Below are 143,300 nucleotides of genomic sequence, written 5' to 3' on the forward strand. Positions count from 1 at the left end.
GATCACAGGCTCCTTTGGTTGGTGACATTCTACACTGCCATTCTGACAGAAGAAAATCTTCCCCTAACGAATGTTTTCTTGAGACATTGCAGTCCTGCTCTCTGTAACCTGATGTCACTTTTGCACCTCAAGCTTTATGTCATCAAAAATATGCTTAAGACATCCAGGGATTGTATTGCACTCTCTGACCTGCATTCATAAAGGCTGGATACAGATTTTGACTCAGAAGTTATCATAAACAACAAAGAAATCAAGTTTGATATAAGCTAAAAATCAAAGGATTCAGGTTTGTGAGGATTTGAGTCACCGAATAATTTTTTTTTCTGTTTTCAAAATTAGCCAAAAAAACCCTCAGTCCTTCTGATAGAATAGGAATAAGGAGTTTGCCATTTCCTTTCACACCTGTTGGGTTTCTCCAGTATATTTCTGTAATGTTTACTATGTTTAAAGAAAATTTGTAGTTGTCTAAAGGATTAAAAATTTGAATGCCTTTACTTTGTGTTTATGTCTGAATTTTAGCAAAGTGAAAGGAACTATAGCTAGAAAATGCATTCTTAATTTTACAATATACTGAAAAGATTATGTATATTGATAAACCACTGTTTAAAATAAAACAGAGAGGAATACATGCTAATTTTATTTATTTATTTATTTTATTGATTAAATACTGATCTGGTGTTTAGCTCTTCTCAGGAACTAGGATTTTACATGAGTTTCATTTCTGTTCTTGAAAACTTAGGCCTGACTCTAGGAACCTTTGAAGGTACTAATCTAGAAAGATTTTTTTTTAAATACTATTTATAACTTCTGAAAATGGAAAATGGGTACAAAGATTTTTCTGATTCATTTAGAATGAGTTTGGGATGCTTCAGTCTCTAAAATCTAAGTCACAATGACTTCTGAGCTTCATATTATGTGGAGGTGTGGTTGGCATAGTTTTTCTAGTTAGACAGTTTCACTTTTTTTCCTTCATTCCTGAAAGACCTTGCTGTGCTAACAATATCCTCATGTAGACAAACCTATAATGAAAATTGACACCTTTCCTGTCTCTCTGCCTTCATTTAGCTAACTGGATCAAAAAAAAAAAAAAATAGCAAGTGAAGGAAATACAGATGAAAATTGGCAAAACTAGCAGTTTACTGACATAATTCTGCAATAGAGACATTTTAATTGACATTTAAAGCATAAGGAAATTGGTGTGGTTTTATCCTAATTTTATATCCAAAGCATGGTTTTTGTTACTGCAATTCCACATATATGGAGGTGAATATGATTTTGTGCTTATTACATTATTGAGAGGAAGACATATACTAAAAAAGTAATTTTTCATATAATAAAATGCTATTTATCTGAATTATATTTTCAATTGATATATATCAGTTGCTTGCTTAGACTTCCACTTTTTTTTTGATCCTGAAAAAAATTATAATGTACATCAGTTTAAACACAGAAACATCTCAACAACATACAAACAAATGAACACCTTTGTGGCTATCACTTTCAACTTATAAATGAGAAAATATTTTTAATATGGCTTTCAAGGACATTTAATATTTCTTTTTAAATATTAATTTTCCATGTTAACAGTTAAAACAGATTGTTGTATATTTTGTCAGACAGACATAAAGATTTGATTAATGAAATTACATGTGTTTTGGTGTTACAGCTTCAGTTGTTTGTCCCACCATGAAAATATATATTTCACTTCTTTCTCTTCAAAATTTTCAATAAATAAAACTGTGTTTTATCTAAGATGACCCAGGTTTTGTTTGTTTTGTTTGCTACTTTCTGGGACATATGAGGATTGATACATTCTGTATACAAGTTCAAATATGTCCCATTAGAGAAAAGGAAATGCAACAACTTAACTATCTATTATTTTTCTCTCTCTCCCTTTTTTTTTATTTTACTAAGTGTCGAGAGAAGTATCTATGTGCAACATTTTTAGTTTAGCTATACTATGACAATTTATTTTAAATGGTTCATAAAATTTTCAAAATAATTTGTTACTTGTGTTGATATTAATAGCCCAAAATCAGATTTATTATGGAGAATTTGAGTAACACCCATGAATCTGAATGGATAAACCCTGACTACCCAAGTGTTTGACCCTCTGAAGCTCTTTGGTGTAATTTGTCAATATATACCAATATGTCAATATACCAGTGTGCAGATGCACTTTTAGGTGTCAATTTCCCTTTTAATGAGAATGATGATGATGGTAAAAAAAATATATAATTTTTGCATTAACTATTTCTAGTATTATTGTTTCCAGTAATTGAGGGGTTATGTAGGGAGGGAGGGAGGGAAGGAAGGAAGGAAGGAAGGAAGGAGGGAGGGAGGGAAGGAAGGAAGGAAGGGAAGGAAGGGGAGGGAGGGAGGAAGGAAGGGAGGGAGGGAGGGAGGAGGAAGGAAGGAAGGAAGGAAGGAAGGAAGGAAGGAAGGAAGGAAGGAAGGAAGGTTAACTGATTGTTAGAACATTGAACTCTAGCTTGTGATACTGACTCTGATACTTAAAATTTATTCCATACTGTAAAAAAAAATTGCTGGCACACAAGTAAAACAGATTATCATCTAAATATAGACATCACTTTTATTACCAAGGAGAAACTTTTCTTAGTCTTCAAATCCCCCAACTGAAATAGATCTGCCAGTAAAATTATCTTAAAGAGTAATCAGAGTGATTACTGATAACTATGTTATCTAGTTGATTTGTCTACATAAGTCAATGGTGAATACAGATCCCTGAGATTTTGTTTATAAATAAAATGTTTAATAAAATAAAATAAAAATAAATAAAAAATAAAAATAAAACTCAATTTCCTGTGTGTTTATGTCCATCCTTCCTTCCTTCAAGCACTTCACCATTACTACAGAGCAATGACGCCCTCTTTTCTGGTGGACCTTTAGGATTCTTCCAGGGTGTAAGAGAACAAATGCTGCCGCTTGGAGTGGCAACAGAGATCTCTTGCAAATTGTTGGAAACAAAGTTTATATAGCTGAGTGGTACCAGTAGGCAGTTTTTTTCAGTGGCACATTACCTGGAACTTGTTTACCTCTGCTACATAGATATTGATGTTCACAGCAGATTTTGAAACAAAAATGCCTTGGCTAAACGACATCAGCCTAAAATTACTTTGCAGAGACATTGTACGGCTGAATTACATCACAATTACATGACATCTAAGCTAGTGGCAAAAGCATGCTGTGCAAGTAAATATGCATTTATTTATGCACTTGTGAAAATATTTGCAGCCCTCTTAATAGCATGAGCTTCCGGACACTGAAAACTCCTCCTTGTTTATCTGGGTGACAAGTGATCAGACTGTATCTGTAGGGGATACGATGGCCCCAGGGAGTTAGGGGCAGACCCCCTTCATTCGCGGTGAATCCCGGGTATCTGTATGACCAAATGCCGCGCTGGAATCCCCCTACTCATGCTCTGACACCCTTTTCCACGCTCCTTCATAGAGGTTGGTGTTTCCCTCTGGGCGCTGCGCGGCGGAGTCTCCCCAGCCTGTGTCCCTTCCTCTCGGGAAGCGTGTGCGTGATGGGGAGGCTTTGTCGCAGCGCCTGAGTCCCGGGGGACACCCAGGGCATCGGGGCAGGGACCGGAGGGAACAGGAGGAAGGGGAGCGAGGGTCTCTCCCATCCCGGGGAGCGGGAGCGCCGCGCCCGGAGCGGGGCCCGTGCGAGCTGCAGTGCGGGGCCGAGCTCCGGGCCGTGCCCGTGCCCGTGTCAGGCTGACCTCTGGGGAGTGCCTGTCCAGGGAGAGGTGCCGGACCGAGCTCTGGGCCGTGCCCTCCCGAGAGCGGAGCGCTGAGGGGAAGGAGCGGGCAAACGGAGCGGGCCCCCCTCACAGCAAAGCCGGCGCCCGGGGCGCAGCGGGGGCGGAGTGGGCCGTGCCAACTCCCCCACCATGCTCTCCGCCGCTAATGCCTTTTCTCTGCCGCTGCGCAGGAGTCCCTGCGAATGTAGTTCACCTGCCGGTGCCTCCAGCAGAAGGAGGCTAATCCCATTGTGCGGTTTAGCGGCCCCCCCGCCCGCAGGTGAGGCGGCAGGAGCGGTGGGCGCCGCGGACCAAGCCCTGCCCTGCCCAGCCCGGCCGGCCCCCGCCTGCCCAGCATGTCCGGTGAGTACCCCCGGCCCGCAGAGCCCCGCCCGGCTCGCTCTGAGCAGCGATCGGCGGCGCAGCCTGGAGCCCCCAGGGGGTTTGCCCTTCTCACATCCCGGTGCGGGAGAGGGTCCCTGCTGCTTTCTCATCAGCAGAGTGCTGTGCTGTAATGAGCAGCTCCAGAGGAGGGTTTTAACTGTCTGGGTGATGGGGTGAAATAGGTGAACTCATTTATGTATTCTGCTTGTATGTACAGCTTGGCCTGCTTAGGTCTGTGTGTGCTTTCCTGGTGGATCCCCAGGGTGACAGGCTGGGGCTGGCTGTCTCAGTCCAAACCTTTCTCATGTCCCTTCTACACAGCAGCGGTATTGGTCTGAGTCAGTTATCCTTAAAGCCATGAGGTGCTGCTTTTAGGGTAATCACAGGGGTTAAGTGCAGGTGCTGCTCTGGTTCCTGAACATAATCAACTTTTTTCCTTTTTTCTCAGTTTTGAGAGCAGTAGCTCTCACAAATCTTGGTTTCTTGACCCATTTGAAGGGTGTCAGTCATGTGGACTGAATGATGCCAATTTTGAATTCATTCAAAGTACGTAGCACTTCAACACTGGGAAAATGCAGAAATCTGCAAATTAAAGGATTAGAGCTCTGTGATTTTGTTTGATTGAGGTTTTTTGTTGTTGTTGTTGGTTTCAGTTTTTTTGGGTTTTTTTTTTGGTTTTTTTTTTTTTTTTTTTTTCTTTCTTTCTTTCTTTTGGTTGACAGGAAGGTGTGGGAAGACTGGAAACATCTAGCTTGATATGTACCATAAAGTTCCCTGTGCTGCCTCTGGATTGCTTAAGCAATTATTACTAATTTTCAAACTCATGTATTACTGTTTTGAGACTAGTTTTGGGTGTTATGTTTGTTTGTACTTACGATATTGTTGCATTTAAGTTTTCATGAGGATCATTTACCATCTGTTGAATAACATTATTGCAGAGTCTTGAAGCAGAATGTATCAGTTTATAACTGAAAGACATGTAATAAAAGCTACAAAGAACTGGAATCAAGTGCTCTTCCAACACAAGAGCAGTAATCCTGCCTACTAAAATTCAGCACTGTTTTAATAAAAGAGAGAATCTGTTTTTGGACGAGGCAGAACTTCATTAGGCCAAGAGAAATATTGTATACCACTGAATGTCAATTTAAATTTTGTTATAAAAAGATTTTTGTAAAGTGTTTGTTGTTTGTATTCATTAGTAACATCAATGTTTCAACTATTAGATCTAAGAAAGCATGGAAATTAAAACTGCCAGCTGTCATTTGTGTACTAGGGCAAGAATTGCCTCTCTGCTGGAAACTTGCAAATAATTTTTGATAGGGCTCTGACTCAGGTTATTGTCTGACACTATTGTTCATGTTTTCTACTTCTAACAAAATACTTCTTGATTGCTTAGAAGATTGTGGGTGTCAGAAGGAGCAGAGATTTCTGTTCCAGGATATGGCTGTGCCAGGCCAGAGGAGTGAGAGGCCTACAGCTTGTGTTCTCTTTTTTTGGCAGTCAAACACACCTTCATGGGTGCTTCTGGGGGAAGATCCAAAGAGTCCTTGTGCAGGAGAGGGAGTAACAGAATTGTGTCAGGAAATGTGCTGTGATTTGGAGCTGTGTCACTGTCACCTGGGATCTCAGAGAGGTGCTGTGGCTCAGTGGGTGCAGGTGGAGGTGCAGTCCTGCAGATTGTCTCTGGAGTAGGAGGGGGGAGGTGACAAGAGAGCAACAGAGGGCATCAGGGAGGAATTTAGGAAAGCAGTTGTGCAGTGTTGGTGAGTATGAATGGCAGGAGGCACTGGGGACATAACCAGCCTGTGGGAAGATTTTAGCTATTTATTTATCTGCTCTTGTTTTTATGCATAAGATGACAATGTGTAACTTAGAATGTTCTTACAGAAAAATCATAACCCAGGAGTGTCTGGTCTCCTGTTGCCATTTTGCAGTGGGCAGCTTGGCAAATTTTAATTGTTACATTAGGAGTTACAGCTGGACTAAATTTATGCTTCCTCTGTCTATCAGAAGAAATAGGAAACTATTATTTAAAAGCTATGTCTAATGGATTATGAAAAAAAAACCTTCCTACCCTATTTAAACTTGTCTTGAAGTTGGAACTTGTGTCACTCAGAACTTGCTGTTATCAGTCACTCCTGAGTCTCAAAAGGGTATCTGGTGTTTTTGAATTCTCTTTTTCTCTTTGAACATGAAAGTGAGCACCACCCTGTCTGCCTGCTCTGTTGGTATTCTAAATAAAGTTTTTAGGTGCCCTAGAATTATTTTCCACACCTGTCAAGGAATTTTGCCTCTGGCAGTTTCAGAGGTACTACTTCTGTGAGTAAGTAGCATAAAAAGTTGGTGATCTTGGCTACAAAAGCTGTGACAAGTTCCAGCTAAGATCACCCTGACTCTAGTGGTCCACATTACTTTTGCTGTCTCTTCTGTGTAGCTGCAGAGCAGGTTCTAGAATAACTCAGCAAGTTAATTCTTGAAGATCCTTATTTTGTTCTAAGAAAGTATTGTTAGGTAATAAAACTGAAGAGCCACTACTGATGATAATGATTTCTTAATTTGCATCATCATGTGCTTTGTGGTAATCCAGACAAGAGAAATGAGCAGATCTATAAATTCATATGACAGGATTTTAATAGGATTCTAAAAATACACTTTCTTTTCTCATAGCTCACTTATAGCCAGTGGTACTGTATTAGCCATAAGGGTCCTCAACTTGAAAACAATTTGCTTGAAAAATTAATGCCCTAAACAGTAGGTGCTGTCCATAAAAAAACATATTGTCATTCAGCACAAGAAATTAAAGTTATGCTTAATTGTCTCCTTAACACTTAAAAAAAAAGTAAAAAATAAAAACCAAACCAAAAGAAACAAAAATCAAAACATCAAAAAAAAAATCCCTAAAAACCCCAAAAACCAGAAAGACCACCAAACCAAAAAACAGTTGCAATGAATTTAAATATATACACCTCTGGCTTTCAAACTTAAAGAAGATTTCCTCTTTTAAAGTCAGTGAGTAAACTCTGTATATAGTAGACCTATTGTGTCAGCTAAATGGAAACTTTCAGGAAAACCATTTACTTCCAAACATGTATGTGAAAACCTGACTCTTACTTTCAGTTATAAGATAAAATATTTATTTATTAGGCTATATTCCAAAGAATTTTATAAACAAAGCAAGACAATTAGCACTCCTTTCTTGAAAGCAAGGATTAGATAAAAGGTAATGATAAAATATTTTTATTTTTAACCCCCAAAGGATCCTTAATGAATTAGTGATGCCCCTGTATGATTTTAAAATTATTAGGATTTGCTTCTCTCTTATCACCAGAAATATTTTAATGTTAAATATTTTCAGTCAATAGTTTGATTATCTATTCAATTATCTCTATGATGGTTCACTGTATTAAGAAGGCTGTAACAGGTATCCCACATCTGATTCTCAAAACAGACACTTCGCTTCTGTTCTTTGTGAGGTATGAGCAAGAGTTTCTTAGAAGCAGCAGTTGTTTGGCAGTTTGTTTCCTTGTGGTTATGACCACAGGGGTACAGGGCACAAAAGCATTTGGAGGACGTGGTAATTTTCCATACCAATTTGCTGAACCATTTAATGAGTAGTTTGTGTATTTTTCTATGTATTACTTAAGTAAAGATTCAGCTTCTGTAGCTGAAAGAATTTGAAAAAACCATGTGAAGATTGTGTTCAGTTTTGTGGTTGTTTTTTTAAAACAGTATTTTGAGACAGGAACTCCCACTCATTTCACAATTTGTTTTTTTTATATTAACCTAACTCCCACATTCCTCTCAGTAGTTGTTTTATTACCTTTCTTTGGCTGAAGATGGTTGTTGCCTAACACAAAACTGCTTTGCTTTCCTGATCTTTTGCATCTTTTCAGAGTAATTTTCTTGCTGAAGTAGCCTTCAGAGGTTTTCTGGTTTGCATTGGTTTTTAGGGATGCTTATATTTATTCCTTTAACCCTCTGGGAAACTGCAGTAGGAGCAGTTTACTTCACATCTGTTGTTTTAAAGCAACTTCTTATTCACTGATTTCTGGAACACCTGTAACTTGCTCGAGCTGTTATTATAATGGGACATTTGAAAGTTCAATTCTTCATTTGCTTTGTCTGGAAATTGTAATTGGAAATGTTACTGGAGTTTGCTCAGCTGTGGGCTGTGCAAACTATTTTAAGTTGATGATTTGGGTTTTTTTAGCCAAGTCTGTCACTTACTGGGATTCTCCTGAGGTGCAGGGATGTGTGGCAATGTCAGCAAATGTAAAGTATTGTGCTTGGGATCAAGCTGGCTGGCTGGAGATGAGTGAAAAAGGGGCCAAAAGTAGGGGGGATAGGTAGCACACCAGTGGGCCTGTGTTTCATTCTGGATTTGGAGGATGTGAAAAATAAAAATGCTTAATATCTGCTAGCTTATTGTGGGCATCAGCCATACTTTACTGCATACCTTGATGATGGTTAGGGGCTAGAACTCACTCATTTTGGCAGCCTCTGGCTGAGGCAGCCATGAGGTCATTTGTTGAGTTCTCTGCATCTAGCTCTGTGAGATTCTTTCCTGGTGTTTCTCACAGGCCCTGGAAACTGTATGACAGGTTGTTTATGTTGGTATTGTTTGGTTGTTTTAATTTATTTAATGCAATTGCCTGTCCCTTAAGATGATGGTGGTTCTAAACAAGTATTTCAACACAAGTGTTTATTGAAGTTTCAGTCGAGCTCAGTGGAATTCCCTTCATGTGTGTGACCTGCTCATCTTGTTCTGGTTAATTTTGCAGCCTAGAGTGTATCATCCTTCTGCTCCAAGGAGGCTGTTCACCTTGCTGAGGTATAGGTCCTCCCCAGAAGAGCTCTGACAGTGCTGGTTGTATCACGGGGCACAGCTGAAGAAGCAGCCCCTTATGATCCTGCCATGGGAGTGGTGTCTTTACAAAATACATTTTCTCCTGTTATGCAGGAGTGTAGGTTGCTTTCTTTTTTATTGTAACTTGTTTCCTCATATATTTCCTGACAATAAGGAACCCTTCTAAATTTCCTGGAGTTACCTGAGGTAGGGATTCTCAGCTTCTGGGAGATGTACTGATCTTGGTAGGAATTTCTCCACACTTGTCCAGCCAGCACCAGGTACCCCAGCACAAAGAAGACATAGCAAAAATAATGTTGGGTTGATTCAGTGGCATTATGGAAAGAACATTTCTGTCTAATTCTCAGCATCTTGTTCTTTTCCTTAGCTATTGGCACTGTATAAGCAAGAACATTTTCCTTATTGGTTGTATTATACTATGTTCGTTAAATATAAAATCTAAATTTTTACAGATCACCTTTTTCGATTGACATTGTGTTTTCACAATAAGACCTAGAGAATTATCTGTTTAAAGCTAGTGCAAAAATTTTATACCTGCTATTGTGTAAATGAGGCAAACAAAAATAATAAAAATCAGAAACATACATTCTGCCCTCACATTCACTGGGTTTTCTATTCAATTGAGACTTTTGGGGGGAGTCTCATCACAGGAATAGTTTTTATAATCCCAATGTGGTTGTTAAAAGCCACATACTGTTGTTTATCTAGAAGAGGAGGGAGCAAGCTAAAAGGGCTTACATTAAAGCTGTAAAGTGACTCTTCTGAATACTTTTTTGCAGTAACAGATCAAGCCTTTGTGACCCTTGCTACTGATGATGTGTACTGTCAAGGAGCTCTCGTTCTTGGACAGTCATTGAGGAATCATAAGACATCCAGAAAATTGGCAGTTCTAATTACTCCAGAGGTCTCCAATGGGATGAGGTAAGTATTAATGAGCATTTGGAGGTTTAAATAGTGGAATAATAAGAAACAGCATGAAAGGTTTTAATAGGTTTCTGTGGATTTCACATCATTATGCCTAGAACTTCCCTCTTGGCTAGTGATTTCTAAGAGGAGTCTCAAATAAGTTCCATTATAAGCTCCTTAGCCTACTAAGAATTCACTTGCAGAAGTAGAGCTTGTGGCTTGAATTTGTATTATAATTGAGAAGCTGAAAATTTGGAACTAAAGTTTTAGTTTCTTGCACTACTGTTGTTTTTCTCCCAATTTTTTCTCTCTTTGGATGAGATACATAACCACCTGTGGCATCAGAACTCTCCATAAACCTAAGGGCTCAGTTTCATATGACTAATGTTCTTAAAATCATGATAAGAATAGTTTCTTTTTGTTTTTTTGTATAAATCACTTTGTAATTTGTGTTGTGATTCTACAGGCACTGCAGAATAGCCTTTACAGAAATCTTGTTAAGTCTGAACTCAAGCCCTGTTATTTGGAGGACTGCGACACTTCTTAAAAGATGTGTCATACTATAGCAACTTAAACTCTTAGTTCTGCTATGTCTTAGGAAGTGTGAAGGCTCCTGTTTTCTGTAGTCTATTTGAATGTGTTTGTAATGCATCTGGCTCAAGAAATATATTTTCAGATTTTTGCTATGACTGGATGCACAAAAATCTGTTTTTACAGACTTTTGAAGTATGGACATTATCAGAGCACTGTAACCTTCCTAAGGGAATACGGTATCCATTTGATGCATGGGTGGATACTAAGTCTGTAATTCTTTTCATATCCATTGAGTGGGAAGAAAAGAATTTATATTATGTATTTTAAATCAAGGATAACATCAAAAAAAAAAAAAAAGAAGAAAGCAGATCACTGAAATAAACTTCTAATAATCTCTTAATTTAGTTCTTTGCCAGTTAGTTCCTGTTCCTTGAAGATCAATCAGGCAAAAGCTAATGATCCTGAAACCTAGATTTTGAATAGAACGGGTTTTCTTTTTCTGTGTTTGTGAGACATTGAGGACTTTGATTATAATAGCATGGTGTAAGTAAATTAGCGGTGTTTTAAATACTTTTTTTCTTGCTCCTTGAAGGAAAATTACCTACTTTGGTGTTACCAATAGAATTCCCATAAAATATATGCATAGAAAACTAAAATGTTTAGCTTAAAGTCTCATTTGAGATGCTGCATAGTAGTGAGGAATTATATATGGTGAGCAAGTACACCTTATAAAAAGTGCAGTTTTGAAGCAGTGTTTACTTGTGCACAGTAGGTACAAATGAGAGTGCTGGCATGTCTCATCCTGTAAAATGCAGAGGGAACACGGTATGGTGCTGTTCTTTGGAATCAGCTGTGCAGGATGAAAGCTGCTTTAATTTCTGTTGGTGTTTCCATACGAGATAATTGAGTAGAATGAGGATTGTTTTTTCCTTCAAACAGCAGCTCTCGCTTTTGAGATGTGCTGGCCCCCATAGTGGAGAAGACAATGTTTTATGGCCTGATAGCTACCTCTTCAGCAGGCTGTGTCCAAAGACTTTTCACTTCTGACTTCTTATATAAGCAATCAATCTAGCTTTGGTTATTGTCATAATTAATGTCATGCTGTGTGTCACTGTTGTCACGCCTGGAGTGAACTCTGATGAACTTGTGTAAATCCCTTTCTTTCTCTCCACTGCTCTGTGGCAGGTCAGTCCTCAGCAGCGTATTTGATGAGGTGATCGAGGTGGGTGTGCTTGACAGCGCTGACTCAGTCCATTTGGCTCTGATGCAGAGGCCAGAACTGGGTGTAACCTTCACTAAGCTTCATTGTTGGACTCTTACTCATTACAGCAAATGTGTCTTCATGGATGCAGACACTTTGGTGAGTGGAGAGGGAGCCATGGAAACATTTGTGTCTGTCTCTGACTGTGGGATGCTTCCTTGCCAGGCAGCCTTCAGGCCTCTGAAGTGACCAGATTTGCTGGCGGTCACAAGGTCGCAGGAGCTCCATCCTGGCACATTTTAGCAATTCTCAAAGTTGTGCTGGCTGCATAAAAATAAATTCAGTTTGGAGAGTAGCCTCAGGACTGTCCTCAAAGGAGATCACAAACTCTATGTACTGCGTCTCCTGACGGAAGTTTTAAATAGATCTCTCTCGCATGTCACAGACATCTTTTGTGAAAAATCCTTTCTTTAGGATTTTTCCTTCTTCTGGGAAGCTGAGGCCCCAGAAAGAGAATGTAAACAATGGTTATCTGCTGCTGTGGAATGTAGCAGGTGCACCTGTGATTGGCCCATGTTCCATGTTTACAATTAAGGGCCAATCAGGGGCCAAGCTCTCTGGGGCAGATTCACAGAGAGCTCCCTTGTTTATTTATTCCTATTCTATTCTTAGCGTAGCAGCTTCTGAACTTTTCTCTCTATTCATTTTAGTATAGTCTTGATGTAACTTATATCATAAAATAATAAATCCAGCCTTCTGATCATGGAGTCAAGATTCTCGTCTATCTCTTTCACCCTGAGGAACCCTTGCAAGCCTTGCAACACTCACATACTTTTTTTTGGAATTATTCTGTCAGGAAGGCAGGATGGTTTTAAAATAGAAAAAAAAAAGAAATTCCTGATGTTACCTTTTTTTTTTAAAGTTTTTAGATGCATAGAGATAATTTTGGTGAGGACAATCATGTCAACCTTCCCTTGTGCTTTCGTGGCTCACTCTGAAAGACTAGAATGAATTTAATTTAATAGGATTGTATTTGAATTAGAAACCAAATTAAGTTGTTCTTCTTGAGGAGAAAGGCTTATGATTTCTTGCTTTACATTAATGTTAAAGGAGGAAGGCAAAATTTATCTTTTTAAAAAATTCAATTAAGTAATTTTATTTGTAAAAAAATTTCTCCTGTTTTTCACAGTGGCTGTGAAAGGTGGGGGTCCTGACTTTCACTGACTGCACAGCTGTCTTTCCACAAATTTTATCTCTGCTTTAACCTGATTGATTTTCCCACTTCCTTGTGAAACTGAAAAGAAAGCAGAAAAGCAAATATCTGATCTTATGTTACATCAGAAAACTGGCAGCAAGAGACTGTTTTTCTACTACCCTTAGTGTGTTGCTAACTAAAATGGATTAGATTCCAAATTTTCATTCAGTTCTGTTGTAGTTATGAAAAATAATTGACTATGGAAAGGTGAGTGAAGAAAGAAGGAAATTGCGTGTTTTATTTATATGTGTATAATATTTAAAGGAACCTTGGATGGTCTCCCAAGCATCATGAAATAATTTCACAGGCTTATCATTTTATCAGAGAAACCATGGAGAATTACAATTAATGTTGCCTTATTATATAAAAAAGAGAGGTTCTGACCTCTAGCATATTTTACAATGGCACTGCTTTTATGCTCTGCAAGCCATGTACTAGGCCAAATTATCAATTTACTCCATTGGTACTAATATGGCAATTCTTGCTCTATACAAACATTTACTCTAGCATCTTTTTCTCTTTTCCTACTCTCCATAAGGTTCTTTGCAATGTTGATGAGTTGTTTGATCGAGAAGAGTTTTCTGCAGCTCCTGATTCTGGCTGGCCTGACTGCTTCAATAGTGGTGTGTTTGTGTTCCAGCCCTCGCTGAAGACTTACAACCTGCTGCTCCAGTTTGCTGCTGAGCACGGCAGCTTTGATGGTAAGGGGCAAGGCGTAAGGAATGAAATGCTGGACAGTTTCCATGCTATCAGGCAGAATGGAGGGAGGCAGGAGTTCTCTGGGCTCTATGTAAGAATTCAAGGTGCAGAACTTTTCCTCTTAGACTGTATTTAAGACCTGCTGACTTACTCTGGACTGTGCTCCTCAGAAAAGGGCAGTGAAGGGACATTGTGTCTGAGTCTTGCTAGGTTAATTTTGCTGTCTGGCTTAGGAGAGAGAAACACATCTATCTTAAGTCTTTTGCTCTGAGGGAGACCAAACACTACTGCTTTCTTCTTGTAGTACAATAGGACTTCATTTACACTGAGCCTGCATCGGAGTGAATCAGGTGTTATTCACTTGTACATGCTCACATGGCTATATTATCAAGTCCAAGTTGGAGTCTCATGAACCCACCAATCTCAGGCTCCAGTCTCTTCCCCATCCAAATTTTGGTACAAATTCGAGTGTACACATGTTATGGTAATACTGTTTTGTGTATTCTCTAGGAGGTGATCAAGGCTTGTTGAACAGCTTCTTCAGCAGCTGGGCAACAGGAGATATTGGCAAACACTTGCCTTTCCTCTATAACCTGAGCAGCAGCTCTGTATACACCTATGTTCCTGCTTTCAATCAGTAAGTAATAACACTTCTGTAAACCTCTGTAGTTTGTTAAAGAACATCCTTTTGTAAGAGAGACTAATAGTGGCATATTCTGTTAATTATAAATTACAGTATCACAAATAATCTTATGTTGAAACCACACAATAGAAGCTTAAATTTAATGTGAATGTCTGGACACAGGGAGAGTCCCAGAGTTGGCTGCACTGTCTTTTATGTTCTTTCAAAGAAGCTTCTTTAATTTTTGACAAAATGTAATTACTTTGGCACTAGGTTCTGAGAGGTTTACTTTTAAGCTTGTTCCTTTGTTCTCAAGTAATTTCTTACAGAAACACTTGGCATTGCTTAAACTTTTTGAGACATTCTTTAGGTCCTTCTATGAAATGAAATTTGTACTACTAATTATATGATTCCAGACAATGCAGTTGAGAATCTTATCTGGTAAAAGGCAAGTTGGATTTAGGGTGTCATGAATTTCTGTTCCAGTTGCACAATGCACTCTTATTTGCACTCTTATTGGAAGATGAACTTCGGCCAGTGTATTTATTAGTAATTTTTAATATGGGATCAGTAATACCAAGTTTTGGTGATTAAATATTTCAAGTGGTATGTATTTTATTTTTTTTTTGTGATTAGAGCATGAAGGAGGACTGGAAATAGTACTGCATGAGACTGTCAGTGTCCTTCATGAACTTTTCCACTAGAATTAGCAGCTGGAAGCAAATGGCAATGTAACTTTTTGTTTTCTATATGTTAAACAAGATGAATTAAACCAGGAAGATAGAAACAAAATATTAATAAATATAATCTCAAATGTGTTGCTCTTGCAAAATGCTAACTTACCTCTCCTGTGAGTAAGCATGTTTCTTCTAGGAGTTTATATAAGCTAAGAAATATTTTATGTATAGACCTGTATGTTTGATCTCTACAGTTTTGGTAGAGATGCCAAAGTCGTTCACTTCTTGGGAGCAACGAAGCCCTGGAACTACAAATACAACCTTCAAACAAAGAGAGTTATGCAGGATGGCACCACATCTGGATCTTCTCATCAGCTATCATTTCTTGCCCTCTGGTGGAATATATACAGTGCCAGTATATTGCCTTTGTTGGAAAAACTTCAAAAGATGGAAGAATCAGAATCTGAGGAATGCAAGGTAACTGATGAGGAGTTAGTGGGAATATGTTGGAATCAAAACCAAAAATTCTGAAAATTGGTAGAGGAACAAATTATATAATGTGGTGGGCTGACTCTGGCTGGATTCCAAGTGCCCACCAAAGCCACTCTATCACTCTGCTCCTAAGATGGACAGGGGAGGGGAGGGAAAATGTAAGGAGAGGCTCATGAGTCTGGATAAGGACAGGGAGAGATCTTTCACCAGGTACCATCCAAGGTGAAACAGGCTGAACTTCAGGAAATCAATTAAATTTATTACCAATCAAATTAAATTTATCACCAATCAAGTAGAGTAAGGAGAAATAACCTCAAATTTGGAACACCTACTGCCATCCCTCATTTCTTCCTGGATTCAACTTTACTCCCTGTTTTCTCTGACTCCCCCCCCCACCAATGGCACACAGGGATGGGAGGTGAGGACTGTGGTCAGTTCATTTTGTGTTGTCTCTGCTGCTCCTTCCTGCTCAGGGATTGGATTCCTCACACTCCTTCCCTGCTCCAGGTGCGGAGTCCCTCCCAGGGGACACAGTCCTCCATGGATTTTTCCAACATGAGTCCTTCCTGTGAGCTGTGGGATGCAGTCCCTCAGGGACTGCCTGCCCCAGTGTGGGTCCCCCATGGAGTCACAAGTCCTGCCAGCAAACCGGCTCCACTGCAGGCTCCTCTCTTCATAGGTCCAGTGGTGCTGCCAGGAGCCTGCTCCATCATGGGCTTTCCGTGGGGTCACAGCCTCCTTCACACATCCACGTGGCTGTGGTCTGGAGTGCATCATGAGGAGCACCTGTGCTCCACCAGGGACCTCCATGGGCTACAGAAGGCTGCCCTGATGCACCATGGGATGCAGGGTTATCCCTGCTCTGGCATCTGGAGCACCTCCTCCCTTTAGTTCTTTAGTGACCCTAGTGCATGCAGGGCTGTTGCTCACACATATTCTCCCTCCTCTGCCTGCAGTTGTCCAGTTGCAAGGAAACACCTTCCTCCTCACTTTAAGAAGGAGGATTTTCCTCCTTCTTAAATCTTATCCCAAAGGTGCCACCACCATCGCTGATGGGCTTGGCCTTGGCCAGTGACAGGTCCATTTTGGAGCCAGCTGGCATTGGCTCCATTGGGTTTGGGGGAAGCTTCTAGCAGCCTCTTACAGAAGCTACTCCTGGAATCACCCTGCTACCAAAAGCTTGCTGTGTAATGCCAAAATGTGTGGGAAAACTTACTATCTGTTGGTTGGTAGAAGTGACAAAAGTGGCAATTTAAAAAGGATTTCATGTATTATCTGCTTTCCCAAGATAACCTGCAGCCATCTTCTTAATTGATAAAGTTTTTATGGTAACGTATGTGTATACAGAATATGATACAAATTAGCCAGAGAAGAAAACCTGACCCATGAAATAAACAGACTTTTGTTTTTCTTGTAGCTAGATTGATATAGAGCATGTAACTAGGTCTTGAACTGTAATAAAGTTTACTTTTCAGTACTACATTTTAACTTGTTTCATGAGGTCATAACAAATAAATCAGGTTTGCAAAAGCAGTGTTAATTGCATTTAAGATGTTATGTACAGTACTTTTATGTCAAACATTTATTGATCTCTTTATGTTTTTTGTTTTTAAAGGATATGCAGCAGTGTGCTTTTCATTAATAGAATAAAAAAAATCTGTTCATAAATAGATGGTTTCTTAGAAACCAGTAGCATAAAGAAATGTGTAGAAGTACAATTTTTAATTTTGTATCCAGACATTACAAATTAGATCCCATTTATGCATATGTAAATATTTTCTTAATGCCTTTTAATATTAAATTATTAACATAACTGAACTAATTGCATAATCTTCTTAAGATTAGTTGAATATTTACCATCAAAGCCCCAGAGAATAATTTGGGTTATTAACCTCATGACAAATTGGAAAGCAGAGGAAGGAGTGGGTAGTTTTTGATCTTATACTTTAACATGCTTAAATTTTTAAGGCACTGCGTATTAAAGAAATATTTCAACTATGGTAAATGAAGGTGGAAATACCTGTTAGATTTACCTCATGATGCTGGTGTGCTCATGAGGTAAAAAAAAAAAAAAACCTAAGCTGCAGCATGCTCTAAATCAAAGATCATATAATTTTTTTTTACATTTAATATGTTGTTCCTTTAATGATGAGAGCCCTCTAAGGAAGTGCAACTGTTGTAAATAAGTTATTGCTGTCCTGAAAAATTGTATTTCAGTGGTGAGATGTTCTTATTTTATTAGCATGTTTTCAATGGAGTGGAAGTTACCCTGAAGAAGGTCAGTCCTTACGTGGACAGTTCTCTACAAAAGCCTGAGCTCCCAGAGCAGACAAGTGAAGTAAATCCCACAGCATGCTCACCCGAGGAACTCGCCTTCAAAGCTGTGAGTGCGTTGTTTATTATTATTATATGCAGAAACAAAGTCTAATTATATACTAAAAGGAGATTCTTTCTGATTTGCAAGATTATATCTTCAACTTGGCTGTGGCTATTGAATTTTCTCACTAGCATTAAAAATAATCTTAAGCCTATGTATTTTCTTTAAACTTTAGTTATGCATGTATTATGTGTCTGGAAGTTGAAAGAGTTTGCGTTGCATTTTAGGAAGAGGTTATTTATTCAAAGTTGTTAAGTACTTAATCAAATGTAATATAAAAAAATCTGCGACCAAAGCAATATTTTGAATATTAATACTTTTGTGAATTAATATATTTAAAGCTACAATCCTTTCTATCATTCCTCTGTAGAAAGCATTTTCCCACAAGTGTTGACTCAGAAAACTGTTTCTCAAATTTCTGTGACTTGAGCAACAAGGAGAGCCTTGAAAAAATCCAGTAATGAATATTGCAGTCTTCTAAAGTGCTTCTTTTGTCACTTTTCTTTTATTTGTGTTTCTGTTGCACTGAATCTCTTTAGTTTATTCGGGAATTAAGTTGGACATAATAGCACAATCTCTGCAAGTGAAAGTCACTACATATTGCATGATAAACCACATTACCCCATGGTGCAACTGGGAGAAAATGAAATTAGTGTTCTAATGTCATCTGCATTGTAATTTGTGAATTACACTCTAGAATGATGAAGACAACTTTCAAGATGTTCTTCCCTTCATTTCTTTAGCCTATAGTTACTCTATAAAGTAAAACGGTAATTTTCCTTTCCCATTTGCCCTCTTCCTCCCCTTCTTCCCTTTCCCCTCTTGGTGGGGAAGGAGCTGAAGGAAAATTGCAAACCTTACAATTCCATAACTTAAGAATAATTTACTTGCAAAGGATGTATTTTCTTGTGTGCCTTATGCATCTGACTTCATTGGAAAGGCATTATCAAGATGTTTGTTTGGGGTAAAAAAATCATATTTTTTATCTAAAGCAGATTCATTAAAATTTAAATTTCTATTAGTATTTTGATTACTATGATTGGCTTATCAGAAGACCATATTAATTGGAAAGTAATAGCTTGGTTCCTTTCTTACTTAGGAATACCATCATTCCACTTTTTGTTGCCCAGCTTCAATATACTCGTGGAATTGTTTTGGGGGAAAAGACTTAAGAATGGATCTGTCACTTATGTTTTGCTATCTGTCAAAAGCAAATATTTGGGACAATATTTTTTGGGCAATCTATTTTACCTCTGTTTTGAAATGCTTTGTTCTGTTCTTATTTCATACATATAAAAAGCTTATGTGAGAGCAAGCTATAATCCTGAAATGAGATTTTTCTTGTTGAAATTTGGCCTCATGAATGGTCAGAATCATGAATGGTAAGCTTGTTTCCCAGGCTGTATGTGTACTCACTGAAAAATGACAGCCATTTTGAACCTATTTTAGGATGAGATGAGCTGCCCTCTGGAGGTACTTATCCTAGATGGATTGTAGTAGGAGCTTTGATTCAATGCCATTTTTGATACTAAAGCTGGGTGACATGAATTTTCTCCTTGTTGATAATGTGCTTCCTTGCTTTCCTCCCATCCATTGCTTTACCCTCCCCCAAGACTGAAAGTGATTGTACTGTATTTTATGAATTCTCATGAAAAGGAAATTGTGAGAAAATATTCCCCTAATAAAACCTCAGTGGCTGTATTTTAGCAAACTGTCCATGAAGTCGAACCAGGAGATTCTAACGTCCATCCCTCTGAGCCTGACAGACCTTCAGAACAACCTGCATTGCAACCTGCACTTCAGGAAACCTCAGAAATGGTACATGTAGCTGTGTGCATTCAACATCTATAGATAACTGCATGTGCATCTTTGCTGCCAACAAAATTTTAGGAAAGCTCAACTAATTATAATGCAATGTGCAAATGAATTCCTTAATCTTTTAGCCATGTAATTCCTTAACTGTTTCTTATACTGCGTTGTGATCCCTTTCTAGTTCTCTTTGCAAAACTTTGAGGTTTTAAATTTGTATTTTCCTGTGCTAACCCCCGAGTAATCAGTGTTAATTTTAGTTCTCCAATACCAACACAAGCAAGGCTGTTTGGGTATTTTGTGTTTGTTAGTTCTGTTATATTTTGTTTTGTTTTGGGGTTTTTTACCTGCTGAAGTGATGTTTCCAAGCAAGTGGAAGTGGAAAGGGAATGTGCAGGAGCCTGAGTGACCAGGCTTTCCTTTGTGGTCTTGCACTGCATTTATGGACACTTGTACATGGGGGCAGTGTGACAACAGAGGCAGACTTGGTGTGGATGGGGTTGACAGGGTGTCAAGGATTTGTAAGGTTCACCACACAGCTATTTTCCTAATGGGGGTTTTTGTATGATTGTGAAGCACTGTAGTGAAATACTTAAAGACTGAGAAACAAAACTGTAGCTCCTGTGCAGCCAGGGGTGTTTGGGCCATAGCTAAAATTCTTAATTTCTAAAAACATTATGATTCTGGTCATCTTGTTAATGCTTCCAAAGCTGTTGATAAAACTTGCCAATGATAAAGAAATCTTGACACCTTACTGCATGTTGCTTGTATAAAGTACCTGACCTTGTCTTCCACAAGCCCTATGCCTTATCTGCCCCAAACTGGCAGATGTAATGGATATTCCAGGGCATTTAGGCAGTCGAAGACATTGATTCCTGCCCATTAAATTCTATTCTGAAACATTTTTACCTTGAATTTGTGAAGACTTCACTAGAAAGCCATTCTTGTTGATTTCAGTTTTGTTTACAACATGAGATGGGTTGTTTTCCTATGAGCCTCTTTGAGTACTAGTGAGAGAAGGTTTTAGTGGCTGCTTTGATTAGTCCTTGTTGTATTTTATCTTTATTACAGGTTATAATAGTGGGGATGTTCCTTTTTTTGCTGGCATTGGTCAACTGGAGACGCAGTTTTGCTTTTACATGGTAGAAATTATCACTAATAATGTGTCTCACATTTGTGCACCTATGATGACTTGGCTTTGAATCAGCATTTACAATTTTGGAGTATCATTCAAAATGAACTAGCTGTTGGTATAATGAATAGTGTCCATACTTTGAATTAATTTATTAAACAATGTGTCTCACATCTGCTAAATATTGATCTCACTGGATTTCAAACAAAACTAATTACCAAAAATTCTAGAAATGTATGTTCACATCAAAGCTTGTTGGAGACAAGATTTGAACAGATAAATTGTAAATTCTTTCTTGTAGCAGATATTCTACTCTAACCAGGCAGTATTTGTAATATTGTCATTGTATTGTTGCTGAGTATGCCAAGATCTGAGTTAAGATCAGTAAAATAAATGTTTGGTATGATCAAAGATGCTATGGAAAGTAGTAAAACCATAGGAAAGTGAGGTCACATTATCAAAACAGGAGTGAACATTTGAATACTGTTTATTTCATTGTTTTAACTGGGAGTGTACAGTGCAGAAGTTTACCATTTAAGGTTTAGCATCACAGTATTGAAATAAGAAAAACCAAATGACAGTTTTCCTACTCTTCTTCTTTCCACAGAATGAGGTTGTGCATTTTGTTTCAGAGCTGTCTATTCACTTCAAACCAGCAAAACCAACTTCAGAAGATGAACGGAGGAAATGGGAGGAAGGGCGCATGGACTATATGGGGAAAGATGCTTTTGAACATATCAAAAAGAAGTTGGATGCATTTTTACACTAAGACAGGGTGTACTGTTATGCCCATCGTGATAGATTTCTTTGTAAATGCAATTCTTGAATACTTGGCTGTCTTAACCAGTTTAGGTGACACCAGTTAGAGGTGATTATGGATCCTCATACATTTTTGGGGGACCTTAACAGATGCAGAATCTTGGTTTTTAACTGATAAATGTGCCTCTACTTTATTGTTACATGTGTCTCATCTTCATTGTTCTTACACAGTGCCTTCTAAAGAATAATTAATGGTACCTTCTGAGTATAAACTCTCATATATTTATCACTCTTCCCTGATGCACCCCATCTGCAGAAACAGTCATGTGTAGGAAACATGTTGGAAGTTGAGATTGTTTTGGAAATTGAATTTCTCCCAAACTGAGATTATTCCCAAAGTACCTTCAGAAGTTGCTATAAAGTATTTAAATAAAAAGAACTTATTCTTGAAACCGAATTAACACCTTCAAGGGTTACCATGATGTAGATTTCAATATGAGAAAGAAGTGATGAAATCCTGACTTCATCGGCGTCTGCAACAAAATTTTTTAATTTAAACACATTTAGGATCAGAGGAACTTCAGACTTCATCTGAGATCACTAGTGGATGCTCTACCCAGTTATAGGCAGCTGCTCGGGTCCATAACTAGTGTGAGGAATCATGGTTTAAAATTCTTTAGACAGATTGATAATGTATGTTAACCTTTTAGATTGTTGCCATAGGATACTGATGCTTTTTTAAATATTGTAAGCTTTAGTTGCATATTCTGAGTTGTGTGGTTAGAAGAAGAAACGCTGACAGTGTTCTGTAAACCTTCTGGTGCTTTTTATAAATTTGTTTACAGTACTTCAAACTGCAGCTGTTAAAGGCCTTCTTTGGCTTAGCATTGTTGCCCCTTACTGCAGGCAATTTGAGTGCAACTGAAAACAAAATTGGCACTCATTTTAGTAAACAGGCCTTTTGAAGATCTTTTAACAATAGCTGTGTGTGGGAACTAATAAATCTCTGAATTCCAAATTCCAAAAAAATACCTACTGATGAGGCTGCATTATATTAAGGACACTTACGGGACAGTGTTTTGTGTATTTGTGTACTTAAGTTTGACTTATCTCAGTCAGTTTACTTTAACAAAGAAGTAAAATACCTTTTTTAAAAAGCAAAAAACTTTTAAAGAGTCTTGACATTTATGCTAATATAGATTTGACAGTTGTTTGTGACCTCGTTAAATATTGGAATAAGAGTTCTGCAGTGATGTTGCAGGTCTTGAAAAGTTTTGGTCTAAATACATCACAAATTTTGGCAGAGATACCTAAATAAATTTCTTGGGAATTCTGTCTAAAAGCAATGATGTACCATTATGCATAGATGCTAGCAGGAAAAACAGATAGCAGGATAGGAGGGAAAAAGAAAATTTTATTTCTTTTTCCTCCATCAAAAAGGATGAGAGAGTAGGGCAAGGAATAAATGCACAAATCAGGAAAGGAATGAAAGAGTCAAAAGGTCCCTTAAAAGAAGAAAACATCTTTGAGTATCTTAGAATTACTTCCTAATATTCACATTAGTGAATTTGCTTTCACTTTTGTAGGATATTTCTGATTTTATCTAGTTCTCATTTATCCTTAAACTCTTAAATGGGGAATCCCGCTGGTGTGTCTGTTGAACACAACCTTCTAGGTCCAGTTAGGTGTTTAGGGGCAGCAGAGAAATTGAGAACAGGTCTCCCTCTGCCTGACCCTGGCACCCTGTCTATCCTGTGTTCCTGGGTAGGTGACCCTCACACTTTAACACAGGTAGGTGTGTTCTACCTCTTGGTGCTGTGGCCCAGTGCAGCAGCTGCAGCGTGCCCTTACTCACGTGGCATTTGGTTATCCCTGTCATCCTTATGCACTTCTGAGAAAGTCCCCAGTTTTATGAACATTGCTGCTAATATACTCCTAACAGCTTTTGAAGACTGTAAAGCTGTGGCCAGCAATGTGAATTCATGCTTCATGCAGCTGTACATTTTATATTAACTACTAGATCTTATTTGGTACATTGATTAGATCATGGAAGAAAAATTACTGATGTGAAATCAGTAACTGAAAGGTTTTAAAAATAGGCATATGAATTTAGTCAAATGTGTCATTGAGTACATTTCAAACTGTTAATATGTCCAATGATACTCTGTGTGGCTTATACAATGTTTTGCAAAGAATTGTAGTACAACAATGTAATGGAAATAAAAGAAATGGAAAAGACATATGAAGTCATGTGCTTAACAGGCAATGAAGAGCTATAGGTTGTTTACATGATGCCAGGGAATATTACTTGTGAATAACTAGTTACTTCAATTTATTTTTTAATTTTATTGAATTGCTTTTGAGACATTAGCATTATCTGCTGAGCAGAATTAAAAGTTGAGAGTAATAATTATTTCTACAGACATACATAATTATAATGTTTAGGATCTCTTGTATTAGCAAACAGTAGTTGGTTTATTGTATTTCATGGAAAAGTATAGCTGTTAAGAGTCCTGTCCTAATTTTTTTTTCCTGTCTTCACACATGAAAAATTGAACTAGCTACTGGTAATGTAATGTTGCAATGGCTTCTAGCACACAACTCTTGCCACCAGGGTGTGAAAAGGGAGAATTTTGTATGTGAATCCAGTGCTGTGCTTCAAGGAGCATTCTGGGCTTTTATGGCCATCAGTTCTGAGCTCCTGGGTCTGAGGGGTGTTATGGGCTGCATGTGGCCGTGAACCACAGTGATGAGCTTTGCTAAGTCAAAATGTGTCTTGAGAAATAAAAACCCACCAAGTTTCACCTGGAATTTTTTTCCCACATTAAAGTGTGGTATAGCCTCAGGTATTTTTAGGGTAAAAAAAGTTAAGATGTGTAAATTTTTTGGTGGCACTATTCATCTTTGAACAAGGCTAAACTATGACTTATAGTTGTGGGTAGACTTTGTGTTTAGAGAGGACAACTTGTGTTTGAAACAAAACATGCTAATTTTTCTGTTACGTGCCTGTAGGTATTCATGGCTTTTATTTGCCATACAACAATTCTATTGGGTGCTCTTCATGTATAAGAAGGAGATAGTGTGGGTGTGCCACAAGGAAAATTCTTGAAAATTTTAGACATGTGAGTTAATGACCTTTCCTAGCCTACAGAAAAAGGAGATTGGTGTTCTTGAAATATCACTTAATTTACTGTCTAGTGTTTTGTGAGGACATTTCCATCTGGGTTGTTCTTGGGAAATAAGTTTTCTTTGTCCCTCTATATCAGTCAGCTCACAGAAATAGTTTTTTAAAGCTGGTGCTCAAAAAAATGCTTTGTTTTGTTTGGTTTTCTTCACCTTGATTTTTCTATCCGTGAATGGGAGGCTGGGTTAGTAGCAGGTGCTTGGGACTTTTGTGTGCTCCTATAAACAGCTCAGTTTTCACCAGTAAGTCTGCAGTATGTCTATTTATTTCTTAATGGATCTGATTCTGTTGCTTTCCTAATCTAAACTGTTTTGATTCCTATGACTTTGAACATAACATTAAATGGACCTGTTTTCTTCATATCTCATTAATTCAAATCTCACATTCCAGTTCCCCCAGTTTTCTTTTTATTAGTTTTGAGATTTTATTTCTGTGGTATGAGCTTTTGTTGGTTTGGGGTTTTTTTGTTGGTTTGTTTGGTTTTTTATCAACCCAGTAAATTAGATTAAATCCATAGTAGTAAATTTTTAAATAGCCTCCAAAAATACATGTCAGTTAAGAATGCTCACTGAAGTAGTCTGCATTTTCAGCATATTGGTTGCAAAATGTTTCAGCTAAAATTTGGTTCATCCTAAGATGGGTGGCTCATAAATAGTTTATTTTGTGCTAAAAATTAAAAGCTGTGACACTCAAGTTATATTTTGCATCCTTGCATAAACTTTCATTTTGTAATAACACCATACCATAATTATATCAAAGTTAGCTGAAAAAATACAGTGATAATGATTGACTTAAACTTATATCAATAATAATTGCTAGAAAACTGAGAATTAGATTAATAAAGGGGAAAGAAATACAGTTGCAAGCATTTTTCCCTTGGATTTTACTCTGTTGTTAGAAGCCTTTCAACTTCAACAAGCTGGAGGTATAAAAACCCTAAAATTCCAAGACAGCCAGTCTCTTAGTTGTGAGTATTTTAATACTTTTCATTTAACTGCCTTGGAGAAGTGTTTGTTCAATTTTAACCAGATAATTTGTTTATTTTAGAGCAATAAGATTTTTGGAGCCTTCTCACAGGATTAAGTACTTGGAACAGAATTAATTGCATGTCATGGATGAGTACCTGTTTTGTTTTGTTTTGTTTAGTCTTTTTTTTTTCTTTTCAAACCTCCATAAATTCTTTCTGTTTCCAAACCTTTTACTTACAGCTTTTAGAGAAATGGCAGAGCAGAAGCCAAGGTTGTTTGGATCCTCTAGTAATCCCATTTATCTCAACATGGAGAGTTGCCATTTCTATTCTGGCATTCAAGAAATCTTAGTAATGCAGTAGTAGGGTAATTCAATGAGAAACAAGGTTTTGAATAAATCTGAGTCTTTTCAGTGGAGTTGATTAGATATAACATTACAATCAAAACATCCTACAAAAATCTTCCAGGGTCGTATTGAGTTCAACACTATATATATGCCTGTATTTGTGTATATTAACCCAAAATCTGTAATGAGCAAAAGGTTTTTTGTTACTCCTTGGTTATTTATGTAAATGCCTCTCAAATACACTCAGAGGGAATTTCAAGCTGGATAAATTTTGAGCTCAAATTGCTTTTCTCAGTTTATTTGTTACACAACTATTTTGCATCCTTAGAAGATGGGATCTTGTGATCTGTGTGCTGGCACTCCCTTGAGTCGCAGCAGGGAGCAAAGCAATGTGTCTAATATTTAAACATGGTGAAGTGAGGCTTCTGAGAAGCTTATTGTCTCACTCCTGTGAAACTTGACAATTACTCTGTTGAGTCAGTCTAATTCAACAATTCCAAATGTCATTTAATAATGATCAAAGGAGTAAAGTGGAAGTTGGCTTCATCCAACATGAATGTCAAACATTTACACAGTACAGCCACAGCTCTTTCAGTAAAACAAACTTCATTTGTTACAGAGTAATACTTCCCTCTCTATGGTGTCTATATTAAACCATGTGTAGGCACATTCTTGTATGGCTTGGAGTTTGGCCAGTGGTCTCAGGTTTTCCTAACAGGCCATTTTATGTAGTCCTTGTGCCTTGCTACAAAGGGAGAAAACTTACAATTTAGATTTTATTCTTATATTAATATATTTTGAAAAATATCATTATAGATGATTTTTCAAGGAAACTGAATTGAGAATTCCTTCCTTCCTTCCAGTTTTATTCAAGGTTTTGTGACAGAGTTTGTGCCTGTAAGTGCATTTTATGTGAAAGGGCTCATGAGGACACATTGAGTGTGATGTTGTGTTCATCTGCTTTATGGGGAATATACATTTGCCAAAAGATCAGAAGAACAGCTTCTGCAGAGCTTACATGTCCTTGTTAAAGTGGATACAGACAGAAAGATTTGCAACCAATTCATGGCTAGGATCTGCTTGAAACACGTTAAATAATTAACTTCCTTTTCCTGCTTACCACTGTCCCCTCAAAATTTGTACATTTTAAGATACATTTAGCTTTAGATAGTGAAAGGAACTTAGGGGTGAAAATAGTTTTCTCTCCTGTCCTCTGTTTTTTGAAGTGACATGCTTCCAATTCAGGAATTTCCTGATGCTTTGCTCTCCTTCTTGCCTGCAGATCCTCTGTGTGTATTGTCTGCCCTCTCCCTCTCTGTGTGGGAAAAGCACTTTTCCTTGTGCCTGGCTGAGGTCTCCTAACAGTTGACAAAAGCAGGTTCTCTATGCTGCCAGCCCTAATTTCTCCTCCTCCTGCCTGAAAATGCCTTTGGTTTTCCACAGATGCCAGCCGAGATAAAATTATCTGTTTGGATGTCAGAAAGGCAACATGGGTATCTACGTGACTACTTAGCATCTGACTCTATACAGCAGTTCAGCAAATTTAATTTGCAGAGGAATGAGGAGTTAGACCAATGTTTAATGTTTAAATTTATATACAGGGTGATTTTTTTCACAATGTGTTTAGAGGTTGAGTTCTGGGTCTTGCTGATGTACTGGCCTGCCTAGTCTGGCTTCTTGAAGTTTGGGTCTATGCTTGCATGCTGAGTGGGTGCATGATCACCATCCCACCTCCTGGTAAGTGCTCTCATCACGGCCTAGTGTGGGACTGGCATGTTCTTGTGTGTAAGTCATACAACATGCTGAATTGGAAAGGACCCAGCATGATCACTGGGGCCACCTCCTGGCCCTGTGCAGGACATCCCAAGAGTCACACCATGGGCCCGAGAGCATTGTTCCAATGCTGTTTGAACTCACAGGCTTTGTGCTGTGACCACTTGCGTGGGGAACCTGTTCCAGTGCTCAACCAACTTCTGTGTGAAAAACTTTTTCCTGATATTTAACCTAATGATTGGAGTGAGTGAGTGGGGAAGTCAGTGAAGCAAACTGAGAAAAAACTTATCCTTGTGTTTAACTGATAATGTAGATGCTACTGAGCTGGCTGGCTTGAGAGCTTTTGGCTTTGTTCCCCACTGAGTGGTAGGATTTGTCCTCCATCTCTGAATCAGCCAGACTGGCTTTAAAACATGTGATATTTTATGCTCTTTTCTCCCTGCATGAATCCAGTGAAATGCAGCTGCTCTGGTTTCTGTCCCTGTCAGCCACAGAGAAGTGTCAAATCTGACAAGTGTGTAGCAATGCTGGTGCAAATTTAAACACTATCAGGAAGTGAGAACAAACATATTTTTGGATGCTTCTATTAAGTGTGACATTGAGGCATCCAATCAGTTTATTTTCATGCATGCTCTATGATTTCTGTGAAATGTTTTCCATGTAACTTTCTTCTTGACCTTTTAGAGAAAAGGTGAAATGGCAAATAACCTGGAGAACTGCCTGGTCAGCTATTTAGAGACTTGCATTTGGTGTTGCATCATGGTCACAACCTATGCTGTTTAAACAGCAGTGACTCACCCCACCACAAACCAGCACACTAAGGTGTCAGTCAGGAGGTTCCCTGAAACACTGCACAGGGTGCACAATCCAGACATGCATCCTCTTTTGTCCCAAAGCTGGTGAAAGGGATCTGATGGGGCAGCTCAGGAGCTGAGAGAGAGACTTGCTATGGGCCTTCTTGTCTCTTTTGTTTCTAAAAGACAGAAATTTACACACAGGCAACCTTGGTCCTTAATAGAGCTGCACAGGTGTGGTGCCTTGAGACAGCAAGCTTTAAGGAAACATGTCACCTGCAGTACCTGCTCTGCAGCTCTTACCATCCCTTGATACTATTTAAAGCAGGAGCTGAATATAGAGTGTTCAGGAAGACTTTGAAGTTTGAATCTGAGTCTCTTACCCACAATCTACCTTTTTGGGGGAGGAAAAAATACCGGAACCTCCATTTGAAAATCTGATTTGACACAAAATCCCTGCAAGAGCATGGTTAGGATTATATCTTGAGAGATGAATTTATTTAACCTAAGGGCAGCAAGAGAGGATTAGGTATTTTAATACCCTCCTTTCCCCTAATGACTGTACAGAGTGCTGACACTTCTTTGGCTTGGGGAAGATGACCTGTATACAGAAGTGATGAGACTGTGAGGTGAATTTTTTTTCAACACCTTCTACTGAAAACATAGTGTTATTTCACTAAACAAAGAATATTTTTCGGAGGTATAATGGCATTCCTATGAAATCAGGAATGAAATTCCTACTCAAGTAGGACATGCAGGCTTATGAAGTGGTCTCACAGATAGGTTGCAAATTTTGCAATCTTCTCAAGGCAGCAGGGTGATGATTTTCAATGCTCTCACAAGTGAGATGACCTGACTACATGGAAAACACATATCAGTAAGAATTGCTGTGGTTTAACATTTCAGAGTAGCTAGGTACTGTGAGGGGATAGTATGTAAGAAAATAAAGATAGTGCAGAAGTGATCTCACCCCTGAGGAGTTGCAGCTGTGCCAATCACCAAAGATTAGGAACAGGCCTGCCCTTAACAGGCCACAGCTGTGTCCAATAAGAAGACAAATGCTACAAAACAGTGGGTTATGTGGTTGAGGATAGTTGGAGTTTGTTTGTTTTGCTGTGAAGGAGAAGGAGTTGGTGCTGTGAGAAGCTGCACGTGAGAAATCACCGAGAAGGTATGGGAGCTGTGTAATAAGATGACAACAAGGTATTTTGCTACTGCTCCTGAGATGCTAACTTTAGCTATCTAATTTTTAAAACATCCTTGTCAGTTGAGTTTTCCCTAGGAAATCTTGCATGACAGACAAATAAATGCACAGATAATGAGGCAAAAAAAAATGCTGTAATTTAATAGGTGCTTATTTTTGAGAGGCCAATACATTTTGGTATATTTCCAAATTAAATGTGCAATTTTATTTTTATTACTTTTTTCATTGTCATAATCCTTTCATTTTTGTGCAAAAGGTTAATTTTTCATTAAAAACATAAGGCCTAACAGGGATACCCTCTTGGGCTCAGTCCTGTTCTCTCAACAAGCATATTTCCTATACAGACAATTGCTATTGAAAATTTGCTTTTCTATCTGTCATCATTTGCTTGAGTTGTAAGTCAGTAAGAAAATAAATTTTGATTCATTTATTTGGTATTTAATCCTGAATTATTCACTTGACAGATTATACAGATGACCCCTAATTTTTTTAAACCACAGCCTTACCTAATTTCCATGGATAAGAGAAAAGGTTGAAAAAAACCATTAGTGATTACTAATGTCCCTTTTAGTTATGCCAGTATAATTTAATCTTTACTCTCTTTATGACTGTAGTAATGTGAATGTGAAAAATTACCAACTTCCTTAAAGCTAGCTGTACTTTGACTTTGGTATTAGACTATGTTTTGTTATTTTCATTACACCAACAGAATGGGAATGTGCCACAGCATGGCTGCAGCCACGGCTTCCACATATTATTGTAAGGAGAGAGCTGTTGTGGGACTGGAGTCAGAGTCTTGCGATGCTCTTCCACAGCTCCTCTCATTCTCCTCACCACAGTGTCAAACAAGGGCTCAGTGTCAGCTGAAAGAGGATTTGCCTCAGACGGATCTTGTGAGAGATTGAACAGCAGTGGAGGGTCATGATGGATTACCCCATCCCCGAAACATGGACAAATTCCTCTTCTGAAACAGGCCCCAGAGGCTTCTGGCTGAAATACTGGAGTGGCATAATGAGCTTTCCATACAGTGCCACCTGTCACAGGAGAAGCACATTTGAGCAGCTTAATGTCATTAGGAGCTGGGGGGTGGTCCCTGAAAGGCTGGTTCATGTTTAAATGATCTGATTTGTTGTTCCAAGAGGAGGCTTATGGCATGGTTATTGCATACAGGGAAAAGGTGTTGTGGAAGCTGGCAGGGATTCAAGTGGTTTTTGTGGTTCACAGGTACACCTTGGCTTGGGTACTGTGTGCAGCATATGGATGGTTAGCCCAACAGCTTCAGTACAGATGGAGTCTGCCACTTTCTTGTTCCCCTTTAAAACTTTTCATGCCTTTTGGAGGTGGGAAAATGGAGACTGTAGTCCCCAGTTTCTGGGTGTATCTATTGATAGGTTGTTCTTCTGGCTCTGTACATCTGAGGGAAGAAGTACATTTAGGCAGAAACTGAAGCTTATTTCTCTGCTCATGTTCCAGCACACTTCCAAAAAGGGTGGTAAGTGCAGGCCTCTAAATTCTGAAGTCTAGTTTTTAAATTAACATGAAGAAGGCAAATAGCTCGCAGCTTCAGAGCTTGTACTTCATCAAGCTCTTCTACTGACCCTGGGATAAGCACAGGTTTGTAACTTGTGGTGAAAAAGTGGTAAATTACTAGGACTACAGCTGAACGTGGTCCTAGTGCATTACTAGGACTTACATTACATTACATCAGGATATTTTATTTCTCCTTCCCTTCTCCTTTTTCTCCTATTCCTTACCTCACATTTAGAAAGCACTACACTGAACTCAGAGGCAAGGATGTACCCAGCAAGAAGACAGAAATTAGACACTATGTCTGAAAAAGGAGACAAGAAGAAAGGGGACATTCACCAGTTGGAGTCACTTCTGTGCTCAAAGCATTAAAGAGCTGACAACTGCATTGTCCCTACATGGAATTTTCTTTTTGGTTCAATGGACTCAACTGAACTTTTCTTCCTTTTCTCTCTTGTGTCCAGAGCTGTTCTTTATCTCTGGAGCCTGCAGTTTTATTCTTCAGTCTCTCCCTTGTCACTACCCTAGAACAATTATCTTGTGAATAAATAGAATTTTAAAGCTTCTTAAAAAGTGAAAGGGAACAAATAAGACATATTAAGGTTTAGGTAATATCTTAGATTAAAATATCCAGTTGCTGGCTAGCTAGCAGGTATTGTATTTCTTTATATTCACCACACAGTTTCCACATCCTGCTTCTGCATTATGGAGGGATGCTGTCTCAATGGTTCTGAAATGTTTACTTGTAAGAAAATGAAAATAAATTTTAGGTATCCCCATTTCTGAAATTGTGAAAGGAAAAAAAAAAAAAGTTTTCTGAAAGAAAAAGGGTTAGAATGTGGTGGTGATATTGCTAAGGTTGTGGGTTCAGTCCCCAGATGGGTCATTTCCTTAAGGGTTGGACTTGATGATCCTTATGGGCCCTTTCCAGCTCAGACTATCATAGATCTGGAAATAAGGATGAAGTCTTTCAACTTTCTGACAGCTTATGAGGGCAGACAGATACCCCTTATGTCTGTTTGAGTATTTGCTTTGTTGCTGGCTGGATGTCCGCTGCATCCTCAAGCGTATCCCTGTCTTGTTACCAAAATAATGTTTGTTTTGTGACAGAAGTGCAAGCATCCTCTGTGATATCAAGGTGCCCAGGACGTGGGATTTGCTGCTTCTGTCTGTTGGTCAGGGAGCATAGATATTTCTTACAAGGAGTTAGACAAGCACTTCCTGGGACATGCATTTTTTCTGAGTATCTAGCTCTAGTTAGAATGCTGTTATGATATTACTAAAATAACCCTTTATTACATGAGATGGACACATGGACTTCCCTAGATGTACATAGAATTAGTGATCAGTGCTCAGAAAAACTGAACTAAGTATTCATTCTTTTCCATAAATAATTAAGCTGAATTCTTTATACACTGTGTGGCAATTTGGAGTAGTGAGTGTAGTGTCTGGAGAGAACTGTTCTGATTCTGCTAAATTTTAAAATTCAGTTTTCACAGCTGCAAATTACTGGAGTTGCAGAGTGGGAGACAGACAAGTCCTTGTTAGTTCACTTAGAAGGATAGAGAGAGGCTGATTCTAATTAACCTGTTTTGTGAGCTGAGGAGACAGCTGGGTTACCAAAGGATAAAAGAAAAGAAAAAAGATAGTAGAAATCAGTGCTGATAAAAGCAGTGGGGGTTTCACACATCTCCAAGAGGCAAAGAGGGATATACAATTTTCCACTGACAGAATCTGAAGGGTGCATGTGCATGTTAGGGCAGTGTGTTAATATATCCAAGGGAAAGGAAACCTGCTGCTTCAATCCAAACGTGTCTCAAACCCATCTCGTAACAATCAATCAGTTTAATGGGCAGAAAGAAATGGACTGTCACTAATAAGACTTATGGTGCAGAAGTAAAAGAAAGGACTCTTTAACATAGAAACAAAGGATTCTTCTGGCTTCAGGGAAGGCCTTAAATGGTGGGTCCTGCCTGGGTGACATCAAGACACAATGGCTTGATATCTAGTTATCTAGGCTGCTCAAGAGACAGATGTTAATAAATAAGTGATGATAATAAATAAGTAACGTGAGTGTGACATACTTGTAAAATGACCTAAAACAACCTGGTCTGTCAGCCCAATCAGAAGAAACTGCAGTTGCAGCAAAAAATCAAAATTTTTGGCCTGGCTGAAAGCTGAGCTACATATTTGATTAGCTGGTGTTTTAAATGCAGAACATGGTACTGTTTTTAGGCACCTTGCCATAAACTGTTCAATGAGAAAAAATGTAGAAAGGCATGCATAAGAAATCTAAATGTGCACATGGCTTCATTGGAACATGAAATGCCACAAAATTCACCTTGCATCTGCATGTTGTATGCATAGCTACTTAAGTAGAACTTATATAGTTTAGAAGAACAAGAAATGTAATTTAGGCAAGGAAAACATCAGGAGAACCTGAAAAGCAATTCTTCAAACGCCCCATCTGATTGGAGTATGAATTTAGCCTCTCCCTACGAAGTGTGGCATGACTCTTCCAGCAGGAATATTATCCAGGAATTAGGGCAGTCAGACAGATTTCTCTGCTGAGAAACATTCTGTGTTCTCAAAAAATGGTGTGCAATGCAGAGAAATAAGAGAGGTCTCTAAGAGTAATAAGAGATTCTTGAGGCTCTACTTAGGAAGCAAATCCCTTCATGTCAGGTGAGGCAAGATAAGAATCAATGAGGCCTTGCAGAAGAACTGAGAGTTTGAGACAATTAATGAATTCTATACATATATATGTGTGTATGTACATTTTTACATTATATTCTTTGGGAAGCTAGAGGATGTTACATCATTTCTGGCCTGCAGGAGGGGGATGTTGTCATGGACATATTTAATGAAAAATCCTTTTGACAGGATTTTTCTCCTGAAAAGCTGAGAGGCCTCAGGAACAAAATGTAAACAATGATTATCTGCTGCTGTGGAATGCAACAGGTGCACATCTGTGACTGGTCTCATGTGATTGTTTTTAATTAATGGCCAATCACAGTCCAGCACTCTCAGACTCTCTGGTCAGTCTCAAGATTTTATTATTCATTCCTTTCCTTGCTAGCCTTCTGAAATATTTTCTTCTATTCTTTAGTGTATTTTTAGTATATAATTTTCTTTTAATATAATATATATAATAAAATAATAAATCAGCCATCTGAGACATGGAGTCAAGATTTTCATCTCTTCCCTGGTGCTGGGCCCCCTGTGAACCCCACCACGAGATGTTTGTACTCACTGTGCTTCTGGTGCCAGCGCACTGCGTGCAGGAACACCCCGCAGTAGTGGAACAGGAACTCGTGCCTGGAGTGCTGCTCTGTCCCCTGCAGCAGGGGCAGCAAGGTGTGCCCATCCATGGCCCTGATGGAGAGCACCAGAGTCACCAGACAGCTTTAGAATTTTAACTCTGCAGCTGAAGCATGAGCTGTACTCCCTCTCTGTGTGCAGCATTAGGATTTCAAGTGTCATCAGTAAACCAAGGTGCTGTTCAGCTAATGAGCCCTGAGATTTTTAATTGGATGAATGTGTGGAGCCCAGTAATTAGCAGCTACTAGAAGTTTTTGCATTTACAGCTGGTTCACATATCCTGCCTGGGGAGATCAGACACCATTACTGTAATTTTCCTGGAAGTGATAACAATAGTGAAGGCATGGTTCACAGGTTTTAATTTTGCCACCTGAAATAGAAAGCGCTGACAGCCCTGTGAGATCCAGGCTTTGTAAAAATAATTTTAAAAAAAGAAGCCACTTACTGAACTACCTAGCAATTCAATTACAATCTGGGTTGTCACTGGGTTTAGTTGCAGTCTACCAGTACTTCTATGCTTTTTGCTGAAATGGCTTAGCCACCCATGTTTTCACGTGTCCTTTAGAGAAGCCTGGTTTTTTTCAGTCATCCTCGTGTCCCAGACCAACCAAGTTGCTTTTCAGTGATAGGAGAACTGAGTTATCTAAATGACCCTTGATAAAACATATGGGTTTTTTTCCTTGCCTTTTTCACATAAGCAGACAAGATGGGGAAAGCTGCACAGAAAAAAAAAAACCTAGAGAATTGCCTGGTTTAGAAACAAAGAGAATTTAAGGTGTGGCTGTTAGCATGCATGATACAGTCAGCTTCTGTCTGAATAAAGGAAGAGAAGCAATATGATTTATGAAGCCACCTCTGTACCTGTCCTGAGGCACTGTCCCTCCAGCCAGTTGAACTACTGTAGGATAAATGTCCATAAGGCTCGTGGGTTCATCGATGACTGTCCCCGCAGGCAACACTCCTGGCCACCTAACTATGCCTGGAACACGGATTCCTCCTTCCCAGCCTCCCATTCCTTTTCCACCTGTTATAGAAGGGGGAGAGGTATCAAAAAGATAAAAGAATAGAAGATAACAGATGTTTATTGTGCATGTATAGAAAAATGTTTTAACACTTTTAGGGTATTTCATGCACCTTTAATGAAAACACACTAAATCCTGGAAAACAGTAGGCTGTCATTCAGCAGTGGCTCTTCTCATTATTTGTACGTGTGTCTTATTTATCTACTTGTTTTTAATATGCAGTTACCAATAGCAAGAGTGAGTTTTACAGATATTTATTAGTTAAACTGTATTTTTCAATTTTGTCAGTTTGTCTCACTGGGATATCCCCTGTTCTGCTGTATGTGGACATAAATAGTAATATCTTTCTATTGTTGATATCTAAATTGATATTGTATTCCCTCTCACCTTCTCTCTAACCAGGCATGATTTCAGCATTGTCCTCTCATCCTGAACTCCCCAATCACATTTCTCTTTCCCTCTGGACTCTCTTGTTACTAATACACTTATGTTCAGCTAGGGAAAGTGAATTCCTTAGATTAGTTTGTAAGCTATTCAAATGAGTCTCTTTTGCATCTGATATTGGCATGGAATCTTCAAATCAAGAACTGAAGGTTAATTTTTCATTTAGGACTGTGTGTGGGAGGATCCCAGCTGTATCAAATATTGCTTGTGTGGCTCATCAAGTAACTTAGTACTAGACAATGTTCATTGTGATGCTGAGCAAGGTCAACATGCATATGCATATGACCCTTCTTCTGTAGGGAAACTTGTGATGGATGCAGCTCTCAGTCTTCATTATACAGGAAGTGCCAAGCTGCCCAATATGTCACAGTGGCTTTTCAAGGTTTAGTAAATCTGGAGGAAGCACATACAAGAGATTCCAGAGAGCTTTTGTCACTGTGTTGGCAAGCCAGTCATAGACAGTCTAGAAGAAACTTATATAGGATGGGTGGGAAACTGGAGAACTACAGTAAGAAAAATAGGCATCATGATATCTGCCAGTGTTGACACAGATAATCAGTAGAGAGGAACCTTCTGAAATTCAACACATGTAAATGCAGGGACCTGCATCTTGGGAAGGACAACCCCATGCCCCATTACAGGCTGGGGCTGACCTGCTGGAAAGCAGCTCTGCAGAGAAGGATCTGAGTGTCCTGGTGAAGAGCAAGTGCTCCCTGAGCCAGCAGTGTTTGGCCCTTGGGGCCAAAAAGAGCAAAGGGTGTCCTGGTGTGCACTAGGAAGAGCATTGCCAGCAGATTGAGGGAGGTGGTCCTGCCCCTCTACTCAGCCCCAGCCCTATGAATAGCAGATGTTATTCTTTTTTTCAGCCCCACAATCCAAGATTATAATCCAATTGTATAGTTTATTAAATGTAATATTTTTGAATATATTTTTTCTATCACTCTATTTTTTTAAGAGGAAGTCTTATGCATTTACAAACTACTACAATTTTACCTTTATATATCCCATTCCATCCACCCAGCTGAGAATTTCCTCTGTGAGCCTCTAAGAATCCTCCATGATCAGATGCAAAATAAATGAAGGTGGTATTCTTCAAGTTTTCTTTGTCAATAACATCCAGAAGCCTGCCTATAAACAAAGCAAAACATCAGCAGATGCAGTCAGATATTTTAGGTCCTGACTCTACATTCAGTGAAGACTGCATCTTTCCATTTGCCAAGACAAAGCTGATGAATGTTTATAACATTTGTGTCTGGTGTCTATAAAAATTGAAAAATAAAAAATTGGAAAATAAATCAGTGATACTTTTATTCAAGCTACTCAAAATACTCTGTCAGCTTTGTTCTGTAGATTCTGCATCAAGAATTGTCTTCACTATGTAGTCTCAAACATCTTGAAAAGCTTAAATAATAGTGCTGCTCTGATTACTAACCATAGAAAACTGCTGTGTCTCACCAGGAACTGAACAAGGACTCTGAGACCAGGCTGCATACTGTCAACCAAAATAATTTCCTGATGTAAGCAATAAAAACTTCATAGACTGTAATTCAAACCTGACTTCATAAGGAATGTTTTCTGTACCGATCCCATCACATGTTTATATAGAATCTGATTTATCTTATCTTCCATTGTCATCATCTTCTACATCAAAGATACTCGGCAAGAACAGCTTCCATACCTACAGAAGCAGCAGCAAAAGCTGAACTGCACAAGAAAAAAGCACAAACTAGTAATCACCACTGTTGCTCAATTTCCTTTCCTTTCCGTCTGTTCTTGGTGAAACTAGTTATTGACCTTACCAAACACAAAAAAAAATCTTTAGATTGCCTCTAGGCGTATTGGTTCTGAATTAGACTCCAAATCAAGAGCTATCCAACTCTGGAAAGTTTTGTCCTCATTAGCTGCTGTCCTGTTTCAATTATATGTCATTTATATCTTGAGTTCTGCTATCCATCTTTGCTTACAGACCCTATGTTTGAAGGTGGCTGGTGCCAAAAGAGGAAAGAGAAGCATGGCTGAGTCCTCTGGTTCAACTGGATCTTGTAGGAGTTTTCAGCCTGTCCATTGAAAGCAATCAGGTTCCTCTCAAATTACGATTTTGTAGACATGGTTTTGGGGGAAAAAAGGTTCAGGGATTGAATTGTGGCCTTGACAGGAGGCAATTACTTTGCTAATAGAGCCTTCATTTTTGACAAAACAGAAATAGCAGCTATCTCTCTCTCTCTCTCTCTCTCATTGGAAAGAAAAAAAAACTAACTAAAGGTTAGGTTTTTAAACCAAATTACCCAAATAGAAATTTAACCTGCTTGGTACTCAAGAGCCCAGATTATTAGCTGAGTTAATACAATTTATTAAATGAAACTCCATATCTTTCAAACTTTTGGCTAGGAGAGGGTTCATACATTTTGATTAACAACATGATCAGAGACACGTTGGGTTATTTGACTGCATTTAACGCTTCAATGTAGAAGAATGTCATTAAAAAAAAGATAATGAAGAAATCCTTACAATAAAAGTTTAGGCTTTCATCTTAATAAAATAAGAAAGATGTATTGTATGGTTGTGGTATGGCAATCTCTGAAATCAACTAAGTAACCAAGGTGAGTTCACTGATTTTTACATATGCCAAAAGGGAGTTTGGTGATCACCCCTTTAATGCCTTTTCCACATCCAAATGAATAAGGAATTTTCTTCAAGGCCAGCACTTACCCACCATCCAGTCCATCTCCTCTACATTATCTCCATACAGGCCATGCCTGCTTCTTCCCTGAAACTTCTCTGTGGTAATGAGAGGGGTGTGAACATGTAAAAGGGAAACAAAGAGAAGAAACGGTCTAAGCTTGTTTCTGAAATAAAAGAAAACAACAGTCATTTCTCCTCAAATTGTCACTCAACCCAAAATATAACAGTGGTATTGCAGTTACTCTCTCAATTTATATTTATATTTTTGAAATCTAAACAATTTTTATTTTGACATCTTTTTCACTTTGAGGTTTTGAGAAGCAGAGGGGATTAAAACATACTCCTCAAAGATGTTTTTTTCTATGTTAAGACCAAAACAGTAATGGGTCATTTCTTTTTTCCAGTTCCAAATTAGACAGGCAAAACATTAAATAAAAAGCTAGAAGAGGTCATAGCCAAAAGACTAACACATTCCTAGAAGCAAGAACAGGACTCACTTGCCTAAACCTAAGCATGGATGAGCATCATAAGCACCTGAGGTGCCCTCATGGAAGAGGCAGATATCACCCACAGTGAAACTGTATTGCTTCAACATCAAGCCAGGTAGGATATCCTAAGAACCTGAGATTTGCTCAAAGTTTTAGAGAAGGAATTTATATTATCTCATATTTCCTTTAAAAAACAACCCCTAAATCCTGACAGAAATATGGATATGCTCAGGTTTAACGCACAAATACTTTTAAAGACTTAGCATTTTTTTTCAATTCCAGTTGAGGTTACTGATAATAAATGAAGGCCACTTTTGGGAAAAAAAAAAAACCCAACCGAAACCACAAAATTCACTATCACTCTCCTGTTTGTAAAACATTAACTTCATGACACTTTGTATGACAGTCCATTCATCACCCTAGGATAATTTTTCTGTTCCTCCTGGCAGAAGGAAGAGTATTTGGCCAGGACCCCTATGTATTGCTTGTTCCCCCCATGTCTGCTCCTCACCTCTGCTGATTACCTTTCAATGAATGCAATTGCCTCCTTCAGAATATTAGAAGTAGTTTTTTGTAGGTTCATTGGTTGTTCAGTGATATCATGGTTTCTCATCAGGATGCAGTTCCAGTACTTGGTGAAACCATAGCTGGAGAACCAGGAGATGAAATGAAGGAGACCACAGATGGCCAAACAGATGATTATTTTCCATTTAACTGGGAATAAATTGGCGAGTTTTCCAACCACAAGAGTAAATACTGCAAGGATGATCATCTGAGTGTAAAACCAATATGTATCTTGCAAAGACTTGGCCAATTCAGGGTCATCTGAGCCTTGACACTCATTGAGAAGGGTAAAGGGCATGCCATAAAAATAATCAAAACCATGATTTAAAGGATGGTGGCAGTGATCATGGCGGGTTTTGCAGTTCACACCCATATGCCACTTCCCTGGAAATAAAAAGCAAAGATCTTAAATCCAATATTAGGGTGTGTCTGCCTGTATTTCTCTGTTAAGGTGCAGCCAAGGAGGAGCTGGTGTGGAATGGGGACAGACTCCGGGAGCAGTAGTGCAGCAGTAGTGCAGTGACACACATTGATGAGGTCCCCTCTCTTCTCAAGGCTGAACAGGCCCAGATCCCTCAGCCTTTCCTCATAAGAGAGATACTCCAGTCCCCTAATTATCTTCATTATTGATGAACAAGTTAAACAATACTGGGCTCAGTGCTTAGGGACACCACTGGTGACAACTTTTCCCTGTGCCACTGATTACAACACTCTGGGATCAGCTGTTCAGCCAGCTCTCAACCCACTTCCCTGTCCACTCATCCAGCCCAGACTTCCAGAGCTTGCCCATGAGGATGTTGTGAGAGACAGTTTTAAAAACCTTGCTGAAGACAGCAGTATCATTAAGACCACTGTGCTGAAATTGATAAAATTAAGATCACTGTGGTGTCTTGTTGCCAACTGGCAGATGACATTTTTGTGCTCTAATGCATCAGTAAATATCTCTGCTGGTTCATCCTAAAGCAATCTGTACTGGGCAAACAAGATTCCTTCCTTTGAATTTACTTCCATTTGCAGTGTGTATTTATGTATTACATACACCTCATTTTAGATTTACCAGATATGCTGTACTCACATTGGACTTGTGGAAATGTTCTAAAAACCCTGCTGATGTTAAAAGTTATGCATACAAGAAAATCGAGTTTAACTGTTCCTGGCAATTTAACTGTTCCTGTCCAGTAGCAACCTAATTAGAATAACTAAATATGAAGAGGCAACAACTTTGTTTCATACCTACAAGTGCTGTAGAATAACCTTGCTGGTGGAGTATTCTGGCAAAAGTGGTTTCATTTGGTGGGAGCCCCCCTGAACCACCGTTCCAGAAGAGAACCTGACGCTCAGTGCTGGATGCCATGCCTAGAGAGGAATAATGGCCTTTAGAATTAAGCAAGACAGACTTCAGGTCTCCAGTCTTCTGAGACTGTGCTTTCTAATGAATGAGACTCAGTTGCCTAAGCCTAGTGCCTTTTTTTAAGCCATTTCCTATGCCCCAGGATATTTTGCTAGACCTCCAAAATTATGACTTTTCCAAGTTCTATGTCATCACATGCTAGATCAATGCAGATACCTCAGCTATGCTGGGGTGTCTACAAACAGCAGGAAGACACTTACATCTGGACATTAGGCAATTTCTTACAATCAAAATTCTGTCAAAATATGATGTTAACAAAAACAAAAAGCAGATAAGTTTTTTCCAGAACAAAAGGCTTACAGGATTAAGGGAACACACTTCTGAAATGTACAGTTCATAATTACATTTCTCCTTCAGCGAGTCAGAGTCACATCAGAAACTACACTGATTATTACTGCTGTATGTAGTGGCTGAATTCTTCTGTCATGAATTTACATAGCTGAAGTAAATCTGTTTTAAGACAAAATTGCTGAGAACTGTTCTACAGCCTGACACATTTCCCTGGGAAAATGTTTGCCAGGGTATTAAAAATATTACATTTAATCCTAGTGCCACTGAACATAAAAATTCACACAATTTTCTTCTTTCTTTTTCTACCTGTGGGTGCTATGCAGTGTTTGGAATTTTGTCCATTTCTGTATTGTTATTTAGCCACACATAATGTATTTTCTATGGGGATTTTCCCATAGAAATCAATCATTAGTCATCTCTAACTTTTGCCTATTTTACTGAGACTCCAAATCCCAAGATTAATGGTTCTTTAACGGGGTTTATTTAAGGGTGATTTTTAATATCAACACTGACTAGACTAACTGCAGCAAACCATTGGAGAGAGGCCCAACCTGATCTGATGGGGTATCTGCCAGTCAGGAAAGCAGCTCTGCTGGGAGTACAGACAGCTGCTGCAGCGATGTGCTGAGTGAGTCTCACTCCATCCTTTGCCAGGCCATCAATGTTAGGGGTCCTAAAGAGAAAGTCCCATCTTTTTATTAAACAGAAATTCAGGGCATGCTGCTCGTCCTAATTTTGTTGAGCATATCACCATCAAATTTACAAAAACGTCAGCTAGAAAGGTTCTGTGTTTTATATATATTTTTTGAGATGTCTTGACTCCTTAGAAATGAGACTTCCATGGGCATATGTGCTTTTATTAATAACTAAAAAAAATATATATAGAGGAGAAACAAGGTATCTCAGGTATGTCCCACACTAAAATCCCATCCAGCAGAGGGAACAAGAGTTTGTTCACAACACAACATCCAAGAAAATAATAGGCCAGAACAAGGACACATCATTCTCTCAATAAATCTATATACAGGTTGATAACTGCACTAGGGATAAACATATTGCATAGACTGACGTGTCATTTCATAATAAGTCTACTAGAGTTGTTAACTGATAATAAATTCTAATCTCATTCCTCCATATTTCAACCCTGGAATTATGGGAATTTATGTATTATACTGATACCTGACAAGTACAGTGCACAGACACATTTGCAAAGTTCTAAGTCCCAGACAGTTTCTCAAGCATGCCTTTATAATTATGACTCCAGTAGGAATTACTGTAGAACATGCATTTTGAACATAGTTTGAAAAGAAGTGTATCTAGATAAATGAATAAATTAATCATGAATTTTAATTCTAAGTATCATCAGTAGGTTTTTTAAATAAAGTTCACCAGGAAGGGAGAATTTATTTCATACCTTATTGTATCATTGCCATAGCAACCCAAATCTCCAACACCAAGGTCATCAGCCAGTATCAGTAAAAAGTTAGGTTTTGAAGGATTTGATACACAGGTTCTTGCAAACAGGCACAAAATTAGCCAAATGTTTAAGTATGTCCTAAAAGCAAAAGTAAAGAGGTAACATTACAAAAAAGCAGTTGTAAGTTTTACAATAGACTTTAAACTACTATTCTTAAAGTTTTATGGGGACTCAGTATAGGTGCAAACAGCAATCAAAGAGTGCCAGCAGATGGAGCTCCTGAATATGCACAGAAGTCCTTGAGTTTTATAATATTAGTATAATTTTCTGGGGTTATTATTATTATTACTATCATTATTTCACACAAAAATTTTGTGTCTGACTTCTTTTTATTGACATTTGCACTGATCTCTGCAGATGTTTCCAGCAGAATGAGTGGCTGGTGGCACTCCTGTATGGAGCTGTAGGATTCTCCTGTTAAGGCTCCTGGAATGAGTTGGGACAGGAGAACAAAGGTAATTGGACTGGTCATTATGGCAATGGCTTGATTGTGGCATTTACTGCATCCCCTGCTACACACAGTGTCTGCACAGTGCTCCCTAAGCCATGAGGCCACCTGCAAAATCAAGGTGCAGAAACAGGCTTTAACTTGATTATCATCCTGGGAGACCCTAATAGGAATATCTCTGCACATTTTAGTTTCCAAAGTGTTTGCCATTGGAAGCTTACAGATCCTCACCTGAGGTAAAATAAATGTGCCAGAACACATCTTCTGACTGCCAGTTCATCAGCAGATACTACATTAGTTCATTAGCAGATACTACAGTATGATCAATTATAGTGAGTGTACTGGACCATAGACTATAAACTCCTAAACCTCCACGTCTTATAAATAGTAGGCTAATGGGCTTTGGAATACCAATAGAGCCAAGCCTGTATTAGCTGCTATTGGGGTGGTGGTAGCAGGGAAAATGTAAGATTATCTGCTTATATTTTCTTGAGCACAACACCAAAAATACAGGGAAGGGCCTCAGTGAATATCTTTCTTACCTTTGTTTTTCCCAGTAAACTTTGTTTTCCATTTTATGAAACAGGTACATAGTCAGTCATATAAATTCTGATGGAAAAGGAAAAGAAAGAAATCCAAAGCCAGAAGTTCTGGTGATTTTGCATGCAAAGTCTGGTCTGTTTACAGCTGCTGCTAACTCCAGGGGGACTTGTGAGAATTTGGAAAGAAGGCAAAATGTTAATGGCTTTTAAAAAGTGCTAGAGGTGCCTATTACTCAATACATGCCCAGAACTGTTGGTGTTCACTGAAAGGAATGTTTTCATCATTTTACAAATGAGGCAAAACCATTATCTTACTTTTTACTTAACCTCAGATCAACTTTAAGAAAACGAATCTAACCTTTACTGTGAGCTAATGAACTTCAAAAAATATGTCAAATTAAAGCAATCCTGGAAACTAATGTTGTCACTGTCATTCTTAGGAAATGGGCTGTATTGGTCTTTGGTTTAGATCTAGTACACTCAAGAAGGGGTTTATATCTGAATTGTTACTAAAAACTTCTAGAAATTAGAAGTTACTAGAAACATAAATACCTTTATCATTATTTCCTTAAAGGACTCCAAACCTTTATGTAAATTTAACAGGCCAGTTTTTCTACCTGCCAATTCTATGAAGTCACCCCGGACTTTAAAAATCTAAAAATCTTTTGTTTGTTCAATATTTATTTTTATCTGGTGAAGCAAATCTTATGAGTGGAAGTGATTTTCTCTGCTTGCTGTAAAAAAGTCACTTTGGAAAAAGAATGGCTTGGGAAAATACTTCTTTTCCTTGTGAATGACCTAAATGACCTACAGATAATGTTGCACTGGAATTGTGCAAGCAGTCCTGCAGAAGTACATGGTAAACTGGCTCCAGTGGGGACTGGCACATGCTCAGCTTTGGGGAGCACACTGAGATAAATTAGAGATGCCATTCATTCCATCACTGAGAAGAGAGAAAAGAATTGGAGCTATCCCATCCATGCAATATCCCTACTTTTCCACACTTCTTGCTATTTCAAAAGAGCACAAGAACAAAGATGTTGGCTGTACCAAGGAACAGATTGAAAGTAATAGGAACATTTCCTTTCTATAACAACTCAAGACATATTTGTAAACACAGAGTGAATTCTAAACACAGAGAACTGAAAAGTTCTATCTTGCCTAATGAAAGACTTGGGTTATTTCCTCCAAAAATAAAATACAGCATTTTCTGAGAGCTTTTTTTCTGCTTTTTAATACAAAAGAGTTTGCCTGGAATGTCTGAGGAATACTAAACTGCTCAGAGCAGAGCAAATCCTGCCTTATGCATTTCAGAGGATGAGCCAGATGACAAAAAAAAAATTGCAGATATTGTTATTCTGATCAGGAAAACAGTATCTAAAGAGTCAGAACTTGGGGTCCCTTGATGGTTTTTCCAAGCAACATCTAGAATCTTGTTTGGCTCTGGCTGAGACAATAAGGGAAATAACAAACCTGAAAAGGCCCCAAGACCCACCACCACCAAACAAACAAATCCCCCAGCAAAACAAAAATAAGCCCCTCAATCAAACAACAAAACCCCCAAGAACAACAACAAAGCAACAACAAACCCAACAAACTTGATCATTGTTAGTTATGGCATTTTCTACAGTGTTGATGTTTCCCTTTGCTGTTGGAAAGATCCCACAAGGCAGGACTGGAAGCTCATCCTCCCTGCCCAGTGCATGGGTCAGAGATTAATGGGAAGGCAGCAAAGCCTCTCTGACTCAGTGCAGTGGCTGTTGGAAGCAAGACCTTACTGTGAATGCAGATTCCAGACTCCCACTATCCAAAAAGGCAGGCTGTACTAATATGAAGCAAAGGACTTGCTGCTGGGATCTCAAATCTTTTTGTGCTTCACTGGCACAGCCTGCATGCAGCTCCCCTGGGGCCCCAGTGAGCTGGGGCAAGGATGAGGCAAGTGCTGAAGCCACTAATCTGTGACAGCAAAGGATGACTGATGGCTCTGGTCATCACCTGTAATGGCAATATCTTCATGGTGCACTAACAACAGGCAGAGCTCTGCCCTCCCAGACACTGTTAGGCAGCATTACATTTAAGGAGCTTGTGGCACAGGATTAAGCCAAAACTATTAAAGTGAAAATCTTCAGTCTACACCAAGTAGCTGAGGATCAGCCCCTGTGAGCTCCTTTTAGTGGAGAAAAAGAACCAGACAGATCTGAACATCTAAGAAACCCCTTGACTTCACTAAGGGTGTTGTTCAGCTTTCCTTTACAACAAGATCTTACAACAGCTCTGCTGTCTTCCACTTTCTCCCCAGAGGTTCTTGCATCACAGCCAGCTGGTCACAGCAGGCACATCAGTGTTTGGATAGAAACTTATGAAGAGTCCCTCAGAAAAACCATAAACTTGAACTGAGTACTGCTGGTATTATAAAGATCTAAGTACCATTGGATGCGGCACCATCTGATTTACTGCAAAGCCATTTTAGGAGCACTTCTCTTACTGAAGGACTACAAGAATGACCACGCTTACTAAAAAACCACCACAGTTTAAATATGCATATTCACATTTCTTTTAGGGTTTGATTTCTTCTGAAAGCAGAACTCTCTCTGACTCTCTCTGTGATGAACCCACTACTGGACCCTAGGGCTTGTCCAGTTTCCTTAGCTATTAAATGAGAAAACCCAACCTAACAGCAGCCTCTAAAAATCAGCAATCTCTTACAGAAATCCAAGAATACATCAGACAGCAATTCCCTCTGTAAGCCAGTAAGCCACAATAAAATGATCATCAGGACTAATAAAAAAGGCCAGCCCCTTTTAACAACGTAGAAAACAAACCCTCTTCTGAGTTATTCTTGTTCCGAAATCCCTCTTGCTCCTGGATGTGCTGAGCAGTCCTGATTGTCTAAAAGGTGTGGGGGTGAAAGTGGGCAGGAATTGGCTCCTGATCTTCCTGCTCTCCCTTCCCCTCTCTCCAGCATGGACACACTGGGATCCCTGCCAGCAACAGCCAGTAAACTGGAACAGCCATCAGATGGGAACAGCTATGCAGGTTTTCATGAATTCCAGGCAAAGTACAAAGTCCTTACTGTTCAAATAGTAGCTCAGCATGGCTACTGCCTCTTCTCCATTTCCTATCTGGTTAATTCTGAGAAATTCTGTATAAAGTCTGTCGCTGCTCTATTTCAGTGCTTCAGAAGAGATGATATAGTAACAAAATACACTAAAAATGGCTTTGTTTCTCCCACACAGCTTTTCCAGCCTTCCAGATGAGATAAAAGGACTAGCTTGTCCTCCTTTTCTTCTGGGATGTTGTTTTTTCTGTTTTCATCACATTTTCTAGAAAGGTAGGCATACCTGTGCTGAAGATGTGTTTATTTCTAGTGTTTACTATCCATCCCCTTCTTTCAGATCTTAGCTCTGCTGTAATACATTTTTCAATTCAGAAGGTCTTGAGCAATTACTTGGAGTAGCCTTATTTATTTGCTGACATTTTGGTTCTCTGTGCTTCTTGAATACAGCAATTGCTAAAATTAAGACTGTGTTCTAGAGAAATCAGTAGGAATTGGTGAGATGGAAAGATGAAGCAGTTAAAACTATCAGATTCATATAATCTACTGGCAGGGATAACCAGGGACGGAGACAGTTTTTTATTTTTTTACCTACTTGCACTTATGACTATGCACAGTTATTTTTATGTTGTGACATTGGGCTACTGTTATTCACATCTATTTGACTGTAATACTTATTTTGTATGACTGCTTAACAGCTTGTGATGCTTCTGGTGCAGACTTGAAAAAGTAATATTTCTCAAAATTACATCATGCTTTGGGAATGGCAGATCTTTAAAAACTGCCAATAGTACAAGTATTAACTTTCACTGGCTTTCATCCAAATTATGACTAAACTTTTCTTTGACTATTTACATCTTTCACACCATGTGTTCACTACTGAAGATGGGCCCATACTGCTGCTGACATGACTTAAAAATGAAAACTGAAACAAACTGCACTGCCCCTGCCACCTCCACCCCCCCTCACAAAAAAAAAAAAAAGCATATATATATATATCCCACACCTTCACATTTTTCCCTACCAGCAAAACTCTATCTGGAAGCAAAAATCTCACTTTCTGTTTCTTACCACTAGGTTACAGATCTAACACAGAGTTACCAGCCCTGATTACTTATTGTATTCCACAGAATTAAATGTTAAACAAACACTTTTTCTAACAAAAAAAAAAAGTAAAGTAAATAAGTAACACCAAAGGAGAAAGGGGGGTGATTTTTATCTCTGCAACTTGAGCCATGCAGTATTTCCTTCCCTTCAGCTAACCAATTTTTCACTGCACCTGAGCACAGAAAGCTGCTGTTAACTCCCTGATGTAAACAGGCAACAAATTCTCTGCCAGGAAAAACTTTTTTTTTGAGCCACTGTGTGTTTTACATTGCTGTTTCCTTTCTGGCTTTTTACACATGTCTGAGCACTAAAATCAAACACTAGCATACATTCAGCTCCTTCTCCCTTTGACAAGCTTTCTGAGTGAATGTAGGGTGGTGAACATAAATACTGATATGACACACACAAAATTTCATAAGATCATTTCTATCTCAGATGCTGGGGAAAAAAATATCTATTTGCCAGTCTTGTCTCTCTTAAGAGTAGCAGGGAATTACAGTGGCACAATGAATCCTTTCAGAGCACTAATACATTTAGGTAGAGTTGCAGGGGGAAGGTCTCTAAAAGGACCTTGGAAATAAGCAGTCCCTGAAAGCCCCTTTGAGTCACTCAGGCATTCTTCCCTCCAAGATGGGGACAAGAGGAATGCTCTCCACCCCTGCCTGTCTCATATTTAAAAGAAAAAAAGGTGCAAATTATGAAATCTTTTTTACATCTGTCTTCAGCCCCATCCCAGCCCCACTTTATTTTCTCATGGTATTAAATGCTGTGTATTTGCTGATCCCTGGGGTGATCCTGCTTGTGGATTAAGATAGGGTCAAGGACAAATTCCACCTGAGGTAACATACTTCTTACTGTTCCAAGTCCATATCCTAAGCTGTTATGTAGCAGTATTGTGCACTATGAAATAACCATGCTTAGAGCTCCAACTGATAATTTTTCAGCAATGGAGAAAGACTGTGAGCATGTTGTGTTACTAAACATCAATAAACTTTGAAAGCAATAGGGAAAGAAAGAGTATAAAACATACATATGATACATACACATGTAAACATTTTCAAAATTCCCTAGAATTATGTTTCTGGAAATTATGATAGAGGCATAGCCAGAGACTTCCACTCAAGAAACAGATGTCATTGCTTAAAAACAGGAAAACATTCAAAGAAAAAAAAAATTAGCAGCTAGTATTACTGAGGGATTGTACAACATCCGCTTAATGAATCAGATAAGTGCAAAACATCAGAAAAATACAGGCAACTGTTATGTAACTTCTGTTTACAAGACTCAATATGGACTTACACAGTAACTGAGCTCACAGAGCCTTATTAACAATGATCCGGAGCTCAGATCAGAAGCCTTTGGCACAGGCATTCAGACATTGAAGAAACCCTGCTAAACTATAACAATTGATGCTTATGCTTTCCTTATAAATACATTCTAAGTTGACACTGTTGTGTTTAATGCGCATCTAGAGAGTGACAGCATTATAAATTATAGCGTTCTTCTATTCAAGAAATCTGCTCCTTCAAGATTTCACAGGGAAGCTGTACCTGTGCAAGAGCCTTACACCTCAGACTACCTCTGTGAGGGCTTGTACAAAGGAAAAGACAATTTTAGTTCTCTGGTGCTCAAAGTCAGGGTATGATCAAAAAAAAAAGGTGGGGGGAAATAATGACACAATTTTTAATACAGTTTACTTTCCTAAATGGTGATAAAGAAAGGAACCACAAAAACTTAAAGCAAATGAAGCATCCGGAAAACTGATTCATTTGAGTCCAGGGTTCTTGGGAAAGAAACCCCAGGTGGGCCAATTCAAACAACACAATTTTAATTTGTCTAAGTACAAACAGATGCATTCAGGAAGGAGCCAGAAACTTGCCAACGTGAAGAGAATGGCAGCAATGGCTTTGCAATGTAGCAATGCAATCCTGAAAATAAATTAAACTTATAGAAAGCAACAGATTGGGCACAGTCACCATCATGATGTCAGAGGTAAAAAAGAAATTCAATTAATCCTTCTAACTTTTTACAAGGGAGACCTTATTGCTTTCTACAGCTACCTGAAAGAAGGTTGAAGTGAAGGAGTAGTCAGTCTCTTTTCCCAAATAACAAGTGACAGAACAAGGGGAAATGACTTCAAGTTGTGCCAGTGGAGGTTTAGACAGGATATTAGGAAAAATTTCTTCAGAGAAAGGGTTCTACAGCATTGAAACAGGCGTCCAGGAAAGTATTTTAAAGGTACAGCCAGAAGGTGCAGAGCATCAGTTATCAAATCTGGCACCTCCACATAAGAGATCAGAGGACTCTAACAATCCAGCCTAAACATTTCTGCGAAATGAGACCAAATCCCACAGAGGCAGCAGAAATTGGCCAGCAAATTTTGCATGGACACACTGGCTTTAAATAATTTTGATTATATGCAAACCTTATCCAAAACTCATCCTTCTCAGCAGCTGTTACTACTTTTGACTGCTCCACCATTTCTTTCTCCAAACTTATGAACCATGAATGAATCAACTTCCAATAACATTCATTCTGCTTGCCAGTAATGCCACAAAGTCTACAGCTGCCTCAACAGTCACTTGAAGAGATTTAGCCAAAAAAGTTTTGCTTAGTTTATAAGGGGGCTGAAGCAAGGGGACCTAACTCAACATGGATTGGTGACAACTTTCTCCAGCCAGCAGCCTCATCTAGGCTCTGGTTTGGGCTTCTTTTTCAGCTTTGCTTTACAGAAAGCAAGCTTCTAGCCTGAAACTGCTAGAAAAATAGTCCCTTCTTCCTCAAAAGTAGCTTAGTGATTCCCCCATCCTCTATTTCACTTCTTGAATGTATTCCTTGATTATAATTAATCATTCTTGATGTGTTGAATTGAAGAAAAAATAGAGATAAACTTACAGAGAATAAAAAACCCCAAACCTCTTTAAACTTTAAAAATATCTCCTCATTAGCAAAGTAGTTATTGAAGCCAGGCATATCCCATGTTTCGCCATCATCCCCAAAAGCCTGGCAATGCCATCACTCACTGAGAATCCACCAGAGTGAAAGGAACTTCTCATTCTTGAAAATGCTGAGAGAAATCCAACTCCGGCAGAAAAATTAGGAATAAATCCTTGTTAATTAAGCTAAAAGACTGCATTTACACACAGCAAAATAATTTGCCTTCTAGTTTTCTTTGTCTAAATTCAGATGGTGGAAGAAATAATTTGCATGCTGCTGCAAAACCAGAGCAAACTCCAAATTGTTTAACACTTAGTTAAATATTAAAAAAGTGAATTAAAATTATTACATATATAGAAATATTTACTGGTGATGCACAAAAGTCTCTCTCTGCTTAGCTGTTATCTGAAAATAGATGCTTGCTTTGCACCTTGTACAAAAGCATGCTACAGAACAGCTTCAGCTCAGTAAACAGTATATTAAAATGTAACAACTGTTAATTTCATATTACATTATGGCTCTGTAGGAAGCACATTCAGCCTACCATATGCCACATACTGTTCCACCCTGGTGACCCCTTTTCTTCCTTAGCTTCTAAGCATACAGATGTTCAGAAGAGGAGAGGCAACAAGTGGAGAAAGACAGAGAGAAGAAATTAAGAGCTCCCAGCTGGTGTGAGCACAGCCAGTTTCTCAGTGCTTGCAGCTGGTGAGCCAGAAACTGGTGCTGCTCATCAACCAAAATACAAGGAATGCCAAAATGATGCCAAAAGCAGGAAATCATCAGTAGCCTCTCTTTTTTTTACCTCTTTCTATTCTCAGGGAACCTGCTTCAATAGCGCAGACTAGGGGGATACAGTTTTTAGTGCCCTGGAAAATATCAATCCTTGCTCTCTTGTATTGATTTTATTACCACTTAGCTTTGTGCATTTTCAGTTAGTAATACTCTTGTGGCAAGTTACCCAAATATTTTAATTTGCTATGGCAGAACCCTGCCTTCAGAGCAACAGCAGTAAGGGATGGTCTGGCCTTAGGCTGCAAATTACCTCGAGCTTTTTCACATTATGATTAGCAGTCCTTGGTCTAAATTATTTTATTTGGCCTATTGGCTTCAAGCTACTCACCCAGGAACACAGAACTTTCCTCCCATCCAGGACAAGAGCAGGGCACAGCTGGAAAATCAGAGAAGGAAAGAGGGCAGAGGAATGAGATTAAAAGAGCAGCATCTAGGGGCAGGGCTGCTAGAGGAAGAGTGAAGAACACAGGGAAGCAAACCAGAGGTAAATCATGCTTTGTGTCTATCCCTATGAAATAATAATAATAGTGAAAATAGCCACCAAAACCTGGATTTGGTTTGAAACACTTAGAAGGGAAAGAAAGCACAGCTTGTTAATTATTATAATAGGCTGATTCTCCTTATCACTCACTGCTGCAACCCCCTGATCACACCTTTTTTTTTCACTTTTTTCGGCCTTCTGGACCGGCTCCGCCGGCAGGGGGAGGCTGAGAGCTTGGCAGAGGAGGATGGCACTAAGAGGCTGAGGGCATCCCCCAAAAAAAGCACAGCTCTGCAGGGCAGAGTTTGCTGTTCCAGCGCAGTTTCCCAGCACTGTCCCATGGGAAGTGCAATGGAATTTGCCTCGGGAAGCTTTGGTGGCCACTCCCTCCCTGAGCCCCAGGGGCCCAGGGCTCGGCAGCTATTGATGGCAAATTCCCCTTTTGCCAAAGATGGCTCAGCTCTGTTGAAAGAAGGAAAAAAAGAAGTTGTCTCCAAAAACATAGGCGAGGGTGGGGTTTTTGGGGGGAGGGGGTATTTTTTGGTTTGGGATTTTTTTAACAGAACAAAACAACACAACCAAAAAGAGAAAAAAATCAAAAATAAAAAAAAAGAAACACAAACATCCCAAAATTCAAAGAACCCCCCAATCTTTTACTTACTCCATGCTCATTCACTGCAGGAGCTTTGTTGTCACTTCCCTCTTCACCTCAGGCTTTCTGATCTTTGCTTCCAAGGAGGGATTATCAAAACCACGATATCGTTGTATCAGAATAACTGGCAGATGTCAGTCTTGTTTAAAAAAGTAGGCAAAGGCATTTACTTCATCCTGCCTGCTGCAGGGGGCCTTCCCTGCCTTCCCCTGGTAACACGTGTTGAGTAAGGAAGAATTGTTCTATAGCAGATGCTGGACATCCAGCTGCTATAAATGCTGAGGCAAACTAGAGCTTGAGCGGCAGCTGAGGGAAAGCTCTTGTATCTCAGGCAGGGAGACTGTCAGCCACAGCACACCGTGGGAGAACCACCCTGTGGATGGAAATGGGAGAGCCCAGCCCGATGCAGAATGAGCCAACCGGCTCCCTTGGGATCAAAGAAAATCCATCAGTGTATTGTCACGTTGGTGTGCGCACAGCAGTCCTGGCAGCCGGGCTAATTCCCTCTGATGTTATCATAGCTCCTCTCTTTGTGAGCTCTCTCCTGTGCCAGCACTAACACACATGTGGCTGCACAGTCTGACTTGCCATGTATCTCCTCAGTCCCACGGGGGTGCTGGACCCCTCTTTATACTGGCTCTGTGTGCTTATACTGGTTTAAGGAGAGGGTATAAAGGTGCTATGCTGTAATACACCGAATAAGGACTTTGTTCAAAGAAAGGCAGAAAACAGGAGAAAGATTCTTGGTGTAGACATATTCTTGCTCAAAGGCCAAAATTAATATTAATAAAAAACTGTGAGAAGGAGAAAACCGAATTTACTAACTGGTTTACTAGTTAGTTTACTACTAACTAATTTACCCTTGATAATTACAATGGTATTCACAGCATCATTGGTGGGTGTAGTGTACAGAAATCAAGGGGAGCATGAGAGTCCTAAATAGTATCAGGATATAGCAGTATTACTATATTATATTTATAAAAATTACTATATTATATTTATAAAAATATATTACTGTAATATTTTCACTAAAAACTTCTGCCCAAAAACGTAATTGGTAGCTGGGAAAAGGGGCAAAAAAATGAGAATGCAAGGAATGAGATTCAAGCTCCGCTGTTGAGAGTAGGATGCTTGCATGCATTAAGGAGAATATATTAAAGGAAAGCTTCAGATATATGAAGACAATTTTTGTTTTTTTTGAGGGACTTGGAAAAACTAGGTAGAAATGGTACAATTCAGGAGGCAGCAGAAAATTCCTGGATTACAAACAAAGACTCAAAGGAAGGATCCACTGTGCAAAGACTTGGTGAAGAAAGTAGGGGTTTGGGTTTGCCCTCTTACTCCAGGGCAGATCTGATCACATCATTTCCAATTCTCACATCTGTGGAAATTCACCCTGTCCTGCTAGAAAGGCTCCTCCATGTTGTGTCTCTGACCATCTACCATAATCAGAAGCATAGTAAGGTGATGTGATGCTTATAAAGCACTCTTTGTTACTAGCATCTTTAGTTTGGCCTCCAGAGAAAGAATGAAAAAGAGTGGAATAAATCAATTTATGTATCATCTCCTGGTTATTAACAGTTTTTCTTGATTTCTGAACTTCTTTCATATAGATTGAACATCTATTTTAAAAACTACTTGCAAATTTGTGCTACAAATAATTCACTAATTGTAGTAGTGACTAGTAAGAAATAAATGAACAGCCTAATAGTAGAAAGTCAACTCTATAACTGGCTCATGTTTGAATTTTGCGAGTATCCCAGTCTTCTGCTGAGATTAGTAAATTCCCTCATAACAAAAATTATCAACAAACTCTGAAGGACGCTAAAGTGTGCAAGAACAAAATAGCAAAGCTCCAGTGACAAAACAATGCAAACTGTAGTGAAATCCTGAAAAACAGGACAAGTAAGAGCTTGTTCTTTATAAATTACTAGTAATTTACAATAATAACTTTAATTGCTTCTTTGTAAAACACATGTGATGTTATGACAAGTAGTGGAAATTATGAGGCAATGTTGTGTCCCTTCAGTTTCATGGTACTGACACATGCTGTGTGAGTTTTGAGATTTATAATCCTGATTTTGACATTTCCAGGTACTGCCATTGATTTCTGATATTTTGGTTTGCCTCTGCAATGCTATTTAGCAGCACAGTCTTGTTTGAGACAGTGTTCAAGTGTAGACGTCACTGATACCAACCTGCATGTCCAGGGACAAAACTGTTAATTAAGCCTGACAAATTATCAGAATATTCTATCATGGTGTCCACAGAGGCTTAGCTTGAAATACTGAAAACTGTGATGTTTTTGATGATTAAGTGCTGAAGTCAAGCTGAAGCACTTGACCAATGTGGGTCCAGGGGAGTTCAAAACAAGCTTAAAAATATTGCTCTTATTCTAATGTAAAAATAAACAAACTAGCAAAGCATAAAAGATCAAATACTGCAAATCTACTTATAGAATGATTTCTTTTTTTGCTTGTTCTTCACAGATCTCCTTTCAGTAAACAGACAAATATTTTATGTCCAATTTTGAAATGAAAGAAGATAATTATGTTCTTAACAGCTTGATTTTCATGCTCAAATATTGCTTTCTACTGTGTTTGAAAACATTTTCAGTATCCAAATTTAGATCTTAGGAGTTTTGTAAGATGCTCTTGAAATTCTGTTGAACACTATCTACGTCATCTTAGGCTATAACCAGCATAAATCAATGAGATGAAAACTCTGTTGTGACTAAGCAGAAAAAGTCAGTCTTACCAAATTATTTGCACTGAAATAATAGCCCATGAGTCTTGTAGGAAAAAGAAAAATAAATGAGAGCAAATATATGAGCAAGCTGATTAGTATTTGCCAGTTAGAGTGTTTCCAATTATGTTATTGTCAAGGCAGTGATAACATTATCATTGCATGACATCATTCCAAGTGTAATATCCTTTCTCCCCTGAATGGTTGTTGATCCCGTGGCACTCTGGAGACCAGCAGGGGATGATCACTGTGCTTTCATGTGCTGGCACCTGTGTCCAGGACAAATCCTAGCTAAGACATTTTCCAGTACTCCCTGGTCCTAAGGGATATACACATCCTACAGTGCTATGAAGTATTTCAGCACAAGAAAAACTGGTTCACTCATATTCACAGATATTTCACCTGTACATTCCTAAAGATGTTGAGGAATTGAGAGGACATAAAATCTCACACACTGAACTGGTTTGAGAGTGGAAGTAATATCCTGGAAAATGACTGAGAAAATTGAAAAATTCCAGTCTGATTGCAGTAATTTCAGCTAAAGAAAACAATTCATTTTGAATATGAAAAGACCTTTAAATCTCTCCAAGAAAAAACCAGTTAAACAGAATGCACTCAAATGAGGAAAAAACCCAGACATTTCTAAAAATGGAGGAAGTAGCAGCAATCAGAACATGTGAAAGTGATGGATTTAGCAAATGTCTTGATTTTTTCACAGTAAGACTAAGCAAGTTTCTCATCAATAGCACTGATGGAGCATCTGATTGAATTATAACATGTGAAATGCATGAAGTCACAGCATAAAAAAAATATTTTGCTTTTAAGCTCTAGGGCTTTGTTTACCTGCAGATTTCCTGGTGACTGAATTGTGGGAAGCAAGAGAGGAAATAAAACCAAAATAAACCAAATGTTTACCAAGTAAGATGAATAAGATAAATTGGTCCTAGCACAGAAGTTAAAGAATAATTAAAAACAGTGAAGTAAAACAAATGGGCAAATTATGTTCTCAGATGTGTAACTATTCTGATATACCAGTGTAAACATGTCTATGTGAGCAGATGTATTTACAGCCCTACAAAAAAAAGCATTACCTGCAAGGCCGCTTAATTAGAAACAACTATTCTAGCATAAAGAAGAAAAGAACTGCAGCAAAAAAAAAAAAAAAAAAAAGCACAAAAGCAAAGAGATAGACCCAAGTAATTCTAGCTCTTTGGAGTGAAAATATAACTTGTGAAGCAAAAAAATACCTTAATTCTCCATTTTTTTTTCATAGCAAATTATTGCTTGTTTTCATAATTACTGTTTGCCATCTTTCAAAGGATCTTTTCTGAACATATTACTTGTCAGCAGGAAACACTTACAACTGAGATCAGGGTATCTTGTGCAATCCTGTCACTGAACTGGTGGTTATCAGTGTGGCACTGCTGTGGCCATCAGTGTCAAAAGGCCCTTGCCAGTACTGTTTAGGGAGCTGGAGGCAAAGGGAAAAGGACAATCCTTTCCTTTATTTCCTTTCCATGAAAAGAGGCTGACTCCAACTGGAGGAGTCCCACCCTTCTCACAGAGCTCAGACAGCCATTGCCCACATTGTCACATTTCCAAGCTCTACACCTTGCCTGGGACAATCAGCTGTCATCATCACTGCTGCTGGAGTCACTAGCTACCAGGGAAAAAGAAAGCCTCTCCTAAGAAATATTTTCTGAGGACCTGCAGGCAAGACTATTTTCTAATTATTTTGGAAGCAGTAATCTGCAAAAATTTATTATAGGATCACCTTATGCCTTGCCAGGATAACAAAAGGGAGATAAGGATAACAAAATTAAGGGAGACCTCAGTCCAGGAATCACTTAGAAATTCATTGCAAACACCTAAAGGAATGCTTTTGAATATACATTCAGAATCATTACTTGTACAGCTCTAATCCTGGCCTGCTTCAGTGCATTTGAACTATTCATTCACTTGTCAGCAGATGCTAGTTAAAACATGGTCTTTGGATCATCTGTCTCGAGCCCTCCCTGAGAGTGTCCAGCTTAAAGCTACCTCTACTAAATACTGTGTCATTCACCGGAACAATTATTTTATAAAGGCTCAATTTAGGGGAAAAAATGACCCATGGGGTCAACACCCCCAAACGAAACACTCTTAATCTAAATACATTTTTGAGAAAGTATCAGGTTCTCTCCTTTATAGGTCAGCAAGTTTATTATCACCTTCCTTATCACACCAACAGAAGGGGAACGTCCCACAGCACGGCTGCAGCCACGGTTTCCACACCACATTGGACACAGAGAGCTGCTCTGGCACTGGAGTCAGGGTCCTGCGATGCTCCTCTACGGCTCTGCCAATCTTCCTTATGACGGTGTCAAAGAGGGGCTCCGTGTCAGCCGAGAGAGGTTTGGCTTCAGAAGGGTCTTGTGAGAGCTCGAACAGCAGTGGAGGCTCATGATGGGCCACTCCTTCCCCAAAACACTGGCAAACCCCTCTGTCATAACAAGCCCCAGCTCCAGGAGGACTGAAAATGGGAGTCATGTAGTGAGCCTTCCAAACAGCTCCAGCTGGCAGGAAAGAAAGAATCACAGAAGGCTGGTTATAACAAGGAAGAGTGAATGTTTTTCTAGAGTTCATTTCTGGATGCACTGCAGCTCTACACTTAGTAGCTAATGCAGTAATTTCTCCTGGTGCTGTGCAACACAGACAATGCCAGTAAGTTTTTTGCCACGTTACACCCGAAAAACTTGGGAAGACGGAATCTCAGAACAATATTGTGTTAGAAAAATGTGCCCTCCGGTAGAGTGAACATCATTGTTTGAGAGAAGCTGTGTGGTGGTGTTCACAGGGGTCCCAGGATGAGGGAAGAGAGGAGAATCTTGACTCCATGTTTCAGAAGGCTGATTTATTATTTTATTATATGTATTATATTAAAAGAAAATTATATACTAAAACTATACTAAAGGAATAGAAGAAAAGATTTCATCAGAAGGCTAGCAAGGAAAGGAATGGAATGATAATAAAATCTTGTGACTGACAGCGAGTCTGAGCCAGTTGGACTGTGGTTGGCCATTAATTAAAAACAATCACATGAGACCAATCAAAGATGCACCTGTTGCATTCCACAGCAGCAGATAATTATTGTTTACATTTCGTTTCTGAGGCTTCTCAGCTTCTCAAGAGAAGAAGATCCTATCAAAAGGATTTTTCACAGAAGATGTCTGTGGCGAAGCAGTGTACTCACTGTCCTTCTGGTGCCAGCGCACGGCGTGCAGGTGCACGCCGCAGTAATGGAACAGGAACTCGTGCTCCGAGTGCGCCGCCGCTCCGCGCAGCAAAGGCAGCAGGTCCCGGCCGTCCATCACCCTGGCACGAGAAACACACCACAGGGCTGAGGTGAGCTGCACAGGGCTCTGCTCCCTCTGCACACCTCTCCCTGCAGCTGGCAGCTCTGGACAGGAAAGGGGATTGCAGATGATGGCAAGTAGGGGCTGAATCTCTGAGCAAGAGAAGAGGTGACTGAACTCGTAGATATTGATCTGTCTAAAAAAATGAACAGGACTGAAAAAGAAAGCATCAGGCTCTTAGAATGTGTTCCCAAGCTAGATTTTCCATAGTTTTGGGAAAGCAGGAGGAATAAAGATGCATTTGTTTGTACCTGTCCTGAGGAACTTCCCCTCCAGCCAAATGAACTACTGTAGGATAAATATCCATAAGGCTTGTAGGTTCATCAATAACTGTGCCTGCAGGTAACACTCCTGGCCATCTAAATATCCCTGGGACACGGATTCCTCCTTCCCAGCCTCCCATAGCTTTTCCACCTTTCATTAAATAAAAAGAAAAATCAAAAAAATAAGTTTGATTTAAAATAGTTTTTGCACAAATTTTATTGTATTATCATGTTACCTTGATAAGCCTTCTTTACTCTCTTGTTTTTGCTGCTAAGCTCCTACTGAGCAGTAGTGAAAATATGTTCAGTAGACTAGAATCCAACAATCTGAGAATTCATGCCTACAAAGGACACCTACCCAGGTTAGAATTTACTCCATTCTTACATGCCTGATTAGAATGAGACATATTTGCTTCTTGGTGATAAACCAGTGTTACCCCTTGAGTGTATAATCTTACTGAAGCCTTAGGGGTGCCTTAATTTCTTTACTAGTTGTTGCTGGGTTGTCACTGTCCCTAACAGCTCTTACCTTTGTATATTCCATTCCAGCCACCCAGCTGCCTTCCACCTTCTTGTCTTTCCAGCCATCCACCATGATCAGAGGCAAAATAAACTAGTGTAGTTTCTCTCAAGCCCTCCTTGTCAATAGCATCAAGAACCTGGCCTGTAAATGCAAGAATATGTGTATATTAAAAAGGGAAAATATCCCTCATACTACATAAATTTTAACCTCTGACTTGCAAACATTTACCAGTGTAATCATTGTTTAAGATTTTTAAGATTGATATTTTTTGTTATGATTTCATTGTCTCTAAAACCACAGAAAATTTGTGCTGCCTTGTCACCACTACTTTATTATTGGTATTTTAACAGGGAGTGCAAGAACCACGGCCACAGACAAAAAGCCTGTATTGTCAAGGGCAAAAAAAAAATTACCATGTACTGTAAAAATATGGAAAGAAATGATGATCTAAAAGTTAGTGTCTGCATCAGTAGTGGCCATCATGAAAAATATGGAAAAACATAATGTTACCCTTATTTTATGTTTCTAGACCACAGTTAAGATTTGCATTACATTACTGCAGGGATATAATATGCATTAATAATGAGGTGCCTTTAAATTTAAAATTCTTGAGCTGTTTTTGACATCCTTAATTATATTTGCAGTATGTAAATGTTTGACAGGTTTGAAACCAGATTCTTCCTGCATGTGCACCTGACTTTCCTCTCTTTTGCAAATGTGGCAACCTTTTGTCCATCATGACTGAATGATAAATAATTCTCCTTCCCCTCCAGAAAAACAGCCTGAAAAATAACATTAATCCTATTGTGGGGGGCATACTGGAGAACACTGATGAACATTTCTGGATTTATAATCGTGGCTGAAAAATATCCAGTATTCTGCATAATGCAGCAGTCACAAAAAAATAACCTGCTGTTTTTCATCTGAAATTAATTTGCTTATTGATTTTATCACTTTCTATCATGTCCTGCTTAGAAATGACCACAAGAGGCTGAATTGACCTGGGCCTTACTAATCATAGAAAATGAAATAATTATCACATATTTAGTAAGAAGAGCAGGAGAGCTCCTTGATAGGAGCTAAGGGAACATGGTTAAAAGTGGTAAACACTTGACCAAAAAAAAAAAAAAGAGTGAACATTTGGCCCAAGACTAAAGAAAGTAAAAAACCAGCACTATAAGTCAACAGCACTCACACAAGATTGCCAGATGTTCATTAAATGCTTATGATTTTTTTGTACATGCTTTTAATAATCTTTCTTGCTTTTTTAATAAAAACTTTTTATGTAGACCTATGTATTTGATAGTTGGAGACGTTATATGTCTTGTTGACTTACCCACCATCCAGTCCATCTCCTCTACATTGTCTCCATATAAACCGTGTCTGCTCCTCCCAAGAAACTTCTCTGTGGTGAGGAGAGGGGTGTGGGAATGCAAAAAGGAAAGAAAGAGGAGGAATGGCTTGTGCTTATTTCTACAAAACAGAAATCAACACTGTGTTATCAGGGAGGAAGGCCCTCAATGCAGATCAGTTGTAGTGAAAATGGTATTATTTTTGTATAGATATTTCAACAGTCCCTTCAGAAACACCTTACTTTGTAAGATACTCTAACCCAGTGATTAGGATCCCTTGGAATAATTTTGTGTCCTTATAAAATATCCTTTTTCTACCCTGAATCATAGATAGAAAATTTCCAGATTGAAGTTCCATTTCCTGCTACTGCAAAGCACCACTGTGCTACTGAAGTGAAGGCAGCAGGTTCATCTCCTGACACTTATCAGTCCATTGATAAGGCTACATCACAGCTCTGCTTCTCCTTCCCTGGCCCACACACGCATTTCTGATATCACCTGCTATTCCTTCCTAAAGCTGCAATGCTGCTGCCATTGATAGGTATACATATTTCTTAAATATAGCCTAGAAATATTCGATAAAACCCATGGAAATTGGCAAGTATTAATCAGCTTTAGTGAAGTTAGGAATAAGGGGTGTCCTTAAGCAGCAGATTTTTTTTTAAATTACATGATATGTCTATTTATATTATTCAAATTTAATAAAAATAATAGTACTTATAATCCTACATAATACTGTAAAAATTATAAAAACTTATAAAGACATGAAGGAGGAAAGTGATGTTTACAGGTTGCAAAATATCCAGAAAGTTGCAAAAGAACCAGAAAATTTGTGGACAAAGGAAGTCTTCACCTTTCAATAAATGAAATGGACTCTCTCAAGATAAGGGACGTAGTTCTGTCTGTCACCATTGGCTGCTCAGTAATTCCATGGTTTCTCATCATAATGCAGTTCCAGTAGCGCACAAATCCATAGCTTGAGAACCAGGATATGAAGAACAGGAGACTGAACACAGCAAGGCAGGTCAGCGTTCTCCAGTGGACTGAAATCAGTCCAGTCAGTCTCCCAAGGACAGCAGTGAGTGTAATGAGCCCAATCATCTGGGTGGAAATCCAGAGTTTCCTCCTGAAGGCTCTGTCCATCTCTGGTGTTTCTGTTGGCTGACAGTCACTTATTAGTGTAAAAGGCATCCCATAGAAGTAGTCAAATCCATGTTTCAAAGGGTGATGGCAGTGGTCATTGCGGGATTCACAGTTAACACCTTGATGCCACTTCCCTGAGAACAGAGGTTATTAAAATATAAAAAGATAATATTTTAATAGAATGGACTTTTCCTTACACGAAACATTTCTGAAAAAGTTGTTGGTTGTTTTCTGCTCGTGGTAACTGCTTCATCCTACACAGAAATATACCAAGTATGCAGTTATATAATGGGATTGACTAAAGTAAACCTCTACAATTTATAAATTTTCAGCACATTTTTTTGTGCTCTGTATATATATTCATGCCCTGTAGCTTCGATCAAGCATTAAAAAACCCCCAAACATTTAAAGGCAACTAGGATTTGAGAAAAGTTTCAAACTGAACAAAAATGTATGGCCTTCCTGGAGAACTGTCAAGTATCAAACAGAAGAAAACTGTCCTTTTGTAAGCATAGGGGAAAATAACCTTTTTTCGTTGTCCCTTTACCTTCCAGGTGCTATGCAGACTTGTTCCTGGGAGGTTTTGAAGTGCTTGGTGTCAGGACTATGGCAAGACTCTGTGTTGGTGCCAGATTGATAAGGGGATATGGATAGAGTAGTTAACTAGAAGCACATCTAACTGTTTGCCAGACAAACCACTGGATCCAGAAAAACTTGAGCTCAGGGGATCAGGACTTCTCATGAAGTGGTACATTTGTAAGTAACTTTGATGATCATTATATCTCTACCTACTGACTGAGAATAAAAAACTTTGTTTTATAAATATTTTTGCCATTTATTTGGATTTAATCAAAATTTAAAGAGTGAAAGCCTACTTCTTTTAAATACTGAAGTCTTAATTTATCAGAAGGAACATCTCTTGACCTTTTACAACACAATTTTTTCTTCATTATGAACATACCAACTACTTTCATGAATGGCACATCAAAACCTTGCTTTTGCTTCCCCTCCAGCTTATTCAAACAGCCTGGTTAGGCACTTATGTTGTGACATAGTAAATTAGCTCTTTTTGTGCAAACACTGAGGTTTGAGAATGTTTGAATTGAGTGAACAAAATCTACCACTCATCAGAAGCTTAATGGCATTTTTTGCAGATCTTGAATGTCAGATCAAAATGGACATTAAGAACTTTACTCAAGAACTAATTCTTATTGTAGAGAGAGGAACTGTGCACTTCCAGGATGAAGTTATCCTCAATAAATGGTTCAGTATGTTATCAGTACATGCAATAGCAGCCAGTTCTGAGTGAGTTTCAATAGAATTGCAATGTATTACAATAGGAGCAGAAAAACTGCCCCTGGGAGAAGAATTACTGTTTCTTGGCTGTAAATATAAAGAAAGAATGAAAGTTCTAGAGTAGTTGGATGAATTGCTGTGAGCTAAAATCTCTACTCAGTTTACCTCCTGACATATTTAGAGTCAGCTGTAGAATGAAACAGGTTTGTAATCAATACATAAATGCATTGGTCATAAATACAGGTGCACCTAAAGTATTGTTGGAATTCAGGTGCACTTCAACACCTAAATCTCCAGCTGAGGTCAATAAAGGTTTCTGACATGCTAGAAAAGAATCAAATCTGCAGAAGCTAAACTAAGTGTATAATTAAGATAAATTAATCTCTGAGGGCATTACTTATACAGCATTAGTTTTCTGACTGCAAAGAACCTTCAAAGCCTTTCCCAACAAAAAATCTCATTATCACCTCAGGCTGCAGGTTATTAATAGGATTTAACTTTGCAATTAAACTGGTTGTGCTCAGGGCCAAACAATCACAAACAATTCAGGTGAGACTACTTAGTGCTCATTCAGCTGTGGTGACATGAGTAGATGTTGTGTTAAGATTTTTTTGCTTCCTGACTTGAATGTAAAATTCTTGTGGTATTCTGTGTGTCACCTATCACTGGTGCTTTCCATCATCCCCCATGGTGCAATTAATCAGGATCTGTCAATCTGGTTAATCTAAGTGATGCTTTTGGCACCTGTGGTGTGATTTTTAGCTGAGATGCCCACAGGGAAAATGCCTCCCCGTTCTGCTTCTGGGAGGCGAGCAGCAGGACTCCTGCTGCAGGGCAATTCCCTGGGGAGAGTGGAGACAAATCTGATTGTTTTGCTAGCGATAGCATGCTGAAACCAAGATGAAGCATGCACAGTCCGTTCTGTCAGATGATTTAAACAACTAAAGCAATATCACTACAGAACTAACAGGAGATAGAACTTTAGTAATGCAGAGTTTTAATTGCTCAGAGGGCTTCTTTTAGTTTTGTCTGACGTGGTTGAGATTTATTCTGTTGTATTAACAGAAATCTATATCTGCAGGAAGTTTCATTAATAAATTCATTTGGTTTGTGCAGCTAATATTTTTATGTGCCAGATACAGAATTGGGATTTTCACATTTCCATGCTTGGTTGAAGTAGGGCAAATAGCTGATAAATCAGCTAGGAATGTTTGTACTTTAGCAGTCTGTGGAACTATGTGACACAACTAAGATATATAATTATTTGGAACAAGATCATGACCAAAAGTTACAACTGTACTAAAAAAAAAAATAGAGCTATAAAGTATAAAGTAAAATGAAATTCACATTGATGCTGAAGAAGGCAGTGGTTTTGGGCTGTAGTGAAATCTTGGTGAGCTACAGTGACATGCTGTGGCTGAAGAAAAAAAAAATTGCTTTGTTTGTTTCTGAAAAGCCTAATCTTGTGACACTATTAACTGTCTCTGATGTTTTAAGTAGCAGCTGTTCCCTTTTGTGTGAATCTGCTCTGAAGTGTATAAAACATCATCATGCATATTTAAATGACACTCATATTTTTACTTTTAAAAAATGAAATAGTATTGGAATAAGTATTTTATAGCTGGCATAATAATATTCATGAATAAATACAATTTTCTGTTATGTATTTTAACAACCACAGCTGTACTTGAAAGTAGGTCAAGGGTAAAATTGCCCCCTTCATCATATGCTTGTTCTTTTAAGAGAGGTACTTTTTGGTCAGAGTTTCTATTTATATATTATTCTTAATCAGAAAATAAAAATATTACGACTGAAGTATGAGAATTTACTCATTAAAACAAATGGTTTGAGTGAGATGTTCAGGTGAAACACATGCAAGAGGATCTTTAGGAGAGGAGTGTCCCCATACCTATCAGTCCTGTGCTGTAGCCTTGGTGCTGCAGTATTTTGGCAAAAGTGGTTTCGTTTGGAGGAAGCCCTCCTGAGCCAGCATTCCAAAAAATAACACGGTAATCATTTACAGCATCCATCCCTAAAAATGCAATAAAACCAATCTGAGTCAGTATAAAGGGTTGAGTACTTTTATCCAACATACTTTTTTGTTTCCTGATTTCATTGAAATGGTAGTGTTAAACATTTTTCCTAATGCCGTTTGTTAGGGAAAATGAATCTAGGACCCTAGATGATATTAAGACAGAGCTAAGACCCACCATAGTGCCCATTCTTTCATCTTTGTATCTCATATTGAGACTTTTTTTCTTTAATTTCATTTCATTTGGAATTACATGATTGTATAGGAGATTTTCTATGTCACAGTGGCACCTGGGCTGTGTGAAATGCCCTTCCTTAGTGTGAATGTGAGGGCAGGGAGGAGCACAAGGAGACTTCAGCCCCCTGTCAGCCTCAGCCTCCAGCTCACCGAGGGCAGCCAGGGAGCTCAGGCTTTCCTTGCACAGTCGCATGGCTGGTATCTGAGCCCCACAGAGTAGCTATCTCCTCTTCACCTGCAAGTTTACACCCTACTATTTAGTATTTTATCCTGGCATAACCCCATCATACAGTGCTATGTAAAGTTCAGTCTGTCATTGTAGCCCTGAACATCTCTGGCCCTGCTGTTACAGAGGGAAAGGGTCTGTATAAGCCCTTTCTAACTACTACTGTTTTCAAACTACCAGTCTCAGTGGAGCTGTCATGATAAAAGTAGGATGACATATCAGCTTCAAAATGCCTCAGGAATGAAGGCTCTGAAGATAATTTGCAATAGAACAAGCATTTGAGGGTTGCTGTTAGAAACATGTAGAGCTATTTGTTTTTCATACCTCTTCATCTCAGGGATGCAGTTTGACAGGGTAGTGTTTTTTCTTCAAAAACACAATTGGGAAAAATAATATTGCTGTCAAACTGTTATCTCCTAGGACAGATTAATTTTGACAGATACGTAAAGAAGTTTTCCCATGAATGACTCATTCTGCACCTTGACTGGAGGGAATGGGCGCACATCTGCACAGGTCTACTCTGCTCCCTGCAGGGCTGAGCTGCTTCTGACATCTGATGATGAGTCACCTCTGACAGAAATTAATTTAACTAGTGCTTTCTAAGTGTGTTGTTACTATTCTTCCTGTTTCACATAATGACTTTTTTGAATGTAACAGTTTGCTCTAACTCCATTCTCACTGCAATCTGTACCACAGAGCATCAAAAGGTAGCCAAAATTGTGCTTTGGGGGAGACCAAGTTGCTCTGCAGAGCTTCTCTGCTCTGCTTCCCCCCAGACCAGTTCACAAATACCCTACAAATAGAGAAGCCTCCTCAAAGCCTGTCTGACACCTCGTGTGTCTCAGTGAGGATGGAGTGTCTGACACCCCTGTTTGCACACCCTCATTTCTTCTGTGCCCCTTGTATGATACTGTTCCCTCCATCAGTGGAGCAATGTTTGCAGGGTGTGAGGCTTTGCAAGGCAAACCTGATCGGAGGGGGTATCTGCCAGTGAGGAAAGCTGCTCTGCTGGGCGTGCAGAGCGGGGCTGCCGCGATGTGCTGGGTCAGCTTCACTCCTTCCTTGGCCAGGCCATCGATGTTCGGGGTCCTAAAAATGCAACCAGTGCCACCAGATATCAACCAGAGAGTCTTTGAGTCTTTCAAGGGAATAAGAAATTATATACTTATCTTTATTTTTGGAAGTTTGTTCTATTTGAAGATGGCCAGGAAATATTTTTGTAATTTATTTAAATTTTCTCAAGTGATGGGAAAATATTTTTCTTTTTCTTTCTTCATTAAAAATCAGTATCTGGATTAATTTCAAGATAACTTTTTTTTTTTCCCTTGTCCTGTGAAAAGTCTTGCAGAAATCATAGAATTGTAGAATGGTTTGGGCTGGAAGGGACCTTAAAAATCACAAAATTTCAACCCCCCTGCCATGGGCAGGAACACTTTCCACTAGATGAGGTTGCTCAGTGCCCCATCCAACCTGGCTTGGAACACTTCCAAGGATGGAGTATTCACAGAGCTTCTCCAGACAGCATGTTCCAGTGCCTCACCACCCTCACAGCAAAGACCTTTCATTTCCCCCAGAGCTACCTTTCCTACACTATTTTCTCAAAGAGCTGTGTATCAGCCTCAGTGTATCAGTGTAATGGTAATTGGGTTGCCACAGGGTGACAGTGCTTGACTAGACAAGATGCTCCATGACTTACAGTGCCGATAAGGAAGCTAACAAGGTGCTTCTCATGACATTTGTATCGAGGGGGAAGGAGAAAAAGGGAAAGGAATCCTGCATGTTTTCACATTGTGTGGCAATCTCTCAGGGCAGCATGAATTAAGCCACACATCAGTAAGTAGGTGTGAAGAGGGTATTTTGCAAACAACTGGCAACCAAGAAAAGCAAGCTTGCCTGGCACACTAGTTACAGACAAGGTAATATCTTACATTTCACAATACAATATCCCCCTCTTCCAAGTCAAGGTGTGCCGACTTATATTTTAAATTAGACTGAGCTTCAGTTTTACAATTTTGTTTTTTGCAATTATCAGTTCAATGGTGTTCACAAGAAGGCAAAACCTTCATTAGAATTTTGAAAGATCCTGGATGTTTTGTACTTGCTTTGTACTTGTTAGGGATTTCTCCCTCAAAGACAGCTACCAGGAAACAACATCTGCAACATTTCTTATTCTCTACAGCCTTTTGCCAGAGGTGCAGTCCAGGGTCACTGGGCAGAGCAGTTGATGAAGTTCCAGCCTTCAGCACAATTGCCATCTCAGTTAGCTGATAAGCATTCCTCCTCATAGGAGCACTGGGTGCTCCCAAACTGATGTTTAGAAATGCTGCCGGCTTTTGCACTGCAGAGAGCCAGCCGCTAAGAAAGCCCAGGTGCTTGTCACCCGGCTAGTACACCCTGAATGTAAAAACAAAATCCATGCCTTGGGGATGATGCTGTGTAGGCCTGGCTTTGCTCCCTGTGATCACCAGCTGCCTGTCAGGAACTCGCTGACTGGAGCCTTTCAGGTTAAGATTCCAAGAACTTTGCTGGATGAGGGGAGGGATTGTAGCAAATTTAATTTTGTTCATACATGTTACAAGCCATCAGGCAGTACTGTGGCACAGTTTTCAAAGAGAAGGCAAATTCTATGTCCTTGAAGCTGAAAAGAGAAATATTTCCTGGTAACATTGCTCATTGCAGTCATTTAACTAATTTTGAGGTAAGACTGGGAAAAAAATGGTAACAGAATTAAAATGAGGTAATGAGGCCTGTGTATTGGAAGAGGGGACAATTTCTACCTTTGGGTATAGCTGTTTCTAAAGTGTTAGGCAGTCAAGGAATACACAAGAATGATTGTCATATTCCCACAGTAAAGCAGCTCCACACAGCAGAGCTGGCCCTGGGAATGCCCTCCAGGCTATGAGTTAATGCTGGACAGAGGGTTTCAGGTTTACATTAAATATCACACCAGCTCTGTTCACCCTTAGGGTCAGTTTCCTTACCTGATAGTGTCATTCCCGTAGCAGCCTACATCCCCTATGCCAAGATCATCAGCCAGCAGCAGGACAAAGTTTGGCTGTGTGATGGTGGAAGGATGGCTGAATGGTGCTTGCAGAAGCAGAGCAAAAATCAGGGGTGCAACCAGGGGTGACCTGAAACACAGAAGAGTGAAAGAAGCCAGTGACCTGGCCATTCATCACTCCCCTGCATGTGGCCAGAGACCCTCTGTCATGGGCTTGGCTGCAGAACAGACCCCTCTGTCCAGACACTAAGTGTTTATCATTTACCCAAACTGAGGTAATGAAGAGGAAAATGTCAGAACTATAACTTCAAAAAATCTCCTTTCCTGATTGTTTCCAAGTTTCCTGTGAGCAGTCTCACATGGGAATTTACATGCAGCAGATGGAATACAAGTGATTTTGCATGGCTTTGGATGTTTATAAAGGGTTGTTTTGGGAAGCTGAGAATGGGATCAACTCCCTCTGACATGGTTTTTGCCTGGACTGGGATCTTTGGGTAGTGAAAAAGTAAATAAAAAGAAAAAAAAATAAAAATCACATTGTGAGAGTAACAATGCTACTCTTTTATAACACAGTATTGCATCATTATTAAGCTTCACTCACTTTAGATTCATGCATGATACAACAGTAACTCACGATTTTTTCTTACCAAGGAGATGTTACTTGCCAAATCATTTCTGCATTTGGAGTGTTCAAATCCTGCAAAACCAAGAGCACTCTGTCATAGTTACGTCTTCCTAGTAGCAATAGCTTGCATATATTTCATATTCTGCAATAAAAATGTATTAAAAACTTACTCAAAGCCTGTTAACATTCAGTTTTATTTACTCCAGTGCACCTCAGATCAGACCCCAAATAAAGAAGAGTAAAGGCATTAATGTTATTTTTATTGCTAGGCCAATAGCAAAATATTTCAAAATAGCGAAATAATTCAATTTTCTTACATGAATCATCTATATAAAAAATACTTAATGTTCAGAAAGGAAAAAATAGTCCTTTAAAATCCAGTCTTCAATATAATTTACATTTCTGTAACCACAGACAGTTGCGGCATTGTGCTTTTTCACATAATATGCTAAGTTTCATTTCAGGCTTGTAAGAGGAATTTTTAGTTGTAGAAATTCTAGTCATCTTTTTCCAATAATTATAACTTCTTGGAAGAATTCATGACCTCTTGTTACTTAACTCTGAGAATGAAGAGGTTTCTCTGGGTTTTTTCTTTCACTGTCAGGACAGTGAGATTAAACTGTTTGAAGACTTTGAAGTAGGGGTTGAGTGAGCTTCATTCTAAAGCTTTAAAATAGACTGCTTTGAAATTTATCCCACTCCTGGCTCAACCGTCCCAAGCACCTCAGTTTTATGAATTATGTTTGTTTCATATTTATTTTTGTTTTCCAGAAATTATATATCAAGCAGTTTAGTTAATATTCATAGTTCTTGCATTTTATCCATCAATACTACAAGCTTCAGCAGGAAAAATTATATTTCTGTGCTTAGAAAACTGGCATCCAAACTCTTACAAGCACCAGAGCTGAGACAACATTGCTATCTAGAGACACTCAGTTTCCTGCGAGTTTGTGCCTTTGCTGCATCCAAAGCAGTTATAGGAAAAGTACAAGAGAACACCTCAGCCATCTCTAACATTTATATCCTATAAGCCTCTAAAACAGTTGAAGTAAAAGGGAGTTGGACATAATCAGATTTAATTGTGCAGTTGGTTGCCGCACAGTAGAGAGACAGAGATTTAAAGCACAGCTGGAGCTCAAGGCTGAACCTCCCCAGAAGCTCCTGTAAAATAGCAGGCAATATACAGAAAACAGCTATTGATTTGTTTTACTGACTGTGTTATCCCTGTCATTTCCTCAGTGAAAGGTGATGGGAGTCCAGGCAGAGAAATCACAAGCAAACATTCCCCTCTGCTCTCTGAACTGAATTTGGCTTAAAGCAAAACTCCTTCCTCCCTCTCCCATTGTTAATCCCTCCCCTAAAGTAATTTAGTTTTTGTTCCCTTCTTCATCTGTTTTAATAGTCCTGGGGGGAATAGCTTGCATATCTTTCATATTTTATCAGTTGTTTTCTGTAATGATTCAAAGTTTATAATCAGTCTTTACCTTTCTAACAAAATACTTACAAGATACTAAAATCTCATAAGAGGAAATACTTGTTTTAGACATACTCATATGCATTTTTCTTGAAAACAGTACATATTTGTGACATCAGCTTGGCAACACTCAGTGAAAAGTTGCACAGTTAATACCACTTAATTCAGTGCTGTTCAGTCTGTGAAAATTTCTTTTAAGTATTCCTATTTTGTAGACTTGATACCGATAAAAGCAAGCCCAGACTTGTAAACACATAGCCTGCAGCTCTGACTTTGTACATAGCCTTGTATGAGAAGAATGTTGTTCTAAAGGGAAAAATATTTTAAAAACTCCCTTGAGATATTTTTATCTACAGAAGGAAAAAAAAATTCCAAATAGCCATTAACATTTTGCTGTGTATTTCCCAACATAGTAAGGGAGGGATACAGTACCTGGTCGAGTTGTGTTCAAAGCAGGCAGCTGATGCACTGGTGACTTAAAATGATCCCGAATTTTTTCAGCCCGAGGAGAGCTGCTACTGCGCGGCGTTTCTGAAGGCAGTCCCGAAATGTGCCCTGGCTGCACGTCCCACAGCTCACCACAGGAAAAGCACATTGTGCCAGAACTTCCAAGCAGCTGCATGCTCTGGCTTCTCATGGAGCCTTCAAGCTGCACTTCCCCCTGCTGTTTGTACAACTCTGACATTCACACAGGGCGTGAGGATCCGGCTGGGAATGCCACAGAGGCAGCTAAAATCCTTTCTGCCTAACCACCAGTCTCTCAAGGGATGAGAATGATCTCCTTCAAATCTGAGACATTCCTGTGAAAGGTACTATAAATAATAGTTCCCAATAAACACTTCCTTACTTCCACCAAGGAAAAGAGAAAATCGCTGTACTTATGGAGCAGCACTTCTTTGTTGTAGAAATAGAAATTGAGCTAATTTCTTCACTTTATGGCCACCCTGAGTGCATGTTGCAGTGAGGTGGTTGTCTCTGCACATGCTGGGACAAATAGTTCTAGGGTGGGGAGGAAATGTTGTTAAGAGGCTTGAAATTTCTTTTTCAGAAAATGAGTCATTCAGCTTCACTTGTGAGTGCTGCCTGTTTCCTAGCCATCGCTCAAAGGGACAAATAAAGGTTACATGCTGGCTAGTGCTTACTTTCTTGGTTTTTCTTATGTGAGTCCTCTTGTACTGAGTGTTTTGGGACAGCATGAGGCATTACCCAAGAGCAATCCTGCTTTTCTAACAGTTTCTTGCATTTTTGTGTGAGAAGGGAGATGTTGTGGAGAGTTGGTGTATAAATTGCATTGCTCAGGCTGGATTGCTAGGGGAGCACCTCTGAGGCAAGTTAGAGCACCAAAGGTGATCCCTTCCCTGTTCCCTCCCACCACAGCGTTAACATGCTGGAGTGGTTACAGCCAACATGCACAGAAGTAGTGATGTGTCTGGTTTGACTTCTCTCAGTGTCTGCTTTCTGATCCTCACCTGCCTTACAGAATTCCAATCTGTACCTCTCTAGTTCCCATTCCCCTCTTTGTGCCTTTAGCACTTCAAGGATACATTAAGATCTACAGGATTTCTTGTTGTCTGATGCCCTCTACTGCTGCGTGTTTTCTAAAAAGAAACACCTTCTGAGCTGTTCTGGGTTTTTCAGCCCAGGTTACAATCAATCCCTGCTGACTGAGAGAGCTTCTTTTTGCAGCTGGGGCCATCTTCACAGCTCTCATATCCTTGCTGTGTGTTTTTTCCAGGACTTCTTTCAAATTCTATAGAGTTCATAACAGAGAACCACAAACCTTAACTGCTATGTTATTTACTAAATTTAGAATACAGCAGAAAATTGAATGGATGCCTGCAGTTACACAACAGGAACATGCCTTTGCTGTCTTTTACACAGCCCTCTTCAAGCACAGAGAGAGCCAGACCAGTTTTCTGCTCTAAGCAGTGCTTGTTGAAGTCTGGTGCTGGGAACTGCCACTGGGCACACCTATGGTGTTATGAAGTTAAAGGAAGATGGGCTGTGCTTGTGGTCTAAAGATTTTCAGAGTGACCACTTGTGCCCATTTTGGTGTTTGATCTTTGAAGGAGGAAAAGGTGAATGCACTCTCACTGGTGCTACTTGAAGATGACATTTTTACAAGGTCTAGGCAAAGCTAATTCCAACCAATGCACTGAATTTGCAATAGCTGGTTTTCTGTAGGGAGATCTTTAAAAAGCCTGTGTTTTTTCAGAAGGTGGAATGAATGTCGAATTTTGCAGAAGGCTTGAATACTCCTGTCTTTTTCCCTTGTTTTCTTTACTGAGTACTGGAGGCACTAACACTGTGTGACACTATTAAAGTGCTTCAACATCCTGGAGCTGAAGTGGGGTTTGGTGTAGGATATGATGATTTAGGGGCTCCCTCTAGCGACTACTGCCTTCTGTTTGTTTCAGAGCACTGCGGATCCACGCTCGCCTTTCTAAAAGCCATTGCACAACGATGATGTGATGTTGTTTCTTGGAACTCTGATTTACACTAGGTCTTCAAGGCCTGGGTGCTCAGGAGCAATTGCAGAGCATTACCTGTCGTCCTGGAGCATGCAATATGGGTTTGTAACATTGGGAAGAGCCTGGCTCGTATTCCAGGACTGCCCTGACACATGGGCCAAACTGCAGGAGATGGGGGTGAGTGGGACAGATGCTTCAAAAGTGCTCTCCTGGTCTGGGGTAAAGCAGTAATTCAGATACCCCAACTCCTGTCCAAGGGCTGACTTATCTCATAGCTAGCGAGTAATGCAACTAATATACTTAGAAGACTGTATGGCAATTAATTGTCCACATGGTTTCCAATAGGAGACGTAATCCAGAGCTGTTTCCTCCTGCACCACAGAATGGGTTCAGATCACCTGGGTTTCACTACAAAAAATTAACTGTTCACATCCAAGCCTGTCCTCCAGACTCCATGATCAATGGTGAAAGACAGTCACATTGAGGGCAGCCCAGCTGTCCCACAATGCCATTCTGGGATTAGATGAAACATCATTTGAAGGTTCCAGTCTATCTTTAATGCCTGTGCGGAGAGAATTTGTATGGCTCTATATTCAAGCTAGATTGGAATTGGTTAAAGTGATACCAAACTATACTGTTAGTCATTTTAGTAAGAGATCAAACGAATGAATACTACCACACAAAAAATTTATGAAAGCTATTTTTATTACAACATTTAAAACCATCTAATATGAATTAAACAATCCTACTATTTGAACAATGGAGATACCTTTAATTTAATTTTTAAAGCCTGGATACTTCTTATTTTCTTGGGATTGAAGCTGTTAGAAGTGAAGTATTTAGTTATATTTTGAACTGTAATGGAAAAAAGCAAAACCTAAAATTCCAGAAGACTAGAAAGTGAACGTTTGGAGGAAGATATATTCTTTATTACATTCTTGGTGTGTATTTCTCAAAACATCCAACTTCAAGGCATAAGAAGGCAGTGACACAAACATGTGAGCATACATGAGATCAAGGAAGCCCCGTGTGAGTACTCTGAGAACCCTCACTGTCTTTTTCTGCAGCACTGATGAGGCCTCACCTCGAGTCCTGTGTTCAGTTTTGGGCCCCTCATGACAAGAAGGACACTGAGGTGTTGGACCATGACCAGAGGAGGGCAACAACGCTGGTGGTGGATCTGGAGCAAAGCCCGATGAGGAGCAGCTGAGGAGCTCAGGGTGTTTATCTAGTCTGAAGAAAAGGAGGCTCAGGGAAGACCTCATTACTCTCTACAACCTGGAGGCTGTAGCAAGGACTTGGTCTTCTCCCAGGTAGCAAGCTAAATAATCAGAGAAAATGTTGAAAATGCTTCAAGTTGCACCAGGAAAGTTTTAAATTAAATATTAGGAAAAAATTCTTCTTTGCAAGAGTTGTCAAGCGTTGGAGCCGGCTGCCCAGGGAAATGGTTGGGTCACCACACCTGGAGGTATTTAAAAGACATGTAGATGTGGCACTTGGGGACATGGATTAGTGGTGGACTTGGCAGGCTGGGTTAATGGTTAGACTCAGATGGAAAAGATCTCCAGCCTAAACAATCATGTGATTCTCTGTCTGAGTGAGAATGTGTGGGTCCAATATAAACAAAATAATGAACATAGTTACAGTGAAAAGGGTTTCTGGAATCTACGTGAGACAATGTTTTTGCTGGGAAACTTTCTTCCTCTGATGTTTTACTATCTAAGGACAAGAAGATCAGTTTTGGGAGAAACAAAGCCCATGACAAATGCAACCTACTTAAGAAATCATGATTCCCAAGGATAAAAAAAGTCCCTACTACCAGATATGAGTTGTTTCTCATCTACATAGTGTAAACATTCTCTCTTAATTTCCTTCACTTAGCCACTGGTATCTGATTGAGAGATCTGAATTTCCTTGAAATAAATTTTTTTTTTATTTTACTTTGGTTGAATGAATAAATTGTAGGAAAAGTTTTTATTATAATATTTAAAGATAAAACAACTCATAACAAAAGTATCTTAACCCCTCACCATCTGCTGCTGAGAGAGGCTCAGAATCACCACAGCAAAGGGCTAGGACAGACGCAGGTAGGCAGAGCAGAGTGAGGCTCACAGCAGTCAGCAGTAAACATTCAGCTTTCTCATTGCCATTACCATGAGTTTGAGAACTCTCAGACAGGATTTTGACACTTAGCTGTATCATTGCTTTTGGAATTCAAAGAAGGCCAAGTTTCACCATTGCAACCTCTGTCCTTATATGCACAGCTAAATCTTTCCTTCAGCTGTGAGGGACTGTCTTGGGCTTGCTCTGCAGAGCAGGAGTGATGAGAGAGGAGACCTGAGGCTCACATTTGATTCCCCTTCCAGGCTCGCGATAGTGCCCTACTTCTTCAGCAAGTGCACTAACCACCAGCTATTATCTGAAATCAGGTCAGGACACCACTTCCTCCTCTTGTGGGCCAGGTTTTGGAATGAAACTGTGTCATGCTCTGGGCTTTCATCAGCAGGGGTGACTAGGCTGTGAATGTCAAAGAGGTGTCAGCTTGAGATAAGCACTGACTCCCTTCTGAGGGGAACTGAGGGCCCCACATGTGGACTGGCTCCATCCCACAGTGATGGGTCAAGTCCAGCCTCTCACCCACCACCACCCCCAAGTCCATTTCAGCCAGGCTGTTCTTGATCTGTTTATCCCCTTAAATGCCAAGTTATAAATCATGCCGTGAAGACTATCCTCTTTCATTTGTTTTTATATGCTATTATCTGCTTATTCTCAATTTGGATAGCTACATTGTGTGAGGTGTTAACTTGAGTGTCTTTTAGTCGCAGTGAGGAAAAAAAAGGTAATTTTCAGTATGATTCACCTCAGCCATGAATCATTTACATAAGTAAAAGCCAAACTGACACAGAAGTGCCTGTTTCTCCCCATGGGCTAAGGTCAGGTATCAGAGAATTACCTCAAAACATGGAGGCCTCCTCATGGCAGATGCTGATGTCTTCATGAAGTCAGAAGCACCTTTTCCTGAGTGTTTAAAGAGAGTCAGTGTGATCTCCTATATTCAGAACCATTATGGTAAGAAAATTGAGCAAAGAGGCACTGTTTAGCCACAATGGTGTGTAATGTTGCCATTCTACCTGGCTCTTCTGCACAGACCAGGAGTTTGTGTATCCCAAGGGACCAGTTTTAATGCAATTCCTTTATGAAGAGAACTAATGAATATATATAAGCAATCACCATCTCCAAAGAAGCAAGTATTTGAGCAGACTAAAACAACATATAAGCTCTAAAGTTGTGAATTAGAGAGTAGGATCAAAAGGGATGGGATTTACATTATTCCCAATTTAACAGAAAAGAGGTTTTCAGCTAAAATGAAAGGTGTATTGGAAACTAATGAAAATGTGAAGATAGCTACAGGCACTCAAGTAATGCCTCCAAAGAGGTAGGATACTTATGGCAATACAAGGACTCCTTTTTCTTCTTGCCTCTATGATGTTAAATCAAGGTGAGGGAATAGATTTATAGAAAATTTCTCAAAGCATTGCCTTCTAAATTACAGAGCAAAATATTCTTCTTTCCACCCTTGTTTTTTGACCTGGTTAGCAAGAAAAAACAAAACAAAGCATTTGGCTGCTCAGTGGTTGGAGAAGGATCCATTCATGGTGGGAAATTGTGGATGAATAAATTATAATTTCTCATACCAGGCTGATCTTACATATACATTGAGAGTGTGTAGATTCAGGTATGTCAATAGAAGGAAGAGAGAATTAATAACAAGGTGGGCCTAATCCAATTAGAAGAGTGACCAAAATTCTTAAAATATTTTTGTGTGTTGGTGTAATTCTTGGGGCTGTCCTGAGCAGGATCAGGAGCTGGATTTTGATGATCCTTGTAAGTCCCTTCAAACTCAGCATATTCTATGATTATTCATAGAACTAACTCATAACTAATCATAGAATCTGGCAGAAAAGCTTACTTCACTGGCACTGGTGCTCCAGAAGCTTTTTTGTTTCTTTTTCTCTTTTCCTTTCTGCTTTTCTCGTTTCCCAGTTGCAGTGTCAGCAGTGACACACCGTGTTTAAAAGGCAGAGGAGTTTTCCTGTGCAGTTTGTTCTGTGCCGGGATGGGAAGTGCTGTGGCGGCTGCGGCGCTGCTGCCCGCCAGTGGGGACGGAGCTGCCGCGCCGACCGCCTGCACATCACCCCAGCTCCCTCCTGTGCTGATGGTGATGGCTGGGCGAGGTTATCCAGCAAAAACCAGCGATGGAGACAGTGAAATTACCTGCTTCCCCTCATACACTTTTTTTTTTTTTTTTTTTGGCATGTTCTAAGTATCTAAGTATAGTAGTGATGAATGCAAGAGAGTACAGAGATAAATAAAGATGGACAAAGGGATTTTGGAAAGAGCAAGTAAAGAAAGAAATAAAATACATGATGGAAAATGTAGCAGATTGCATGCTTCTCCTTCTCCCACTGCTCATTGCACACACTGAGGGTGGAAGGTGTATTTCTGGCAGCCTAAGAGGCAGGGAAGTGTACCATCATCCTTTTAAAGACAAAGATTGTCAGACTCAACCTCATTTCTCATCAGCCTGCTCTGCTTGTTTGCATCAGCCCTGACTCACTTCCAGCATAGCAGCCCAACAGAGCATCACCAGTATTATTTTGCAGGTTGAGCACTGGTAAATTTGGTTGGTATTTGCAACTGATAATTGGATAGAGACGTAAGTGTGACCCACCATGAACTTCCTCTCAAAAAAATTATCACTTGTGATTAATTGCCAGACTAACACAGGACTGAAAGTTTGCATGGAGCAATGGAGTCACTGGGGGAAGGTGGCAGCCGCAGCAGCAGCAGCAGCATGACAGTTTTCGTGCTGTTGTCTCATCTTCACTCACTCCTTCCACACAACTACATCTCTGTTACCTCTCCCACTTACCATCTCATCAGACGTGCACTTCACCCCATCCACTCACTTTGCTCTTATTGTCCCCTTCTTGGGCTGATGGGGAGATGGAAAATCTACTCTTTGAATGAAAGAAAAAATCAACAGTGTCTATTGCAAAACAGACTCATTTAGCTTTCCAAATCCCTCCATCTTCTTGACTTTCCTGATCCGAAGACAAAGCTAAGTAAGAACTCCTGAGACAGCAGTTTGCCACCAAACAGTGCTTATGTGCTGTCCTCTGGAAAATCTTTCCCCCTTACTCTTCTCCCTTTAAAAAATGTCTGCTCTCCAGTGGTGCCAGGAATTGTGAAGTGGCTGTTTCCAAGTTCCCTTAATGTCAAGGCAAACACTTTCTCAGCACAGGTAGAACTGTCACTAACTCTTCCGCAGCTACATGAAGTAGTTTCTATTAGGTTTGTGGGGAGTGGAGCTTCCCTTTTTAGTGGAGTAAATAGAAACAGACCCCTGGATATTCTGTCTCCAACTTCCACCAAATGTTGCAATGCAAAGTTAAATGCTCATAGTGAAGATGGGACAAAGTTTTTGTAGTAGCAGAATTTACTTGCAATGCTCTCACATCGCCCTTTCCATTGAGATCCCCATCACGTTTAAAGCACACAATGTCCAGTACCCAAGCAATAATTTAAGAACTTTTCCTCACACTTTTCCCAAAACATGCCTCTTGGCTGACTGCACACTTCTAACTATGTTTGTTTCCAGATCAGAATTTATTTCCCCTGGGGCTTTTTCATAATATTTGTTGCTGTAGTATTTCCACAGGAGGATTCTAGAGAAATACACAGCCCTCCATGTATTCAAAGCATGCTCCTGCTTATTTCAATCGCAGCTGTCTGTTTCAACACTTCTGCAAATGAGACCACAAGGGCATCAGTCAGACAGACAGAGAATGAGGAACATTCACTCAGTGACCACCTGTGAAAAATCTTGTTTAAGGAACTCTACAGCAAAGGCTAGGGCAGTCTGGAAATTTTCAGACCAAACAGAGCTTTGTCAAAACCACAGTTTGTAGAGTCCAGCATGTTCTCCTTAAAATATTTCGGACTGAACAAACTGTTATGAAACTGAAAATTATGCCCAGGGGGAACTGAGCTTAGACTTCCAAAAGGGCTGTTGGCTTCTGAGCCAGGGAAATTGAAAGTGGAAGTCTCTAGATTAAAAGGAGCTCATCAAGACTCCTCCCTAGGCTGAGCAGATTTGAGAAGCAAGTAGCCTAAAAACAGTCAGGGGATTTCACATCCATGTTGTGATACAGGACTTCCCACAGCCATTGGAATGACAGACATTCATCAGGATTAGAGATAGGATCTGTAGATTGGCCGAAATGTTTTAGTAGAAGTGGTTTTAAGTCAAAACTGAAACAATTCTAGTCTTAAAAGAAGAAAAAAAAAATCAGCGTCTGTGGAAAGTAAATATGACTTTTCAGCCAGCTCTCACTGACAGAAAGAGAATGCAATTCTGATTTAAACAGGACACTGTAATGTCTCTTCTTGCATGTTCTACCTCATTTACCACTTCCTTTCAACATTTCTGAGATATATTTCTGGCCTTCAGCTTAAAACACTTTCCATCAATATCCTATTTTCCACAGGATGAAGTATCTTCCTTCCATCCACTTAGTGAACTGGGGAGGGAGGCAGGAAAAAAAGTCAAAGCAAACTTGCAAGAGAGTGAATGAAGATTATTACTTGGCCACATGGTTTGATTCAATTTACACTCTTAGGTTTGAGGTCATGCAGTACCTGATGACTACTAGCAGCTTGCTGTGCTGAACTGGAACCTGCCCTGCTCAGCACATAAATGTTTGCTGATCCTGTTGAAGCACACACTGAGGACCCTGTGTTTCATTAGCACTCAGGAAATGAACACCCTTCCTTCCCCAGCAGGACTTTTTCTGACCCATCACTCAATCCTTTCTCTGCTTCTCATATCTCCTGCTTTCTTATCAGAGAATCAGGCAGGGCAAAGGGATCATTTAGGAGGCCCGGACTTCATCCTGCTCAAAGAAGGATCAACAATGAATTCAGATGATGTTGCTCAGGGATTTATCCAAAAAAGTGCTGGAAATCTGTGAACAACCTGCACTCCCCATGGTGTGGCTCTTCACTAACTTCTTGCTCAGATTTTGGCTAACATCATGCTCTGAGTTATTCCCTGGTGTGTGCTGGGGTCATTGCTGTTCAGCCAAAGCAAAGGCAACACTTGTGCTGGACACAGTGGCCAGAAAGGACTAAAGGTCCTTATACAGCCATTGCCACCTGCAGCCTGCTGCCTGCTGCAGCCATCATCTCTGCCTGTTGCTGTCTGGCAAAGCCTGCTGACTCCTGGAGATGGTGCAGACCAAATGTCCAAGCTGGCAGGTGCAGCTTACCCAAACAGTTTTTGAAGTGGCTGCAGCAGCAGCTGGATTGCTGAGGCTTTCACGCCTCACAGTGTGGCACCTGTGCCATGGCAGAGGAGGAAGAGCCAGAGCTCTTCCCTATGTTTTGCTCATAGATGCATGAGTTATGAGTTGTGAGCTGTGAATAAGAGAGCTTGTGAATAATCAATAAATTAAATCCTATCTAAGATCTCTCCTGTTCCTGCCATCCAGCTCCAATTCTATTTTGTTTCCCCCATCACTGCTGGGATCTATGTAACCTGCAAACTCCATGAGAGTCTTTTTACATCAAATATTTAGCTTCCCTCTTCCCTGTATTTGCATGAGCCTCCTTCTCATTCCTGTTTGGACTGACCTTGAAAAACAAACTTAGACCTTACTGATCCAGACAGTACTAAATCCAGACACAAAACTGCTGGGAACATTTTCCTCTTCTTTTTGAAAGCTCCATAGAGATAGAATATGCTTAACATGAGAGAGCATAAAATATTGTTCAAAAGCATATACCCTGTGAGGGTCCAGAAGAAAGGGAGGAAGGAAGAAAGAAAACTCTTTTGAAAACAAAGAAAAACCACATTATACACATTTCTTCTTTCAAAGCAAAGTCTCTAGTCCTTTCCAAAGAAAAGGTAGCCAAAATTTTAAAATAAATTCCAAAGAATGCATTTTTCCTAACCTCATCTTTAGAAGAGTAGATCTTTGAGGGCTAAAGACAACCCAAGATAATTCAAACTAAGACACAAACCAGAGATACAGAAACTGTCAGATCCAGCACTATAAGCTTGGCAAAATTGTGGGACCTCTGAAATGAGTCTTAAATTGACAAATGCTGAGCAATTTGAGAAACAGTCAGGTATAGAAAGGTCACATAATGAATATACTCTGTATGTTGGCAGGGTGTGTGATTGTACATCATATAAAAGAGATGAGATGCACATTACATTAAATACATTACATCAAAGCAGCTATACATCTGTCAACTGCGCATTATTAAAAAGGAAAAAATGATACAACTTCACACTTTCTGTTAAAATGTACTGAAAAGAAAAAGTCCCTTGTTGTGCTACTTAACACCATGTGAAAAAGAACCAGAATATGCACAAAGTTTGTTGCATTTGCAGAAACCTCTCTTAAATGCAAGATATCCTTGATAAAAATGTAGAATATTGTATGAACCAACTAGATACTAATTATTGCCTATCACACTTATTTTAAATATCTCCCAAAGGCAGGATGCTTCACTAACTCCCACTCACTGAAGCATATGTGTGATGGGGGTCTGGATGCACTTTGCTACCTTCTGCATCACCAGCTTGTTAGCAGAATGATCAGGGATGAACTATTCTCCTTTTCTTTCTTTATGCTTTGATCAGAAAATGCTGATCTGTTAAAACTCAACTTTGTACAGAAGCAGGTTAATTTTGAAAACACAATTTTTCTCACAAAGCCAGTGAAAAGCTAATTTGACAGCAACAAAATTGCTGGATTTATCAGTAGAAGTATCTGAACAGTCTGTCAGCTTGCACTCTGCACACGTGGGAGTTCTCATGGTTCACAGAAACATTCTTCTTGCTTTTTGTGATGAAATTGAAGCTCAGTTTCAACCTTCTAAGAAAGGGAACACCTTTGAAAGCTTTTCTTTCAGAAGACAGAAGTTTACCTCCAAGCCAAATCATGCGCCAGACCCTTTCCAAATGTCTGCACTTTGCACATTTGTCAGCAGCAGAAGGAAGAAATACAGCCTGGGAAATGGCTTAAGCCAAGCACACACAAGCCCACCAAAACCACTGGGGAAGCTTACACAATAAAATAAAAGTTAGATTTGCGAGTTTAGCTACCAAGTCTCCGGGAAAGCAATAGTAACAACATCATTTTTCCTATAATCAGACAATGCTAAAATCAACAAACTTCTGATGAGAGATTCTGGGCATAATTAATGCACTTCAGTAATAACAAACAACTTGCTGCATGCTAACAGGTTTTTTTACCTATATGCAGGATTGTACAGCCTTGGTTAAATGAAGGTCTCCTGTATAGGATTTTAAGTGCCTTTTTGGCAAATTCAGCACATCAAAGTTGAATAATAATAATAATAATATAGACAAAAAAAAAAAAAAGAGAAAAAATCAGCTGCAGCTGCACAACACATAAACACATTTTAAAAAAGGAGGACTTGCAGATATTTTGAAACTGTGGTTAAGCCTCATAAAAAACCCAGTGTAAAAATCCAATACACATATCCTTATTGCTGAAATGTCTTCCCAAAGCCCAGAGAAGATGAAATAATTGTTTCATTAGTTTACCATGTTTTATAATTCTGAGCTTCAAGTCTCTTTTATTTATTGTCTATCACCATGAGAAATCAATCAGATCACAATTCATAAAAACACACAAGGAAACTGCAATATGCAGAGCATCTTTTCTTTACTTTACTATTATATAACACAATTCTCAGGTCCTAAAAATATTTTTCAAATAAAGTACAATTCATTACTTGGGATTTTACTTTTTATCTATTCCTATAGCACTTCAATGCTTCTTTAAGAGCACGGCAAAAAGTAGAATAGCTCCTTTGACCATAAAATATTTGGGACTAAAAAAGGTATAAATACTATCTACTGAACAAATCAGCCAGACAAAAGAAAAGGAAAAAGGACATCTGTTTATTCTTTCTACAGATCTGAATTTTTTTGTAAAACAGAGTTAAGCATTATTTTCAAAACCACAGAAAAAGCCTCTGAGATACAAGTTTATTTTCTTAGTTGAATGGCTGGTTCCAGATCTATTGGATTTTAATTTTTACTGTATTCCACAGAATGGATCATGGCAAGAAGCAAGGGAAATATAAAAAATATGTATGAAGTAGTATTTCCATTGGATAAAACGCTCAAAAGAAGATAAAATTCTATTCCTAAATGCCCAAGACCAATGTGTGTATACATACTCTCAGATATATACAGATATGTCTACATACTGTATATATCTACACACATATCTATATATGGCTGCAGAAATTATGGAGCCAGAAATCCAATTCCAGCCATGGTGTTGTGTCTAATCTCACTGTGTTTCTTCCTGTGCCAGCCTTGTTTACATAGAAGTGTACACGTATTCCTTGGCAAATAGCAATGCTTTGAAGATTGAGCGGTTGAAGTGTTTTACATGTCCTTTTTCCAGTAAAATAATTCTAATTAGTAAATGCTAATAGATTGTAGTAATTTATTCACTTTTTGTTCACAGGGAAGAAGCAAGACAGTGGCTGCAATTCTGTATATTTTTTTAATTATCCCAGACATTTAAAATTTTTCCTTCCCCAGTATCTCTGGGGAAAGAAAAAAAAAAACCCAAAACTCAGAACACAACAACTAACAATTTCATTTTGTCGTGAGGAATCTACTGTTCAATGTTTTTTCTCCACACTTTATGTATTAAATACTTTACTGATGAAATAATGCAAATCTAGGATACACTTTAATTTTAGATTTCCTTTTCAATTGATAACACTTTGATAGTCTGGGGTCCTGGTCATGCTGTTATTTTTGGACAACTCCTCCTTTGGTTTGCCATATGGGTAACAAATTGTTTCAAAGCCAAAACCTCATTGTTTTGTAGTTGTTATCTAGAGTGTCCCATTGTCTAAAATAAATTGGCTTTCTGGTAATCACATGGTGGTTATTTCACAAGTATGTCTGGTGTGTTTCCTGTTTTGGGTTTGCATATCAAAGTGAAGAAAATTCTTAGAAGCCTGGGGTGGATTGGGAGATGTTGAATTGGCAGCTTTATTGCAATTCAATATTTTTTCTGACAAAGGCATAGGTAGAGAAGAAAATGGCATTAAGCATAAAAATAGAAATGAAGGGCTTCAGAGGAGCCTTACTGCACCAAAAAAAGTACCATCTCCATCTAAGGATATTTTAGCCCTTCTCCGGGGTATTGTAAGTTGAAGTTCATCTCCTTCTTCTAATTTCGCAATGCCTGGAAAAAGATTTGGAATATTTTTAAGTTAATATTTCAAATACATTCCTTTATAAATGGTACTCAAAAGTCTTTAGTTGTCATCTTCCAAATATAAGTAAGGCTTGTTACTTGTGATGAATGTTTTTATCTTTAGGTACAATATTAGAGTTTACAGCCTATCCAAAGCTGACACTTTACATCCTCTGTGAAGATGGACGATTTCAACACTGCACTCGGCATAGCAGAGTTCACTTCAGCAAACACGGCAAAAACTTCTACCAGTGGTGTACCCAGGTTCCTCATGTTATGGTGATGAGACAGTCACAGTCAGCATTGAGTACTCCTGGCCCCAGACTACTCTGTTCCCACACTTCTGGAGGAGGTCTTATGAGCTTTACCAACCTAATGAAGTGACCACACATCAGCTGATCCACTGCAACATTTTGCCTCCAGCCAGACACACATCAGCTGATATGATTGATATCCAAGAGCATGCTGCCTTCAAGCTGCAGCTGCTGAGCTGAGAACACATCTAATGCCTGCTGTGACACAGCCCAACAGCATGAGAGAGAGCAGTCAGAACTGTTTTTTCCAGGTGAAAACAGAACAGTGGGAATTTGGGAAGCAGGAATCATGAAGCGGCAAGACAGAGATCCTAGTTAGGAAAGGGAAGCAGTAATACAGGGGTAAAAATCAGAATATAGATGAATGTGTGACTAGCAACATAAGTTCCTTCAAAAAAGGGGCAAAAAAATCAAAGTAAGTGTTTGGACATCCTCAATTGCCAGGACAAAGTATCTAGTTAGTTAGTTGGAAATTTTTTTATTGGGAAAAAAAGTAGCTGCCTGCCACATCCCATTTGTTTAATGTCATTGCTTGCTGACAGTCAACTCCATCCCTCAGTGTCATCCACTTTTTCATAAGGCATTGAAAAAAAAAGTCTTGCTGGAAAATAACCAAAGAGAAAACCCCACCATTAAGGTGGAAAGACAGACAGATAAGAGATGATATATGGGGTTTTAGAGGCCTTAATTCCTTAAATGCTACTGCAGGAATATACACATATATTGACCATTGAGCCTGCTGGACTTGCATTAAATATTTTAATTTGTCTTTCTTGTGGTGTTTCTAATTTGTGCAATCATAAAGACCACCTTATAGGAATTAACTGTTTTTCATCAAACCCAAGACTAAAAATCCAGTAGCCTTTACAAGGAGTAGAAATGTCACAGTAAGGTACGAAGGTATTGGATGGCTAACATCCATACATGACATTTCAAAGGAGAATATAGCAATTTAATATTTTATTGGGATGACTACACGTGGAATTCAACCCCTAAGTTAAACTGAGTTCTTCAGTGAGGACAGTGGGAATTCCTCTTGCCTCAGGCATCTAACTGAAAGTTCCAAAATGTCTAACCATATTACAGAGGCAATGGAAGGAGCAAAATTGTTCAGATCACCGAGCTAGATGCATAATCTCCAGTTGCTGATATTTCATGTAAAACTGTATTTTCTGAAAGTGTTCTGTAATTTTTCAGTTAGCCAGATCCATGAATGCAGACCCTGTTCTTTATGACTGCTACAATACAATTGCCCAGCACTACAGATTCTATTTGATACAGCTTATTATTTGCAAACAAAGAAAAGGGAAATGCAGATATTTACCAGCAGTATAGCAAGAATTATTTGGATAAGACTGTGGCATATTTTGTATGCAGCGAAACAATGTCACCAGGCTGAGATCATCACCAAACACATGAGCCTTCTTCCTCTGTATTAGGTGTCCCATAGCAAATGTTGTATCTGTATATAAAACCTACAGAAAGAAGGAGTGGAAACTTTATGGAGGCATTGAAAAATCCTGACAAAAGTCAAGTGCTGAAGTGAATTGAGCTTTCTCACCTGGCCATATATGAAAAAATAACCTGTTTCTTTGATCACTATTTTATTTCCTTGTTCTTCCAGAGCCGTTCCACGTTTAAAGCTCAGGAGCCAAGGGACAATGCTTGAATCATCTAAAAGACAAAATAATTTTGGGTGATTGGAAATGTTATTTTCTTCATTTTCACCTGCCAAAAAAATGACAAAGGCTGACTTCTAGAAAGAAATTCCAGTCTCCCTAGGTGGATTTCTCCAATGGAACTATGATATTTGCAAGAGCCATCCAGATACAGGGATCTTCCAGATGCAGGGACCTCCTTGTTGTTGTTTGAATTTTTTTTGTTTGTTGTTGTTGGGTTTTAAAAAAAATTATTTTATTTTTAAGTTTGCTATTAAAACTCAGTTACTGCATTGAAGTTAGGTAAAATTTGTTGAAACAGTTATCCCATGGAATAGTTAACTATAAATCATGGCACACATTCTTACCTTTCTGTTGGATATCACTTTTGCTGTCAGCAATCAGTTGCAAGCAGGCCTGCAGCACTGCAAAGTGAAAGCATTTTGAAATCAAAGAAACATAAGTCAGTAATAGAATAAACTTATGAAACTACTTTAAGAAAAAAAAAAAAAAAGGTCATGGAAGAAATCTCTCAGTCTCACCACTTATTTTAAACCAAAACATATTAGTTTTAACACAGATTTTACTCATAAGTACAAAATGAAAATTCCTGTCCCAACATATTCTAGATGACTTTCAGAGAGTCAAGTGAGAGGCTTCAGGCAGCAGCACAAGTAACACTGGTTTGTTTCCATTTAGGTCCTTATATAACTATGTACAGTAAGTCAAATGAGCTAGAAATCATTAGGTAAATTAGGCTTATTAATTTTCTAAACAAAAGCTTGAAAAAAGCCCCAACCCCACCAATAGACAGCAGATTTTCTATGTTTGACATATTATTTAGAGAAATTACATTCTATTTATAGTTGCTGTAAAATATTAGTCATACATACTTTCATAATAAATTGTCAAAGTCCATATATACATACTTTCAATATGTCATCAGATACCTACACTAGATCAACCTATACTAAGAGGGAAAATAGAGAGGGTTATCAAATTAATGCACATAACAAATAACTTGGTGTCTGTCAAAATGTATTGCTCAAAACTGTAAAGATTGATGCCACTATTGAGAAATTAGGTATTTGTTCAGAAAAAAATACTGCAGAATGTTAAAATATAAATTTGTAAGTGAAACAAAGATCTTGTAAAAAAAAAAACCTGCTAAGCATAAGTGTCAGGCAAGAGGATAAAAGGAAAAAAAATAGATGCATTTGCTTGGAGCAGATTTTAATCAAATCATCTGGTTGTTATGTTACTTTGAAGGATAAACTGAGTAGTAATACTTACTGCCCTTGACAGAGACCAAATGAATTTATTAGGAGTCAAGAGAAGAAAATTCTGCCATGGATTGCTCTGTTTTCTTGCCACTTTTCAGACAAGAAGGCTGTGGGTTAGATTTGGCCACACAGATTTGGCTATAATGGGGAATGCCATGGATGTGTGGGATCCTGTTTCTGCATGTGTCAGTGGCACCCACATGGGCAGCCAAGTGTCCAGGGGCACAAACCTCTTTGTGCACAGCAGGTACCAGAGGATTTGGGTGGAAAGAAGTCTCTTTATGTTTCTAAATCTCCTTTTTAAGGAGTCCTTCTTGAAAACAGCAGAGGAGGGCTGGATGCTTACCAGCACTCAGCAGTGCCAACTGGCAGCACAGAAGGATTCAAGTGCACATCTGGGAATGCACCAGTTCCAGAACGATCACACAACCTGCAAGCCCTCATGGTAATAGGAATTCTATCATCCAAACTCCTGTCTCCTACACTGAAATGTGTCCCTGAGTCTTATCAATACACATCAGTTATGTGCTACAATTTATATATTTTTCAAACCAAGAATTTAGGGGCATCTGAATTATCTACTTCCAGGTAGAAAATAAAAACCCGCAAGCCAACACAAAATAAATAAAGGTATTATACTTGAAACATTTTTCTATCACACTTGTGAGAAAAATAATTATCTGAAAAATAAACTTCTAAATAAAATGAAAATGCAGTTTTATGGAAACACACAACATAACACATCAGGCAAATAATTTCACAAGTTATTATTTCATTTTGGAACAAAACGTCTTCCTAGTGAATGGAATTTGGTGGTCACCTAGTATTTCAGCAAGATAAAACAAAATTTTAATTCTTGCTTTTAAAAGAACTCACTAATGTGGGCACCAAATTTTTCACTAACCAAACAAGAAGAGTTGTGATGATTCCCACTAACCAGCTGCTCTCCAGCTGCATGTCAGTGTGCAGTGTCTACAAGGAGGGAAAGCTATGGCTGCTTTAGCAACTCTTGTTAAACTTGCCTGCAAACTTGGTGGGCATTCTTTGAACTGTCCTAATTCTCAGTTTGCAAGTGTGGATTTCTGTTTCAGCTGGTTGCAGCACTGAAATTCTAGTCAGCATTGCTGAGAACTGCTCTTAGTAATTGAAATCTGCAAGATCAGTACAGTCTGAGATCATCTCCATCTTTTAAAAAAAATACCAACTCTACTTCATTCTAAAGACATCAGATCTGCACTTAATCTCTAAAAAAATCTTTCTCTTTTCTTTTAATATATGCAGATAGGAACAAACCTCCACAGAATATAGTAAGCTTGTTTTTGGAGAAAATGCATGCAATTGCGTCCTTCATGATAAGAGGAACTAGCACAGTGGCCATTTGCCCTAAAGCTACAAGAGACAATATCTAAAAAAGTGCTTGAAGGATTGACCAACAACGTGCTTCACAAATGTGTTCAGAAGCCAAATTGACACATAACTATTTCCCGTCTATACAAGTACTTTGACTTCAGTGGAACTATTTACATGCCTAAAATTGAGTAATTTATTGAAAAAAATCCAAGTAAACACTACTACTAAGAAGGAGAAGATATGGAAATACAAAGCACATTTTCTGGGTAAATTATCAGAAATTTTCAGTAAAAAGTAAATGTTGCTAAAAAACACCAGCAATTGTACTCCAAGAAGTACCCTCATCTCAAGTACAATATGAAGAATACATGTATTACAAAATACACATTGAATAGTTGCTATTTAATGTCTTTTAGCCCAGTGCAAGTCAAACCTGAGCAACATCTTTGTAGTCTAGAGGATTTTTGATTAATAATGAAAGCAAAATGCAGGATTAATGCAATACAACTTGAAAATGTGTAAAAATACCTAGACTGAATGTTACCATGAGATCTATCTGTATAAAAGTGTCTTGAAGATGTTAGACAGTCCAGATGCCTTTACAAACCACAGCCAGCACATGCAATGATGTGTTCTCTACTGGTTGAGCAATGCAGTCACAATTTAAAAAAATCTCTACTATCTTTTGCTGAAGGACAGCACATCTCCATGATTTAAGAACTTACATTGATAAAATAAAATTTCCCCTTGCATGTAAACTTTGTTATTTTTAAAATTGCATAATAACTTTAGTATTTTGCAATCTCACTTAATGATCCATCCAAACAAAATTTCAAGTTTAATATTTGTAAGCTCATGCATAAAATGTTAAGTTTTGATATCTGAGGTCTGAGACATTTGTGCTCATTTTTGCTGAAATAAAACCTAGGAAAAACCCTAATGTTGAAAAAAAAAACCAACAAACCCAGACCTCCTCATATAGGTTCCTTTTTTTGTCTAGATCTGTTCTCTGTAGGCTTCCCATAGCACATTTAAACACCAGACAATTTAATTTATAATGACAAGCATTTTCTTGAAGCATTTGCAGTTTTTCTTCCCTTAACTTCTTGATTTCTCATCACAAGAAATCTAGTTTTTGCTTGTGCATTTTTATAAACTTGTTTTCATGAACTCTATCACAGTAGAAACCTGGACAACTGGTTAATCTGATATTATTTAATAGAGATGTCTTTATACGGCATTAATTATGGATTCAGTCCATCCCTGCATTAAAATGCCCTGATCATAATTGCATGTATGAATAAGAGCTAACAAACATCTTCAAAGAATTAATAGCATTATTTTGGTCTTCACAGAATTGCCAATAACATGTTACCTTTAGAAAAACAAGGGAAGTGTTTACTATGGATTAAGACTTCTATTATACAGTATATAGCAGAATGTTGGGTTTAAAACTTAGAGTCTGATTGGTGTATTTTTGACTATACAGTGTTCTGCATAATACACAGAACTATTTATTCACTCATTCATTCAGTGAAATTCCTCATGTAAAATAACAGGAATTGCATCAAGTAATTTTCTCTCCCTTTTCATAGAAGGGTCTATTTCCTTTTGAGTTAGACTTTTGACAGCAGAAACAAATAAGGATAACACATATTTTCAAGAAGTAGGCCTTTCCTTTTTCCTTTTTACTTTGATTTTAATTTTTATTTCATATTTGACCTCTTCAAACAATGAAATATGAAGTATTGTGAATAATTGGTCAGGGAATTTTATATGTGGCATTTGTTTAAGCTAGTAAAAAAAGCTTACATCTCAATTCAAAGATCACTAAAGTCAAGTACCACTTGTAAAACCTCTTGCCATCCCTCTGTCACAGATATCTAAAGTAACAACATATACAGTCAAAACACTTCCAACCAACAAATGTACCAATATTCCAGTACAGCAATTTTATCAAGAGCCATGGCAAAATTCTAACACAATGCTTGGAAGGTAAGAGTTACTTCCCACAGACACGACTGCTGTTGGAGTAGAACCTGAAAATTGCTAGTAAAAAAATGAATTGCCAAATCACATGCCAGGTGACAGAGCCTCATTGATTTGTGGAATTACACAGAATAGCTCCTCAGCTCCTTCATGCATGCAAGGAGTTGGGCAACCTCCGTACACCAAAGTAAATGCAGTCCATGGGGACTCCACGCTGATCCCAGCATTTGTGCTTACAGGAGGCCTGATTCTCACCTCCCTCAGCCGTGGGGATCAGAATCCCACCATAATGATCAGAATGAACCACTGAAGGAGTGTGAAAATGAAACCTGATGTTCGTACTTTGCCTTAGGCAATGGGACCTAAATATTGTTCCTAGGCTCAAGTGCACATGCAGCTTTTAGGAACACACAGGCAATGCAATCAATAACTGTGAATGAAATATAAAATTCTGGAGAGGTCTTTTCTTGTGCACTAATTTTCCTCCACGGATAAAATTTGCAAAGAGAAAGACAAAAAGAAAAAATACATCTGTTGTAACGTGTCCTGATATGACATTTGCCAGGAGTGCACGTTTCAAAATCACCCATTACCTCCTACTCATTGCATCAAGAACTCTGGTTCTGACTGCTGACTGTGCAGCTTTATTTGGAATTGATGCTTGAAAAACTTCTCTTCAACCTACCCGAGCTGGAAATTTTTTCAAGACACAAAATGTGCAACTACTGATGACTAATAGTTTTATGCATTAGCACAGACAAATGTAAACTTCATAAAAAAAAGAAACAACATTGTGTTAAAGGCACTTTCATTCGTCCTTTTAATTAAAATGCTTCACTTGTGTGCATTAAAATGAAAATTCAGTATGCTTAAGAAAGGCTGTAGTAGGTCTAAAAAAAAAAATGATGGGGCATCTATTCCTGGAATTTGGTGATTAAAGTCTAAAAATCCCAGAACTGAACAATAACTGTATTTATGAACAAGGTATTAGTTCTATATTTTACTTCTGCTCTCTGTTGAAGCACAAGAGAAGCAATTATTTACCAGGCACGTTTCCAAATATTAACTTTCTAAGGAATTCATCCATATAAAAGTAAAATGATGAGTCAACAATTAATTATGAAATCAGACTCTACTTTGAGACCTTGCTGAAGCAAAGAGAAGTAGAGCAAGAACAGGCACCTCATTCAACAGCCTGATTTATTTGTCATTAATACAGAATGAGTGCCACAAATCTGCAGGACAATTTGGAGACTGATGGGATTCTGGAACCCAGATATGAATGTCAAAAGGTCAAAATGAAGAGCCTGTAATTCTGTGTACATGACCAAGTAGTAGACTGGATTCAGCACCATGAACAACACCATGTTCTTCTATTTAACTCACTCTGCTAAAACAAAATTTAACACTGACTAGTAGGTTCATGGTCATCAGTGAAATCTGATTTGAGAAAATACAATGTTACTGAACTCTAAAAAGCTAAATTGTTTGTAATTAGAGTGGGTAGAAAGCTAATTCTAACATACAACCTTTGATATAAATGCAAGATTTGCAATTTAATTTTTTCTTTTTTATATACAAAATATGAGGTTCATGTTCGAAAACATTTTTGTAATAGGTCAACTTATGTAGTTTTTCCCTTTAAAATGAATGCTCATATTCTGTGTTTTCTATTATCCATCCTAAATGACTTTAAAGCCAGCTGTACCTTAAAAAAAGTTTACCAAAATAAGTAGCCTAATTGAAATTTTATGTGTTACAGGTAAGATCAGAGGTGGCTACATGATGAGAAGAATCAAAAGTCTACTCAGAAGCACAGCTGAGGAGCCCCAAACCTGCTCATCTCAATCTGCAATAAGACTAAAGATGAAAGTTATTGTGAAGGAAACTGGATTACTTGCAGAGTATTGATGTTCTAACATTCATTTTAAAAAGTCATCTCCTTATTTTTTATGTTTTTTCACTTCAGATCACTTTTTTTTATTTGGGAGTTCCTAGGGTGGGGAGGGCAGGGGAGTTCTGTGGTTCCTGTGGTAGGAAACAGGCTACAAGAAATACAATTTAAGCAATCATGACCTCAGTCCTGTTTGCGAAATCTTTCTTAGCCAAGATCTTGAATCAAAGACTGAAATAGAAATAGAATAAATCTCATATAAACCTATGGATTTTAAGTGATGTCCTAAATTAATGGAGATTTTTTGAATATTGGAAGTAAGTGGAGTGAGTATACTCTAGAACTTTAATTTCATTTAGCTTACTGAAGCTCAAGTGAAATACATTTCGTGTTAGTTGCTCACTGAGAAACACATTTTTAGCAAAGCTTCATTTAGTCTTTAAGTATCATTTACTCCATTTCAACTTCTCTAAACAGCTTAAGGTATCAATTAAAATAATATAAAATTATACATAAGAAGAGTGAACTGATTTAACAACTCAGGAATATTTTAGTTACTCAGTGGAATTAGTGTATGTGTGCAAACTGGTATAATAAAATTCTTTATTTCATCTTATAAGACCTCATTGTGTTTGGAAAAATAATGAAATATAGGCATTTTATCCCCAGAGGAAAAAAAATATATCCCATTAATATGTCAACTCTATAATATACATCAGAGGTCTTTTATGGAGCACAGTCTTCAGTGTTCTTTGCAGAACCTTTTGAAAAAGAAAACCATGACCAAAATAATCTTACTGGGTAGGCATTCCTTTATTAATTTTACTATTTATTGATAGGTTGTTTTAATGTAGAAATGATGCTAAACCTCTGAATTCCTTGTAGTCTGCCTCTTTTGTCAGGTATGAGCCAGCCTTTCTTCTTAAAAGCTCCTATTTCCTTAAAGTTCTCATTACTTCTCTCTTTTTTTTTTTTATGAGTATGCTTCCCAGAAAAGTGAATTGGCATTTTTATTAATAGATTTCCCTCCCTACTTTGATCAGAGAGAATTGAACAGTTAAAAATCTGAATGATTTGAAGCTGCCTTTCTCAACTCTAACACATCATGCAGATTTGGGACCTAACATTCAAAGTTTAACCTGCAGATAGCATAAATATCTGGTACCTTAAACAGCATGTCCCTACTCATGGCAGGGTGGTTGGACTACATGCCTTTATAGGTCCCTTCAAAACCAAAACATTCTGTGATTTAATATTCTGTCCTTTAAGAGAAATGCCTATGGTTAACACCATTCATCCACCAATAATTTTGAAAACCAGAATGGGCTCCGGGAGCACGGATCAACTGACAGGAGAAAGAAAATACAAATCACACTCCTGCTTTTCTCTAGACAGTATCCAACAGCAGCATTCCAACCCAATTCATCATCTGGTATTTACCTTTTTCCTCTGTGTTGTCAACAGACCGCCTGCCCCTGTTTCTACTCCCGTTCCAGATTTCCTTTTGGAAGCTCTCAGCTGCGCCAGCACCAGCAAGCCTGCTCTCCTAGCAAGGAGAAGCAGCAGTCAGTGAGAGCAACCCCACACTGGTCCATGCCCTGCAAGCCCAAACCCAGCCCTCCAGCTTACCTGCCTGGAGCCAGCTGCAGACACTTGCAGGAAGGAAGAAACAGGGCTACCTGCTTTTTTTGCATCGGGGGACACGAGTGGTTGGTCTAGCGGAGACCTTGCCTGGATGCTGTAGGTCAGCTCGCTGCGCAGAGCTTCTAGTTCTGTTTTCAGGATGATAACATGGTAAAGAGACACTGCTGCAAGACAAGAGGACAGGAGCATTGCAAGCCACAGGAATGTGACAGGAAAAAGTCCCGTGGTGCCTGAAACAGCACCAGGGGGGGCAGAGGGAGAGGAGGCGGTATCCTTCGGTTGGATGACGTGCACACAGTCCACGGATTTCATCGCTGCTCTTTCCTTACTAAAGCCAGAGGGAGAGTTCAGCTGTCTCCTTCCGAGGTGCAATCCATGTTAGCAGTTGCTCTCTGAAACTAAGGGCATCCAGAATAAGTGAACAAAACGCCCAGATCATTTCCTGTCATATGAAGCTCTTGATAGCACCATTAGACTTAATGTACACAGTGAACATCTAAAATTCTGTCTTCCCTCTGTTTCCACCTCTCTGTGCTGCATTTTGGAAACGAATACTTTCTCACAAGCTACCTTCCTCCTTTCACTTTCCACCAGTTATTTACGTGGCAGCTTGCTATAGCCATTTCCCATAATCTTTAAATTCAGGCACAGCCAGTACCACTGGTGATTTTAAGCCTTATCTAAAAGTGCAGAAACCATGTAAAGTTTCCTGGCAGAAATAATGTGAAGTTTCCTGGCAGAATTTCATCCAGTGGTACTTAAAAGACATACACATATGACAGGCATGTACCTCTGTGTATGTGAAGGCATATAGATGTACTCTGTATATATATTATATCCATGTTTATATTCATATCTAAAGTGCCAATACGCCTACAGAGGAGACAAATTATTAAAAATATTTTTTTTCCTTTTCTAAAAAACAATAATGAAAAACATTCCCAGGTATGAGTCACAAATTACAGGTTTCTCAGTTGTATGAAGATGCTAATTCTGCAGATCAGTTCATCAAACTAACTTTAAAAGGGATGACATTTTATTAAACTTTTCTAATAAATACAGTCTCTCTAAAGAACTCAAGAATCTTCATTAATGCAAAAGGGAACGTGAAGAAGCACAGAGAGGAAATTTGGTGGGGTGGAACTAGAAGTGGTGAAAACTAGGGGATGGAAAAGAATGAGAGAGGGGGAAATAAGAACAAGGTAAAAGGGCAAATATTTATTTAGAGAATTTAAAATTAAACACAACCTCATACTTTAAACATGCATGCTGGCAACACTCAGGTGAATCCTGAGTTTCTGGTATAAGTTAGTCTTTCAAAATTTTATAAGGCTTTTCATCTTAAAACTCTATATTAGGAATTTCTTTCTTCTCTGTAACAGCAAGGATACCTAGACATCTCACATATGTTCATGTGATTTTTTTGCTGTCTTCTCATACAAAAATTCAACTTTTACCCCTTTGTTAAAAGTTCCTGTAGTCTGGGGCAGAAGAAAAATGATAAACAGTATCACAATTATGGCCAAAATCAATGGGTCAACCTCTCTTACCATGTAAGTAAACTTTATCTTCGCAAAAGAGAAAACTTTTACCGGTCAGTCCAAACACTGTGTAATAAATCCTTATGACAACACCTACCAGAGTAGCTCAGATCAAATTAATTCTGTTGAGAAGGAGAAGGAAGAAGGAACAATAATAGAGTGACAGCTTCCGTAGCCTCTCCCTCTTCTGTTTCCTAAGGCCACGAGAAATTTAGTGTGATTATAAGCTTTATCATCTTCCGTTGTGATGCAAGGCAGTCTTTTCTTTATTTTGCCACCTCCAGCAACCACACACATCCTGCACAGATAAGTAAATCTGTCCCTAAATGCAAAGGAAAAAATATATATCCTGTATCTTGCACCTAGAAGGCACATAAATACAATGAGAAATTATATAGAAATCAGTGTGGGGTGAAAAAAATAGAACAACATACCATTTCTGTTCTCATTTTAAAGAGTAAGGCTGTAAATGGGGCTGCATTTTGAAGTAAATTTAATATGAAGTAATGTAGGGGGTTTTTAACAGAATAAGCAATTATTGGTACAAAACAGACATGCCTTCAAGTATCCCCAGGCATCAGAACATTACCAGCCTAGTACTGACTGTTCCAAAAATAAAAAATAATGTGACAGTTGGAAAAGAAGTGCTACTTTAGAAAATGAAATGGAGTGAGAACATGAAAGTTATAACTAGCTATCCAGGAATACCAAGAAGCTATTGGCCAGTGAGGTCTCTGCAGTCATTAATGTATCAGAAAATATCAGACTGGTATATAAATAGCAGTGCTCTAGCCACTTCTAGAGAAAATAGGCTGTTCCCAGCCTCCACAGCCTTTTTAAATGGGGTCACTTTTTGGGCTGACAAAGTAATTGTGGTGACATAGAGGACTTCTGTAAGACATCTGGCTCCATCTTGCTTATAATTCTGATCAATGACAATTTCAAAGGGGAGATGAGGAAAATCTCAGCAGCCCACACATGGGAAATTGTTAAATTCAATAGGCATTTGGAGCTAAGCATCAAAGGGATTTCATTGTTGGCCACCTTGTGTTCTGCAGATTTATAAGCAGTTAAGTAGTTTGAAAGAAAGTGTAAGTTCAGACAACTTTGGTGATGACAAAAACAGTGGAACAATATCTAGTGACAATAAGAGGTCAATCATGAAAACCAGTATGAATTACCTAGAAATATACTTAGTTAAGCAACTTCTAATATAATCAAATGGAGCTTTAGTTAATTACAGATTGCTAATTGCATCAAAGTGAATCACAAAAATTCCTTTAAAAAAAATCCCAAAAATCACCAAACCCAAAAAAGCCCCCAACCAAATAACAACCCCATGCCAGCTGCAGAGCCTGGAACCTGGAGTCAGTGTCTCAATGTTTGCCACTATGTCTTGTCATAACATACTCTCCTTATGAGTCCTCTCGCTGGCAGGGCTGCAAAGCAAAGTCAGTAAGATCAGCACATGCTGCTTCTGCTGTGTTTAGAACTAAGGTGTGACTAAAGAGGACTAAGGGGTGCTCAGATCAGCCTCCCACCAGCAGACATGGGAAGGTGATGATTTCAGCTGAGCACAAGCTCCCAGTGGAATATTCCTGTTGAAATAGAATATACTATTTGGATATATATGCTGCAGGGAAAGAGCACCGTGCTTTTATATTGGCAAAACCTATTTGCATATAGCTAAGACTGACAAAACTGGACTGTGAAAAAGGTCAAAAGTACAGAATTAATATAATAGACCTAAAGAACTAATCTCAGAAATGGTGCTCAGGATTTGGCTAGCAGCTTGCTTCTACTGGACAGCTTTCCTGAAAATCCTTTTGCAAACTTTTGTACCACATCAACAGTTTTGTTCTCAAGAAATACATGCAGCCAGCAAAACTTAGGGGCTGCCTCAAACCACTTCAAAGCAGTATTTTCAAAACTATCACTACAAAAGAAAATTTCATTGGATTAAACTGCAGAAAAGTGGCCCTGGCCATCTAACTCTGCAAACAAATAAGAATAAACACTTATAATAAAGGTACTCTGAAAATATGGTCTAAATTTGCATACACAGTACATGATCTGTGCATATACCAGTATCTCTTTAACCCAAAGTATGAGCTATGTTGAACACTCAGATTAACTGACTAAAAAAACCTCTGTAGTTTAGGAAAACTGTTAAGGAACTATTAAGAAATGCCTTGGCTAATCTAACAATTTTAGTTAACCAAGTCCTTTACTTCCAGGAAAAAGATTAAAAATTTAGGTAAAATTCAAAATAATAAATAAATGAAAACCAAACCCCAACACATTACCACTGAAGATGCTTAAAGGTGAGAGTGTTTCACTACAAGGCAGGAAAATGGCATCCTGAACCCATTATTAAGGATTCCTGAACCCAAATTTAAGGCTGTTAAAAACTTCCAAGATGTTACAGCAGAAACAAACCCTGTAATTTTATGCAGGTAGTTAACTTTTTCTATTTTTTTCATTTCCATTATGCAGAGGTTCAGATTAAAGTATAAAAATGGGTCCTGCTAATCTGAAAATTTATAAAAGATCAACATTACATCTGGTGGGGAACCAAGGCAGAGATAGCAACCAATCATACAGGAAATTTGTGGTTTAACCAGAAACTGAATTCTTGATTTCCTGAAATCCAGTTATGTACTTTAACCACAAAAGCATCTTCTTTGTCGGAGAGGAAAAACCCATAATGAAGTTCAATACACAAAAGAGAAGCAGTTGATACGACTGTGAAGTCTTGCGTAAAAACCCAATTTACTGAAGAAACATCAAAGTTTACTTCAAAACAAATGTTCTGTTTTTAAAAAGGAGGTTGAGCAGATGCTGCAGCCCAGAGATCCAGGCAAGTGTGTCGAAGGCTGCACTAAAAGTACGCCTCCAGTGGCAAGGGTCCAGCTTCACATACTTCTGAAGCAGCCGCAAAATGGTCCCTGCGGTTGTTCCAAGAAAGAGACCACGATATCTCGCCTTACCACACAAGACAGTGCACAGCACAGAAAAGGCTAAGGCTCCATTCTGAAATTTTCCATTTAATTTCGAGTCCTTTCTGAAGATGGACAAAACAGGAGGACTATTTTGAGGGAGAGCAGAATAAATCCTATATTATAGTTTTCTGCTAATAAAGAGATCTGTATGTAAGTATTCACAGATACCCCTCTGAAATAGTACAAATTCCCTTCAAGAACACTTAATTAGTTCTTTCAGCCATTAACTACAGCTCACACAGTAGCAAATCCAGGCAGGTTCTGCCTCACAAATGGATCCCAAAAGCACTCTATTTCTGCATACGCCACTCCTGTGGCTGTATATCTTACATCTTATTATTTTAATTTCTAAGAAGCTGTTGAATACCTTTCAAGCAAAGGATGTGTTATACAAACAGTTTAAGCCTTATTTGATAAATTATCTTGTTAAAAGGAAAACAAAAAATTCCATGAGATTTTTCTGAGGCGAAGAGGGTAATATTTTCTCTTTTCGTCAACATTTCAAAATTGCCGAGGATAACACAAATGTGTCGGCATATTTTAGGTATGCCATCTTTGTTTCATTCCTTGCTATATATTACTTCTCTAGATATCCAGACAATTTGGGTCCAAATGCATACTACACAAAGTAAACCTACATCTGACTTGCAGCCACTGTCACTTTTTACATCGTTATTACAGTGCTTTCAAAGAGAAGAGGAACTGACACAGAAAGGAAAAACAATTATTGTAGGTGTCTTTCAAAGTATGCAGCAGAACCAGCTAGAAAATAATTTTCAAAACATGAAAAATATAAAAAGACAACCCAGAATTTATATACTACAGCAGCTTAATGCCAGCCTCCTCCCCTTCACCCCCCCTTCCCCCTTCCATGATGTTACAGCAATTACTTCTTACTGCCCAGGGAAAAAGGAGCCCTCTCATACAGCTGAAGCCCACTCCTCTTACAGTCTCACCGGCTTTGCTATCCAGCAACATGGAGAACTGCATTTCTCCACCTCTTTGACACTATGCAACTTAACAGATTTTGCACAGACGGGCTGAAAGTGCTTTTGTATGATAACAAGATAAACACGGAGTTATGGCCCTTCATGTGGGAGTGGCCGCTCTCTTGCTGCTACAGCCTGGAGACCTTCAATAGGGGGCACCGGACAAGGATTCAAGTATTTTCAAAATTTCCTCATAACTGTATTTGTTACACTGTCCCTGAGTCCTAGAGGAAAGGGTTCTCTGCCTGACCTTTCCCTTTGAATTTTTGTAAATAGTTAGCCTACACTAGACATTAAGTGTAATTCAAACCAGCTGTAGAACTTCCTTTCTTTCTGCCTTCAAGCAGCACAATCAGTTCCTTAGTTACTCATCAAATAACAGCAACATCTCTCTGAACTTGGTATGTGAACATACATTTCTGTCAGCCACCTTGCAGCTTTGCATAATTCAGCTCATTGCTTCACATTATTAAATATGCATCTCCAGCTGGGAGTGAAACCATGTTGTTTAATACAGTGAAACCAAGTCTGCTCTTAAGCTGCATTGCCTTTCAGAGAAAGAAAAATTGCTGTTTTTCACAGACATACAAGAGTTATTCTGCCCCCATCCAAGCTGAAGCATAACAAATTAATCACATCAATGTTTTCAAAACAAATCCAAAAAATAATCAGTGTATCTTCCTATCTACTTACAGAGGTAGAACTCGGCACAAAATCTAAAAGACCCTGAATAGGGTCCAACAAGAGATTTAAAGCCCAAGCATGTTCAATATCTTTGGAGCAAATAATTTTTGCTAAGTCAATGGTTCAGCATTTTCTCAAAACCTTATCTGTCTGTACTTGATCTTTTTAACAGACAGCAAGCCTTTGGCCTGGATTTCATTTCATAGAGTTGGGTTGGAAGGGACCTTGAAGATTGTCTTGTTCCAACAACTCTGTCATGGCCAGGGACATCCTCCACTAGATCAAGTTGCTGAGACCTTCATCCAGCCTGGCCTGGAATGCTTCCAGGGATGGAGCATCCACAACTTCTCTGGATAACCTGTTACAGGGCCTCACCACCTTCACAGCAAAGAATTCCCTCCAAATATCTAATCTATACCTACTGTCTTTCAATTGTAAGCCTTTTCCTCTTGTCCTGTCACTTCATGATCTTGTAAAAACCTCTCCATCTATCTTGTAGCCTCCCTAAGGTCCTGTAAAATTCCAATTAGGTCACCCCAAAACCTTTTCTTTTCCAGGCTGGACAAGACCAATTCTCTTAGCTTTTTCTCATAGAAGAGGTGCTCTATTCCTCTAATAAGGTTGGTGGCCTTCCTCTAAACTCCCTCTAACAGCTCCATGTCCTTCCTGTGCTGAAGGATCAAGAGCTGGATGCAGCACTGCAGGTGGGCTCTCATCAGAGCAGAGCAGAGCAGAGCAGAGCAGAGCAGAGCAGAGCAGAGGGGCAGAATCCTCTCCTTGGCCCTGCTGCCCACGCTGTTTTGGATGCAGCCCAGGACACGTTTGGCTTTCTGGGCTGTGAGTGCTCATTGCTGGGTCACGTCCTGCCTCTCATCCACCAACACCCCTGAGTCCTTCTCGGCAGGGCTGCTCCAGTTTTAGTTTAGATGGTCATGTGCCCTCATAGAACATTTTCTATGATTTAAACAGTACTCGCAAATTCAGAGAAAAATTAAAATATGGTGTTTTGCCTGATATGAAGGTCTATACCCATCTACTAAGCAAATGAACATAACATCATTAAATATTCCAAGCCAGCTAGGCACTTGGTAGCCTAGCTGCTTATCAATTTTCAAGTAAGAGAAAGGAAATGCAAAACCTTGTGTTCTCCAGAACACTACTGAGCAAGAAAGTTTTAGTGACATAGTTCACAAGACAGAAACCTGCTTCTCATTCAGGGCAATATTCACATAAAGTACCCAAATCTGGAGTTGTTCTTGTACTTTCATTTCCTCCTTTACAATAATTAGATTTTTTTTTTCATTCCACATTAATAGGTATCATGAACGGAGTGTCCAAATGTACCACACCTACACTTTCCACCTACAGCCCTGTTTCCTAGGTACTGTGTTAAAATTTAACTATAAGCCTTGCAGTAATTCGGGAGAGGACATAAATTTTGCAGCTTCATAAAAGACAGCAGTAGGCCCTTATTTTCTGGGCTTATTTTCATGGTTAATTGATATTAACCATGCCAAATGGGAGTAGAGGTGATATAAGCTTAGTAATTCATTTCTCTGTAAGAAAGTAGAAATTGCTTCAGACTGAGTATCCCACTCAAACTGTATGAATTAACTATAAATCTGAGTAGCATTATAGGATTTAAAATTGATATTTAAAATATTGCGAGCATAGGTAGCAAAACAAGTCAGAAACACTTAAAATGCTTTCTAATGGACATAATACTTAGGCCATCTCTCAGATCCCCAGACAGAGAAATTTTGAAAGGCAAATTGTTAGAAGGTGACGGAGAGCCACCACACAGCAGTTTTACTCACTAACACTTCCTGAAAGTGAGGATACATGGCAAAGCTTAGAAACATATTAACATGCTTAAAAAGCATGTTAATATGCTTTTTCCCCTGATGTAATAGCTTTCCACAAAGGCCACATCTAACAATGCAGATGCCTAGTCCATGTGCTCTGGCTTTAGTAAGTGACTGAAAATGATACCTTGGGGTTGGTCTGTTACCATGCAAACACACTGAACACAGGCCACAAACTAGAATAAGACATTACCAGCACTTTTAATGTATCAATTTATTGCATATGTCAGTACATAAAAATAGAAAAGTGTTTTTTGTAAAATTAACTTTATTTTAAAAACCAACTAGAATGATAATGTAAAACTTTGCCACAATTAGCACATATACAATAACATTTATGCTTTGTCTACAAAACTTAAGAATACTTCATAAGATAGTTTTGGCTTAACTATATATTAAAGAAAAATCAAATAAAAAGCTTGCATCTCATAATCAGTGACTGTTTCTGAATTCAAAACGTGTTATTTAGAACTTCAATATGCTATCTCTATTTACACTTTTGTGGGGTTCTACTCTAAATTATACAAGCAGGATGGCATTGCAAATTATACCTCATGGGGTACATTAGGCTGATCCCACTACATGCAAGAGGCACTGGTTTTATATTTGGCAGAAGTGCCCCTAGCAAAATTGCCTGTCATTAACAAAAATAAAAATGTATTTTTCAAGAATTGATGAAATACAAATGGAGGTACATCTGCATCTTTTTGCTAAGAGAAAAGACCATACCTTGGACTCTCAATTCTGCCTTGCATTCTTCACTGTGAACATCCAACATGACCCCATTATTAGCTTAGAGATGCTGATATGCATATTTTGTATAAATAATTAATCCTTCTGCCCTTCAGTTGACAGATTGTCCACAGCCTACCAAATGCATTTGTGCTCTATTTCTAATTTTACCTGAGAAATGGACATGAGGGCAGCTAAACCAGTTAATGTTTCTCCAGAAGAAAGCACAGCTTATCTCTCTGCATTTCACAGTTCAGAAACAAATTCTGGGAATGTAAACTTGGGTTAGTAGGAAGCCTCAAGTATTTCCACGAATTAAAATGTGTGCACCCACAAGGTTTTATGCTTTCTTACAAGGAACTCTACTGCTACAGCTGTTGAACTCCTGACCCCTCCCTGGGAACTTTGTTTTCACATTAATTTTTTTTTTAACTTAACTTTCTTCCTATAAAACAGAAAATTCCTTTAATGAACATATTTAAACTAAGGCTTTCTTACAAACCTGCGAGAAGAACTCAACTTCTTCCCAAACTAGAAATTTATATCTACAGGACAAATATTTGGGAAACATCTATACACAAATGGATAACTGTTATGGGAAAACATATAATGGCATTAAATAAAATAAATTTTAACAGTATAATAACACACCATTTGGCAATTTAAAGTTATTATCACCATGTTGCTTGTAGTTCAGTTTTTAGCAGCAGATAACTGTGGTTTCCATCACACAGTCCATGAAACAAGTTTCCTCCCCTTTCTTTTCTTCCTCCCTCCCTTAAAGAATTGTATGCAGAGCAGTGGAATACTTGCACAAAAACATCACTTCCTTCCTATTTTCCTTCAGTGGACTTCATAATCAATGCAATGAAAAATAGTATAATAACATTCATTCACAAGTGTATGTGGCTAACCCATTAAGTGAGAAACAAAACTGTGCATATATGGAAGGTGGAAGAAACCACACAAGTGTAAAGGATGCATATATGACAATTGTGTCAACTCACACACAATACCTGCAAAATTAAAGTTTCATACTTATGTCCTGCAGACAATATAGTGAAAACATATATGGCTTGATAATAAAAAGTAATGTTTAGATACAGCCCACTTTGAAGAGTTTCAGATTGCCATAATCTAACATAACACATTTGAATTTGTCTTAGCAACTGTGTGCTCAAACAGGAATACTTCATTTGCATACAAGTACCACATAATACTAGGGGTATTCTGGGGTTGAGAGTTTTGTTTTGATTGGTGCCAAGTGGGTTAAATGCCATGTTACTTTAGAAATTGATGCTTTGTGAACACCACCTCCCCCCAGCCCCAATGGTATTTAATGTCAAGGTATGACAACTTCTGACCCAATTACTTTCTCTTCATTCTGTCTCCAACAATTAATCTACTCTTTTGGCTTCATCAACTGAATTTTAGAAAAGCAGTATTTGACTGCTAATTTTCCTTCTCTCCCTCCACCTCTATTCTAAAGCAATGTGAAGTAGGTGAAACAATCTATGCAAGCAGCTTACATCTCACTGTAGAATACATCAGGGAAGGGCAATGTGACCTCTATCAACTCCTTTCTACCATACAAATACAGCCTAATCTCCCAGCCTCCAGTCAAACTTCTCTATATACCATGGCCAAGCACCCTCTCCCCAAAAGGAAAAAAAAAATATCACCACTGTAAGGCTGAAAAGATAGTTTTGGTTTCGCTCAGATTGAAAAGTATGTGCTGTTTGTATGTCTATAGATCCACAAAGATGTATAGTTTTTTAATCAACTCTATGAAAACCTTAATAATAGTATCACAAAAGATACTTACCAGAGAAAGCAGCAACTTCTGCTATGTGAATATTTAAAAAAAAAAATCATGTTTATGAAAAGACGTATCATCCTGTCTACAAACTGCTGACAACTATTACCCACATGTACGTAAGATAAGAACTATAATTCCATTAGGAGGCATAACCATTAAGGCACCAGTTCAGGAAAGCAGTTTTATTCAACCAAAGAACTTAAGCACAAGCTTAAAATGTGACTATCCCTCAGGAAACAGATTTTAAGTGTGTGCTGAGATGCTTTTCTGAATCAGGACAACATGGCAGAAAAGTTTACTTAAAATTTTGAATCCAAAGGTCAACTTTAAAGATCGTGTGGAAGATTTTCCTATTTGTTCTTTCTATTAAAAAAAATATTTTGAAGAGGCAAACTCAGCTGCAGCAGATGAGTAATTAAACCTGCAGAAGAGATCTAAACAGTTCCCACATTCCATTAGAGACTAAGTTAACAGCATGTCTTTGATCACAGAATCATTAAGGTTGGAAGAAACCTTCAAGGTCATCTAGTACAATCATCAACCTAACACAACCATAATCACTCCTAAACCACATCCCCAAATGCCACATCCAGATGACCTGAATGATTCCAGAGCAGCTGATGATTCCACTACCTGCCTAGGCAACTTAGTTCAATGGTTAACCACTCTTTCAGTGAAATTTGTTTTATAATATCTAATTTGAACCTTCTTTGATGCAAGGCCATTTCCTCTCATCCTTGTACTTGAAACATGCACAGAAGAGGCTGACCCTCGCGTTCCTACAGCCTACTTTCAAGTGGTTGTAGAGCAATGAGGTCTCCCCTGAGCCACCTTTTCATTCAACCACACACCACTATATCCCTCAGCTGCTCCTCACAGAACTTGTGCTCCAGACCCTTCCCAGCTCTGTTACCCATCTCTGGGCTTGCTCCAGCCCCTTAATGTCTTTCTTGTAGTGAAGGGCCCAGAACTGAGCACAGGACTTGAGGTGTGGCCTCACCAGTGCCAAGTACAGGGATCACTGCCCTGATCCCTTCTCACCATGCTATTTTTGATACAGGCCAAGATGCCATTGGCCTTTTTACCCACTTGGACACACTGCAGGCTTACATCCAGGCAGCTGTTGACCAGCATCTCCAAGTCTCTTTTCTACTGAGCAGCTCTCAAGCCACTCTTTCCCCAGCCTGTAGTGCCGCCTGGGGTTGTGACTCAAGTGCAGGACCCAGCCTTTCATCTTGCTGAAGCTCATGCCCTTGGCCTCGGCTTGTTGCTCCAGTCAATCAGTGTCTGCAGAGCCTTCCTTCTCTCAATGACAGGACCATCTAGGACTACCTGCTCATTTTCATTATCCTTACTGTAGCAACTGTACACATTTATCTCTAATCATGTGATCACTGGTAATTATTTGAATTTGTTTCTTTAGGAGGTATAAATAAAGGGCACAAACATTTAACTACACCAGTGTAAAAGTCTGAACACAAAAACCTATTTTTACCTTGTATGACCACCCATTTTGCCTTAAGAATTATCACCTCAAATGGACAAGCAGACTAGTACCACCAAATAGTTTGCCTGTGCATTAGTGAGGAGAGCTTGAGGCAGAAAGGAGCTTAAATTGCACTGATTTCTTTCAGAAAAAGTTACTTCTATTTCCTATACAGAAATTGCCTGGGTAAAATCCTGAAGTCACGATGTCAGGCACATACAACCTTCTGTGCACAATTATAATACAAACAGCAAATGAAAATAAGGAAAGTATCTTTTCATCTTCAACTGCAGTTTGACATATATAAGTTTGCATAACCAGAGAAACCAGTAATAACCCAGGATAGTATACCTGCAAGTATACTCTACCATTTATGTTATTTTATATTATTTAGCGCATTAAAGTCTTCCCACTTTGCATAATATAAAATTTCAAGAAATAAAACACTAATCTCATGCATGGCACACTTTAAATAAACTCTAAGAGAAGCAAGTAATCATTGTGCTAACCATGGCTGTCCAAAAAGCTCACACATACAGCAGTGAATACCGAAGAGCCTCCCGTTGTTCTAAATACATTCTGTACTACTTTTGTAGCAATTTTCTTTAATAGCATCTGTTGTACATATCAAACAAGTGGTATATATGGACAGAGATACCAAAAAAGTATGAGAAAGACATAAAATGGTTCATTTACAATGCTGCAAATGTAAAAGTTATCTGGAACACCTTAATAAAATACCAGACCTTTCCAAGTTTAATTTCACTCTTTAGGCAAGTACAGACATGACATACATTTAAAAACAAACATTCTTTTACCACTTATCACAAATCAAGGTACAGTGCAGGTACTTGCCCCACTCCACCCCAAAGAAGAATATCAATTATATTATTGTTACGTTAGATGATGTTTTTGCCATTTCTTCAGGGGAGTGACTCTTTATTACTTCTTTGATGAACTGTTCAAGTGCAGTGAAATAACCCTGGCACTGCCAAGTGTCATTGTGAGTTCCATCAGGAAATATCGCCAATCTCTTAGTCCGAGCTGGGGATAATTCGTAGAGTTGCTTCATCATAACTGGTGGAATTAACTGGTCAGACAACCCAGAGATGAAGAGTGAAGGCATTCTGCACTGAGAGATTTTTCTGTAGGATAGAAATTTATTTTTGTAGCACCACAGCGGAAGATACCTCATCGGAAAGAAAGAGAACAAAGTGCTGGCCATGTATGGGATGCTAAGAAAGGTGTTCTCCACCACAATGGCAGAAATCCTATGGGAATTTTCAGAAGCTAAGTGAATAGCTACTGCTCCCCCCAAGGAACGGCCAAAAAGAAAAATTTTTGTTTTATCAAGATCAGACCGAGTCATCACATAGTCTAAGACAGCCTCAGAATCTAAGTACAAGCCTTCTTCGCTTGCTTCTCCTTCGCTTTTGCCATACCCTCTATAATCAACCAGAATTAAGTTTACTTTCAGGTTTACCAGCATCAACAAAGCATTTGGCAACCTGTGGCCAATGTTGCCTGCGTTCCCGTGAAAGTAAATGATGGTTGGAGAATACGCTGCATTGTCCCCTGTGTATCTCAGCAGAATAAGATTGAGAAGAACTCCATCTTTGGTCTTGATGAAGATGTTTTCGTGTGGTATACCAGTAGGCATAGGAACATAAAGGCGAGATGAAGAGGGCTGTTCAGGAAAGTAAAGCAGGACATCCTGGAATTTATATAATATACCTGCTATTGATACAAATATTAATATAAGGAGTATAATGCCTCCATACAAGTGAAAAGTCACTATCAAGGGCAAAAGACAAATACGGCAGAGACTCCACGACCAGGAAGCCAAAGCTAGTAGCCATCTTTTAACAAAGGTCCAAAGCATCCATGATTTTTCCATTGTAGAAGTCAGTGATCTTTTACTCCAAGTAAATCCTGCAAAAGAACCCAAATGTATACACATAAATATAGAAAAAAGAAAAAGGTAGTAATTTAAGCATTTGTACTTGCAGAAGATTAATGGCAATGCAATGTATTGGAGCATTAACAAAAAATTTGGTGGCAAACTCCCTTTGAACTTTTGGAAACCATCTGACTCTGTAAAACTAGCAGAAATGCAATCATAAGGAAAGGCTTTAGAACTCTTCAAAATCCAATTTACAGTATTCCTGCAGGCAGTCTGTTAACAGCACTAGAAGATTGGTTGAGTGAGACCACAATAACTTCTGCTTACCCTCAGACTTTCCTACTAAGCAAGAGAACAACCATACAGACTGTATCACCAGTTTGTCAAAGCTGCTCCTGTAACTCTAGATTTCAGAGAACACAAACAAAAATAGCCTTTATTTCTAAGTTGCTAAGTAGCATGCAGTAAGCCTGTGCACGTCACTCTGCAGCCAGTGGAGGCTCATCACACATGCCAGCACTGCTGTGGGTTAGTGGCTGCCTTTCAGCATCTCAATCAACTCTGGCTACAGAGCAACTCCTGAACTGCTCACAAGAGAGAGACTCCTCGATACTCAGATACCCCATTGTAGATACATTTATGACAGCTTTTCTTTTTTGCTATATTTTGATTGCTTCTGATTTCTAACAATCATTTTCCACTATCAGACCAGTAATCTGCATTAAGTCTTTGGCTGAAAATTTTATCATCATGCAAGATCACTGAAAACAGTCCATTAACTACATTATTCTCTGGTCAATGAAAAGCACTGCTGAAAATACCAAACATGAAAACAGACTCATGACAAAAACACACATACAGCATAAAATGAGGAGAGTTATATTAACGACAGTGGATTAAACTTTCTTTCCAAGCAAAAGTTTTGTCTCCCATCATCCATACAAGCTCTCGCAGTATTCATTCCTGGTTCATATGGAAACATACGCCAAACCTACACAAAAACTACAGTGACCATTTAGTCACCACTGAACTGAATAATCACACTACCTGTAAGGGACAACACAAACTCACTTGTTTAAGGACACTAAGATTACTGCTCTCACAGTGTGAACACTAAGAGGATTATATGCTCTAAGCTATAAAGCATATAAAAGGTACACTTTTGACACTAAGTTATAATCTCCTAAAATGATATAGCACAGCAATAATCTGAATTCAAACTCCAAAGGAGTCTGATATGCAGAGATGCATCCAAGCATTTTATACCAGCCATCTTGTTAGGCTTGAGTGGTAAAAGGTGACCTCTGCAGCTACAGCCTTGGCATTCCACAGATATAAGCACCCAATCTGACCAGGAAAACCTGCCATCTCTATTTAATGCAAAAATTACAAATAAATCAGAAATAAAAATAAATATGTCACATCTTAAAATTCACATATTAACCAAATCCAATGTGATATTAAGCTTTTTATATAGCATATTTACTCCCAGTACATAAAACTGGTGAAATATAAAGTAGTCTAAAAGAGCAGTTACCTCAACTTTGTTCTCTTATATTATTTAGAAGTTCATGTTTACTATCCATATGCAAGTATGCACAAATACTGTCTATAGGAAAATTAAATTCTTGTGATCCATTTTCCTTGAAAAAACGTCGCAACTATTAGAAGACATATAAAGTAGCTACTTCAATTTCTAAGATAACTTCCTAAAGAAGTTAACAAACATTTCCTGCATTACATTTCAAGACTATAAGAATATTGATAATGAGATAGTAAAACCATTTCCTTACCTACACTATTCAACATTTTGCTGACTTTCTTACAAAATGAAAGAAACTCCAAAAATGTTCCCTCAACAAGATATTCACACTGTTAAACAAAACTACTAAGAGAAAAAGAATTACTAAAAGTGATGAAGTTTTGCAATGGCTGTCCCACATACACTAAAGATGATTATTAGGAGACTGATGCTCACAATCAACTAACATAGATTTTATAAGCTATGTTAGTTTCATGAGAAGGGCACCATTTCTAATTTTATTTCAGCAGGATAACATTACCAAAATATGATACTACTGAGATAGTGCTGCTGTGTGATTACTTCTGATATATATATAGGTGTATATATACATATATATGTGTAGGTATACACAAATATTTAGCTACTGGAATTGCAAAGCTAGTACATCTTAAACTAAAGCTTAACATTCACCAAGTACTTAAGAAGAAGAGCAAACTACATAGCCACAAATGTTTCATGGTCACTACATATTTAAATAAAGCTGACCACTCCGCCTTATTGAACAATTGACATTATTACTGAAGTTTTTTTCCCAGCTGTGTGAAACTTCACTGGTTCCATTCATTTCCAGGCCTTCACATCTTGTTGCAAGATTTGTTAGTTAGGAAACTAAGATAAAAATTTTTCCTAGGTTGCTTCCCACCTTTCAATACCAATTAAAAGATCACTAGAGCAGAAAAGGATGGTTTCTCAAACAAGCCTAGAAGAGGCTCTAAGCCAAATATAATCTCATTTTCAATAAAGCTACAACCCACACTTTCTACGGAGCTCAAAGCAACAGACCTTCCAAACACGATCTTGGAAAGCAGAAGATGAAACAAATAGAACAAAATTTCCACTTCAAGGACAGAAATAAAATGGGCAAGCTAATATAGTAATATTCAGTGAGCAGTAAGGTCAACATTTTTGAAGTGCTGAGATTTGAGACTGTTCAAGATACTGCAAGACAACACACACAAAACTCTCTCCTTGGTCTTTATTTCCCACTCCTGGTGTGCTGGATGGGAAGTTATAAACCTTCCAAGCAGTTTACAATATAGCATCTTGTGATGTAAATGCTCTGTCATGAATTACCCAAAAGCATGTGCTGCATTTTTCTTGCATCTCTAATTGTATGACTAATAGGGGGCCAGAATAATCTGGAAGAGGTGTGAGAGTGGGAGAACAGTGTATTAGACTGATGTAAAAGTGTATGATTTGGTCTGATGTGGTCAATGTGAGAAACAGAGCAGACCCACCAACCCACCCAACCTGATCCCCCCTGTAGACAAGATTGCTTCTGCTCCTAAACAACAGCAACGAGTCATGGACTTGCCCCATAACTGTCTGATGTCCCAGTTATATCAAGAAGCATTCACCCCTTTAAGTTATTGGAGGGCACTCTTGCTTCACTAAAAAAAAATATTGGTTTTGGAAGAAATATTGTATTACAGCACTGTATTTCATGTAATTGCTGTAACTTTGAAAACAAGATTTTCCTATAACAAGGAGTCACATCCCATTTTACAGCATGCAGAGTATTTCATAATCATTGATTATTTAAACTAAGTAAAAGGCTAGGTAAATAAGCATAAGGTCACTTAAAATAAATTTTTTCTCTTGTCCCTCTGATAAGGTGCACTGGAAAGGCGAGCCTTTAGGAATCCGGATAATTCCTACAACTATTTATTTGGTGATGCCTGTAAACTTAAAAGACAAGCAGAAGACAGTACTGAAATACAAAGCTTTACTGAGGAAACCATGGCCACATAGGAACAGCACTGCCATGGAACTGTATTGTCTCTCAAAACAGAATGGAAATTTGGAAGTGGTGAGCTTCAGCTTTGAGTTGGGATATACACACATGTTAATATACAGACACACACACCCCTGTATCTGTACATCTCCACAGCTGAATCCACAGCCTAGGAACTACTGCAGACCTCTGTTCTATCAGATGAACTACAAGTCCCAAAATTAGGTAGCTACTGAAAATACAAATCACTCAAACTAAAAAGTTTAGAGAAAAAAACCCTCTTAATGATAAAGGCATTTTAACAATATTCCATTTTGCCCTAATACTACTTTTAAATGGTTAACACCATTATCAACTGAAAAAAACCCACAAAAATTTAAGAATATATTTAAAACACTTAAAGGGATAATACTTCACATTTAAAGTACTTAAAGGAACAATTTTTCATTCATTTTGAATGGCAGCTGAAATTACTCATATCTGCCACAAGATCTGTTGTTTTGCCTTTGTCTATATTTTTAATATTAAACAGTATTATTTTCATACACTAATCATATCATAAAACATTTACCTTTAGATGTGATGATTTCCCAGGCTTCATCTCTGCCTGAAAGACAATTCCATTTATGAATTTTGAGTAAAATTGTTTTGAATTACACATGTAATTGCTGTTTATCTTGTTATTTGAAAGAAGATTAAGAAGTGGTAAGAGCCAAACCCCCTAAAAATTACAACTTGTTCACTAATGAAACTGTGCATCTCATACTCCTCCTATCAAGCTGAATGTTTGTTTGAAATATTTCATTAATTTGAAAACATCTTATAATGAAGTTCAAGAATCACAATGAAATGTCCTGGACTATATACACAACACACAGTATATGACAATACTGTTATATTGTAATAATATACGTATATAATTATAACAATAACATAGCATCTATACATAGTCCTTAAAAACAAACATTACAGACTCTCCTTAAAACTAACTTTTAGTGCATAAGTAGCTTTAAACTTAGTGCTAAGAAGCACAATCAGGTGTTTAATGGCTGCTTCCTCATTAAAGAGCTTTAAAAAAGAGTCTTAACACTCACTGCAATCCTTTGGATTTCAACACAAACAAACAAAATCAAATATATTTCTTAACAAATAGCTAACAACATCTGTTTGTCTCCACTTCATTTTCCTAGACTCTGCCTCCTCAAGATACAGACAACGTTCGCACAAGTGTTAGATTTACTCATATTTACTCAGAAGAACTCTAGAAATAGAAATATTAGGTCCTCGACTATAAGATGTTAGTTTCAACTGATCTGGAAGAAAACCTACAAGCTTACTAAGGACCAGAAAAATGCACTTTCTTAGTACTAAAATCCTACAGAAACACTCATTGAAAAAGAAAGGAAAAAAAAGAGGAAAACAACAGCAAAGTAGCGACTCCTAACAAAGGAACAAGTACAGTAAGAATAACTTAAGCATCACATATTTCATGGCTCTGGCTTTAAAATCAACGAGTCACTCGTCTTGCTTATTTCAAACAGCCAACATCCACAGCTCTGCATCAAGGTGCACATATTGATAACTGATAAAGTTTTCCCCGTAACTCGCGTGATACTTCTCCCAAATGACAAATGGTACAAAGTATCATCGTGGTGCAATGCCCCGAATTTCGATGATACTGTGTAAAAAAAACCACAACCAAAACAAAAAGCCAAACGGCAACAAACCAAGATTGGCCATGCCTTAACTTGGAACTTTAACTTTCTAGAGACTTAGGCTGCTAAATATAGCAATTTCAAAGCTTGTTGAATTGCTTCCTTTTTGACTGACGACAAACACCCAGTTCAGCCTTTTCAAAAACAATCCCTTGGCCCATTTAGAACACTACTGTCACCATCAGCCCCACCTTCAACAAGCACCCATTTGCAGGAATTGTTCCACCTGGCAGTGGAGACAAACCAAACACTGGAGCGAGACCTTGCTGCCAAGAAGCTGAAGGTCTGCGGGGCTTTGCAGGGAGGCACCTGCAGGAACTTTGATCGGCACGGTCACGGGAGCAGCTCCTCGGCAGCCACGTCCCGCCGTGCGGGCACAGGAGCCGCACACTGCCCGAGGCAATGTCCCGCCTGCCGCCGCCTCAGGGAAGAGCCGCGTTTAGCCCCGGCCAGACCCCAAACCAGACCCCAAACCCTCGGCCGCCCCGGCTGCCCCCGGCTCGGCGCGGCCTCAGGGGCCGGGACCGCCCCGCTCCCGTGCCGAGGCCCGCAGACCCACCCGCCGCATCCTCCCGGGCGGCTGCCGCCGGTGCCTCGGGCCAGCGCAGACCCCGACGCGCAACTTCAACCACCGCTCCTTCCTCCCGAGGCAGGAAGTCACCGCAGCCGCGGTTCCGCTTCCAGGGCACAGCTCGCCCCTTCTCCGTCGTCTCCCCGCCTTTCCCCGCCCCGGGCTCCGCCGCCGTTCCCCGCCCCGGCCCGGCCCGGGGGAGGAGCGCGGCGTCACCGGGCTGGCCCTCCTCTTCCGGTCGCTGGGCAGGCGGTTGTCAGCCCGGCTCCGCAGGTAGCCGGGTCTCCCCGTGAGTCTGCCCGGGGTGGCCGTTCCTCCATGCCCCGGCTGTGTGGTCCCGTGCGGAGCGGGCGGTGCCCGCTTCCCCCGCGCTGTGGGCATGGCAGGGCCGTGTGGGGCCTGTCCGGACACCGCTCCCTGCGCCCGCACGGAGCGGCCGGGGCACAGAGGCCGAGGCGGGTGGTGTCGGGGGCAGACTGCGTTCTCGGGGAAGGTGGAGTAGTAAATTACCAGGCCCTGAAAGGTCTCGCCTGGGCAGCAGCGGGAGGGGAGCACGGTGCCTTCTCCTGCCGTGCAGACCAAAGTGTTAATGATGCCGGTGTTTCAGTGTCGCAGCCTCACCGCTGAGTTTGACCCTTAAGTGAGGAATCAGCTGGCGACCTTTAAGAGAGTGGTTAGATCTTAGGTAGAAAAATTAGAAAAAAACCCATAAATCCTAATTAGATATGTTTTTTTTTCTTTAGACAGAATAACCTGCTGTTTTGTTATAAATACATAATTTTATTTTGTTCCCAGAAAAACAGACTGATGGCTTCTGCACCTGTTTCACAGCCTCCTCCTAAAAAAACGGTGGCCTCTCACGTGCCTTTTGCAGATCTCTGTTCTACTCTGGAGCGAATGCAGAAGTCCAAAACTCGTCCAGAGAAAACCAAGTATTTCAAGGATTTTCTGGATTCCTGGAGGAAATTCCATGATGCACTCCATCAAAAAGAGAAAGATGTCACAGATTCCTTTTACCCAGCTATGCGGCTTATTCTCCCACAGTTGGAAAGAGAAAGGATGGCATATGGAATTAAAGAAACTATGCTTGCAAAGCTCTATATTGAACTGCTTAGTTTACCAAAAGATGGAAAAGATGCTGCAAAGCTTTTAAATTACAGAACGCCTACGGGCTCACGTGGAGATGCTGGAGATTTTGCAATGATCGCCTACTTTGTGCTAAAACCTAGGAGCCCAAAACAAGGCAGACTGACAGTAGAACAAGTCAATGAACATTTAGATGCAATTGCTAATAATAATGTTGCTAAAAACAAGGGTCAGTTAAAGAAAAGTCTTCTGCAGTTAATTACCCAGAGCACAGCACTAGAACAAAAATGGCTTATCCGAATGATTATAAAGGATCTAAAGCTTGGTGTTAGTCAACAAACTATATTTTCAATTTTTCATCCTGATGCTGCTGAATTGCACAATGTTACTACTGATTTGGAAAAAGTTTGCAGACAATTGCATGATCCCTCTGTCTCACTTAGTGATGTTTCTATCATGTTGTTTTCTGCCTTTAAACCAATGCTTGCTGCTATTGCAGATGTCCAACAAATTGAGAAACAAATGAGTAACCAGACATTCTACATAGAAACTAAGCTGGATGGTGAACGTATGCAGATGCACAAAGATGGGGATGTGTACAAGTATTTTTCCCGAAATGGGTTTGACTATACCCAGCAGTTTGGTGCTTCACCCCTTGAAGGTTCATTAACGCCATTTATTCATAATGTATTTAAGAGCAATATACAAAATTGCATTCTTGATGGTGAAATGATGGCTTACAATCCCGAGGCACAAACGTTTATGCAAAAAGGAAACAAATTTGACATAAAAAGAATGGTGGAGGACTCTGATCTGCAGACCTGCTTCTGTGTATTTGATGTATTGATGGTTAATGATCAGAAGTTGGGGCATGAAGTACTCAGCAAAAGATATGAAATCTTAAGTAGTGTATTTACCCCGGTGAAGGGCAGGATACATGTTGTCCCTAAGAGAAGTGCCAGAACAAGAAAAGAAGTAATTGATGCCTTAAATGAAGCCATAGATAACAGAGAGGAAGGAATTATGGTGAAAGATCCCATGTCCACGTACAAGCCTGACAAACGTGGGGAAGGCTGGTTAAAAATCAAGCCAGAATATGTCAATGGACTGATGGATGAGCTGGACCTTTTAATTGTTGGTGGTTACTGGGGGAAGGGGTCTCGTGGTGGAATGATGTCTCATTTCCTATGTGCTGTTGCAGAGACGCCGCCTCCGAATGAAAAGCCGGCCATTTTCCACTCCATTTGTCGTGTTGGCTCTGGCTATACCATGAAAGAGTTGTATGATCTAGGCTTGAAACTGGCTAAACACTGGAAGCCCTATCATAGGAAGGACCCACCTGGTAACATTTTGTGTGGAGCTGAAAAACCTGAAATGTACATTGAACCTTGCAACTCTGTTATAGTTCAGATCAAGGCAGCTGAGATTGTTGACAGTGATATGTATAAAACTGACTGTACTTTGAGATTCCCCCGAATTGAGAAGATAAGGGAAGACAAAGAATGGTATGAGTGCATGACTTCAGACATGCTAGAAGACCTCAGAAGCAAAGCACAAGGAAAGCTGGCATCTAAGCACCTTCATATAGATGAGTATGATGAGCCACATGAGAAAAAAAGGAAAACTGTTTCAAAGGTGAGGAAGGTAATTGGAATAGCTGAGCAATTTAAAGCTCCTGATCTTTCTAGTGTAAGCAAGGTTTCAAATGTATTTGAAGATGTTGAGTTTTGTGTTATGACAGGAATGGGAAAATACTCAAAGTCTGAGCTGGAAAGCAGAATAGCCCAATGTGGTGGCAGTGTGGTACAGAACCCGGGGCCAGAGACTTATTGTGTCATTGTAGGAGCTGAGAATGTCAGAGTGAAAAACATCATTGCTTCCAACAAATACGATGTGGTGAGGGCAGAGTGGCTCCTTCAGTGTTTTCAAACCAAAATGCTGGTGCCTTGGCAACCAGCCTTTATGATTCACATGTCTCCTGACACAAAAGAACATTTTGCTCGTGAGTATGATTGTTATGGAGACAGCTACACAGCAAACACAGATGTTGTGCAGCTCAAGGAAGTGTTCTCAAGAATGAAAGACAATAAGGCAATGCCTCTGGACTTGATTGCAGAGCTAGAAGAACGTTATTGGTGTAGCAGTTGTCAGCTTGGTATATTCAGAGGAAGCACTATTTATGTGGACTGTTATGCTGTTGTTAATGAGCCCCAAAGCAAAATCCCTGGAACTACACTTTCAATTAGAGCTTTGGAGCTCCGTTTTTATGGTGCAAAAGTAGTTTCTCACCTTGAAGAGGGTGTCTCCCATGTTGTTGTGGGAGAAGATTGTTCACGGGTAGAAGAGATGAAAGCACTCAGAAGAACATTTGGGAAAAAATTTAAAATTGTATCCGAGCTGTGGGTAACACACTCAGTGGAGGAAGGAGTCGCAAAGAATGAAAATCAGTACATAATTTAAAGCAGTTTTTAAGATTGGAGCAAAGGCACAATTGGACTCAGATTTTGTGAGGTTGTCCTAAATTTTTTGTGTGTTTTTGTGTATATTTAAAGCTGGCTCTGACTAAAGAATAACACTGAATTGCTGAAATCAGAGGAAGGCTTTTAATTTTACTGTTGCAAAAGCAAGAGGATGCTAAACTATGTTGGAGGGAAAAAAACCACCACAAGATAAATAATTTAAGCCTTTTAATCCACAAACAGGTCTCAGGAGAGATCTAAAATTTTACATAAATAAAATATGTTTGAAACTGGCTAGTTTGTTTTAGCTTTAATAATGCTTGCCTCCATTGTTCAAAATGGAGACAATAATTTATAATAATTTATAATTATTATTTTATGGGGATTCTGCTGTTTATAGTATGCTATCGATTTGCTATCACATTCATGTTTTCTGGACTGGTTTTGTGTGTATTCCCTATGCTAGAGAATTCAGTAATTTATAAACTTAATCTGGACTATTTTAATTTGCTTACATTGGTTTTAGCATTAAGCGCCACACAGCCTCAGAAGCACTTTGATTTTAGGATATTGTGTAGATTCCATGTTACTTTGTGTAAATAGCCTTTGTACGAAAGAACTGAAACTTTTCATTGAGCTGATAATGAATTAATAATGACCTATATATGTATGAAATGCAAATCAATTACTTAAGAATTGTAATAACCTCCTGTGCTTGTAACAGTTTAAGTGTGAATTGTGACAGGACTAGGCTTTTACAATTAACTATCAGATTATCTTTTAAAAATGGTTCTTTAGTTATGGTAGGATTAATTTCCAAATATCCAGTTCAATGTATATTTTTCCAATTACTGAATAAAATCTATTTTTAAAGTCTGCCTGGTATTTATTTTTAGTAAGCAATCACTTTTGAAAAGCACAAAACTTGATTTCTTATTTTACTCTTAGATAATTAATGCATTATGTTTGAGGGGAGAGAGGTTGAGGCCTTGTTTCTTGTTATGTCAGCATTGGTATCGAACAGAAATTAAGTTAGGCAGACCACACAGCATCAGTTTTTGCTGACCACTTTCTTCTGTGCTTTCTGTGGTCATGTTCATGCAAAAGTTCCTGTAATGGGAATTGTTATATAAAAGGTTTAATGGAAGTATTGAAATATTGGTTAATTGGAATTGTATTGATATCCCTTATTATCTGAAATACACTTAATAGGTAAAATGTATTAGTCACTGTCCACAAATTTCTCATCACCAGGCCTGCTTTGCTCTTTTTCTGAGTGGGGCTGGTGTGGTGGGACATGGTTTTTGTTGGTGAGGATCCTGCCTTGTGCCTGCCTTGCTGTTCCCTCAGCATGCTTTCCCTCGTGGAGCAGCCCAGTTGCACCCCTTGACCCAACAGGGATTTGAATGAATGAAGGAAAGCCTGGCCTCTCTCTGTTACAGAAATCCTCACCTTTCTTTTGTTCCCCTGTGTTCATCTGGGCCTGAAGTTTGGATGTGACCTCCTTTCCAGAAGCAAATTAAAAAATTGTGGAAAGCTTGTCACCTTTTTCCTGTAGTACATCTGTATGGTGAAACACTTAAAAACTGTGTGGTTCCTGTTGCTCAGTTTCCAGTTACTCATTTCTGAAAGAGTGCATTTGTATGTTTTAAGAGTCTGTATTAATATCCTTGAAAAGCAGAAGATCCACTTTACAGGTGAAATCAGTCAAAATCTGTCAGCTCTAGTAAATAACAGGTAAGATGTACTATACTGTTTATGGCATCGCAATGATCTGGTGAGAGATTTTAAAAAGCTCTGTAGCTTGCTTGGGTTTTTGCAATATTTTGTGTCACTCTTTCTGTTAAAATACAATCAAAGGCCATTTAATCTTTTCAATCTATGTATAATTGCAACTTGAATTCTTTCAAAAGAAGGACTTGGAATTATAAAACATCATGAAAAGATTAAAAAAGGTTTGCTTGAAGGTGACTAGGGAAATGCCTTTTAACGTAGTTCAACTGAGCATAAAGCATCTCCAGCTGGTAACAGCTGTTGGACCACAAAGCAGTAGATGGTCCTGTAAAATTTTATGGAACTATTTTTTTGCTGTAAGGGGATAGGAATGAGAGAACTCTGTATGTTTGACTTCTACAAACCTAACAGTGAAGGAGCTTGTAGGTATAATGTTTCTCCATGTTCCTTTCTGGAAGCAAGGAAATTAAAAGGCATCAACCTTAAAATTATTTTATTTTAGGAAATATATATTTAGCATTGTATTTGGATGTTTTTAACAGATGTAGATTTTCTTTCTATGTAATTTTGGGGACGATTATCTTGAGAGAACATATAAGGGAGTTGAATTTAAGTTCAAATTGCAAGCATTAATGTTCACAGCATATGTGATTGTATTTGAAAACTGATGTAGTAAGAATGTTTCAACATATATAATTGTCACTAGATTAGTGACAAAATATATTTAGATCTATTATTCTGTTAATATTACAGGTAGAGGAACTATGTAAAGCTATGAAACCACAGTTCATTTTCTCCCTGTTGTACATAAAGTAAAATACATTTTCCAAGACTAAAATTACCAGAAATAAAATATCAGGGGTAAAAAAAAAAGGATTGTTACACACAAAATGAGCGGGTATGGTGTGAGGGGTTGCGTATTCCATTATTTTATCCTCAACCTTTCCCAGAATAGAATGAATTCACGTAGTCTGGTTCTGTATAGGGTTGTACTTGTTAAAATAACTTAACTATGGTATTTCTAAAGCTTTTATGAAGTTCATATTAAACTTTTGAAATAGATTCAGGTAGAAGATTGTTTTGTTTCATTTTTTATAGAAGTCCTTGTAGTTCTAATTGAAATTTTTATAATTTCTCTGGTGTTTTGTGTTTTGTTATGGTACAAGACCAGCTTGATGGAGAAAAGTAGAGCTCTAGATGTTTTTTCAGTTGGACTGAAAGCTGGTTGAAATGCTTGAAGAGTTGTCATCAGCAGCTGAGGTACAAGACAAGAATCAATTAGCACAAAATGGAACAGGAACTTTTGCTTAAAACTAGGAAAATTCTTACTGTAAGGGTGGTGAAACACAGGAACAGGTTACTCAGAGGGGTTGTGGAATCTCCATTTTTGGTGACATTCAATGTACAATCAACTACAAGTTGCTCTACCTGACCCTTCAGCTGGACAGTGTTTGACTAGATGATCTCAAGAGGTGCCATCCAGCCTCAATTGTTCTGTGAATCAGCTTTGAACTAAGTTTCTCATTCTAATTTTAGGTGTCTTGTGGATGGTCAAAGTGTCAAGTGCAATATACATTGCAAATTTAATGCTGTTTTTTTTTTTTAATTTGCAGGACAACAGATATTAGTATAGCTAACTCTCTTTATCAGCATGACTTTTAAAGCTGCACATTAAACTGGAGGAAAAAACAAAGCAAACCAAGAAAACCCAAAGCATAAACCAAACTGAGTTACAATGAACATCAAGGTTGTTCTGTCTCCTGAGCAGTGGAAAGAACTCTCTAAGTGCTGTGTATAAATGTTTAAATACTAGCCATATCTTAAAGGACAGAAAAGCTGGTGTTCAGTTTGAGGTGATATATAAACGTACCAATTGTGAAAGTGAAAACAGGCTCCAGTAATTTAACCACTTTCATCTGATTGCCCAGTCTTGATTTGGGGGTGCTAAAGTAGCAGCTACTTTCTTGTAAGGTAGACTTTACAAACATAAACACTACAGATCCAAGGAGGAGGGAGGATTTCTCCATGTTCTTGCAGATGGAAGCTTCCTCCTGCAGCTAATATGCTTCAGCCTCAGCAGACTTTGCTTTGGCAGCAACAGCAGCAAGCAGAGGCAACATGTTCTCTGAAATCTGTGTTTTTAGCCCGCACATCTTACACCTGCAGTCAATGCAATAACTGTCTGGTCAAAGGCAGTTGGATAGGAGTTCCTGTTGGTGCATAAATTCATATATTCAAGTAAAAGACAGCAAATAGATGTGTAACACAGCTAGTCTCACTAAGTTTTTGTGGTTGCATTTTTTCCTTCTTGGTTTCCCACAGCTTCTCTCTTGAGTTTGCCTCTTTTGACTAGTGTATTATAGATTTTATATGTCAGACCTGTGTGCTGCCAAAGTGGAATGAATTTGTACATACAGTTTAAAGTTAGTTCTCATACCTCTCTGTTATGCTACACTCTGCCCTGTAAACATGTTCATATATAATTATAGCAAACATGGTTACATATATCTGGATTTGGGTTTTTGTTGGGTTGGTTTTTTTTTGTTTGGGGTTTTGTTTTGTTGTTGTTTTTGTTTGTTTGTTTTTTGGTTGGTTTTTATGGTTATTTTGTTTGTTTTGGGGTTTAAAAAATATTTTACTTAAGATCGCTGAGTGCTGTTACAGTAATAAAAAAAGATTATTCAAGGCAGAAGTAAATATGAACATGATAGGTATCACATTGTTCAGGTGTCTGAACATGGTTGTATGAAGAAAAGAGAAATAAACAGGATAGCCAATTTTGCTGATTACATCTCTCTGTAACTGAAACACAGCAGGTGCTGGGAGTAGACTGCCTGACAATGCTGTAGCAGCAACCAATGCAGAGCTGTGAGGTCACATGCATTAACAACATTAACAAAGTTAATAAATAAAAGACAGTAAAACCCCCACAATTTTACTCTTTTTCCCCCTCTGAATTATGTGTAACTTAAGAATAATTTTTTTCTGTATCAATTATTTAAATTCTTATTCTTGGTGATGAAGACCTGTATGAACAGAACAACTGCTGCATACAGATCTCATACAGATTCCTGTATGAGACACTCAGTAAAGGCATCTAAGGTGGAGCACAGATAAATATTTCAGTCTTAAAAATTTAAATATTAACTTTTTTTAGTGACTGGGAGATATAAAGAAACATTTTACCACTAGGAAGAGACCTGGGCCTTAATATGTAATGGTACAGGAGAAATATTCTGCTGCATTTGTTTTGGATAACCTGCCTTCCTGACCTGTGTTTTTGGAAGACATGGCTGATTCAACCTTTCCAAAATGCTTTCCAATTTGCTCTCAGTGCAAAATGCTTTTAGAATTACATCCTTTGCCCTGGGTTGTCTTTGTTTATGAATTCTGGTCAATCTTACACAATTCTGTGGTTTATTCGGGGTGCTGAACCTTTGGCCCATGTTTTGGCTGCCGCCCAGGCATGGACTGTGGCTCAGTCGTGACCCTACTCTGGACTTCTGCAACTGCATGTTTGTCTGTCCAGCATGTGAGCTCCAGGAATTGCATGGAGGGAAGGGGGATTTCTAAATCAGAGTAACCAAAACCTGCCAGAACATGTGTAAATGTGCACACATATATATATACACTCTATATGCCCGCAATTTTTATTATGCCTTCATCTTTAGCAATGCTGAGGAATATTTTTAGACAACAAGATTTTGTGATGGTGTTGCAGAATTCATACCTATAGACTGCCCAAGGCTAACGCACCTACATACAGTTGCTGGCATGATTGCTCCTTACACACAGACCTCTTCCTCCCCATCCAGAAAATGGACTGTGGAAGTTTTTCTTGGTCAGTAGAAACAAGAAATTCCCAGGATTCAGCACAGACCATTTCTTGCATTCTGCTGCCTCCACTAAACAGAAGTGGTTCCCAGTTCCAGTTCTTCAAACTCTACTGTCAACGACCACCAGCTATTTCTCATTCATACACCAAAATTCTAATTTCTTAAAATAGTCTGGCCATAAAAAGCTGTGCCCTTAGCACTGGTCAGACCATCCTATCTAGTGCTTCATCACTGTTTGGGAAAATATTATTTGGCCCAGACCAAGCTGGACAACATTATGGACAGGGCAGGCCTGTGCCAGTGATCTGTCTAGTCAGGATGAGGAATTGAGTCTGAGTTGAGCATCTGGCATGAAGGAGTGCCTTGAGACCATGGAAAATACATTATATGCCCTGGATTATGTTCAGTAGCAGACAAGAAACATGGGGAGGTGGCTGGGTTTTGTGGTCCCTGAGCACGAGCACAGCTCTGCTGTGGGAATTTGAGCTTGTGGGAAGACAAGTGTTCATGATTGGCCAACCAGTTACAGGTAATTTCAAAACAGAATGAGTGCACAGAGGCCAAGAGAACAGACCACAGCTGCCTCTTCTGAGGAGAGATAAAGAGTGCTATGTTCATGCAACGAAAGTGTTCTGTCTCCTGCAAGGGCAGTGGCAAGACTTTGCTGCTGTTTACTTAAGCCTTCACCCACACTTATCTGCCCTTTGGCTATATTCCAGAATTTCCATAGGGATTTTCAATATTCATTTATTATTGCACAAAGGTTTTAACAATCAGACAACACACAAATCACATATTATCTTTTACAATTATATTAAAAGCTTACAGGAATTAAAATAAAGATTAAAATCATTTAGCAGCATTCACACAATAACAGTTCCCCAAAGATCAGCACAGGCAATCAAACATTGGCAGGAAATAAATAGTTAGGCAGGTGGCCAGCATAGATAACTTGGCTCATCAGTATTGAAGCAGGAACAGCCTTTGCATTATTAGTCAGCCTAATTTCCCCCTCCACACCAAACCGCCTCTAACCCCAGCCTCTCTTCTATCCTTTACTTCTTTTATGTGGGGTTACACCCTGCAGAATCCTGTGCTAAGTCTTGTTTTAAATACTGTTGAAAGAGAGAGAAAAGCTATATCAATTAATACATTTATCAGGATGACTTGAAACTTAGTTAAATGCAAATAAAGAAGTTTATGCACCAGCATTAAGCAGTATGTGCTGTGCTGAAAATGGTGTGAAATAATTTCTCTGTACAAGACAAATAGGCTGGACTGGCTGTTTTACAGACATGAATGTACTGTGAGCAGGTTCAAGATGATCACAGAGAAGAAATAAGTTTTGCCAATATATCCTTCTAACTTAAATCTAGCTTCAAAGCAGAACTGCTTGAATTTGCTAAACAGCCTCTGGAGATCTGCAGAGAGAAATCAGGTCTGCCTGTCTCCAGTTAGTTGTACAAAAACTTACGTCACTTCCATGGTATCATGCAGATCAATGATTTTTGTGTCCCAGCCTGTTCACTGCAGCTGTAAGCTTAGTGCCCTGTGAAGATTTTCTAAGATAAAATGGGTCCTCTTCCCAGGAGTTCTTCTTTGTAAAATGGTCAGCATATACCCCAGAAATTCAAATGTAGAAATCCTGTCTCAATCTGTCCCACAGACATCTGTAAAAGTGAAATCTGATTCCCTTTGACTCTTCATACCTCTTTCTCCCCTTGATATTATTAATCACGCATGATCCATGTTTTGGGAGAACAGTTAAAAGAGCTTTCACCCTTCTGTATATTCCACCTACTTTATTTACAGTCTGTGAATTGAGTGTTTTCCAGAAATGGGAGGACCATGCTACTGCTGCATTGTGCAGAAACATCTGGCTGCCTGATTCTCTGACTAATGGACCATTATACAAAGGGACCTCTAGAAGCCCCACAAACTGGGTGAAACACTTTGTGAGAGACTGGGTTGATTAATGACTCAAACAATCGACCTCTTAACTTCCCAGGTGCAGAGGGCAGTGTACACTCATCACAGGAGGCTACAGCTGGGCTTGAAAAAGATGAAGAGAAGGCTGGTAAGAGGCAAATCCCATGAGGCAGGATAGTGCTTTGTATCATGCCAGTGTCCTCCCTAACATAATGGCTCTGATGTGAAAACTCCCCTCTGGGCAAAGTATCTGGATATTCATGAGTGGCCTGAAGGTGTTTTCCCCTTCTGATGGTTTATTCTTGACTCAGCTGTGCTGACCTAAGAGGCAGCTGTAAGGTCTTAAACCACCAAAAACTCCTGAAGTGTGCCATGATCCCTTCTGTGCATTATACCCTTCAGTGTGAAACTGCAGAAATCCTACCTTCATGCCCCAGGTAAGGTACCTGGGCATTCCCACCTGAATGGAGCACATTTACACCCAGTGGATGCTATTTTGTGGATTTCCCCCACCCCTGATGGATGAAGACAGTGACCATCGCTTTGACTGACAGACTTTGAAGTTGCAACAATCAAGCCTTGTGGCAGGATCTAACAGGGTGTGACTATAGACCTTTCTACTCTTATTCTTTCTTTTTCCTATTTCTTTCTATCTATATCTAATCTAGCTATCTATATCTATATCTATATCTATATCTATATCTATATCTATATCTATATCTATATCTATATCTATATCTATATCTATATCTATATCTATATCTATATCTATATCTATATCTATGTCCTGGGGTGACGTTATGATGCTTGTATCCCCATTCATCTGTTCTGTGCCTTTAAGACCGGCTCTGAAGAGTGGAAGTTTTGTTTGGGTTTCTCTTATCAAGGACACGGAGACGAGCGGTACATAGGGCTGTTTTCACTTGCTTCAGCTTGCTGCTTTGCTTGCTCTCTTTTCTGCTCTCGCTTCTGCTCTGCTTTGGCCTCTGCTTATTAGCTAGTTTAGCTAAACAGTCCAAATTCCTTCCTGGACTGTTTCTCTTCTCCTGTTTCTGTGACCATCTCGAACCTGCTCCGGACTGGGACCCGGGAACACCGAAGGTTCGGCTGCAGCAGCTGCCCAGTGCTGGAGGGACTGAGAACAGAGCAACCACCCCCAAGAGAGACTTTCTGATTTTGTCATCTTTCTCAGAGCGGTGTCATAGGGTGTTGTTCATTTGGTGTGCTGGGGGGTGCTGTGCCTGTCAATAAACAGGTTCTTTCCACTTCTCTCCGAGGAATTCTTCCCAAACCGGTTGGGGGGAGGGGCCGTGTGGGTTTGCTTTCTGGAGCGGCCCTCCTTTGCAGATTCTTTAACAAATTTTCCCTAAACCAGGACACTATCTATATCTATATCTATATCTATATCTATATCTATATCTATATCTATATCTATATCTATATCTATATCTATCTACCTCACAATTACTGTTACATAAAAATCTGTATTATTGACTTCAGCATATGGTTTCATTTGCACCTTACTTCAGGCAGTGGCATCCCTCTAATAATTTTAATAATTAGATCTTAACATATTGTTAAGGGTAAAGAAAAATCTCATTAACAGAAAGAAATTTACTTCATTTTTTTTTTCCCTACAAATATAGATATCTAAAGCCAGGCTAGCACAGAGCCTGAATTCTTCCTAAAGCTGGGTGAACATAAACTATTCTTTGAAAAGGACTGGTAAACATCCAGATTTTTGAATGGCTTTTTAACCTGGATTGACGAATGAAGTATTTGCCATGGGAAGTGTCAGCCCCTGCTCTCAAAGCTGCTTATTTGTTTGACATCATAGAGAAATCATGATAGGAACTGCTGCAGTAATCCATGTAAATGCCCCAGCCATTGGCCCACAGGATGCAATGAGAAGTCTTGGGCTGATGTGAATACTGTATTTCCAGTAAAGTCTCCATTTAAAAGAGAAACACTTGATACATCACAGTTCTTCTGCTGATTAAAAACACGTATAGATTTCCAGTGTCAAGTCACAGTTTCCATTTTGGGGAAATAGCTTACTGATCAGCTACCATATTGCTCCTGAGTGATTAGGAAATGTTAAAAGGTACAGGGTTGCAGTCTGAAAATGGGATATGTACAGTGTTGAGGAAATTTGATGGTACCTCTAAAGTTCAATTAAACACATAGGTGTGCTTAAGTATAAAAGAGTTAATGAATAATGCATTGGCCAGAGTTCCACCAGTATATGCAGTTCTACATGGAGTCTCCATAGATGTGTCATAAGCAGATTCCTTATGAAATCTTTCATCAGCACTAGTCCTGATAGTGGTTACATGTAGCACCTCAGCCCAGCTGTGGGTCTGTCCCCCAGCCCAGTTCTGGTGTCCAAAAGTTGTCCCTAAGCTTGTGTCCCTGAATATTCCCATTCCAGGATAGTTTATAAGGCAATGCTGAGGTTGTTTCTCAACTCATCACTCAAAGAGAACCTTTATTCCCTTGCAAGAAGTCCATCTGTCTCTGGCATTCCTGCTTCCAGATGGGTTAACCCTTTCTTGCAGTTACACCTTCTAGCCCTGCATTCCAGTTATTAATCAGCCACAAATTACTATTTGGAGCAGTTACAATTAGACCTTCCCCTTCAACTGCCAGATTTCAAAGATCAGACCATGCAGTGAAGAGCGCATATCATATAACTCCTCTCCTCTTAGAAGTTATAACTCAAAATTCTCTCCCTGTCCAAGCTGTGCCACCAATTGCTTTTGGTCTGTTTGGGTTTTGGTGGCATTCAGAGATACTGTATTTTTGGGGTCCCTTGTGGCCGGAAGGAATGATGAATCTAACTCCATGTTCTCAGAAGGCTAATTTATTATTTTAAGATAGTATAAAATAGTAAAGAATACAGAAAGGATACAGACAGAAGGCTGAAAAGATAATAATGAAAACATTTTACTCTTTCCAGAGCCTTGACACAGCTTGACCCTGATTGGCCAATAAGTCAAAACAATTCACATGAAACCAATGAAACAGCCTCTTGTTGGATAAACAATCTCCAAACACATTCCACATATGAGCACCATACGGGAGAAGCAAGTGAGATAAGAATTTGTTTTCCTTTTTCTCTGAGGCTTCTCAGCTTCCCAGTAGAAAATCCTGGGCGAAGGGTTTTTTCAGAAAGTATGACAGTGACACAGAGAAACTCAGCATGGCTGGATTTGATGTACCCAGTTGATGTAACTGTAACACTTTGGACACCTTCACCTATTTGCAAAGAGACTATGACAGCATAATACATACAGATATAAAGTACATAGCAATTATTCATTGCTTGGCACGTGCAGATGTTAGCTACCTAATAAAGAGCTAGGCTAAGTGTCAATGTGCTTAGTCTTCACCCCTTCCTATTTGACACTCAGAGACTCCAGGGAAAGATAGCCAGGGATCAATAATGAGGTCAGGTCAGGAAGACCCTGAGTCAGGTAAAGGCACCAAGGTTGGCCCTTGATGCTCTCTTGCTTTCATCTCTTTGTGAGTTCTCTTTCACCTCCTTCTTCCTTCAGACTTCTTTCTTTTCCACCTTGGCATTTTTTCCTTTAGAAACTTTGAACCACTCACAGACCCAGTTTCAATAATTCGACCTCCACTGTCAACTTTACCTTTCTTATCTCACGTGGTTCCACTCTGTAGATGTTGTCATAGCTTTTTCTTTCCTCAGAAGTCTGAGCCAGGTTTCTCTACCAGAGGTAAGCCTTGGATTCTTGAAACAACACAGTCAGCTGAAATCCTGTGTGTGAGGGAGAAAAAGTTGTATAAAGGAGATACATTCATAAAACATATATATATGGGGGTGTGTGTATATATATATATATATATATATATATATATATATATATGTATGTAATGGAAGTTGCAAGGCACTTATTTGAATTCAGAGAGAAGCTGCATGCATTTAGTGCTGTGTTTAGTAAAATTGTCTTTCCAGAGATTTGCTTTTTTTCTTTTCTTTCCTCCCCGTGAGAATTTTGTTAACCGTAAAGTGAGAAATCAGAGACAAAATGAAGGGAATTGCAGCTTGTTAGGAGTCAGACCTCTTTACACAGAAAGCAGATTATTTTCTTGTTCTCTCTTCCCCCCTTCACATTTTCAATCAAGGTGCCTGAAAAGAACGAACACTGAGCAATCAAAGTGTGAATGCCTATGTCTGTGTCTATTCACATATAGTAACTTCTGAACCAATGGGCCAGTTCTATCCAAATTTCACAAAGAAATAGCATTATCCCTCTCTCTGCCCACTCCTCAGCCCAAGCTCCAGTATGGGAGATGCCTGAGAAGAGAGGGTGGTAATGGCTTCTATGAGGGAAAGAGTCCGTGTACCTATCTGGGAAAGAAAATATTTTAGGTGCCAAAAGACCTTGTCCCAGTTTTCTCTTTTTCTTATGAAGTCAATCCACCCAATCCACAGAAACAGGAACACAAGCTTCTTTGGTGGTGACACTGCCTCTCCTGCTCCAGTCTGCTGCTTAGTGCTTGCCTGAAGAGGGAACAGGGAGTGCCCAATTACATAAAAATCTCATACTTCATTAGGCATCAAAGTATCTATTCACTGGTCTGCAAAACTCTTTGAAACCACTCTCACCTGGTTCTGTTGCTCAGAGAACTCTGTGTGTTCAGCACTGCTGCAGAGCGTGATGCATATCCTGATGCACACCACTCTTGCAAATGCTATGTTTTTTATTTGCATTGTTTATTCAGACTCTTAGAACCTAGCACGCTCCTGCTATGTTACTGTCTGTTGTAATATGATGCTGATTGTAATTTTTATTTAGTGAGAACGATACTAAAAATGCAATGCTATCACATCATTTTTATGAATATTCAATGCATCAAAGTCAAATGGATATAAAATGACAGTACTCAATAGAAGAAGGCAATTTCTACCTGAACAGAAGAGCCAAATACAAGGAAAAGAGACCGATAGAGAAAACATTCCACAGATCGTTCCTTTTTGTTCAATAAACTACATAATTGCCAAGCTCACAGCATAGAGATAGTGATTTTATAACCAATAGACAATCCCAACAAAACCATGTGATTAGTTTATTGTTTGGTTTAGGTGGTGTCCCAGTGCTTCACTAGAGTTACTGCATAGCATGTGGGATGAATGGTTGCTGCACTGTCCAACCCTACAGGAAAACTATTAATTTTATAATTAATTGTTGGTAATGCAGTTTCAGAGTATTCATTTTTCTCAGGACACTGAACTTTCTTCCTTAGAAATTTTAGAGCTATGGTTCAGTACAAGTCTATGGCAGTGCTGTGCTTTTCCTGAAATGGCCACAATAATATGACATCAAAAAGTATTTTTTAAAGAAAGCTTTGTTCTTCAGGATCCAAAATATAAGATCCAAATATAAAAAGCAGGTATGATGATACAATTTCTTCTTTAACTCGTTCCCATATTATTTGATAATGTCATTGTGCAATATTGTCAGTTTTAATAGGTCTGTGCTCAAGAGGTATATCTGTTTCCTTCATGGTTCATAGTGAAAGTTATTTACACTAAAATAATATCAGCTTTCATTTAGGGAATAGTTACCAGAGCTGTAAGTTATAGATTTAAGAATTAAATAAAAATTTTAAATAAAAATGTGTATTTCTATGGAAGGGCAGGGAGTGGGTCTAAAAATTCTTCTCCTGAATAAAAAATTCTACCTTCACAGTGAAAAACTTAGTGTTGTAATACAAAGAATAAACTAAAATTAATGGATGGCATTGGAAACAGATGTAGTAGCTAATATAAAAATTAATTGTCCCAGGAAAAGCAAACTCAAGAGGGAAAGAAACACCCTTGTGCTGTGAATGATTTAGACATTAATGAGTCTGTGTTCATTAGCAGTGATGATTGTTAGCACTTAAGACAGCATAAAACATCAATGTCTCCTTTTAAAGACACTCATAAAGCAGACAAATTCTACAGCAATCAGAGTTGAATGAAAATACTTAAAAGTGAATAACAATCAAATCAAGCAATGTCTTTGGATTTCTTCATTTTTCTTTTCTTTTTGGCTGGCTGTTCTGGTGCTCTGTAACCCAATATCGCTGACAGCAGCTGGCTCTTAATGCAGACAAAAGATTCCTCATGAATACTGGGTTGACATTTAAAGTCTCACAATCACTCTACTTAGGGAATACATTTGTACATGACAATTTAGCTGACATATAACTGAAAAAATCTGCTGAAGTAACATAACTTTAATTTCCTGAGCACAAAAACAAAGAAAAGCTATTACTCTATGTTTTTGAAATTACCTAGGCTCTGTAAAGGTTAAATAAATGAAGTATTCAATCCAGAGTTCTTGAATCATCAGTCGGCATTCCCAAGTGCAGAAATGAACAAGACCACAGTATGAACTATGGCACCACTGGAGTGAAGCAATTAATGAGAAAATGCATGTTTGAAAGATACCAATCAGCTTGCATAGGCCGGCCTTTACCTCCTAATTTGTAGTAGCTTCAATTATGTGAGAATTTTCACCTTGTATCATTCTTTTCTAAGTCCTTTGTCATAAAAGCCCTTTGTTATCTTCATTTTGCAAAAATAGGATTTAGCTGTTACAAACACACCTTAGGCAGGGTTTACACTTCTAATTAGCATCTACGAGGCCTCTCTAATTACTACCAAAAGCTACTAAAGCTTTATAAATTATCCCTGGTAACATTCAAGGTCAGGTTGGGCTGTGCTCTGAGCAACCCGATCTATTTGAAAACATCCATGTTCATTGCAGGGGGGTTGGACTAGATAGCTTCCAACCAAAACCATTCTGTGATTCTATGATTCTAAGCTCCTTGGTACCTTATCTTAAAAAAAATATTTTGTCTCCCACTTCTGAATATGAAGAGCAGCATGTCAGTTTTCACAGCACTGAGCATTGCTATGATGAAGGCTGATAATATTCCATCCAGAGCTCCACAGGGACTCAGCTCAGTTATCACTTCCCAGCAAACCTGCTGCTGTGGTTCAGCCTGGCATGCAATGAAATTTGCCGTTTCTTTAAACTGATGCTGGTTGTTGTTATAACAAATGTTAACATGCAGGACGTGGGTGACCTGTTTTAAATATCCTGTGGCTGAGAGGCTACAGGGTCACTTGCGCCTGCTCTCCAGAGGTGAGCAGGCTGGAGGCCTTGGTATACTATGGGCATTCTTTAACTTATGTGTGGAAGCTGTGCAGGAGCACTGCATTGCCAGCCCTGCTTCAAGAACTGGTTATATACTTCATCCAGTGATAGGTTAACGCAGAATTCAAAAACCATGCTTCACAAGTAGATTCAAGTTTAGAGCTTCTGCATCCTAAAACAGCACAAAGCTAATGGATTAATTTGTCACTGTATATATATATTTATATTTACACCCACACATATATACCTTGTATATACATATTAGCTCTATACATATATATATATATATATATATATATATATATACACATTATATACACATATAGGTACACATGTATTAAACACATTATATACACATATAGGTACACATGTATTAAACTGGTGTCCTTCTCCAGAAGACATTCCCTCTGTGCATTTTAACTAGATGGAAATGCTTCTGGGTAGCCTAGAGCTCTGTGTCTAAGCCCTGAAGGTAGGTGACCTCTCAGGCACACCCACATTACTGTGTGTGTCATGCCTCCTTCATAGGCAAAATAGAAAAAAACAATCCTTTTTCTACATGCACCTGTGTATAGTTTTGTTTCCTTATGCCTGTATGAGTGCTAAGAGAGGGATTACAGATAGTCAGAGCTTTCAAGATGTATTCAGTGGAAGCCTCATCTGATTATTACCAATGTGTCGAAAGAGTTGCAGAATATTTGAAATATAAATCAAGAGTTAAAAATTTCCCTTTACCTACAGAAAGCCACATGACTGTGTTTATAGAAATGACATTTTAAGAAAAGGAAAATCACAAGATAAGATAAATATATCATGTTCTTTATGGTTTTGTATGTTTGTATAAATGCATCTTCGAAATGAGAAGGATGTTGATTTGTATCAAAGTGCTGACATGACAAGAGCATCGCTTTTATTCTGGTGATATCATCAGTGAAGAAGCAGTGCGTCTGCTGTAGTAACTGACCTTTTCTGTTTCCCCCTTTTTAGAAAACTGAAGGTATATTGTTCTTTTATTGCTGAAAGTGCATTTGCTCTTTGTGCTAAGTCAAGTCAACACAGGCAAAAAAACCCCTGTATCAGTTAGAGCATCAAGAGCAAAACAATTTTGTTCATGTGTCATCCTCATAGTAGATGAAAGATCAAAGGCCATCAAAAATGCCAAAGTTCAGTGCTTTGGCTTGTGGCATTTTTGGGGCTCTTATCCTGCCAACTGCTTAAAAATATGGGTAAGTGTGGAAGTGGTTTTACTGACTCATGTATTTTTGAATTCATTTTTAGAAGGCATGTATTTAAGCATGTGTAGGTCTGGATTAAAATTTAAATTTTATTTTTCACATCTGATATGCACAGATTATTCTGGGCATCTTTAAACACAAGTGACATTTTGAGCCAGCCCTTTAACTTCCAAAAGCCAAGCTGGTACACTTTGACTTTGATCGAATGGTACTATTTTACACTAGCTGTGATCAAACTGTTTTGTTTAGTTTACAGAAGATTCAATTTTTGGCAGATTTGGTTGAGAGATTCTGTGGGTGAAAGCACAAAACAGAGTGGAAACAATTTCCTTGTCAGACAGTATTTTAGAAGACAACCCGCAGAGTTCAGCAGAACAGAGAAAGCAGCAATAAAACTGAAATGCAGTCTATTTGTCACTGTGTTTTGACTAAAGCAAAGAAAAATACAAGGTAAAATAAAAATATTTGGATGGAAAGAATGTCATTAAGAGAGATTCTCTTGACTAATCTTCAATATGTATTTGTCTGAGAATGAAAGAAGGGATCCTTGCTTTAGAAGTATATACACTGCCACTGATATGTTATCAAACATATGTACCCATAAATATGAAAATGTAGAATTTATGAGGCACCTACATAAACATGCCTCTAAATTCTAAGACACATGTAAAAAGAGTAGAAAGAGGTGGAAAATACTTCAAGGCATGTCTCCACAAAAATCATAGTTCCAAGTGACACCAAGATGACAAGAAATGGCCTATATTGTTAAAGAGGTATGGCATTTCTTCAGAGCAGTGGGGATTCTTTTAGAGAAAGACAGAGACAATCACTAAAGAAGAAAGAAGTGTGATTTTCTTATTTTCATCTCCCAAATTACATGCTGGGAATTCTGGGACACTGTTTTACAGTAACTCTTTTAAAATTCTTTTTTTAAATTTAAAAGAATCTTACACCAAAATGTTTCAATCTTTATTTTTCACGCTCAAAACCCCTGAATAATTAATTGTTGCATCTGTTACTAGTACAGCGCGGTTGTAGCACTAGCTGTTTCCTGGAACAATATTTGGTTTATTCCCAGATTAACTTAGTCAAAATATAGGACAGGTCTTAAGGGAGCAAGTAGTTTTAGGCTTCATGTTTAAGATAAGAAAAAAACATTGGAAAACGTGTTTTAAAGATGGAGGGGAGAGTGGAAAAAAGGAAGGAAATTAATTTAAGGACAGAATCATCCAGAATCAATTAGTTTGGAAAAGACCTCTGAGACCATTGAGTCCAATTTACGACCCAACACCACCCTGTCAACTAGACCATGGCATTGAGTACCACGTCCAGTCTTTCCAGAAATATCTCCAGGGAGGATGACTCCCCACCTCCCAGGGCAGCCCATTCCAGTATCTAATTGCCTGGTCTTGAACTTCATGCTATTGGTCTCAGCCAATCTATCCAGCCTGCCCAGAGGGACGGGTCAGTAATGAAATGGGGAAAGACTACATCAAAAAGAGATCAGAAAGTTAAGAATTACTGTTATTAATGGCTAGGAAAGGGAGGCATGGCCACCAACTCCATTACATCTTATCCTACAAAGGAAGTCCCTTAGCAAAATTTGCTATCCTAAAATTTTCAGCCATAATTTCTTCTCTCACAAAAAAGTCTTATTGACTGAACTGTCTCAGAGTGTAACAAGAAGCACAAATCACCAGAGGTCCCCCAGCAGACCCTTAGCTTGTAGTCTTTCTTGAATCTTTCTTTACTTAAAATTATTAAGCTAATTCTGACTGAAGGATGGCTCACAGCATGACACTGAAGGAAGGAAATATGCAGCTAAAGCAAACCAAAGTAGCCTTGTCTCTCCCCATTCTCCAACAGATGGAAGGAGACACCTTTATATTTCCTGGCACAGTAGATCCCAGGCAGCATGTACAGTTTTCCACAATGTTCAGGATAGATAGTCCCAGGTGAGGTGTGTTGCAATGTTGTTCCAGGGATGACATATGCTGGCACTGCTGCTGGAAGTGGTATTCATACAAAGAGGCTCTGCTCTAAGGAGGAAGGCAATGGGGCTTTTGAAAGCGATGCAAGAACATATGGCAAAATGTTTTGACATTGTAACAGTTAGAAAAAGGGAGCTTTGAGAGTTACTAAACCGAGACGAAATCAATCAAGTCTAGCAAGATAATGGTTTTGACTGAAAGATTTGAAGTCTATAAATATAATGGGGAAAAAAAAAGAAGAAAAACAGAACAGTTTTATATTAGGGGAGAAAAAGAAGACATTCCATTTTGGAGAGACTGTGCCTGAAGTGGTACCTGAAATTGCCAAGAAAATGTATCCAGGGGCTGCCCAACCTGGACAAAGGGAGAAAAGAGCAAGAGGAGCAATTTTGGTGGGGTTAATGGGTAAAAGAATGGCAAGGAAAAGAAAAAGTAAAGTGACTAACCAGTGATCATAAAACCAAAATAAATAAAAGAAAAGGAATAATTAATTACTTTAATTGTTGTTATTAATATCTGCACTTAGAATTAAACAAATTGTTCCTGTCATTGGCAGAGGTATGCAGTGAAAAGGCACACAGTGACCTAAGCAGCAGGTTGCACTGGGGTGGGAAACATGTTTTTGGCCAGATGCTGGTTGTGCTTTGGTTACGTTCTAACCACTGTAAAACCTCAGAGAATACCTGCATGGGCTGGTGAGGGAAGTGGTGCTCTAGCCCTGTGGTGTGGGGCTGCCGAGGTCATGAGACTAGCAGGTAGAAAAGTACCCAGCTCTAGAACTACTCTTAACCCTAAATTTCCCTGCGTGTATGCTCATGCTACACTCGGAGCGGGAGAGCCGTTTCCCATGGCCTGACCTACACCAGCCCCAGTGCAAGACGTGCTGCAAGTGCACTAACTGGGTGTGCATCGCACAGACTCCTGTTCCCTCCAGTCTGCTGATGGGGCTGTGTCACCAGATGTGCCAGCTGTTAGGAAAGTGTTCTCATTGCTGGGCTTCATTGTTGGAAAGTGGCTGCTGCCATGGACAGGAGGGGAAGGGAATATAAAGGGAGCTGCCATTGCCCCCTGCTGTCCTTATGGCTCTGGTGGCTCCTGCTGCATTCCAGGCAAAACCTTCCTACACCATGGGAGCACCAGAAGGGGGTTCCTCAGCTCCAGAGAGCAGCGCAGCACAAGTGTCCAGCCAAGGTCATCTCAGCATGGGGCTGATCTGCTCTGCATCAGCACCTGGCAGCCCACAGCTGGTGTGGATTTGGGCTCCCTGTGTGGACTGAGAAGAGAGAAAATCCTACAGGCTGCAAGACAGCCACGTGCTGGAATGACTGGCAGCAGGGACAAGATGATTAGGATTTTTTTTACAAAAAGCAAGCTGTAGAAGCTAGAACAAAAACTGAATTTGCTGCAGTGTGTGGCTTCTCGTATTATCCCCTTATTATCCCCTTCTGCACTTGTACTTTCTAATGTAGCATAAGCACTACACATACACATGCAAATTATTGCTACAACATAAACCTCTTTTTGCCTTCTTTCTCCTCTACCCTAGACTCAATCTTTTTTTGTTCCTCCTCCAAAATCTTGAGTGCACATAATAAACCTTTTTCCAGATTGGGAAAGCAGCCTAAGCCAATGCCTTGATAGTACTTACATGGATTTATACCTGCTGAGGATTTGGCAAAAGAGCTGTTTACTCATAATTAGCTTTTTGTTTTGTGTTGGACAAATATAGCAGGGAAAAAACCCCAGAGAAATACATATTAAAAGAGCCATATAGAATGTATCACTTTTCCCTAAAATGTTCTTATTCTAACAAGTAATAAAGAGACATCTTGATTTCCTGCACATTTCTTAGCCTTTCTTTGAGTAAAATGGGCAAGTGGGTAAAAAAGGTAAATATTTTAATAATTAATATTCTGAATGTGTGATCCCTCATGGCTTGATTTATTAAAAAAAGATCTGCTCACCTTGAATCAAGTGCTAATTTCTGAACTAATCTTTCTGTATTTGGAAATGGTTAATCATCAGAATTATTACTTAAATAATTTATTATCAGTTTAATACCTACAAGTGAACTGTTTCCTAAATTTCTGTGCTTCTTAGAAACTGCTGAATCCCAGATATTACAAATCATATATAACTAAGAAACTTTCAGGGTTAGAAAATATTTGGATGAATAGCTAATTAAATTAGCATCAGAAAGAGATGCCAACTATCTAGCTGTATTTTAAATCTAAGGCTGGCTGCCTAATGCAGCTTTGAAAGCTCTGAAATTGCAAAGGCAATTTCAGTTGCTTACAGCAGGTGGTAGTATGTGCTATTAAAATAAAATATTTACTTCCAAGAAGGACTGGAGCTTAGTTAATAAGAACATGAGTAGAATGGGCAAGAAATCGACTGCTGTAAATGTGTTAAAACCTTGCAGATTAGAAAATTGAGTATTTATTGCTTGTTTTTCTTCAATGCTTCCTCTTTCTATGCTACAAGACTACAGTACTGACTTCTTGTGGGACGTTGATGGGCAAGTTAAAGACATATCACCAAAAATAAATCAAATCACATAACTCTTACAGGGTCATCTTCATCCATGAATCCCACTCTCTTTTTAATTCCACAGCCTTTTATATGAAGTACTTTAAAACAAGATGTAAATGGAATTTAAGAAGGTAAAAACAAACTGGTAATTCTGATAATCCATCAAAGACTGAGGTGAGTGGAATTTCAGAGTCTCTACTGCAGAGTCCACTGGGGCCCAAACTGCTGCTTCTGTATGTGTGCCCTAAGATCATTTGGGTCTAATCCCAAAATCACTGGGACTAAAGTTTGATGTTCCTACAGCAGTACCCCTGACCCAATATGTATGTATACATGATGCATACAGCCAATAAGATGAGGCGATTTACAAAGGCAACTGCACAGATGCCATGTAGAAAAACACCTTTTTGTGGTGTTTCAGGATCGACTCCTCACTCATCTTCATTTTCCCTTTGCATCCAGAATATACCAACTTCAGACAGATTTGCAGATTTCTGTCCTTGTGTCCTCGGGAGAGAACCTCCACAAGGCCATGAATTCCTTTCATGGGGACAACATATGAAAAACAGGGGGTGAGATGCCTGTTTCTATTGTCAGAGGTGGTTTTTTATGAGTGTGAACATGGGCTTCCCACATAGGGTGTGAGATGCTGCGATCAGCTGCAGCTCCCCCTGCACAGCTATTTTCTATTTTCCTTTGGGCAGGTGAATTTTGATGTCATCTTTCAGACTCGATTCTAGAGGTAAAATGAGAGGCAATATAATTAATGGGTCATAAGAATCAGCAAGATGTCTTGCTTCTGGGCTGCAGTTGATTCTGGGTGAATTCTAGCAGCAGATATTTAGGGCAAGTTTATCCATAAAATTATAGTTACCATGGCATTTCAAATGCCTACAAGAGTGCTAAAGCAGTAAACATATTGTCAAGCTGCTCATAGGCACAGCTGCAAACCTGAGTTCTTTTGTGAATTTTTATAGGTTATTTTTCAGTCTCTAAAGGCCCTTTTGCCCTCATTTACTGCATTAATACAATATGTCTAAAGGTTGTTCCCCTTGTGATATTAGTTTAGCACAGCATGGTCTTTAACTGAGCCATCTTCTTGGAGTCTGTGCAGTTATTTGCAAGTACATAAAACCAGCAGTTACTTTAGAAAAGTAATTTTACTTCTTACAGAAACTTCTAAGTAAGGTTTTGATATTTGTCAAAATAATTTGTTGGCTATCAGTTCTGTTCAAACATTGCAAAGAGAGGACCCATAGGATGTTTGTTTGAGTTAACATCAGGGGACAAAATAATAAAAAGCTTCAAGGGTATCTGAGACCACAGGTTCTTTATAAGCCATGTCCATCCTTTCATGCCATTGATTTTGCACAACTGAAATATTTTGCAGACAATATGTTTCCATTGCAAAGTGGAGATTTTTTTTGTCTTTTACCATCTTGGAGACACATTTTTAAAATCAAACAAGTCCATATCTCTGTAAATTGCAATCTCCAAAAGAGCAAGATTTCCCTTCAATGAACAGGTTATTTTAAATTTCGTTGTTGGATCTGGCTGAAGCTAGGCTGTTACTCTGACATCTTTTCATTTTATACTGACCTACAATAACCCCATCATTTCCATACTCCCTTGAGCAAAAGTTGACATTTATACCAAGCTGTGTTAAGGGATCTTGATTGCAAATATCCTCTGTGAATTTAGCAGAAACACTCTTGGATTGTGCATTACATAAAATTTCAATCCAGGAGCAGAGGCAGATAAAAGAAACTATAATCAACTGTGAATTATCTGCGGGTCGTTTATCCGGTTCCTGATTAATCACTCCATTAATCCTTGCAAAGACAGTGAGCTAACTCAGTGCAGAGCCAATTTCTGTGAGCTGGGCTTCTAAACTCAAGTGCAGTGCCATATGAATCTGGCTGTGTGTGTTTGGAAGTATTCACTTTGCACAGTTTGGAACTCAAGTCAGTAACTGTGCTGTTCAGAAAATCCTGAACTGCGGCATGCAAACCAGGCCCTAGTCTCCCCACACTCATTCCCATTACTGAGAGCTCTGAGAAGAGTGACACAGAGTGATGCTGCATAATGCTACTGCAGATCCAGCATGGGCTGGCACAGAGGGAAGGTGAATGAGGTCATGGATATCTGAGAGAAATTCTGCAGAAACACTTTGCATCAGTCTTGCTAACAGCAATTTCAATTTCTGATGCAGAATGAGGAAAATTACACCAACACACAAGCAGTGCTATATCAGAAGTAGAAACCCATGTGAGGCCAGAAGCTTGATGCAAGGAAGCCTTCGTGAGAGTAGGTTCAGGTCCAGCCAGTGATTCAGTGATTATTGTGATTATTGTGATTATTGTGAACTGGAGTCTGCACAGAGGTGTTTGGAAGCCTGTACAGTTTTGCCAAGGATCCTTATGATCTAGGTGGTTCACCTGCTTGCTTACCCATCTGTCCTAATCCACTCCATTATTCTGGATAGAAGAGAGCTAGTGGTTCTCAGATACATCATCTATTTGTCCAAATGTACTGTGAGTTTCAGCTACAGCTGATAAAAACTCTGCTAAAGAGCTGCAAAGACTGCAAATTAAAACTAGGAACTGAAGCAAAAGTATTACAAAAACTAAACAGTAAAACTTATACTTCAGTTATACTCTGGCTTTCTAAGCTTTTTTAAGCTTTGGATTATTGAAAGATGTGTCTGGGTCTAGCTGAAGGCACAGGCCTGCAGTAAATAGTAAAAGATTAAGGCTAAGCTAGATGACTATATTTGTTGTTTTCAGTTTAAAAAGTCAACATTGTGAAGCCTGCAATAGAGATAAAGCATGAGGTAGGTTCTGCAATAAAATCTATTGATTTACAGGGCTGACGAGTCTCAGGTTTAAACTTCTGATTTTTTGTGTCTAGCTTCCACACAGATATTTTTTATGAAGAAATAATTGTAAGGAAGATGAAAGGCTTTCCAATCTCTCCCTTCCCAGTGGAAACACTAGTACGAGAGAGGCAGGTAGGTGGCAGTAACAAGTGACTAATACACTGCTGGATAATTACATCTGCCACAGGCTTATCTCTTAGCACAAGTGCCTCAAAATTAAAAGTAGAGAGTATAAGACAAATGTGAGAGATATTGAATTAAGCAGAAGGGAGAAAATAGCCTTTAGAGAGTCAAAGAAACTGTCAGAGTTCAGTTGGGAAATGAAGATTTTAATGTAGCAGAGAGAGAAGCTTGAAGCTGTCTTAGGGAAAAACTTCCAGGACCAGAATCTGCATAGAGACAGATATATTTTGGGCCTGTGACACAGATGTGGCAATGTTCTGAATGCAAGGCCCTTTGCCATAATTTTTAAGTCAAGGTGAGGTACCTCGGCTCTCAAAGCAGAAGGAGAGAAGTGCTTTCAGATGTCTGAGCAAGGCACACTTGTTCTTCTCTATAAATGAAGATGAGGATTTCTGTAAAAGGGTTCAGTACTCCTTCTACAAAAGCCTATGTCCCTCATTCAGAACTTCACAGAAGCTTTCCCCATTTCATAAACCCGAACCTTTGTTTAATGTAGACAGAAGGAAAGGAAGTCTCCTTTTTAGTACAATTTGTGTAGCTGCATTTGAATTCACAAGTGAGTAACTTGAGCTACAGGCTCTCCATAGCGTGACACATATTAAAAAACTTGCTGTCATGTTTTTAAACTGTTAGAACTGCAAGACTGTAGTGATGCAGGAGGAAGGTCACAGCACATATGTGCTCTTGAAGGAAGACCATTTTGCTATGCTGAATGTAAAATTTAGGGCCTTTTTTGTAACCATGGCTATTCTCTCAAAATAGATACCCACTTTCAAAAGGGCATTCCCCACAGTAGATATCAAGTGGGTGAAGATATAGCACTGTAACCCAAGAAAAACATGCTGGGGGTGGGCTTGATCTCCAAGTTTTAGCACATTTTTTGATCTTTAGTCCTCTAAACATGAATAACAAATGCATCTCATTAGAAATGTAAAACAGCTTCTCCTCATCTTGGGTAGGAAAAAAAAAAAGATGGAAGGGTATACCAAATTCCCTGTTAAATTCCCAAATGCCTGTTCTTATCAGTTCTTTCTGTCCCAATACGAAGTGCCAAGTACAGCCTGTTCCGGCCACCACTAATCTAAACATGTTTCTAAATAAAAATATCCTGGAAAGTTCTAAAACTGAAGGAAAGTAACTTGCTGGAGTCTGAATATTTTACTTTTTCTTCATCAGAA

General features: G+C 38.9%; 7 protein-coding genes and 1 long non-coding RNA gene across 17 annotated transcripts in view; 4 read left to right on the plus strand and 4 right to left on the minus strand.

Annotated features, from left to right (window-relative positions):
* Nucleotides 1-494, plus strand: part of XG (Xg glycoprotein (Xg blood group)) — an 18,563-nt gene extending 18,069 nt beyond the window's left edge. Inside the window, exon 9 of the mRNA XM_064716737.1 lies at nucleotides 1-494. This exon is cut by the window's left edge and continues 42 nt beyond it. The gene's annotated coding sequence lies outside the window, so the exon portion shown is untranslated.
* Nucleotides 495-3,592: 3,098 nt separating this feature from the next.
* On the plus strand, nucleotides 3,593-23,721 carry GYG2 (glycogenin 2). 3 transcript variants are annotated; one of them, XM_064711768.1, is made up of 10 exons: nucleotides 3,593-4,132; nucleotides 8,935-9,117; nucleotides 9,800-9,941; nucleotides 11,646-11,820; nucleotides 13,455-13,617; nucleotides 14,126-14,252; nucleotides 15,169-15,391; nucleotides 17,649-17,789; nucleotides 19,491-19,601; nucleotides 21,332-23,721. In XM_064711768.1, the coding sequence occupies exons 2-10, from the start codon at nucleotides 9,069-9,071 to the stop codon at nucleotides 21,491-21,493; spliced, it is 1,293 nt and encodes a 430-aa protein (XP_064567838.1). In that variant the 5' UTR covers nucleotides 3,593-4,132; nucleotides 8,935-9,068; the 3' UTR covers nucleotides 21,494-23,721. The 3 variants fall into 3 exon arrangements, with proteins under 3 accessions (XP_064567838.1, XP_064567855.1, XP_064567849.1); XM_064711785.1 differs by having other exon boundaries at nucleotides 19,477-19,601; nucleotides 21,332-21,469; XM_064711779.1 differs by lacking the exon at nucleotides 8,935-9,117.
* Nucleotides 23,722-29,578: 5,857 nt separating this feature from the next.
* On the plus strand, nucleotides 29,579-31,667 carry LOC135447077 (uncharacterized). Its single transcript, XR_010440000.1, has 2 exons — nucleotides 29,579-29,719; nucleotides 30,462-31,667. It is a non-coding gene; the product is annotated as an uncharacterized LOC135447077 (long non-coding RNA).
* Nucleotides 29,821-47,100, minus strand: LOC135447072 (arylsulfatase D-like). Its single transcript, XM_064711819.1, has 11 exons — nucleotides 47,043-47,100; nucleotides 43,970-44,036; nucleotides 42,917-43,057; nucleotides 42,054-42,175; nucleotides 41,034-41,156; nucleotides 39,761-40,184; nucleotides 38,776-38,912; nucleotides 37,060-37,194; nucleotides 35,462-35,624; nucleotides 34,533-34,654; nucleotides 29,821-30,786 (listed from the first exon to the last, which is right to left on the minus strand). Exons 2-11 carry the CDS (start codon nucleotides 44,017-44,019, stop codon nucleotides 30,431-30,433), a joined length of 1,773 nt encoding a protein of 590 aa, XP_064567889.1. The 5' UTR covers nucleotides 44,020-44,036; nucleotides 47,043-47,100; the 3' UTR covers nucleotides 29,821-30,430.
* Nucleotides 47,101-55,912: 8,812 nt separating this feature from the next.
* Nucleotides 55,913-71,899, minus strand: LOC135447063 (arylsulfatase D-like). Of its 2 annotated transcripts, none has more exons than XM_064711797.1 (11): nucleotides 71,741-71,899; nucleotides 69,857-69,906; nucleotides 69,190-69,339; nucleotides 67,176-67,297; nucleotides 65,623-65,745; nucleotides 62,128-62,551; nucleotides 61,259-61,395; nucleotides 59,929-60,063; nucleotides 59,388-59,550; nucleotides 58,974-59,095; nucleotides 55,913-58,296 (listed from the first exon to the last, which is right to left on the minus strand). In XM_064711797.1, the coding sequence occupies exons 2-11, from the start codon at nucleotides 69,880-69,882 to the stop codon at nucleotides 57,926-57,928; spliced, it is 1,773 nt and encodes a 590-aa protein (XP_064567867.1). In that variant the 5' UTR covers nucleotides 69,883-69,906; nucleotides 71,741-71,899; the 3' UTR covers nucleotides 55,913-57,925. The 2 variants fall into 2 exon arrangements, with proteins under 2 accessions (XP_064567867.1, XP_064567877.1); XM_064711807.1 differs by having other exon boundaries at nucleotides 69,857-69,976; nucleotides 71,741-71,851.
* An 11,813-nt stretch (nucleotides 71,900-83,712) lies between these two features.
* Nucleotides 83,713-100,860, minus strand: TNFSF13B (TNF superfamily member 13b). 2 transcript variants are annotated; one of them, XM_064716914.1, is made up of 7 exons: nucleotides 100,738-100,860; nucleotides 95,224-95,402; nucleotides 95,035-95,140; nucleotides 87,447-87,503; nucleotides 86,982-87,094; nucleotides 86,745-86,895; nucleotides 83,713-85,094 (listed from the first exon to the last, which is right to left on the minus strand). In XM_064716914.1, exons 1-7 carry the CDS (start codon nucleotides 100,769-100,771, stop codon nucleotides 84,982-84,984), a joined length of 753 nt encoding a protein of 250 aa, XP_064572984.1. In that variant the 5' UTR covers nucleotides 100,772-100,860; the 3' UTR covers nucleotides 83,713-84,981. The 2 variants fall into 2 exon arrangements, with proteins under 2 accessions (XP_064572984.1, XP_064572912.1); XM_064716842.1 differs by lacking the exon at nucleotides 100,738-100,860 and adding an exon at nucleotides 96,877-97,032 and having other exon boundaries at nucleotides 83,715-85,094; nucleotides 95,224-95,636.
* Nucleotides 100,861-103,515: 2,655 nt separating this feature from the next.
* Nucleotides 103,516-115,218, minus strand: ABHD13 (abhydrolase domain containing 13). 6 transcript variants are annotated; one of them, XM_064711863.1, is made up of 3 exons: nucleotides 115,073-115,218; nucleotides 113,370-113,405; nucleotides 103,516-109,288 (listed from the first exon to the last, which is right to left on the minus strand). In XM_064711863.1, exon 3 carries the CDS (start codon nucleotides 109,251-109,253, stop codon nucleotides 108,240-108,242), a length of 1,014 nt encoding a protein of 337 aa, XP_064567933.1. In that variant the 5' UTR covers nucleotides 109,254-109,288; nucleotides 113,370-113,405; nucleotides 115,073-115,218; the 3' UTR covers nucleotides 103,516-108,239. The 6 variants fall into 6 exon arrangements, with proteins under 6 accessions (XP_064567933.1, XP_064567954.1, XP_064567971.1 ...); XM_064711884.1 differs by having other exon boundaries at nucleotides 113,370-113,401; nucleotides 115,073-115,191; XM_064711901.1 differs by lacking the exon at nucleotides 115,073-115,218 and adding an exon at nucleotides 114,776-114,952.
* Nucleotides 115,219-115,266: 48 nt separating this feature from the next.
* Nucleotides 115,267-119,444, plus strand: LIG4 (DNA ligase 4). Its single transcript, XM_064711840.1, has 2 exons — nucleotides 115,267-115,357; nucleotides 115,880-119,444. The coding sequence occupies exon 2, from the start codon at nucleotides 115,892-115,894 to the stop codon at nucleotides 118,628-118,630; it is 2,739 nt and encodes a 912-aa protein (XP_064567910.1). The 5' UTR covers nucleotides 115,267-115,357; nucleotides 115,880-115,891; the 3' UTR covers nucleotides 118,631-119,444.
* Nucleotides 119,445-143,300: the final 23,856 nt, after the last annotated feature.

This window comes from Zonotrichia leucophrys, chromosome 1 (genome assembly GCF_028769735.1).
Source record: "Zonotrichia leucophrys gambelii isolate GWCS_2022_RI chromosome 1, RI_Zleu_2.0, whole genome shotgun sequence".
NCBI lineage: Eukaryota > Metazoa > Chordata > Aves > Passeriformes > Passerellidae > Zonotrichia > Zonotrichia leucophrys.

Excerpts from the sequence above, each read along its gene's own strand:
- GYG2 (XM_064711768.1), top strand. The coding sequence starts at position 9,069 with ATGGGAGTGGTGTCTTTACAAAATACATTTTCTCCTGTTATGCAGGAG. Across the intron at positions 9,118-9,799 it reads TTCTCCTGTTATGCAGGAGT|TAACAGATCAAGCCTTTGTG; the intron begins GTAGGTTGCTTT and ends ACTTTTTTGCAG. Across the intron at positions 13,618-14,125 it reads TGAGCACGGCAGCTTTGATG|GAGGTGATCAAGGCTTGTTG; the intron begins GTAAGGGGCAAG and ends TGTATTCTCTAG.
- LOC135447072 (XM_064711819.1), bottom strand. The coding sequence starts at position 44,019 with ATGTACCTGTTTCATAAAATGGAAAACAAAGTTTACTGGGAAAAACAA. Across the intron at positions 41,157-42,053 it reads CAGATACCCCATCAGATCAG|GCATGGCATCCAGCACTGAG; the intron begins GTTGGGCCTCTC and ends ATTCCTCTCTAG. Across the intron at positions 34,655-35,461 it reads GGGACAGTGCCTCAGGACAG|GGCCATGGATGGGCACACCT; the intron begins GTACAGAGGTGG and ends GCTCTCCATCAG.
- LOC135447063 (XM_064711797.1), bottom strand. The coding sequence starts at position 69,882 with ATGATTTGGCAAGTAACATCTCCTTG. Across the intron at positions 59,096-59,387 it reads GGGGAAGTTCCTCAGGACAG|GGTGATGGACGGCCGGGACC; the intron begins GTACAAACAAAT and ends TTCTCGTGCCAG. Across the intron at positions 58,297-58,973 it reads GCGCTGGCACCAGAAGGACA|CTGGAGCTGTTTGGAAGGCT; the intron begins GTGAGTACACTG and ends CTTTCCTGCCAG.
- TNFSF13B (XM_064716842.1), bottom strand. The coding sequence starts at position 95,550 with ATGAAATCCGTGGACTGTGTGCACGTCATCCAACCGAAGGATACCGCC. Across the intron at positions 95,141-95,223 it reads CTGCAGCTGGCTCCAGGCAG|GAGAGCAGGCTTGCTGGTGC; the intron begins GTAAGCTGGAGG and ends TCTCCTTGCTAG. Across the intron at positions 87,095-87,446 it reads AAGTGATATCCAACAGAAAG|ATGATTCAAGCATTGTCCCT; the intron begins GTAAGAATGTGT and ends TTTGTCTTTTAG.
- ABHD13 (XM_064711853.1), bottom strand. Across the intron at positions 109,289-113,369 it reads GGAAATCATCACATCTAAAG|GATTTACTTGGAGTAAAAGA; the intron begins GTAAATGTTTTA and ends GTTCTTTTGCAG.
- LIG4 (XM_064711840.1), top strand. The coding sequence starts at position 115,892 with ATGGCTTCTGCACCTGTTTCACAGCCTCCTCCTAAAAAAACGGTGGCC.